Source organism: Equus caballus, chromosome 1, assembly GCF_041296265.1.
Source record: "Equus caballus isolate H_3958 breed thoroughbred chromosome 1, TB-T2T, whole genome shotgun sequence".
Lineage (NCBI taxonomy): Eukaryota > Metazoa > Chordata > Mammalia > Perissodactyla > Equidae > Equus > Equus caballus.
In genome coordinates, this window is record NC_091684.1 from 4,224,450 (window position 1) to 4,368,031 (window position 143,582).

At 45.4% G+C, this 143,582-nt stretch overlaps 2 protein-coding genes and 6 long non-coding RNA genes across 12 annotated transcripts; 6 read left to right on the forward strand and 2 right to left on the reverse strand.

The window, feature by feature from the left end:
* Positions 1-3,158: 3,158 nt before the first annotated feature.
* GLRX3 (glutaredoxin 3) lies at positions 3,159-35,778 on the reverse strand. Of its 2 annotated transcripts, XM_023636889.2 has the most exons (11): positions 35,362-35,778; positions 29,140-29,248; positions 20,553-20,627; positions 19,625-19,826; positions 14,062-14,234; positions 13,764-13,825; positions 11,511-11,568; positions 9,612-9,664; positions 6,877-6,916; positions 6,700-6,792; positions 3,159-3,423 (listed from the first exon to the last, which is right to left on the reverse strand). In XM_023636889.2, the coding sequence occupies exons 1-11, from the start codon at positions 35,448-35,450 to the stop codon at positions 3,373-3,375; spliced, it is 1,005 nt and encodes a 334-aa protein (XP_023492657.1). In that variant the 5' UTR covers positions 35,451-35,778; the 3' UTR covers positions 3,159-3,372. The 2 variants fall into 2 exon arrangements, with proteins under 2 accessions (XP_023492657.1, XP_070105529.1); XM_070249428.1 differs by lacking the exons at positions 6,700-6,792; positions 6,877-6,916 and having other exon boundaries at positions 35,362-35,671.
* Positions 35,779-36,062: 284 nt separating this feature from the next.
* On the forward strand, positions 36,063-37,071 carry LOC138920570 (uncharacterized). The gene is made up of 2 exons (XR_011431989.1): positions 36,063-36,183; positions 36,946-37,071. It is a non-coding gene; the product is annotated as an uncharacterized lncRNA (long non-coding RNA).
* A 4,321-nt stretch (positions 37,072-41,392) lies between these two features.
* On the reverse strand, positions 41,393-42,756 carry LOC102149384 (uncharacterized). The gene is made up of 3 exons (XR_288814.4): positions 42,576-42,756; positions 42,274-42,485; positions 41,393-41,688 (listed from the first exon to the last, which is right to left on the reverse strand). It is a non-coding gene; the product is annotated as an uncharacterized lncRNA (long non-coding RNA).
* Positions 42,757-52,491: 9,735 nt separating this feature from the next.
* Positions 52,492-91,196, forward strand: C1H10orf143 (chromosome 1 C10orf143 homolog). Of its 4 annotated transcripts, none has more exons than XM_070226581.1 (5): positions 52,492-52,653; positions 67,901-68,062; positions 75,026-75,190; positions 75,299-75,361; positions 76,624-76,833. In XM_070226581.1, exons 1-5 carry the CDS (start codon positions 52,585-52,587, stop codon positions 76,681-76,683), a joined length of 519 nt encoding a protein of 172 aa, XP_070082682.1. In that variant the 5' UTR covers positions 52,492-52,584; the 3' UTR covers positions 76,684-76,833.
* On the forward strand, positions 52,849-57,457 carry LOC138920581 (uncharacterized). The gene is made up of 3 exons (XR_011432006.1): positions 52,849-53,030; positions 53,398-53,584; positions 55,947-57,457. It is a non-coding gene; the product is annotated as an uncharacterized lncRNA (long non-coding RNA).
* LOC111772734 (uncharacterized) lies at positions 70,031-73,983 on the forward strand. The gene is made up of 3 exons (XR_002806737.2): positions 70,031-70,158; positions 70,256-70,372; positions 73,844-73,983. It is a non-coding gene; the product is annotated as an uncharacterized lncRNA (long non-coding RNA).
* Positions 91,197-97,197: 6,001 nt separating the features above from the next.
* On the forward strand, positions 97,198-99,003 carry LOC138920600 (uncharacterized). Its single transcript, XR_011432041.1, has 2 exons — positions 97,198-97,334; positions 98,673-99,003. It is a non-coding gene; the product is annotated as an uncharacterized lncRNA (long non-coding RNA).
* Positions 99,004-107,232: 8,229 nt separating this feature from the next.
* LOC138920602 (uncharacterized) lies at positions 107,233-112,600 on the forward strand. Its single transcript, XR_011432052.1, has 3 exons — positions 107,233-108,073; positions 108,509-108,615; positions 112,333-112,600. It is a non-coding gene; the product is annotated as an uncharacterized lncRNA (long non-coding RNA).
* Positions 112,601-143,582: the final 30,982 nt, after the last annotated feature.

A 143,582-nucleotide genomic window follows, 5' to 3' on the forward strand; every position in this document is an offset into this window, starting at 1 on the left:
CTCAGAAAGTACCACATCATGAAGAGCTACTCACTGGTGCAGTGGGCGGAGCACCCAGGAGAGGGACAAACCAGCCTGAGCGAGAGCAAGAATCCTGGCAAGTCGCCCTGCATTTCTCATCGCAGGTACGGAGGTGACTGAGTTCCACACACTTCTCATGAGGGGCCTCATGGAAGGGACAAGCCTCAGGTATGAGAAGTCGTGTAATCCTGGGTGGAAATCCCAGCTCCAACCCCACAGCTGTGCCCTTGAACAAATTCTTCTCTCCCCAAGCTCCTCACCTAACAGGAGAATTCCTAACTCCATTCATTCGTTTATTTACTGTTTCCAATTTTGGTTACAAAGCAAAATCAGAGGTAAAAAAAAAAAAGTCCATTCCTGCAGGCTTATTTCCCCAAGGGGATACCAGTTCCCTAAGAACTCTTTCCTCAAAAGGAAGTTACCTCCGGGCTTTCTGGTTCCTTTTAACAGTCACTTCCTGGAAGGGCAATCCTGAGGATGGGAGGTTTGGTTCCCAAGGGCTAAGAGAAAAGTCATAATGGCAGCTGCCCCTCACGGAGAGGCTCCGACAGCGCCAGCTGTCCTGAGTACCTTGCTGGTTTACCTGCCCTCCATAGCTCTCAGGGCGCCACGATGCTCTCCTTTTCACAAGTAAACTCAAGCTCAGGGAGGTTGTGAAGGCGAGTCACTGGCAGAGCTGGGGCATACGGAGGGCCCCTGTTCCCCAAAAGCGTGTCAGTACTTCTGGCACCTGCAGTGTGGCTCAGCCCCTCTATCCACACAGGTGTCCCTACTCTTCCAAAACATGCCAACTTGCTAAAATCCTCGCAAAGCACCTGCCTGGAAGTTCCCTCCCATCACAAGCTCCCAAGAAAGCTCAGACTTGGGGCAACATCCAAATGACACACTGTAGCCTTTCCCTGCTGACAGTCTCTCAAGTGCTGGGAACAATTTTGTCTCTAGGATTTGTGGATCAGAGAGAGGATTTCAATTTTGACAAAACGTTACTACAAGGGCAGGCTCAATTTTGTTAGAAAATTTGATCAGGGATAGCCTATGGAATTAAGTTCAACTGGGCCCAAGAATCGCTTACCTTACTCCTAAAATACACCTAATAAAATCAGATTAGGAATGGCTATCAGTTTGCATTAACAAGATCTCTTGCCCTTCCCAATGTCTAACTAGAAACACCTGTAAGACAGAAATATGCTCCACTGTCACTCCATCATACTTGGAGTCAACAGAGCCAACAACTAACAGAATTTAAGAGAAAAAAGAATAAACTCAGGCTCACCACAGTGACAACTCCTGACAACTCTGAGCACTCATCCCAACTCAAACCATGATGTTCCACCAAGGATGCTACCATCGAAGCTCTGCGTCATGCAGGAGCCAACCAAAGGGAAGGGAGGGTCGTCCTAAAATGCGTGAAGCATCTTACACTATCAGAGCAACAGCCTTTGGCCCGAACAGCGGTTCCCAAATTGGAGGTGGTCATTTATGTTAAAAGTGATGCATTTTGTCTACTTGAATGTGTCTTAGGGAAAAAAAAAACAGCCTATCAAATCTGTGATAGCAAAGATATTCTTGCTTAGGACAAGGTGAAGTTAAAGGTTGACTCAGTAGAAAATGTAATAGGACAGGTGGCACTCATTCACAGAGCAAAAATCATGAAAGTGGTATGCAAATGATTTAAGGTTAGGATAGACAACATAATGATGGACTCCCCTTCCATGATTCACACACATCCTTTTTGTTTTTTGAGGAAGATTAGCCCTGACCTAACTGCTGTCAACTGCTGCCAACCCTCCTCTTTTTGCTGAGGAAGACTGGCCCTGAGCTAACATCCGTGCCCATCTTCCTCTACTTTATATGTGGGACACCTATCACAGCATGGCGTGCCAAGCGGTGCCATGTCTGCACCCAGGATCTGAACCCTGGGCCGCCAAAGCGTAATGTGTGAACTTTACCGCTGCGCCACCAGGCCGGCCTCTCACACACATCCTTGAAGCCAACAGCTTAATAAAATGTCAGTTAAAATTCCAGTCCCATTGGCATTTTAAAGGTTTTACTTATACAATGACATGTTTTAAATGGAAGAAAGAAGTCCATCTAATTACACAGAGTGGCAAGAAAATCTGCCATGATGGGTGTTCTCCTCTGGCAGGAAGGAAAACGGCTGTGTCCACCTTTATAATCTTGTGCAGACTGCCCTTTGTAACATACACCCAATAGAATCAGCTCTCTCTTCTTTACACAATCAGACAAGGCTGGGAAAGAGCCTGACGCTCAGGAGACAGGACTACCAGGCCATGGCAAAGGCCACCCTTCACCAGACCCATACCATCTCCTCCCGTCTCTCTTATCTAAATTGCCGACTTCACGCCCCTTTCCTTACTACCACCAGACACTTAAGCACACAGATCAACAGGCTGGGAAAATTTAATAAAGGTCACAGGTGCCATGGGTACCCAAAAAAACCATCTATGAACCACGGAGGTAAATCCAGCTATCCTGTTTAAGGTATGCGCAACAGAGGCCTAACAGAGCAACTATTTTTTTAATAAATTAGATTCAGGATCAAAAATACTGTTGAAATTTTCATGGACCTCAGCAAGATCTCAACCTATGTAAGGGCTAAATCAATACTTTCAATACAATGATTAAAATAAGCCGTGGTGCTTAACACAAACTGATAACACTCTTCTGTTCTTTGTCACAGCCACTCATTCTTCTACCTGTTTTTAAAAAAGTGCTTGCTGTAACATACTCAAAGAGAAGCCCTCTTCCTCTTAATGTTTCTTGGTAACACATTACTGGTGCTTTCTGAAACGCATCTCTGAAGGTGCAGATGCCCTACGCTGCCTCTGCAATTTTACCAGTGCCAAGCTCAGTGATGGTATCAGAAAAGATTTTCAGTTGAATTTTTCCAAGCTGTAAAGAGATCTTTGGCCAGTGTGGGGAGCCATTGGTTTGTTCTATGAGTTGTTCTAAATACTATTGTGGGTTACAGACTCTGTCACAGTTCTCCATTTTCTGATAACTATCTATTTCTTAACTGCTACAAGATGCCCACATATTATGAAAAAGATTTAAAGTGGGTTAATTACAGTAATGGTATGTTTAACATCACTATAAAAACACTTTTTTTTACACAATTATTTTAATTGAATTTGAATATGTTTATTGCATTGTATTTTTGGTGGAAAAAATGTAACATACATTTATTTAGCACAACCTTGTGAAATACACAAAGTGTAACTGGGTAAGAAGCATTCTTCTACTCCTAGTCCATTTCTGAGGACTAAATCATGAACTGCTCCATGTAATTAAATATCTCTTGCAATAGTTGGGCACCAAGTTTAACATTTATTAATTTTCTCCTTTCAGTATAGGCATCAATTCACCATTTTCTTTCAGTTCCTAAAAATAAAAAAAAGAAAATAATATGTATATGTATATATAAAAAATGAAAACATTTAAATAATTACAGATTGCAACTATATCAGAGAACTAAAGAAATACCTTATTGGATTAAAACCAGTCTACCAACACACTCAAACTAAATATTATGCCATAAAAACTGAGCACACTATCAGATTACAAAATAAAGTTAAAATGTATCCTAAAACCAACAGATTATTTAGCATTAGCGAACAGAGCAATTGGAGCAAAACGATGAAGGCTCATATTTAAACAACAGCAATAAGTAGGGGAAAAACTTTGAGTGATTGAAGCAACAATGTCATGTTAACATCCACTCACATACAATGCACGTGACACTGCTGCACCACAAATGGTAAACATGCTCCACTCTCTCAGCCCAACCTGGAAAAGCCACAGTACTAGCATGTACATGTAAACGTAAAGGCCAGAAACCATGAAAAAGACGTAATAATTCAGAAACTCCTTGTGCCCATCTTTCAGAATTAACATTTGGAATACAGCATCAAGTTTAAAATGTGACAATAAAGGATAAATAAGATATTCTAGTCTAAGATAAACATTTAATCTGATGTAACATTTCAGGTTATCAATCAATAAAGCCACAAAAACCCACTTGAGCTCCTCTCTGGATTAAACCCAAATAGGCGTGACTGTCATATGAACTCGACAACCCTCAGTGATGTCTTGGCATCTTCTACTCATTTAACAAGCAGAGATCCTGCGGCACCAAAGGACAAAGCAGGACTCTTCTGAGCACACGGCTCAGAAGGCAGTTCCATGCAGCACAGTGGAGAGGCCGGGCAGCCCTCAGGTAGAATCTGGACTCAACAGCTCACTGGCCCTGAGATGGCAGACAGCTCACTCAACTTCTCAGTCTGCGCTTCCTCATCTGCTGACCAAGAATGAGAACGCGCCTCTGTCAGGCTGCGGGGAGGATGACAGGAAGTAACCTAGGGGAAGCACTCCAGCAGTACGCCTGGCCCAGTGCAAGTCCTTCCACACAGCGATTCTCATCAACATCACTGCTGTGAATTCGAGCCAGCAGTTTAAACAGCAACCTGATCAAAATATTCTGACTCTCTCTAAACAAACTGTTTTCAGTCCAAACATTCTGCAGGAGTGAACTGTTCACTCTTTAGAGGTAAGATGAACTCACTGAGCACATATCAGTAGCTATTTTTCTCAGGACATTAGACTGAGTCATTGAGTTACTGAGTAATTCATTTATTCAATCACCCATTCAACAAAAAAAAGGACTCGACGCTCCTACAGAGGCCAGCCAGGATGAACCCGCCTGGAACATAACTGATGCTATAACCGACCTGAAGGCGAAGAACTGCACTCGGTAAGAAACCGACCAAGATGGCAACTAAAGAGCTGTTCCCAGTTATCTTCTCAAAGGAAAATGCTAACAATATCACAAATTTCCAAATGTGTATGTTCTTAGCAGGTGAACACAGAAAGTCATATAACACCCTGTTATAACCTAAAAAGAAGTGCCCACGCTGCTCAGCTTTAGAATTAAATGAGATTTATTGATTGTATCTTCCCAAGAGTTACCAATGGCTAAGGTACAGGCTATAAAACATTCAGACAAGAACAGGCTCAAGAGTATTTGGGGTTTGAAGACTGTGCTTACAAAAATAAAAAATATATATAAAATAACAAATGCAGATCTATTGTTGCTTCAGGGCTATCAAAAGCTACTATGTCAAACCTTTTTTTTTCTCTCCAGGAATGAGAGAGTTTAGTAGGAAAAATGCCTCAGTGACTTGCTTAAGAACTATGATGTCAAACGTGGAACTCGGCAAGAGATGAAACCCACGTGAACAAAATTGCAGGAGGAGCAGCCTCTGCGGTCAAAGGCGCTCACGCCTGTGTTTCTAAAACCTACCGGCTCACAGAGCTGACAGGGACGGGCTAGAGTTCTTCCATGTTAAGAAAGTACGAGTTAAAAACTTTCAGTTTACAACATACCTAGAAGCAGTACTGCTTACTACTTGCTTTCCACTTAAAACGTCAGAGATCTGACTCCAGAGAAAATCCTCTAACGGGTGAGGCAGGAGGAAGCGCTGAGCACCGGAGTAGCTCCACCAGCCCGACTTTATGGAAGTTCGTGCTGCTCAGGCCCTCTCCTGTACCCACCCACGGCCACCCTCCTCCAACACCCGCTATGCAGGGTGGGCCTGGGGTGCGGGTTTGAGGATTTAAAGCTGCAGCTTCCCTCTGTTGTTGTGGGCTAACCAGTAGAGCTGTGGAGCACACAGGTGCTGTTAGGTGGAGGCACCCTAAGCTCCAGACTTCAAATTCTATAAGAAAAATCAGGCCCATTTAAAATTCTATGAGCGTTTACTTTAAGCAAACCAACGAAGGAAATTAATCATCAAAGACGTATAAGAAACAGCATCCTCCGAAAATATGCTTACAATCTGAGAGAGCTAACCAATTTTGTAGCATCTGAGACTCAAAGTGGGTCTTGGAGATGACCTAATGCAATCCTCGTTTTCCTTTAGGAAACTGAGGTCAGTGACCTCAGGCTTCTGTGGCATGGCCAGCAAGGCCAGGCCAGCAGTGGGACTCAGGCTCCCCGCCCACGGCCCGGTGCTCTTTCTTCACTCCATCACCCAAGTGCATGTGAGTAAGGCAGAAAGACATGAGAAAATAATATAATAATTATAATATATAAATATAAGAGGACAGGAGAACTTCAGGAGCAGGAGCAAAACAAACATTTCTGGCTGGAAGAATCTGTAAACAATTCACAGACAAGAGAGGCCTTTAAATATGGAAAACAGATTTAATTATGGAATACACAAGGGAATCTAAAGCCGAGGAGACAGGGTGAAAAAAATCTGAAAACAGGGAAGAAAGTTCTACTGGAATTAGTACGGTGTGAGTAAAATCAAATTTTGAGCTTGCCATATAACTTAAGTCACAGAGTTTGGACTTTAGCCAGGAATCCCCTGGGGGCCACGGAGGTTCTGCAGAGGACCCGGAGCAGCAGGAGAGGCCCACGATAACAGAGGATGCGACCAGCTCAGGTGAGAATAGTGCAATACAGCAGCGACAATGAGAATGACAAGATTTTATGGTCATACAAATGGTAATACTAATCTGGAAGTGACTGGATATGAGACCAGAAAAGAAAGGCGTCAAGGACAACCTCGAAGTTTCTGTTCAACATGAAATAATAATTATTAAACACGCCAAAATTTTCAGTTCTTTAGGACACCAGATGAATTCCAACCTTACCTTAACGATATCCAGACCTCCAACAAGCTCCCCTTTCACATACAGCTGAGGGTATGTTGGCCAGTTGGAGTAAGCTTTTAACCCCTGCCGAACCTACAGAAACAAGAGGAACCCTGAAACCTTCCTATCAGACCCTAATGATTAAAACTAAGACAAAGGACATAAAAGAAAACTTACTTCTTCATCCTCCAATATATCAAACGTCTCATATTCAACACTACAAAAAGGAGAAAACATTTTAACAGGAAATATAGTTTTAAACAAAAATTTTAAAACCTATTTTGTGTTTTAAAAACAGTCAAGAAAAGTACATAAACTATTTTGTTGCTAATAAAACTTACTGTGGAAAAACGGAAATGATTTTACTTTTTAATCTGGTAGATACAACACAGAGTAAATCACTCTAAGATAGAACTTTATCTGGATGTTTCTCTAAACAATATTGGGTTAGACAGGGGTCAGCAAACTCTCTTCAAGTGTGACACAGTAAACACTGAGGGTCTGCAGGCCATCCCGTCTCTGCTGCACAGCACAGAAGCAGCCCGGCAGGCAGTGAGGAATGGGTGTGGCTGAGTTCCAATAAAACTCTTCACAAAAGCAGTTTGCCAACCCCCAGGACAGATTCACGCTCATCCTTTACATGGGCCTGTCGTTAACACTCTCACTCCATTTCCAGCTCCGACCCCAGGCTGCTGCTTCTTCACCTACTGGAAGCTGTTGGAGCAGGAGGGAGCAGCTCTGCTTCCCATGGACACAGAGGGTGGTGAGCACTGGCTAGGCTGGGGGCTCACCAGCCAGGATAACCACACTGCCAATGAACACCGCCTTATGGAGGTCTGCTTTCCACACAGAAATAAACTTATTTCCGAACACACATGCTATTTTCAATATGCACAAAACCAGTGAAAGTGTTGTGGCTTTATACTGTATAATGAACATTACTCGTATAAATAAACGAAAAATCACTGCTTGAAACTCCAACCATATCTACTCAGAAGGATTTCATTCTAAGGTAGTAAGAATTAGTATGAACATATGACTGAATCCCTGCAGGGAGAAAACAGGGATATGTGCAGGTCCAAAAACTGGCCAAAGAAAATGTCACATAGGAAAAACAAATTTCAGTTTTCATAAAACCAAAATCACCTTCATATACGAAAAAATCTTATTTACTTAGTAAACAAGTTCCCAAGAAAACTGTCCATGGTGCAGGAAACAGTCAAACGAATAAGCCAACTAATCCACTTAATATTTAATCAGTACCAAGTACCAAAAACTGAATGTCTGAAAGAAGAGCAAAGATTTAAAAAAGACCTTCACAAGGTAAGTCTCTCTTCAAGCTGAACTAAAGAAGGCAGATCTCCTAATCTAAATAGTATGATAAAAATAAGGAGCTACAGAACTATCTATAGGGAACCGAAGCAGTACTGGACCCAGCGTAGGGACGCAGAATCATAAAAGCCAGGACATCTCCTACAAGTTCCTTATAAAGGGTACCTTTCCCACCTCAATATACACTTGGTACTCAGCCCCTCAAGGCATGTGTATTCTGCCTAGCGAAGGAAATGGTAAGTGCAAGGACAGAGGAAAAGGAATAAAAAGCAAAGAGCCTTCTCCACATACTTATGACTCCCAGCAAGATCGTGGTGGTCTGTTCAACCTAAAAGAATCTCAGAGGTCCCCATGGCCTCATTCATCACAGAGCCGATCCTGTTTACCAAGTCTAGAGCTGGGAGGGCATTCTCTCCCAAAGAAACCCCTCTGCTCTAGGATAACTGGCACCTCCAATCCAATCTGGATTAGACAGAAAGCAAAGTTATAAAGATTTTTCACCAAATACATGAGCTGAGACAGGCCCAATGTTGTCACGTCCTGCCTCATGACCCTGCAGAAGCATGCCCGGAGGGGACAGCTTGGGCTAGGGAGAGGTGGACTGAGTGTGTCTCACCGTGGAGCTGTGGCAGAAGGGAGATGGAAAGGGGACCGAAATAAATGATGACCGAAACCAAGCCAGCCTCCCCTAGGCCAACAGCAGGGTGAAGAAGGGGCAGGCTAGAGGCCACGGAACAACAGACCGACTACACTCTCCTCTGTAAGATGTCACAGTCATTTGAAGAAATCAACCATTCTTTTCACATCTCTAAAGATGTATGTAAACCTGTGCTTCTCAACTCCTTTCAACCCTGCCCAAAAATGTCTAAATACTTTGAAGATCACTTTCCCCGTAACTTCATAGGGTTGGCTAATACATTTAAAGCTATGATCAGAATACTTATAATATTAAAAAGAAGCAATTATGAAGTAAGAAATAAGGAAGAGAAATAAGCAAAACCATTTGACAAACCTTATAGATCATGTGCTAAATATCTCCACATAAGTGGGTTTTTTTAATCGAGGTATAACAGACATATTGGTTTTGTTTTTAATCACAAAAATCAATTGCAATTTTCTTACCTGGCAGCTTCATCACTGGGCAGATCAAAAGCATAGGCAGTGCAATTTAACTTAGCCCACCTCTCAGATCCAGAGAATGGACCTTAACATGTGCCCTATCAGTTTCGTGAGCTGTTTAAAACTAGAACACTTTTTAAAGAAAATTAAAAATCTATAATACACTTTCCCTAAAATATCTTTATGCTTGTTAAGGACTTAGCTATTAACTTTCCTCTAAGAAAGCAGACAAACAGTTATTTCAGTGGTTCCCTGAGAACCTCCTTTATGTTACCAATAGGTTGACACTGGCCAGAAAATTCTACCGTGGTCTAAGTTAAAGCATTTTCAATAAATTATGGTAAAAACAAACTGACAGATAAAAATATATGAATATAGACATAACAACTGAATAGCATCAGTGGCATAACTGGAAAGCTGGATTTTCTTAAATATATCATTTGAAAACAAGACTGACTTACCCAGTACTATTTAGTATTTCCAGAATTTGTTTGCTGAATCCACATTTAGCTTCCTAAATTTAGGGGGAAAAAAAAAAAGTAAGATGCCTTACATTTTTGGTATGGCCCGCTGGCATGGCTGTATCTAATCCTTTGTCAACCAGGATGGCACTTAACGATGTGGCGCCACTATGAGCTTCCCAGTGCCTCTCCCGTCAAAGAGCAGTCAGAGAGGTGAGAACTCAGGAGGCCACCTCACACTCCCTGCACCTTCAAGAACTGACCCACTCACACAGCGTCCCGGATGCACAGCCCACACACTTATTTCGGTCTCTAACACTGGAGATGACGTGTTCTAGTCACTTACAATCTCTGAGGTCAAAAAGTTCCTCTAAGTCAAACCTCAACACTCTCCTGAGACTTCAGTTCCTTCTCTACTTCACTCATACAGGTGATCTCAACTCATTTAAGCTTTTTGCAATGATTATGATCATCGTTTTTCTGTTCCCAGCTGGACTTTTAGTCTCATTTTTAAAATTTATCTTTACATTATAGAGTATCAAACTTTCTTGAGGATATGGCAATCTTACACTTTTTTACATGTCACAGGATCCCAAATCCTCCTCTACTACAGGATCCTCTACTCCTGGAGAAAAGATTTGGCACCACATAAACATCTTGAGTGTTAATAATTCTATTCCTAAAATGTACAAACCTTCCAGAGCTTCCAGAAAAAAAATCTTTGAGAGTAAAAGTCTGCTTTAAACAATCACCAAGAAGAAAAAACAAAAAAGATGACTTTATCTACTACTGGAAATTATTAACGTCCTCTATTTTGTTTTAATAAACACAGTGAACCAGTCAAAGAATCTAGGTCCTAATCTAGTGATCACAACATGCTGAAATTTATGTTACCTCTTTCTTAGTTATTATTAGTTTCATTGTAACAGTTATATTAACTAATCAGTTATATAAACTAATCAGTCTCACTATATTAATTATATTAATTTTCACACTAGTTATCACAACCTCATTCTCAAAATCACCCTGTGAGGCACCATGCTGTCTGTTCACAAGAGGGGAAAGCGAAGCTCTCCAAAGTGAAGTGACTTGCCCAACACATCTTGGCTGATAAGTGAGGCAGACTGAACATAACTGCCTGTCTTTATTCCATCAGCCTTGCCTCTCGGTTTTAGCTCCTCATCTCTGAAGTGGGCCAACTCCCTCCAGCCATGCCACCTCAGCAGCTGACTGAGAATAAAGTCAGGGACAGAGGCAGTTTCTGGAGGCCACCACTCCAATCCAAATACCAATAATAATTAGTTCTGCTCAAACTCCCAGTGGGAGTGATCTATCAAACTTGATATTCAAAATAATGCACAATGAATATGTACTTTCATCAAAAAAGATCTAAGAACCATCCCACAACCAGTAAGAAGCGTCCAGCTGCTTCACCCATCCATATCAAACAAGTATTGAGCACACATCATACAGCTAGGGTTTATTGCTCCATCATCGACACTTCCGAAGGAGGATCTAGAGCTGCAAACCCAAGAACTAGAAGGGTCCCCACACTCAGGAAGTACAGTGACCAAACTGCATGCTACAAGAGTTGACAAACTCAAATGGTGAGGGCCAGCAACTAACAGAACCAGTAAAGTGTTAACAGTGTTGACCATGTTGGCTGACAAAGTTTGGCAGCAGAAAGAAATGCACCCCACTGAGATGTTGATGATAAAGTCAAGCAAAATGTAGATTACTTTGTTTGATCTCCATAAGCACCAATTAAGGCCTGGATAACTTCCTGATACCACTATAGCTTCATTAGCTAAAGCAAGGAAAAAAAGATTTAAGTGTCCCCTTGTCGCAGATGTTAACATCAAAAGAAATTACAAATAAAACCATTTTTGAGTTCTTTACCTGTTTGTTTCCTTTCATAAAGAGCATCACAGAAGCTTTATTTGTCAGTACTTTGAGCCTAAAGAGAGAAAATTGATATAAAATGGCTCAGCTCAATTATTAAACACCACTTTTGCTCCGCTTCATGAGTAACATGCATATTTGAGGGATAGCAGGATGATAGTTCACAGCTTTGAGTGGTATTAAACAAGCAAATGCATTGACATTTTCCTTTATTTCATTCTCTCCCTAAGCCACTGTAAAACACAATATGGCTTTTTAAGGCAACGAATGTTCCTTCAAGTTGCAATTTAAGCCCATCAACTCACAGTACTAAAAAAATAATAATAACCAATTCAATAAGGAATTGCTCAATAAGGGGCCTATATATTGAGCCCATCCAGAATTTTCAGAAGTAGATCTTGTGTTCCCTTTTCCATCATGAGGCCGTGCAAAGCTCTACACTATTAAGTGCTCACAAGGTCATACCTGCAGGGGGACATGCTAAATCTTGGAACACCAACTAACACCAGCTGCTAAATCAAATGCTCACATTAACCTTATGTTTGATATTATATACAATCTTTCAAACATCATGGTCTAACTTGCTGTCAGGAATTCTAACCATCTGTCTAGAGCTTAAAGTGTAGTCACAAATCTCAGAACTGTCCGTGTCAGAACAATGTACTGCTGAAGAACCTCCAAATCTCACAGTGGTCGCATCACCATGGCCTCCTCCTTCCATGGGTACCCTGGATCCATTCATGGCTCAAAATCTCATCACAGAATAAAGTTATCACAAATGAAACTCACAAATCATGCACAAAGCTATGTCACATACACTTTCAATATAGTACAATTAGCTAATTCTCAAAAAAACAGTCAGAAATAAAGAACACAATGCTGATCCTTATCACTCACGTAGTGACCCAACTACCTGGATCCAGGGAACCAACCCAAGTCCCCCTGTCTCACCCACAGAGATGTCGCCAAGCACCGGAACTCGGGCTCCTGCACATTGTTTACCAGGAGCCGTTTAAATTACTACTCAAAATATACTGAATTTTACTTTCTATACAATTCTAGCCAGTTATCTTTTGGTGTCTGAAACCACAGGCGATACAGACGCAGCACATTAAGAAAAGAGAGAGGTCTGATGGAGACAGGGACATAAACAGCAAGAGTGTACTCAACAGAGGGAAAAATAAGCTGAAAGCAAATGCAAGCAAATAAAAAGCATGGCAGTCTTCTGAGGCCGCACAGCCTTCATGAGCCACCCAGGCTATATAGCAAAGAACGCAACTGAGGACACTGGAGTCAACAAAGGGACTAGGAGCATTACCTTCTTATAAAAAAGGTATGAAAGAGTGTAAATTATTTGAGAAAATGTGACACTTAAAGGTCAGATTGACATATATGGAATACCATTAATGAGGATTACTTTATTAATCAAAGACAGATAAAGGAGGTGTTTATTATTAAACACTTTCAGAAATTCTCAAAATGTAAACGGCAAGAAAATTACAAGAGGAAGTTTTACCTTACAGACTCAAGCCTCGACTATGAAAGGCTGATATACTACTATATTTCAAAATAAATTCCTTTTTAAACTCCTACATTAATTCATATTTATTACAATAAAAATCCCTTTGTCTCCCTACAGGCCAAAGTCCAAAGCTTCTATAAGATAAAATCGCTAAAAGCTGATTGAGATCCTTCATAAAACAAAGAGAGACAGATTTTACAGCTCCAAAATCTCCTTGAATTTTAAGTTATCAAGGTTTAGACAGGACATGAGAAATCTCCAAGTGTTTGAGAAATCTCCACATGCACTACATACGCAGCATTTCCTTTTCAGTGTTCTAACAGGACAGTGACAGCAGCAGGCATCAGGACTCCATATAAGAAAACACAAGTAAGCCAGGATTAGGCCATGAGCAGGAGCTGTTACTAAAACCTGACCACCAAGACAATTGGATCCTGGCTCTGAAATGCAGAGAGAGAACTAAAACTTGGTCATTCCATTGTGACAATGATATTTTTATAAAAACAAAGAATATCCTCCACATAATCATTAAACTGGTGAAAAATATCTCCAGTCTAAATTAGACCTAGTTTGCATGACTAGTTTGACTGCAAACAACACAACTATGATATTGGCATAAAAAACAAATTCTGATTTCTACATAGAGAAGAGCAATGCAAAAACTGAGAATTAAAAAGTATTTTAAAAATAATAAATGGTAGACTATTTGCAACTTTTAAAACACTTACCTTTCCTCTAATTTGGGAGCTTTGGGGCAAATTGTATCTAGTTCTTCAGACGCTTCTAGCTCCTGAAATAAGCATACATGTAAGTTTAAGAAAACATCTATTATAACATAGCTCTCCTTGGTCGTATCATAATACAGAATATTACTCAAGCATCTCACCAGAAATACCCTGTATATATTCCAGATTCATATTAATAAATGTAGAGATTCTTAAGAAATGTATACTTTAGACTACAGCACTTATGAAGGTAAGCTCTAAGTGAAAACTCTTTATAAGGTACAGATTTCTCAATTCTAACCTTAATTATGTCAAGTCCTCCTACGAGCTCTCCAGAAACATACAGCTGGGGATAGGTGGGCCAGCTGGAATAGGTTTTGAGGCCCTGACGAACTTCTTCATCTGAGAAGATATCAAAACTGCTAAACTGAATATTATGTTTGTTAAGAATTTCCACCATCTGTTTGCTGAAACCTGCACACAGAAAAAGAAAATAAAGAACTTAGCTTCTCCCTCCCTCATTAACATACACACAATTTTAAATTAATTTAGAGTACATATTATCTACTAAATATAGATGTCTGCCTCTGTTTTAGCAGTGATTGAATCAGCATGGCTGAATAGTTTGTAAAGAGAAAGAAAATTCCAAGAACCCCTTATCTGACCATGAAGTACACCACATGTTCAGGTATGGCTTAACTTTTTAACAAACTTTTGAGTAAAAGAAAAAGAAAAAGAGTGTGTGTGTGTGTGTGTGTACACTTATCAAAGTTCCTCTTCAGTATGAGGCACATTTTTTGCTATAAGAGAAACAGTCCTGGCTAAAAAGCAGAGACCTGGAGTCCTGGCACCTGCTCCACCCACCAAGCAGATGCAGAGTTAAGCCCTCGACAGCCACCTCCCTCCCTGCACTTCGCATCAAGCAGGGGACTGGCCTGGACACTTGGGACAGTCCCTCCCAGCTCTGCTTGTCTGTGAATCTATGAGAATCAACGCTGGGTGGAGGAAAAACCCTACAGTAGTAATTTTTAACTACTACTTAGCCATACTGGATACCCAATTCTGTTTGGTTTCTAGACCTTTTTTACTGCTTCCTGTGTATATATTTCAGTAGTCCTCAATCTTTACCATCTCTAAATAGAAATTAAAAATCAAGAAGGAATGTGTTCTCTTTTAGTCTAAAATGGATATAGCACATTAAATTTCAAAACTATCCTCTCTGTTGTTATATATGAACTGTCAATAGACTGACAGTATTCTTTCTCATCCAGTGTCATAACTTGACAGTTTCTTTTTTAAAACTATTTACATTCCCCAAAGTATGTAATGCGATTTTTTTTTACTGCACTTTAGTGCCAATCTTATGTTCCATGATTTTATTATACTTTTGTGACCCATTTTTGTTCCACACTCTTTTGACATCATTTTCCTATTATGACATTAGTACTGAAGAATAAGAGTGTGAACATCAGTCTTTTATAAATCTGCTAGTCTTGTCTGAAAAAAGGGTATTTTTCTTTCCATAAACTAATTCTTCCCAATTGTTTTTCAATACTTTTTACCACTCTACTCTTTCACATTCCATCATTCTTCTTTTCAAACACAGGCATAATTCACTGGAAAATAACCTATTTTTCAGATTCAAAATTCCTACAAGATTTAACAGCATCAGCAATTATTTTTAAATAAAATTGAATAAAAAAATTCAGTATAAGATTAACTGCAAGAATAGGCTTTACGGAACATCCTGCAAAAGCACTTTTACTATTAAAACATGGATTTATTAACTGAGCTCCAAACATTTTTCAGATCTGCAGTTTATTGAGATGAAGCTCTGGTATTTATTTATATAGCATATAAGTTGCTTTTCCTACAACTGAAGTGTTAAGTTCATGTACAGCCTGAAGTAAAACACTGATTCTGAAATTTTTTCATTCATCTGGGAGTTCATTAGTAAACAGCTAACGGCTGATTGCTGATAGTTATTCTGTTGCCAATATATTAACTCATTTCTACTGTAACTGGCTGAGAAAAAGCTTTATTTTAGCTTTAGGCAATTACATGCGGACTAGAAAGATTGATTGGTAGTGTTTCATTTTTAAGGGTTAAAGTGGCAGACTGAAAATGTTATGCTTAAGGATAAAATAGTGAGAAGGCTTTATTCTAACAAAATATTTACACACAGTTTTTTTTTTAAGAAAAATGCATGCATGCAATAAAAATATTTAAAAGTAGAAAAACCCTGTTTAACTGCCACAGAACCACCATTTCTATCTGTAGTCATTTCTACTCATGACAGAAGACATGAAAAAGAAGCCCAACTGACACATTTCATCACTACCTAACAACAAGAAAACCCTAAAGAATATTTCCAATCCTGCAATGTTTCTGTGTCTGATTGTTTAAAAAGTAAAACCCAGTTTGATGACTCTCCTTGCAGGAGAAATTTCTGTACTGTGGTTCGAATACCTTTTGCTTTGCCAAAAGCTTTGCTAACTGAAATAGAGGAATTCCCAAATAACTTAATTAACCGGCATGTTCAAGGATTTAACATCCTGTTTAAAAAGATGTACATCTCAGTGCTTCTCAAAAATCTCCCAAAACATGAGAGCCCTCTCTTTCTTGTCCTCCTGAGCACGGAATAAGGACAATCTAGTTCTTTGACGACTGAGAACATAGCAACCTGTCAGGCTCATAATACAAACACTATACAATTCTGTAGGTAGAGCCCAAAAGTAAAGGTTAAGAAGACAGAGATGTGAGATGTGCAGGCGCTGGGCTGAGTCCAAGGAGACTCCAGGGCAGATCCAGAAATGATTTTCAAGGTTTCTTTGACACGAAATTTAAATGTTACTCATTCATGTTTTTTTGATTAACTAAAAGCGAGGTGGGGGACAGCTAATCAAAAATCAAGCATAGCTCTACTTCACAAAGGGAATCCAACGAGAGTAATGGGTGTTACTGACGGCAGTGCTCTCCAAGTGCATTCTGTGTAAAACACAGACATCAGCCGCTGGAGTTCATGAATGCTGATGGTCTCTGCTTTCACAAAGGAGGCTCTGCCTAACACTTTGTCTCTAACATGCCAACAGAAGAGCAGAAACAATTTTTCACTAAACAGGCCCACAAAGGAAGAGGGTGGAAGTTACATTCATTCTAAGAAAACAGTTTAAGGATGAAGACAGTTTGTATAGCAGTGCACAGAGAAAGGGCACAGAGAATCAGAGTAGAATCAACGAAGGAAGGACAAGGCACAGTCACAACAGAAGGATCTCTCAATTAATCCCTAAGTAGATATTTTATTAAAGAATACCATCACTCTAAAATGACCTACTCACTATATGTGATAGAAGGACATGCTGTAACAGAAACCAAAATACTGGGAAACAGAAAAGTCTACTAAAACATAGATATGAGCTAGCCCCATGGCCTAGTGGTTAAGTTCGGCATGCTCCATTTCAGTGGCCCAGGTTTGGATCCCAGGGCAGACCTACACCACTCATCAGCAGCCATGCTGTGGAGGCACGCCACATACAAAAATACAAAACAGAGGAAGACTGGCATGGATGTTAGCTCAGAGCAAATCTTCCTCAGCAAACAAAGAAAAAGGAAAAAAGCAGTTGTAATAATTATAAAGAATAAAATAAGTACTAGGATGGAATAAAACTCTGTTAAATCACATAAATCTAAAGATCTTTTTTTAATTCCCTAATTATGTCTTTTATTATCTAAAGGTCTTTAATAACATGTTCTTCAGATTGCTCTGTTTTTTTTTTTTTTAGATTTTATTTTTTTTTCCTTTTTCTCCCCAAAGCCCCCCGGTACATAGTTGTACACTCTTCGTTGTGGGTCCTTCCAGTTGTGGCATGTGGGACGCCGCCCCAGCGTGGCCCGATGAGCAGCGCCATGTCCGCGCCCAGGATTCGAACCAACGAAGCACTGGGCCGCCTGCAGCGGAGTGCGCGAACCCAACCACTCGGCCACGGGGCCCGCCCCTGCTCTGATGTTTTAAAGCTTCTTTTTTATTCTAACTTGTTATTTGTACAGTCTTCTAAATGCCAATCAGATAGTTAATATAAAAATGGCTAGAAATACATCATAAATTCAGTCTAATGAAGTAAAAGGTAAGTAGAAAAATGATTATTTCTACATGTAATTCTAATTTATTTAAATAATCATATTTGGAGATCTTGAAAAGGATCTCCAAGATTGGCTCCAACCCGCACCACCACCAAGGAAGAACTAAAGGCACAAGGGGAATAACTGACTTATCCCTCACGTTATCAAGGCAGGCAGCATAGGGCAGTCGGGACTGCAGCTCACCTGTCGTGACACCTAGTCTGCAATGCTCTCTGATACACCACCTTCCCCTCTGGTGCCTAAATATACCTTCCCGGAGCTTCACTTTTATCACCTGTCAATTTTACTAGGTTATCATTCAGAAAAGATTAAGAGAATGCTACTGTTCAATACCAAAGAAGAGAATATTCTGTTGGTTTTACTATATGTTTACTCAGTATAACCTGTATGACGTGTCATACAGGTTTGTCCACATCCTACAGCTAGTCCTACAGCACTTCAGACTTGAATGAAAGTCCTGAATAAAACCCCCTGGGTCACCACAGAAAGTACCAGAAATTATTTTTATGCTTGACAGGAGAAAGTGAACCAGTTTCAACCTCTATTAAAAACAAACAACCACAAAACAGAGACTGTCTGTTGCTATCTTTAGTTAACTCTAGTATAGATTCAGTTAGCTTTTCAATACATAAATAAGAGGCATCTGATGTAAATATTGGAAAGGAAATTTTTCAAGTAGAACTGAGAGATAAAGGAACCATTTTTTCATCTTTTCAAGATAGAGTTCATCATGAAACTTTATATTTAAAACTAGACTTTTTCATAATTTTATATGTAATGTTAACCATATAGGGAAGAATTTATAATTAAACTTATATTGGAAGCTTGGCTATTTTTATAAAGTCACACTGGACATGCAGTAATTGTATCAACAGCACACTCAATTTTACTGCCACCTATCTTAATAAATTCCCTCCTGTGCAGTTGAAACAAATACTCTTAGATTCTCAACAGCATCATCAAAAAGCATTAATGCTCAATTATGTAGCATAATAATGTTGTACAAGGCACAGTAAAAAGAAAACAACATAAACCCAGAGGGTCAAATAACTCTAAAACTTACTTAAGGACAAAATTACAAGCGTATACATGATATAGAAAATAAGAGTGACTATAAGCCACAGAATTAGGAATCTTTAAATTACTAGCAGCTATACATTGGAAATGATGGCAGTGAGTGGAGTGAATAATACAGTTATTAGATGTTGAGAGATGACAGGGAAGGCAAAAGTGCACGGGGCAGACACAGGAACACTATCAAAATTCTGTACATCTATGAACTGTTAAATCTGGACCAGGCGAATAAAAGGAGGCTGCCAAGAAGGAGAGGATAACTGTTAATAGCAAAATTAACTAAACAGGCAAAGCCCATTAATGGAGACAGCAATATGACTGCTGGAACCTAAGCCCAACTTTGCTACCAGGTGACCTTGAGCAAGTCGCCTTCACATCTTTAGGTACTTATGTGTACAACAAAGATCATGAATTAGATGATTTCTAAGATGCCTTTTGGTTCCAACATTCTCTGAGACTATAGTGCAAACTAATTCATATCACCTAATCATACAATGCCTTTGGGAATTATAACGTTTCTGATGTTCAAGGTATCTGAACACAAGTGTAAGATGTATGGTATAGCTTGAAAAGAGCATGTATGCCCCAACTGTACCCTATCTTGATAAAGTACCCATTTTGTTGACATTGTCTTAAAAGCAGCTTCTTACCACAGCGGGGTTCCTGAGGAGTTCCTTTCATAAACAACATGCAGGGGGCAGCATGAGTTAATTTCTTCAGGCGAAGGTTGAGATCTTCTTTAGGATGCTCATTACCACTGGGTGGGAAGGACCCGCTAGATGCGTGGCGCTGAACTTTTTTGGTCAACTCTGGGGCATGTGCACCATCTAATCGGTCAACTTTCTGAGAATTCTAAAGTTTAAAAAGTCATTTAGAATACATGCAGCATTCCTTCATCATCTCCATATTTTAGGCTCCAAAATTACAACAAGCACAAATCCACAGTTCTGGGCAATTTTTAAAGGACTATTATTGGAGAAGTTTTTAAAAATCTGATTACCAACTGCCTACAATGCACCTCAATTTTAGAAATAAATAATTGTTTTCTTTTTTTTTCCTTTTTGGGAACATACAAAGAAAACATTGCTATATCTCAAACTCAAACCAGATCACAGTCTGACCTAAGATAGAAAGGATTTTCCCACCTCTCAGGAATGAATCTATTATTAAGTATAAATGAGGTATTTGGGGAACTATGGTAACACCCAGGGGTGCCCTGAAGCACAGATTTGCTTCCTAAAAGAGTCATTAATCAAACCAGACCCAGCCAGATGTTTCATTACATACGGGCACATGCCCTAAACATCCAACTTCTGACGCAACTCAGGGAACACTTTGGGTCTACAGCAATATATCTGGATTTTTCTCAAGAAGCTCCTGGTTCTGGATGTCCACAGTCCATGTCACTTTTCTAGGACCCCCAGACAAGCAAACAATGAAACTACAAGAAGAAAGGGCAAAGCTAGGAACAAGCAAATGCCTAATGTTCACGGATCAGGGGAGCGGGTAAAGAAGCGAGACAGATAGCCCCACGGCCCACTACAGAGGCGTGATCTCTTGTGCCATCTTTATCCTTACCTTGAAAAATAGAAAGGTGGGGACAGAACTAATTTCATATTTTTCAGATACCTCAGGAACAGCTTCAGCTTCCAACTTTAAAATAAAAGAATTTAAGCTTGATTATAAAAAGGTCCTTCTTTACTATTTCAACATGTAAATCAGTTTCACATGCATTATCCCTTCAAGTAGTTGACGTTTTCAAAGAGTACAAAAGTTTATGACACATTTACATTTAAATGAGACTCACTGGGCTGGCATGTCAGCCACCGAGTCTGAAGTGTCAAAACAGGTTCAGAGGTTTTTATTTTGTTGCACATTTCAAAAGATGCCTGGAGGCTGTGAATAAAATTTTTGGTGCACTAGTGACCTAGTAAATTTTCAATCATATGCAGCGACTACTATATTGAAATCCATAAATCACTGACCCCAGTTATGTCATGATTACAGTGCTTATTTTCTGCCCACAGCAATTCTTGCTGTTTGCTCTATTGACTAATTTCAAGAGGCAGTACATCATGACTGACAGTTGCAGCCTTCTGCAAATTATGAAGCAAAAAGGAGTATTTCTTCAATAAACTATTGATGTCTGATAAATTTTACTTTTAACTCCTGCAAGGCTGTAGGACACTAAGCAGATACCTTGCTAGGTTACTTGCTTCTGGGTCTATTCATACACTGAAATACATTTTAAGTAAGATGACTGCATTCTGTCTGATAACTTCCTTGAGGTCCCTCAACAAGAGATGATGTGATATCTGATACATGGATTTGAAACATATTTAATAACACACTTTCTAAATAATTAGAACACAATTACTGTGAGCTATTTATGTAGGATTATATGAACAGTATACTTTAAAAAAAAAAAAAACCAAGATACATTGCATCTCTCCCTCACAGGACTGTCAATGTAATATAAACTTTTTAAAACCAATAAAAATCTGTATTCACATACCTGTAGGAAATAAAATTTATTCTTAAATTATATTGTTAAAAGTTTTTAAAATATCTATACTGCATTTTTCCAAAAGTGAAAGATTTCCCGTGGGCTTGAAATACTATTTGCTCTAGAGCTTCAGCCAGTGTGGCAGATCCGCCCAGAGGACTCCTGACAGCACGCGGAGGCAATCATTTGTCTCGGGTTTGGATCTTCTAGTTAATATTCTTGGACGCTCTTTTACTACCTTAATTCTTTTTTCTTTAGAAGACCCTTTTGGAACACTATTTTTAATTATTTTCATTTTTTAATGTATTTATATATAAAGTTATATACATGTGAAATCAACATAAACTGTCCAATAAAACTGAAAAAAGAACAGAGAAGACAAAGCATTCAGAGACAGCTGTTTAGAAAAGACTCTTCCTGAAGTTTTAGAAACTTTTGTGCTGTTTTCTTTCAAACAATTCCACGCTCAGACCAAAGAGGAGCAGAAAAGGTGATGGATGACAAAGGCAGTTCATTATTTTCCTTCTTTCGGCTAACATCTATCAAGTGCCCACCATACACTGGGCACTGGGCTAGGCTCACTTAAGATCCCCATCTTTGGTACTACTGGATTCTTACAGAAAAGTAATACAAATTTTAAAAAAGGGGCAATATTAAGTCAAAACAAGATAATATGGTCTTAAACCAGAGCAAAACAGGTAACATCCTGACTCATAAAAAGAAATTCCTATATACTTTTTTCAAAGCTGTTCTCTTCTCATATTCCTGCTGATTTCCAATAGGGTCTCTTACTGAAAACTGTTCTGGGAAGCAAATAATCCTCTTGAAATTCCTGCTGAAGCTGAGAGGATCACTACACGTACCTCTCCTCAAATGAGCACCCAGAAGACGAGATCTTAATAAGACAAAGACAATGGTGACAGGGTGACAGGCAAATCCTCTTGAGCAAGGGCCAGAGGTACCATTAAAGACAAAGCCAGGGGCTGGCCTGGTGGCGCAGCGGTTAAGCGTGCACATTCAGCTTTGGCGGCGGCCGGGGTCCACTGGTTCAGATCCCGGGTGCAGACATGGCACCGCTTGGCACGCCATGGTGTGGTAGGCGTCCCACATAAAAAGTAGAGGAAGATGAGCACAGATGTTAGCTCAGGGCCAGGCTTTCTCAGCAAAAAGAGGAGGATTGGCAGCAGTTAGCTCAGGGCTAATCTTCCTCAAAAAAAAAAAAGACAAAGCTATTCCCCAGAACATAGGGCAAGTGAAGTCCTAAAACCTCTGCAGCACTAAAACTCTTTGGAAATATTTTTGTTGGATATAAAACAACACAACAACTATAACAATGAAAACAGAAAATAAATATATAAATATTTTAAAATGATCTGCATTCAGAAGAGACCAAAGATGGTCAATAATAGCTATCTGCACCATAAACCATGACAGGTCCTTTAAATAAAAGTGCCTAGACTACTTACAACCTGGAACGGTGGGAGGCATATTATCATCTCAGCTTTATAGATGGCTAGGTAAAAAGGAAACCTATCCAAAGACACACAGTTAATAAGGAGCAGAGCTGAGAAACAAACCCAAGTTCGTTGGACTAAAACAAAGTCTACACTTTTTTCACTATACTATGGTTACCTTTTTCTACTACAACAATCAGAAAGAAAGACTAAACTTCAAAGATGGGATTTATACATGACTTCAGGACCAAATACGAACATTTCCAGAATGGAATCTCAGACAGAATGCCTTCGGTGGGAACGTCTTTTGCTTCCTGTACTGTGAATCTCAAACTTGGACACTTCCCCTGCAGTATGCTGTGTGCCTCTGGAGAAGAGGCGAGAGCAGAGGTGTTGCTACAGCAAGATAAATCCAGAGGTAGGGAATTCTCTCTCTAGCCTACTTCAGTTTACCAAAGGTCATTGAAAACTGCCAGGATAGTAACGGCTAATGCTATGATTTATTCTAGACCAGACACTTCTAAACGCATTTCGTCTACTGACTCATTTAATCCTCACAACAATAGGTGCTGTCACCACACCCACCCCACTAAAGAAAGTGGAACTGAAAGAAGTCAGGTAACTTGGTCAAGATTACAACACTGTTGAGTGGTGGAGCGAGGCAGTCTGGCTCCAAAGCCAAGCTCCTACACTGCCATGTTGCCATTTCACCAAATCCAATGCTTAGTCTTTTTTCCTCATTTTACTGACCTTTCAGCAGTCATTCAGTAAGCATGACAACATGCACCTTCTAGCAACACCCTTCCTTTGGCTTTCCATGTTTTCTTCTTCCCTTTCATACTCTTAGACTCAGTCTTTGGCTTCTTCCTTCACCTCTGGCCAACCTATACATGGCTGCATGTCCCAGGACTTGGTTCTGAGTCTGCTTCTCTTACCTACACTCATTCTCCTAGAGTGGTCTCATCCAACCTCACGGCTCTAACAATATGGCAACAACACCCAAGTTCTATGCAGGCCAGACCTTTCCCCTCACCTCCAAGCTATACATTCAACAACTGCACTGAGATCCCTACTAGATATCGCCCATTAAACCTGCTCCTCCCCAGGGCTTCTCTATCTCATTTAATCCATCCAGTTGCTCAAATCAAAAAGGAGACAACCTTGATTAATCTATTTCCCTCATCCTCAACATCCAACCCGTCAACAGGTCTTCTGGGTTCCCCACCAAAACATAAGCCGACTCAAACCATGACATTATTTCAACACTCTCTCTCCACTATTGTCCAAGGCATCTCTCTCACCTGGCCTAGTGAAATAGCCTCCTAACTGATGTACCTACTTCTAGTCTGCACTGTTACTCTCTTCGAACCATGCGGAGACACAGCAGCCAGAGTGATCAATTTAGGAATCAGACTGTGTCTCAGAATAAAATCCAAGCTCTACCATCACCCACAAGGCGACTTGGCCCTTGCCAACGCCTCCAACTTCATACCACAGCCTTTCCTCCTTCACTATCCGTCAGCCCCACTGGCCTTCTGCCTGCTCCTCTAAGTCTGCACTTGCTGATCCTCTGCCTAAAAGCTCTCTCTCAGCTTTTCCAATGACTGTCTCCTCTTCATTTTTTAGCTCTCGCTCCCCAGCCTCAACCTAAATAAAGCACCCCACCTCATCTTTCACAGCCTGCCTATTTATTTCTTTTGTAGAACTTATAACCATCTGAAATTACCTTGATAATATGTGTTACCCATTTACTGTCTATGCCCTTACTGTTCTGTATTCCCAGTAACTAGCATTATGCATGGCATATAATGACAAGTGTTCAATATATAAATTCTGACAGAATACTGAACAAATCGTAGTCACTACTCCTAAGCCAAGAACGGAATGCCCACTGGCCAGCGGTGGCACTGAGGCTCCAAGGTTGAAGAGAGAATGATTAAACTCAACATTCAGGGACATTTTGTTAAACCTCATACAGAAGCTTCTTTCTACTCTGTGACATGTGATACAAAAGGAAAAATTCTCAAAATCAAATTCTTTCTTTGTCAGTCAAATACAAATTTCAAAATAGATATTTAAAATAACATTTCTGAAAACTTTTTTAAAAAGACTTTTGCCAAACTTAGCCCAGTAACAGCTAATAAACTATGTTAATTGTGATTTTTTTTACCAAAACAACACAGATAAAAACTAGGATATTTTTAAGACTTAACAATTCTACTAGAATTATCTGAGAGGGATTTTCACAGTTCCTAAAAAATGGAATCCTACATATGCTCTCTAAGATGCCAAACAAACTACAGTCATGTGTTGCTTAACAATGGGGATACTTTCTGAAAAATGATCTTTAGGCTATTTCATCCTTGTTAAACTACAGTCATATGTTGCTTAACAACAGGGACACGTTCCGAAAAATGGATAATCAGGTGATTTCATCCTTGTGTAAACATCATAGAATGTACTTACACAAGCCTAGATGGTATAGCCTGCTATACACCTAGACTATATGGTACTACTCTTATGGGATCACCATCGTCTACGTGGCCTATCGTTGACCAAAACATTATTTTGTGATGCATAACCATAGGTAACATTCTGAGGCTGAAAAATAGGAATTCGGCTAGTTAGTTGGTACCTAGTTATTATACAGCTAGTTGGTACCTTCTGAAAATTGCCCTACAATGTCTGCTTACACGTACTAATTGTACAGATATTTAGTAGTAAACAGTGTAAACTACAGAAATTATCTATACTGATTATATAGACCTTTAGAAATTAAACAGTGTGAACCTGTATTTTTAAGACGGTTGCACATTTAAGAATAAGTCAAACTATAACAATTCCTATTTCTTTAAGGAATCAAAAAATACAAATTTAAGTATATAACTCTTTCTGCACCCTTGACCTTATAGCTGAAGTTACAATGGATGTAAAATGCAAATACAGCAGCTACTATACAAACAAGATTAATACTAAATGAAATACAACTGTATAAAATCTCATCCACCAGGCAGCTGATAAGTCTGACTTTGAAAATTTTGCACTCAAGTGCATTATATGGTTAAATGAGTACCACAGCCTAATAGGATCAGGGTACTATGCTGGAATTGGGGTGGGCAGCCTGGCATGAGAGATGGGAGCTAACTGCATGAAGGAAAGCAATAAAAAAAAAAAGAGAACATGGTAAGGTAAAGGTCCCTACCTCAAGTATCCCACCACCTAGTCAAGAAGCCAATCAAAACAGGAATTAAATGACAGAAGAGACAAAACTACAAGATATTCCCCTAATAGTCCAACCAATGGCACAGACTAAGTTCAGAGACCAAAAAAAAGCCACAGGGGTATATAGGAAAGACTTCATACAAAATGGATTTGTTGTGAATCACCATGTTATACACTTTAATATATAGTTTTTATTTAAAAAATAAAACAAAACTAAAAAATAGTCAATTGCCACCCTATAAAAAAATGGATTTGATTTGGACTTTGAACACGACTACTGGTACCCAACTTTTTCGTCACCCAAGAAGCCTTACGCTATTCCTCCTCTTTCCTGCCCCTCTACCAGACACTGTATCTTGAAAGATTCTATCTACCAATTGATTAAATCATAAACGTGTACTCCCATTTTAGTTAAAGTGCTACCAAACTGACTTTATACAATTTGAAAAGGAAAAGTACCTGACATTTTAATTAGCTATTTAATCTTATTCTGACTAAATGGAAGGTTTCTATGAGATTTCAGGAATAGAAATAAGTCATGTATCTCCTCTAAGCCCTTGGAGGTGTGAGAATATCAGAGCCTCAGGATCTGACTAGATATGGGAGACGATGCACATGAGCAGAACATCACATGTTACAAACGTGACACAGGAAAGAGCATGGGTGCACTTTCTCACTTCATCAGTGCAGGAAATGAGGGGATTCAGATGCAATAACTACGAAAGCCTTGCCTTTCAGCAATCTATTCCAATTAACACAAACTACTCAGACCAAAAATGTATGCTAACTTTTCTCAGTATATTTTGCCATCATCAACGAAATAAGAAACTGTTTATAGTCACAAGACTTTACAATCAAACTACTAAAACATCATGTTTAACATCACCTACATAATGGTTCTATAAATCTAAGTCACAGAATGGACTAACCTCTATACTTCACAAGCTAAAAATGCCAAACTATTAACCACTTAAAAAAAGAGACTAAGAAAAAAAATTAAAAGACACAGAGGTAGTAGAACATCAGTTCTATACCCCAGAAGTTTCAAAAAGCTCTCTAAGAAAAGAAAGCTATTCTTAAATGAACCACACGCTTCTTGTACTGGGAAATGCCAATGCGTCTCTCAAGTATTTTACTTCTCATTTGCTCAGTATTGTTCAGCAATTGTGACCTTTTAAATTACCTACCTTACAAACTCCAGGCAAATTGTCTTTGCCCTTGATGATGTCTAATGAAAGAAAAACTACGCCACCAGAAAGTAACGAAGCCTGGATGAACTACCCATCTAGCATTGCTACCCGCCCCATGAATGGCAGGTGCAGTCGGGTTCAGGTATCCCCAAGAGATAAGTGCTTCTGATCCCTTGGCTTGACGAGACACTTAAGCACTTGAACAACTTAAAATCTCACTGCCAAGTTTGGTACCAATGTGAGAAGTAATTCTATAGTCACTTTAAATAAATCATTCAGATGGCAGCTAAGAACAATGTGTTACCTAAACCAGTAACATTATACACATAAAAGCAGACTTACAATTACCATCACCTTGATTAATCTTATGATTGAAATGTTTAATCATTTATTTCACTTGTAATCATTATCTTTTATCACTGACCAAACATGCAGTTTTAATGTCCCCTTCTATTATTTATAATGGACACTTTAGGGTTACGTTCTAAGGTTACATTACACATTTCATTGGAATTTTAAATAAGTTCTTAAATTTTAAAAAGCTATCTATTATATTCATACTGGTTCTATCTGCATAAAGAAACACTAGAAGGATTCATACAAAATTAATACAAGCAATTACTTATGGGGGGGACAATAGGGCTGACAGGGCAAGGAGTGGGGTGAGCCTTCTCAAGGTACATCTTTTTACACTGTTTTGATTTCTGAATCACCTAAGTGCAATACCTATTCAAAGTACACTTATCTAAATAGAAACCGTCTAAAATTATATCACCTACTATACAAATGAATTAGCCTGTCAGAATTCTGTGTTTTCAGTTTACATAAAAAGTGGCTTACAGACAAATACAGCTGATGTCATTTTTAACCACATATATGAGTACACTTGCCAATATGTCCTCTGAATTCACAAATTCTGGTTTTACAAAATAAAGCTTTGTTTTTTTGTTCATTTGGTTTTTTTTAAATCCAAAGGATTCAGGCTTCTGAATACTGAGTGTGACTTCCTTCCCAATAATTCATTCCTAAGATTCTCAACTCATATTTTGGCCTTGTTGCCTAAACCACTACCAAGTTCTGAATGATAACACTAAATATGCTAAAACAATTGAACTCATCCACAGTCACAATTATCACTTTCCTAGTACTTACCCACCCAAGAAAGATACTAGGAATGTAGAGCACACAAAACCAGAGTAAAAACAAAGAAGACAACATGCAAAATGGAGTGAAAACAAAGAAGACAAGAGAGAAACTGTCTAGCTTCCTTTTTCCTCTGCTTCCTGAACAGGTTAGAAAAACTTTCAGTTTTTCCTCCAGGTTTGCATTTATCCAACCCCAGAGAGCAACTTCTTCCCATTCCCCCGGGTTCTAGCAGCTTTTACATAGTCCTTCTTGAATCACTTTCCACATCACACCTAGCTTTTCAATGAAATAAGTCTTTTTAAAATTTTTACTATATTAAAACCACAATTACCCAGAGGGAATGATCTAGTCTGCTTTTGTTCACAAACATTCCCACATTGTCCATCCTGCTGTGGACTCATCCTGTCCTCCCACCCAAGCATGTGTTCGGGAAAGTGGGGTGATTTTTACACTACTCACTACTGGAGAAATGCAAAAGTATTTTAAGATTTTTAAGAATAATCTACTGCAAGAATAACAGATCCCAACACCAATTATACACATGTGGAATTCCACACCACTCCTCCCTTATGTTAGTTAATACAATGTACTCTAACCAATAAAGCAGAATCAAACTCATAAAAGACATGACAATGAAAATGTAATACCTTCACAAATGAAACTTGAGGGTGTTCTTTGGCTAACTCTGCCATCACGTCGTTCATCTGAGCACACTGTGGAGCCCATGGTGCCCAAAAATGGACCACCACAAGGGACCTGCAAATCAAAAAAACGCAGTTTTTAAAAATACAGTATCTTTAGAAAAAAGCAATACTGGTATAAACTCCATTACCAAAAAAATTAAAAACCCAACCTTAACAAGAACTGCCTGAATTGTTTTTGTACTGCTAGACTTTTGTCATATTAAACATAGTCTGAGCTATAAGGACTTGCAAGGCCTTGAGAATCTTTTGGATGAATTTTCAAGTTAATGACATTTCTCAAGTCAATAGTTCATATGAATAGTTCTGAGTATTCACCCATCTCAACAGTCATGTAAATCAACCATATTTTCAGACCCTTAGGAAAGGTGGAAACTAAATTCCTGTAGTCGAGGCACAATGTTTGTGAAAAATGACTGTAGCTGCATTATTACTATCAATGTTAGTACTTACTTTTTAAACATGGTTCTATGATGAAGAAGCATAATTGTGACCACAGGAACAGGAATAAAATGCTGAAAAGGAAGGCATGCAAGCAGAAAACAAAGGAAAAATAGATCTGCTTTTTACAAAGACATACTTTTTTATATCGTGCTACAAAAGATCTTCTAAAAATTGATAGTATAACTAGACAGAAGAGTGGGTTAACAAATTGTTGATGAAATTCTTAGGAATCTCAGTGTATATCTATCAACTACTTTCATATAAAATTATCTTGGCAAAGATATCTTTAACTCTATCCCCATATCCAATTGAAAAACCTCAGTTTTATAAAATTTTAAATTCAAATATAATCCTCCCAACCAAAAAACCTGAAAAATCTGGAAGAAAATACAGTTTAAAATGTTACACAGAGAAAGGAACCAAGGACAACTAACCTGTGGGCAAGGAAAGAAGTGACAAACTGTAAAACCAGTAAAATAACGCAGGTGAGAGAAGACGTCGACCACCAGGCATCGGGAGAGTGGAATTCAGGGTAGGAGGGGCAGGATATGGTGACATTGGAGGCACAGTCTAGAGCTGATACCAAGTTTCTGGCTTAATGACTGATGGCTGGTGGTGGCACAAGCCATGAATTGTAGTAAGAAGCTGCCAACCTGAGAGGAAAGGAAGGCTACTCGGCTGTTAGTGATGGCCTGGAGCTCAAGAAAGAAGTCGGAGCTTGATCTGCAGAATTGGGAATTAAGAAATAGTGCCAGCACCATGCTCACCCATACAGGAAGATAAAGAAGAGGCTGAGGTCAGAGCCTCTGGGCTCACCAGCAGTAAGTTAGGACAGATGAAAGAAAAGGAGCCCAAGTGGCAGACCAGAGAAGGGACTAAGAGGTACAGGAAGGTTAAAGGGTCTCACAGAAGTCAAGAAGGAAGGAGTAACAACCATCCAATGCAGCAGGAAAGGGCAACTAGCAATGGTGAGAGTAATTCCAGTGGATGGTAGAAGCACAAGTCAGACTTCAGCAAGTGGAGGACAGAACTGAAGATGAGCAAGTAGAGATGGCTAGAAATCTACTCTTTAAGAGATTCAGCTGTAAACAGTGTGCTCTGCTTCAGCAGCCTGGGTTCGGTTCGCAGGCACGGACCTACACGGCTCTGTTAGAGGCCATTCTGTGCTGGCAGAAAACATGCTAAAAAATAGAAGAACACTGGCACAGATGTTAGCTCAGGGCAAATCTTCCTCAGCAAAATAAAAACAGATTTGGCTATAAACAGAGAGAAAACTAGGCAGAGGCAAAGAGAGAATCAAGGGATGGGCTCTTTTTTTGATTCAAGAAAATCTTCAGTTTATTTTGTGAGAGAGCAGTGGAGAGGGAGAGGCTGAAGACAACAGGGAGAACTGAGGACGTAAGCTCTCAGAGGCAGCAGGAGAGGGGAAATCTGAAGCAGAGGAGAATTCACCTAGGGAAGAGGGACAGTGTCCTCTGGATTAGGAGTGAAGGAATCAAGAATGGGTAAGGCTAGAAATAAATATGTAGGTGTTGGGGTAGGGGCAAGCAGAAGGAAAGCTGGGGGAGATGCTTCTGGAAGTCCTGTTTTCCCAGGTAGGCAGCAAGGTCATTTCTAAAACAAACGAAAATGGAGGAGAGGGGTCACAGATAGGAATGAAGAAGAAGGGAGAGCCGCCAAGGGGCACACAAGATGAAAGCAGGAGGCCCTAAGGAAGACTCATCTAAGGCAGGAAGGACACACTGTAGCACCCCCAATCAATGGGTTATAATTTGTATCCAGCAGAACTCAGAAGCTTCAACGTGTGAGAGGTCAGCCTCAAGGTCTATGGTAGAGAACGATCTGTTTAGGAGTGTTTCACCAAGCACTGTTTCCTTCTCCTCCTGAACATACAGCTAGACTACACTCCTCAGTCTTCCTCACAGCTGTCTAGGGCCCTGGAACTGAGTTCCAGCCGGTGGAATGCAGGCCAGAAGAGATCTATCTGCCCCTCAAAACTCTTGCATGTGAGCCTCTGCCTACTCCAGCCTCACCTCACAGAGCCTCTGCAGAGGATGCAGGGGAAGCTGCAAGGCCTAAGGGACGGTGAGAAGTGAAGAATGTGTGCAAGACTGTTGACAGCAGCCAGACCTGGAAATAACCAAAATGCCCACAAACTGGAGAAATTGTTGTATATTCATACAATGGAATAATACTCAGCAATAAAAAGGAACCAACTATAGACACATGGATGACCCTCAAAAACATACTGAGCAAAACAAGCCACACATAAAAGAACAGGAGCTGCGTGACTCCTCTTACATAATGTCCAAGAACAGGCAAAACGAACCTATAGTAACAAAAGCAGATCAGTGGGAGGGATTACTGGAAAGGGGTTAAGAATGTTCTGGGGTCTACGGTCTTCTTTTTAATGAAAGTTACTTGTGTATATACAACTGTCAAAATTCATCAAACCTAACAATTAAGAGCTGTGCATTTTATTACACTATGTAAGTTAATATATCAATTTCAATGTTTTTAAAAGTTGGGATTCTTGGGGCCGGCCCAGTGGCGCAGTGGTTACGTAGGCACGTTCCACTTCTCGGCGGCCCAGGGTTGCCAATTCGGATCCCAGGTGCGGACGTGGCACCGCTTGGCAAAAGCCATGCTGTGGTAGGTGTCCCACATATAAAGTAGAGAAAGATGGGCATGGATGTTAGCTCATGGCCAGTCTTCCTCAGCAAAAAGAGGAGGATTGGCAGTAGTTAGCTCAGGGCTAAACTTCCTCAAAAAAAAAAAAGAAAAAGTTGGGACACCACTTTTTACCAGATTGAAGAAACATTTTTTAAATATTCAATGATAAAAAGGATGGAGTTAGACAAGCACTTTCATATCCTGCTGGTTAAAATTAAATTGGAATCTTTCAGAAATTTCTTACACACTTTAAGTATCGATCCTCAGGAAGTAATTAAAGAGACAAAGATTTATGAATATGAATACTTTCCCATTATTTTACACAGAAAATAACTGCAAAAATCTATTGTACAACAATATAATTTTTTTTTAAAGATTGGCACCTGAACTAACAACTGTTGCCAATCTTCCTTTTTTTTTTGCTTTATCTCCCCAAATCCCCCAGTACATAGTTGTATATGTTAGTTGCAGGTCCTTCTAGTTGTTGCATGTGGGACGCCACCTCAACGTGGCCTGATGAGCAGTGCCATGTCCACGCCCAAGATCCGAAGCAGCGAAACCCTGGGCCCCCACAGCAGAGTGCGCGAACTTAACCACTCGACCACAGGGGCCAGCCCCAACAATATAGTTTTTTTAATGGTCATGTAATAAAATATTATAAAGCCATTAAAAATCATATTTCAAGTAATTTTTAATGACATGGGAAAATGCTCACAATATATATTTTTTTAAATTAAAATAGGTTACCAAACTTTTTAACAGTAAGAGCCAACGTACGTAAAAAGTTGAAAAGGACACCCACACAACTTAAATTCCATTCCTACTAAAGCGGCTTTGAAGAGTAATTTAATTTCACTTAAATTCCACATTTGTAAAATAACAATAAGTAACATCCTGGGATGTTAGGAAGATCAAACAAAAATATAAAAGCACTTTGAAAACATTAAAGAACAATATTAATGTTATTTTAAACTATCCACAATATTCTCATATTCATATGCTTAACTTCCACTTTCCAATTATGTTAGGATACCTAACATCAAGACATAGGCCTGAAACAAATATAAATGTGCTCATCCCCTCCTGATTAGATGTAACAGTATTCTCTCCACCTTCATGGATGGCCCAATATGCAGGGTGCATTGTTTACAGAAAACCTTTAGAGACAGACCAGGTTCAAATCCTGACTAATATGATTTTAAACAATGTAATGAACCTAAGTTCATCAGCAAAATACTCAGTGTTCAATAAATGGTTATTATTGAAGGTGTTCTGCTCCCACAGTTATTCATCTGCAGGTAACAGAAGCTACCATTTATTAAACACTATCATACACTAGACTGTGTTACAAATATTTTACAAATGGGCAAAACCTTAATTACTCTGCAAATGGGTATTAATATCCTCATTGTATAGACCAATTGAGGTTTCAATAACAAACCATCTGATTAGTTGACTGAAGCAAAAAAAAATTTCCATTCATATAAAATTTTTTAAGTGAGGAGAAGTGATGATTTGGAAAGTACACTTTAAATGATTACATTAACAAGTACGATTTAATATTCTTAAACTTTTCCATTTTCACAAAAATCAGCAGATTTATTCCTTCCCCAGATGCCACATATCATTTCCCAGGTGCCCATTTAAACTAATCATTATGGAAAGGGTATACTGTTTTCTGGGTCCTTTCAAGTACAGACCAGAGGCAAGAAAACATCCAAATGGTATTTACATTTAAACTTTTACCAATTGCATTACTTTCAGAACTTTTATGTTTACAAAATGAAACAGAAAAACAAAAAATGTGAAACACAAAAAAAAGCAAAATAGTCTTCCCGGTCATACTAAGTTCAAACATTTATTAAGGGCAGGTGCACACCAGCCCTGCTCATTTCAAGAGGCCGCCACTGGAGTACCCAGTGGACTGTTGATGAATCAGAACCCGCCTTTCATCAAAGAGTAAACGTCATTTCCAGGCCCCCCCCCCTTTTTTTTTTTAACAATTTTCCAGGCAAACCTGAAATGCCAAAAGCACTGTTTAGACTAACACTTTTAACCCGGTTCTCAACAAAAGCAACTCCCCCATCTCACCCGCCCTCTCCGTCTCATTCATTCTCCCAATCAGAATACGACCTGCCTCTAATCCACAATCCCACAGCATTCAGGTCAATAAGTATTTACTGCCTGTGAACTCCACGCCAGCCCTCTGCTCCACGCCGAAAATGCCGAAGGCTGACGCCCTCCGAGCGCTGTGAATGCAAGGGCAATGCAGCATCGGCCACGCGCATCCTCCCATCTAACCCGCCCAGCCCCGAGGCGGGCGCGAGTCTAACCCAGCTCCCACGGAGGACACTGAGGCCTGGCCATGAAACCTGCCCAAGGGTCCCGTGACTAGTAGGTGGCTGACTCCCAGGCTACCCGCCGCTGGCGCTCGCATCCTCCCCACCAGGAAGACCGCCGAGAACCGGACCCGGAGGGCGCTCCAAGGAGAGGTGGCCTTGCGACCAGGAAGGCCCCCGTGCGCTCCGACCTGCACGTGTCCATACGGCTCAGGATTTCTGTCGGTCCCCAAACACGGGCTCTGGGCACCGCGGGGGTCTCCTGAAGTCCTCCGCGGGCCAGAAGCCCGGGTGCCACGAGCGCAGCCCCGTAGACCGGCTCCTGGGACAGGAAATCCTCGTCCGCGGCCGCGCTTCAGGCCGCGAGCGCCGCCCGAGTCCCCTCGACAGGGGCCGAACCCGCCCCGCCGGGCCTCCTGACCGCCCGCTGCGCACCGGCGTCGGGGCCCGCGCCCTGGCCGGGCTGAGTCACCGCCAGGCCCCGGCCGCCAGGCGACAGGCAGGGTCGGGGCCCGGGTCTCCGAGTGCCTGGCCGGCGGCGCTCGGACCCCCTCCTCTTCCGGGCCGGGAGCCGGGGGTCCGGGCCGCGCCGGCCGCGGCGCCCAGGCCCAGCCGAGCCGGGCGCGAGGGAGCCGGGCCGCCCACCGCCGCCGCCTGCGAGGCCGCCGCCGCCGCCGCGTCCCCTCGCCCCGCCGCCCGCCGGCCCGCTTACTTGGCTCTGAGGCGCAGCAGCTCCTCAAACTGCCGGGCCGAGCCGACCTCCACCACAACCGCCGCCGCCTCAGCCGCCCCCGCCGCCATGCTGCCGCCGCCAGACAGGAGCAATCGAGCGCGGGCGGCGGCGGGGCGGTGCCTCAGGACGGCTGCGCGCGGAAGCCCCGCCCCGCCCCGCCCCGCCCCCTGCCTCAGCGAGCTAGACCAGAACTACCCGGACCCCGGGGGCGTCCGACCGCGCCAGGTGGGCTTCCAGGCTGCGGAAGCTTAGAGCTTCCGGCCTTCGGGGCTCCTCCTCTCGAGCCTCCGGACCTTCGTCGCGGCTGCTCCAGCAGCTGGGACAGGGGCGTGCGCGTGTGTGATGTTGAGGGTAAGTGAAGTCAGGTCTGCCCATTTAACAAGCGGAAATTTTAATCTGAAATGAAATTACGTAAAGCGGAGGATAGAAGGGGAGGTCAGGGAAAGGAAGGTTGCGCCGTCTGCGAATCTCAACACTGACAGGGCGCTTCAAACCCGGTCCTGACGGACCACGAACCCGCGCTACCGCCTGTCCGGCCACAGGCGCCCGCGGTGGTGCCACCCCCGGGCGCAGCCCATGCGCAGACCCATCACCCATTGTGACCTCAGAGAAGCAGAGCCTGGGCAGGTGTGCCGCACCCCGGGACCACAGGCCCAGCTCCAGGACCCCCCCCCCCACCCCGATGATCCTTTCCAGGATCCCGCTCCTGCTTCCAGGACCCCCACCCGTCTCACACGGGCCCCTCTAACCTCGGGGCCTTCCCTGGCTCCGCTTGGCATCCCCCTAATTTTTACTCTCCAGGTAGTGTCCTCTCCCCGCCTTTCTGCTCTGCCTTGTCATGCCTCCCTCACACGCTCCCGCCTGGGTAATTTTGTCCACGCCCTTAGTTTCTTCAACTGCCAGGGAACCCTCAAGTGCAAGCTGAGAGCCCTCCCTTGCCCCCAGAGCCCCGTGTACATCTTCTTTAGGGAGGGGCATCTCCTATTGGATGTCCCCAGTCCACGTTGGGCCTTCCCTCCAAAGCGCCCCTCCTCCTGTAGCTCCCATCTCGCTGAAGGCCGTCCTCCCACCCTGACACCTGGGGCTCCTCCTAGACAGCTCTCAGGCCCTGGACCGGCTTTGAGGGCAGGCCCCGGGGAGCCTTCTCTTGTGCTCAGGGCACCCTGTGCTACTGCTGTCATGTGCACATCCCTCCGCATTGGAACTGAGCTTGTCTCCTCCTCCAGCCCCAGTTCTCATCAAGGGCAGGAACTGAGCCTCTATCTCTGTGCCTGTATTAGAGCCTGGCACACAGTAGGTGCTCAGTACATGCTCACTAGTGCAGCTGATGGAGAGCGAGCTCATCGAGTTTCAAAGACTTGGTACAAAAAAATGAAATATATTTATTAATAATTTTCTATTGATTGCATGTTGAAATGGTAATATTTTGGATATATTGGGTTTTGTGAACTATGTTATTAAAATTAAAATTTCCACTTTTTACCTTTTTAATGTGGTTACTAGAAACTTTTAAATTACTTCGGTGACTTTCACCTGTGGCTCACCTGTGTCTTCTCTTGGCAGCACTGCTCTGCTGGTTGAAAGTGGCTTTGAGGAGCCCAATTACTTGTGTGTCTCCCCCTGAGAAGTAGATGTCACTGAAAATGGTAAATTACACTCTTTAAAATGCCATAGGAGAGCGATGAGGAACTGTTTTGTGTCCTGACTGTGGTGGTAGATACACAAACCCAGATATGTGATAAAATTACATAAAACAAAATACACACACGCAGAGGAGGCTAAGGAAAGATGGGAAATCTGAAAAAGATGGGTGGACTGTGTGACGATCAGCATCCTGGTTGTGATTCTAGTACAGTTTTGCAAGATGCTATCTTTGGGGGAAAGTGTACACAAGAGCTCTGTATTATTTCTTATAAATGCATGTGACTCAATAACTATTTTGAAATAAAGAGGTCAGTTTTGGGGGCCGGCCCAGTGGCCAAGTGGTTAAGTTCGCGTGCTCCACTTCGGCCGCCTGGGATTTCGCGGGTTCGGATCCTGGGTGTGGACCTGGCCCCACTTGTCAAGCCATGCTGAGGCAGCATCCCACATAACACAACCAGAAGAACCTACAACTAGCATGTACAACTATGTACTGGGGGGCTTCAGGGAGAAGAAAAAAAAATAGTTTAAAAAAAAAACGTAAATCAGGCCTAGAGATTACTATGAAAGAAAATGCGTTGTGGGGGAACAGCATGTTGCAAAACAGGACGTGTACTCTGATGACCATTGTTAAACAGAATTATATGGAAATAAAATGTACAACTATATGTAGCTGAATGTAGCTTAGAAAAAGATCTTCAGAAGGATGTCCCCCAAAGTGTTAGGAGAGCCAACCCCTAGAGAGTGAAAATAGGGGAGTTTTAATGGGAGGACCAGGGGCCGGCCCAGTGGCACAGTGGTTAAGTTCGCACGTTCCGCTTCAGTGGCCCGGGGTTCACTGGTTCGGATCCCGGGTGCCGACATGGCACTGCTTGGCAAGCTATGCTGTGGCAGGCGTCCCACATATAAAGCAAGGAAGATGGGCATGGATGTTAGCTCAGGGCCAGTCTTCCTCAGCAAAAAGAGGAGGATTGGCAGCAGATGTTAGCTCAGGGCTAATCTTCCTCAAAAAATAAAGGGAGGACCTTCACTTTTTACCTTATCTACTTAGTGTCATTTTGCATTTTTCCAAAGATCGTGGACTGGCTTTGTAATTTAAAAAATAATGAAATTGTGATGCACTAGGGAAATGTGCTATAGTGAATCTTTTCCCAAAAAAGCCGTAATCACTCCTCTAGTGGGGCAGTTTCAAAAATCTTACTTTTTCCTTTAAATGGAATTTGCTGAAAGTACCATATACCAGCTGCCAAGCATGTTCCCTACTTAAAAAAGAAAAAAATGTTACGGAAACTCCCAGATAACATTTTGCCTTCTGCCCTTTTGCCGTTGTCACTATTGGTATCAACAGGCCTAAGGGTCAGCAGGTGACCTCTGAGCTTTAAAATGTTCTGACTTGGGGCCAGCCCAGTGGCATAGGGGTTAAGGTCATGTGCTCCACTTCAGCAGCCCAGCATTCATGGGTTTCGATCCCAGCCATAGACGTACACACTGCTCATCAAGCCATGCTGTGGCAGCGTCCCACATACAAAATAGAGGAAGATTGGCATAGATGTTAGCTCAGTGACAGTCTTCCTCACCAAAAAAAAAAAAAAGAAAAAAGCTCTGACTTGGAGAACAAAGACTACTCCACTCAGCCGTGAGCCAGAGCCACATGTCTGTATTTATCATTCAGTGCTCCTTGAGCTGGCAATGTAAAAACCATCACTGCCAACTGCCACTGTATAGCCACGGAAACTGCCCAGACCCACAGCAGGAAAGGGGCAGTGCTAGGACTCTCCCCAGGGCCTTCCCTTTCCTGCCTCAAGTTCTTCTCCTGCCCCACTACACACCCCATCTGGCATCGCATGCCGTTAACACTCTAGGGAGCCCAGGCCTCTCTAAGCATTTTCAGGCCCAGAGGGAAAACCTCGTCATTAGAAAATTAAACTGGTTTGGCTGTTACAGAATACTCTGCACTTGGCTTTCCCTGTTAGTGCTGGAAAGCTCAAAAACAGAAAAGCAAGATATTGGGGCTGATTTTGGCCTGTGTCCCCAATGTGGGTTCATCCCAGGCGCTGACCTTCTGTTGACTCCATATGGAAGCATCCTTTAGCCATGTCCTATTCTCTCTTGGGGGTGGGGTGATCCCCCTAGGGAACCTAGTGACACTTCATCTTAAGTGCCCTCTGAACAGGGGCCTCTCCTGGGCTCCCAGGCCTCACTTGGTCAGGAACCAGGAACAGCTCTCCCAGGACAGCAGGACAGCCCTGGTGGGACAATTAGGTTTCCCCGAGGGTGCTGTATGCACTTCACAGGCCAGGAGCATGGGGATCAGGAAGCTGGGGCTCCGGGGGCCTCAGGGTGAAGTCTTGGCCTGGGAGAACGGAAGCACCAGACAGGACTGCAGGGGGCCTTCCTGGCAGCGAAGGCGCTCCACCCTACATCTGTGAATTGACCCCATTTTAAAGACCCCATTTTAAAATGTGTCTGTGTGAGAGAGAGACACTGAGGGGTAATTATTTTCCCAGGTAGCGACAGCTAACATTTACTGCTCCTAAACCAGCAAAGGAATATTTTAGCCATGCACTTTTGATAATGCATCATTTATTCCTGTGGTCAATCCAGTGTTACTCCGCTGCAGGGCACAGGGCTGTGTACTAGTGTGCACAAATAACCCAGAGTGGAGAGAATACTTGGTGAGCATAAACGAGGACTTGGTAGTGAATTCCCGCCTGGCCAGGTCTCTGTAAACCCTAACAAGAGGAGCTGAGAGACACAAGGGGTACTGGAAGGGAAAGAATGAGAAGGCATTTTTAATGGGCAAAGTATGGCATTAAAAAGTGTTGTTATTCAAGTGAAATGGCCACTGTTTCCTTTCCTCTAAGAGAGACTGTTAAATTCCAATTACTCCACCCCCAAAGACCAGTTGAGAGTAACCCCAACTGGAGGGAATTAATTTCCTTAGGAATTTCACTGTTACAAGATTAATGGAGCCCCCTGCAGAGAAACAGTAAAACTGTAAGTACAGTAGATTTGCACCTGAAGGATACATATTTTAATTTCTGTTCTCAAGCTGCGATAACATCTTCTCTAGCTACTATAAAAAGCATAAATGAACACCCGCACGTCTGCTGGAACTTGCTAACATGGAGCTCCCTGGGAGGAGTCAGCACCCAACTAGGGAGGCCAGAGCCCCAGTGCTGCCGGCTCTGCCTACACAGGTGGCCATGGCCGTGGCCAGGGACGCAGTGACCACAGCTAAGCACAGGACTGGGGACACCCCAGAGCCCCCGCACTGCAGGCTCAGGCTCTGCCCATGCACTGATGGCCCCGGGTGGTGGTCAGGGGCTGCAGTGACCATGGCTGGGCACAGGGCTGGGAATGGCCCCAACAAGCGGGTCTCCCCAGGAGCCCCAACGGGTCAGGACCAGGTTGACCAAAGCCCAGAGCAGAATCCCTGGATCAGATCCTCCTGCGTGCACTCCCATCTCCACATGCCAGCCCTACCACCTACCCTGGCATGGCCCTCACCAAGGGATCACTGGCATGGACGGGGGATGGTGGAACCAAGAGGGAGACAGGCTGCATCCTGCCTCTCCAGAGCCCTCCAGGGAATTTCAGCCCATTGTCCATCAACTTCGGTGGCCCCAGGAATGGGCCTTGGGAAGGGTGTCTCCCAAATCACATTGAGATGAACTGGACACTGGGTCCTGCCAAGCGACCAGCCCTCTTCTTCTTAGCCCAAGGGTCACCCTGATAGCCAAGGACAAGTCCAGGTTAGGGGAGTGGGAACTGGCTGTGAGGTTCCCACTGTCAACCCTTAGGAGACTGGCACTTGATCTCGGCAGGAGTCAGTCAATGTTCTGTTCCCTTCCTTATCAGGAGCCGCTTTTATTGGAAGAACTCTATGTATATGCTGGCTATAAAGGTTGTTTATGCTGTCATAGCTAGATTTTTATTGGTTGTATTTTTGCTGCACTTGCTTGAAAAATAATTATTTTCAAAGAAAAGAAGAATTACATACCCAGTAAACTAAATAAGACTCATGTTTATTAGGGACCTCTGACAGCTCTTCAAATGTGAAAAAAGATTTCGAAGCAGCGAATGGACAATTTATGTGCAAGTTTATTTGTAAAACAGATTTCAAGACATACTTCATCTTGGCTCCACCAATAAAAATACATTCCATTTCTTTTCAGAATTGTGTGTTATCTGATGGTTTCACAGTAATCCGGTTTCCCCTAAGAAGATAAGACTATGTGGATAAGCATGTACCCACTAACCTAATCTGGATTTGGGTTGAATGTTTGAGGTTGCTACACACACACACACACACACACACACAAGATGTGACCATATCCTAGAAGGTGCTCACTAGAAAAAATATATTTATATAAGAAATGTAGTTCACAAATTTTAATCCAACTGCTACAATCTTCAAAAACTCATTAGTCAAAATAATTTTTAAACATGTTTTTAATGGTTTACAATTTATCAGGGAAAGTATTCACCTTGAGAGTTGACTGCCCGTTCTCCATGCCCCATATAAATTCTAATCTCTTCCCCCCAGCACCAGACTGGCTGGCAGGTGCTGGTTGCAGAGCCGGTCTCCAGGCTGTAGGTGGCGTCAGCGCCTCTTCAGGCTGGAGAAGGAGCGTCCTTTGTTGAGTGATTTCTTTATTCAACCTAGAGAGGCCACAATTAAGAATTAACACAAACAGATGCTGTATCTGAAAATGCTCTGCTGATCCACCAAAAACGTGCTTTTTCCCTGATCTGCCAACTTTTGACATCTTTCCCCACTTCTTAGTCCAACAGCTGTGGTTCTGAGATCCTATAAGATGTCCATATGAAAGCATGCTGGCAGGGGGTGGGACGGGGCGGAGAGTTCTGAACGGCACGTGTCACCTGCACACACACTTCCACGTGTCTCTTTGTTTACCTGAAGGTCCAGTTCCGGGTGCGATCACCCCAGATGCACATTCCAGGACACTTTGTTGATCACAAACATACATAACCACTGTGGATATTTACATGCAGCTGCATGTTTTTGTGAGCCAAACGTGTTACATATAAACAGCGTTGTATGTGTGCACATGTGTGTCTGTGTATCTATTCTCCAAGTCCATTTGGAGATAATTTTCTGCTCCTATTTGTAATTCTTGTTTCAAATCTGAGAAACTGAGAGCACAGATGAGCTTGCCTTGGTGTCACAAACAAGATTGCTTGTAAAGTCAGAAGTAATTCTTAAGAGAGCTAAGAAGTTCTCACCAGGCGAGCTCCTTCAGGCTGTGGCTCCAAGATTTCACATCTCAAGAAGGACCCTTTCAGACCCATGCTGCCTCGTTTGAGCTCACATGCTGGGGCCTCTGTCCCATGGCCTTGGCACTCTCTCATGGGCTACTTTCACACAGATATGTCACCTCATAGAGTGGACATCTGGAGTGTCCAGAGGTACCAGGAGCAGAGGTGTCCCTTCCTACCTGTGGAAGGAATTCAGAGTACAGAGGTCTGGAACACTTCTGAGAAACACACGGACACACACAGACACACACACACACACACACACAGACCTTTAAAGACAGCTCGGCGATACACAGCTAATAGTTCTGGAGTCCAAGCTACGGCCAAAGGACAGAGTCAGTCGCTGGCTGTTTAACACTCGGCTGCCTCCATCCCAACCTCAAAAGCTAATTGGCATCGCTTTAGTCAAATCGATGAGCGCAATAGTCTTATGAGCGCAATAGTCTTACGCCTGTCAAAATGTTTCAAAAGTTTGCCACGCCTACCACGGCTTCCTTCCCATTCTCTCTGTCCTCTAATAGAAGACAGTGACATTTTCTCCCAGGTGCAAGACAAAGGAACATCGAGTATTTTTTGTTAAATCATTTGAACTCGGTATTCTTCCACCTCTCCCTGAGTTGTGCTGCCTGGGCAGTGTGAATGTCAGCCCGCCACCACGGCTCCGCAGGAGCCCAGTGGGCAGGACACGGCAGGAACCCGAGACGCTGCAGCACCCCTGCTCAACAATGGCGGGGGCCTTGTGCCCCAGGGTCAGCAGCTGCCCTGGGCGAACCTTAAGGGTAACTTCAGGGAGGGGTGAAATAAATAACACAGACCGACGATGTGAATGGATTTGGATTTGCTTCCAATTCTGAAAGGAAGCCTAGCTGGCTCGCCCACCTCGGATTTCCACCGCTGGGACGATTTTTCTGTAAAATGATTGCTGTCTTTAACTTCCTTCCTCTAGAACCGAAGAAACCAAAAAGAAAGGGAACAAACAAACCACTGATTTTTAAACAATGTGTAGGCTCTATTGCCCCATAGTATGTATATGAAATAAACGGGTCAGTATTTCATGATCTCATGATAAAGAAGCTAAAGTTTAAACCTCTGTGGTCGTGTCCTAGAGCCAGAGTAAAGCATAAACTTGGTGGTGACTCCATTATTAGCCTAAGTTTAAGTAAGTATCTATTATTCACTCATTCATATGAAATATACTTTATTTTAATCAGAAGAAATATCTCATTAAAAAATTTCGATGCCGGGCCACCCCAGTGGTGTAGTGGTTAAGTTCACACATTCCACTTTGGTGGCCCAGGGTTTGCAGGTTCAGATCCCGGGTGTGGACCTAGTGCTGCTCATCAAGCCATGCTGTGGCAGCATCCCACACAAAATACAGGAAGATTGGCATGGATGTTAGCTCAGGGCCAATCTTCCTCAAAAAAAACGAATTCAATGCCAATGTTACCTTTAGACTTTCCAACTATGACATACATTCTTTTTTTCACTTATATATGTTGAACTAAGAAATGAGTAATAGGAGATACAGGAACAAAAGTCTCCTTCCTATGATAAGTGACAGACATGTGGGACCCTAAAATGAGTAGCCCTTTATGCTACGGATCTGAGGGAGAGGCAGGCACTAAGCCACATCCAGCTGATTCTGCACAGAGGCGACACGACAGCTCTGCCAGCTCCCAGCCCCTCGCAAGTCAGGCCACAGCTGCCCTAAGGGCTGAGATGGAAGAGGCAACAAGCTCCCGGGCGTCGGGGAGGTTTCCAGTCTCAGGCTGCTGCCATCACATCCTCAGCCCCTCCAGGTGGGGTGGGGGAAGCCCCACCTGGCCCCATGTTCTAAACTGCCATGTTTATTCCTATTGTCCCAAACTCTTGGGCCTTCTGCCCAGACTAGTGAGGACCAGGAGGGCTGCTCCCACCCTTGTGGGGGAAGTCTTTATTTTCCAGTTCCCGCACATTCGATTTCACTGCATCACAGCCAGAAGTGACTGGACCCCTCTCCAGGATGCTCTTCACCGTGCATTCCTGGCCACCCAGTTTCTCTCCCCTTGAGTCAGTTATTATATCCTGCCTTACCCAGGACTGGCTTATTATTGGCCATAACTGCATTTACCTTACAGAAATATGTCCTTTTATGATGGGACATAAATATTAAATAGCAGTGCTCTGGAATGTCTGGTCACTAACATGGCAGGATATAGCTGAATTCCAAACGAATCCCAGGGCCCACGCCTACCCTTGAATGAAATGTTCTGTTTTAAGGGACGGCTATGAAAACCTTTAACACTATTTAGCAATCTCTTCAGTAGGGGTCTGTCTCTTATTTACTGGAAGATGTAGTATGTGAGTTTGAGTGCCTTTGCTTCTGTTTGATAATTTCAAATAGAAAATATTGCGTTCACTGGAAATCAATTTATTTTGATTGATAAAAAGGGGTTAATAAAAACCCCCTTAGAAATAAAGAGAAGTGAATAGCAATATATCTCTCATGGTACCTTCTTTCGGTGGTGCATAAAGAGAGCAAGCCGTTTTACGTCTCCCCAATAAGTCTTCTCCCCTTATTTTCTATACCCAGCGAGTCATTTATAATCCTTATTATTTCCAACCCACACACTAATGTGGCATCAGTCATATTTCCACATGCTGGGGGTTTCTCCTTACTGTGTCGTGAGAGCTGAGAGGCAAAAACATCCTATAATTTATATGAAAATACATGGCAAAAATGGATTATTGAACATAACCAAGGTGACTTCATACACTTGCAAATAAAAAAATTTTAGGATGAAATATAAAACGTCATGCTAAAATTTCAATCTATTGTTGAAACATAAGGTGGCATAGAAAGTACACTAGTGTCTGGCATTTAACAAACATTACCAAGTTACTAGAAGCAGGGACAGCTCACAATGAGATACAAATTAATACCTCCTGATCAAGCCTTAAGCTATTGATTTTTGAAGGCACATTTGTGATTTATTAATATTTTTATTTATCTACTGCACCAATGAAGAAAATGTGAAATGACAGACTCTGAAATCCTTGCCTCCTGTATGTAGCAAGTGTTTACAGTGACATTATTGGGTGGATTGGGGCACATATGTTATACAGTATCATATAAATCTCTAATTTGCATCAGTCATAAAGTCTTTCAATATTAAATAATTATCTACTTTTGGTCCACCGTGAAGAGCACATTTACAGCATCAGGAAACAATTCAGGGAATTGACTTAGATCACAAAAGTCTTCATGTAGAGACATTATTTTGAAAGTTGAAAAGCAGTGGATTATTATTTTATTTTTTTGCCTTAATGAAGTATGCCTGGATCATTACAAGGATTATATTTAAAGAAATCTTATACTGTCTTGCCATAAAAGAAAATACAACCTGAGCTAAAAAGACATTGGAACAAAACCATGACCCTCAGCAAAACAAATGTGTGCTGACCTTCTAGAGAGAGGGGCATCCTTCAGATTCTAGTCCTCTTGGGATAGAACCACCTGTCCACAGAGAGAGGGCCTGACAAGTTGCCTGTGCGCCGTAGAGCTGAAGACCCAGGCAAAAGATGAGGCCGAGACAGCAAAGCTTGTGTCCCACTTAACATCCCAGAGATGTCAGATGCTGTGACCCACAGCAGCCAGAGGAGGCAGGAGGGCAAGGGCACCTCGCTTGGAGGCCTCCCCAGGCCATGGCTGAAGCAGACGCCACCCAGCTAACTCTGCTGACCTCATTTATTAATGGTTCTTGTGCTGAGTATCCAGTCGGGCGCCCCCCCCCGCCCCCCCCCCCCCCCCCCGCCGCCTGTGCTGGGCCCTGGGGCCACAGTGATGAACACAATCATGGGTCTTCCAGAGAACAGAGGGTCAGCCACTGAGTTCATGGATGACAGACCTCCACCGACTCAGGGAGTCTTCTGCCTCCCGGGCACACAGTGAAATGTTTGTTAACGAATGAATGAACGAGTGAGTGAGCTGAATTCAGTTCCCTTATCAGTGCATGAAGCTGTTGCCCTTCCGGTTCTGAGAATGGATGACTTAGCGATGCGTCAGAAGGGGTCTCATCTATAGGACAGCTTCTTGGCATGGACTCAAAGGAAAGCATAATACTAAGGCCTCCATATGTAGCAAATATTCTGCCTTAACCCACCAAGGAAGAACATTGTCATACGCCAGCTCTACCCAGAAAACATCTGACTCACAGTCCATTGTCACAGGTTCATGAGATCCCTCGGCAAGTCCTGATGGATGCAGATGAGGAAGTGTGGACAGCATGATAGAAGGGGATAGACTTTGGAGGGCCAAGTGCCAGCAGTGGTCAGAGGAGCAAACCTGAGCCATGAAGGGAAGGTCCCGCGGGAGAGATGGACTTTGGCTGGAACTCTAGCAATGAGGAGAAAGAGAAAGCAAGAAGAGCCAGGCCTGGCATGCACAGATCCTCTGGTCAGTGAAGGGACAGGCCAGACCCAGACTGGTAGGTGATGAAGCAGATGGGGAGGCAGCGACCTGCCAGATTCTTAGGGAGAAGAAAGCTCTTGACTGCACACTCTCCTGCACAAGTCTCTTCAAATGCAGAGGTGGGTGTTCAGAATAAAGATGATTCGTGCTCCTGTACAAAGGAGGCTCACCTTGAGAAAGCCACTCCTGGGTGTGACCCTGCACTCTCCAGTGGGCATCCGAAACTTGCCCTGTGAAATTAAGGCCCTGGGGTGGAGCTAGAGCTGTTCCTGTTTGTTTGTTTGATGGAACTCACCTGGTTTTCAGGATGACCTGTGGCTTAATAAGGAGGCTTTCCCCAGGAACCAAAGGCTACAGGGCAGGGAGAGGGCGGCAAATCCAGACAGCACGCTGTGTGAATTCAGGTCTGCCACATCATCCTTCTGCAGCCCTGGGCACAAGAGGTGACATCTCTGAGCCGGCTTCTTTATCTGAACAAGAAGACAGCCCTGCAGCATTGCTGTGAGGATGAAATCAAGGAGGCAAATTGACTGCTAAAGTCTCTGATGCCCAACAGAGAGTTATTTCCTGAGAACCCGCTGCAGGCCTGGCTCTGTCCGGTGGAGGATGAGCACCCTGGAGGCAGATAGGGAAAATCCATCGGTGAAAAAGAGAGTTCCCAGCCAGTGCTGAGTGTCCTAGGACTGGAGTGGGGCTGGGGTGAGCATGCAGTGCTGCTTTTCATCAGGGGGTCGGCAGGACTGCTCTGAGGAAGGGACGGCTCCCTCAACTTCTGAAAAACAAGGAGGAGGGAGCCATGCAGTTTCTGGGCAAAGGTGATAGCTGTTATTGTTATAATACGCAAAGAAAGTGTAAATTTCAAAGAAAAAATAACCTGATCCCAGTGCCCAAGGAAGTGCTGGGAATTTTTTTTGAAGGAAAGGAAAGAGCATTTATTAGACATCTACCATGCGCCAGGCTCTGTGCTAGAGGCTTTATATATATTATCTCTTTGACATCCCAACAAGATAAGCAGAGGCAGCAATTGTTAAAGGAGGTCACTGGAGCTTGAGAGGGGGAAGGTTAAGCCAATGGAAAAATGGAAGTAATGGCTTTGTAACAGTTGAATCAAAACTGTTACTCAATCTCCTCCCCACCACACACACACACACAAACACACACACACACAGCTCTCCCTGGGCAGGGCTGAGCTGGGAGTGTTAATAAAGGCAACCTGCAGCTACTCCTTGAAGCTCTGACTTCCCTGGAAGGCAGGCAACAGGAGCAGGCTATTTTATTCCTATTTTACAGATGAGCAAACTGAGGCTCAGAAATGAACGCTCACCCCAGCATACATCTCTAGTTAGGTGCTGCAGCCATAAGCAAACCAAAGCTCCCCAGAAACTTCCTGAACGGTCCAGTGCTTAGTTGGGAAAAGGTTAGAGGCAGTCACACTAGCCATGATGAACTGTGAGCTTACTATGTCGCAGACATCACAGTCACTACTCTACAGACCGTATCTCACTGAAAACTCAGAGCACCCGTTGAGGTAGGCATCCCAATGTTATACACCAAAAAGGGGCGGGGACTGAGAGGGTACAGCAGCTTGCCCAGGTGCTAGCAATCGGCAGAGTGAAATTGGAACTCCAGTCACCTTCCTCCTGAGAGCTACTTCCCCTGGAGGTGTGAACGCTGACTGTAAGTGGTGCACAGAGAAACAAATTTTCTTTTAATATTTAATGTATTTCTTTTCTTTTTTTATTTTGGTAAAATATACATAACATAGAATTGACTATCTCAACCATTTTGAAGTGTACGGTTCAGTGGCATCATGCACGTTCACATTATCGTGCAACCATTACCATTATCCATCTCCAGAACTCTTTTTATCTTGCAAAACTGTGAGTCTGAACCCATTAAACACTAACTCCCCATTCCCCCACCCCCAGCCCTCGGCAACCATGCCTCTGCTTTCTGTCTCTGTGAATTTGACTGCTTTCTGGACCTCGTGTAAGTAGAATCATACAGTACTTCTCCTTTTGTATCTGGCTTATTTCACTGAGCATAATGTCTTCAAGGTTCCTCCATGTTGTAGCATGTGTCAGAATTTCCTTCCTTTTGAAGACTGAATCCCACCGTATGTATATTCCACGTTTTGTTTACCCATTCATACCTCTACAGAAACTTGATTTGCTTCTTCCTTTTGGCTATTGTGGATGATGCTGCCATGAACATGGGTGTACAAATATCTGTTTCAGTCCCTGCTTTCAATTCTTTTGTGTATGTATCCAGAAGTGGAATTGTGAAATCACATAATAATTTTAGTTTTTTGAGGAAACGCCATACTGTTTTTAATAACGTCTGCCCCATTGTACATTCTTACCAGCGATGCACGTGTTCCAATTTCTCCACATCCTTGCCAACGCTTGTTATTATTACTCTTTTTTTATAGTAATCCTCCTAATGGGTATGAAGTGGTATTTCATTGCAGTTTCGATTTGCATTTCTCTAACGATTAGTGATGTCGAGCATCTCTTCATGTGCTTTGGCCACTTGTATGTTCCTGTATCTTTGGAGAAACGTCTACTCAAGTCCTTTGTCCATTTTTTAATCGGGTTGTTTTTCTATTGTTAGTTGTAGAAGTCTTTATGTATTCTGGATCAGATCGTTACCAGATTGACTTGCAAATATTTACTCCATTTCATGGGTTGCCTCTTCACTGCATTAATAGTATCCTTTGTGACAAAAAGTTTTTAATTTTGATGTAGTCACATTCATCCTCTTTTTCTTTTGTTGATTGTGCATTTGGTGTCCTATACAAGAATCCAACGTCATGAAGATTTTCCCCTATGTGGTTTTCTAATAGTTAACGTACTTGTTTTAATATATTAAAATAATGAGCACTTTTACTCATCATTTTATGGATATTTTAAAGTTTTTTAAAATTGGGGATGTTAAGAATTTAAATAACTATACCAGGTAGATAATAGGAGAGGTTTCGTATACATCCTGCAGTTGGTACTCAAATGACTGGTGTTCGGTAAATAGTGAGCATCCTAGTGAATGTAATATACCTCCTGCTGCATGCAGTCTTAAAGGAAGAAGCATCCACGGCACTTGTAAAGAACAGTACCGCAACTTTATTCAGGGGGACTATAGTGACAGGTATAGGGACCCCTGCAATGGGGTTTTGCAGTAGGGGAGAGAGATTAGGCTCAACTCCGAAAACAAGGTTAAGTGGGGATTTTTAGCCAAGGAGGGGGGTCAGGGTCAGTGGATGGGAAATTGTAAGAGGAAATATCAGAGGTGAGGGAGATTCTGGCTAAGTTGACTTGACAGGATTCTTGCTGAAGGAAGGCCAGGGTGCTCAGACATCACCTGGGGGTTGACAGAAGATGAGGAACCCCATCAGATATGGAGGGTGGGTGATTAGGGCTAAAGTGACTTAGCAGGATTCTGGCTAAAATTGGCCACGAACACGAAAAGCCCAAAGTCAGGGCCTAGTTGGTAAGAGAGTCAGAGGAGCCAGAGAGGAGTCTGGCGGAGGGGACTGTCTTTGAGGGCAGGTCCTGGGCTGAGCTTTTCCCCATTACTCAACGTTTGTCTCCAGCATCTGAAAAAGCAGCCCTAAGGACAAAGACCAATGATTTTGAAACTGCATGGCAAAGCATGTCATTTAATCTAAACTTCAAGACAAAAAAAAAAGGTTTTTAAAGTATTTTAAAGTAGAGGTGGTATAGTACAGGTGCACACTAGTATCTGACTTCAATTCTGAAATACAAAGTTCTAAAAATTATAAGTTTTTTCCTAAGTTTGGAGCAAACTCATTTGAACTAATATCTGTATTTACAGCCTTCATATATCCCACTTAGGGTGAATATTTGTGGATATTCACACACTTTTGCTGCAGAAATACTGCGTTTGATTATAGGGTGTTGTCCCAGCCCCCGCTGGAGGTGTTTCATACAGTATCTATACTGTCATTTGAAAAAATCCTAAAAATTCTGAATTCCAAAAATACATCTGGCCCCAAAGTCCCCCCCACAACTTTATTCAGGTGTAACTGACAGATAACATTGTGCAAGTTTAAGGCGTATGATGTAATCATTTGATATATGTATATACTGCGAAATGATTACCACAGGAAGGTTAGTTCACACATCCACCACCTCACAGGGTTAACTTTTTTCTATGGTGACAACTTTTAAAACTCTCTCTTAGCAACTTTCAAATACATAACAGTATTGTCAACTATAGTCACCACGCCACACATCACTTCTCCAGGACTTACTCATCTTATAAATGGAAGACCTCAAGGGTTTTTGAAACAGGATTGTGAACTGGCAGTGGCAGTGTTAGTCCTAAGAGCACTAGTAGGAGCCATACACCATTCATTGAGAACTTAGCTCCTGTCAGGCATTGTTCTAAGTACCTGATATGTAAATACCTGATTTAAACCTCAAAATGCCCTATGAGTCATCATTATCTTTTATAAATGAGAACACAGAAGTAGATTAGCTACTTAATGTGCTGAAGATCACCCAGCAAGTAGCCCAACTAAGTAGGGTGTCATGCATTTCACTATAATGCTTCAGGAGAGGGCCTTTTAACAAAGAATGCCTTCAACTGCAGCAGAACGGGAAACTCACAGTGACTCAAATAACAGAGACACGACAAGAAGTCTGGAGACCGGTGGGCAGTTAGCTGTAGGTGGGTTCAGAAGCTCACTTGTTCGGGCCTAGGTGCTACTTTCCACTAGGTTTCCCACCAGCTGCCCTCACGGTGACAAGGAGGCTGCAGCAGCTCCAGGAAGCTTACACTGGAAACAACAGTAGGGAAGAAGACAGTCGCCGCCCATCAATCCCCTTTTAACAGGAAAGAAAATCTTCCCCAGAGCCCTGTGCTCAAGAGACCTCCTTTACTTCTCACTGGCCAAGACCAGGTCACCCGCCCACCGCGAGCAATCACCGGCAAAGGGCGGGCTTGGATCGATTTTAATTAGTCAGAAAGGGTCCCGGGGCGGGCGCACCAGAGCAGGCAGGACGGGAGCTCCGCGTAGAGGGGGCGCGCGGTGCGGGGCGAGCAGAGCCCGAGCACGCTCCAGCCCAGACCGACTCCTGGTCCCCGGCTCAGCGCTGGGCTGGGGGCGACACCAGTTGTTTTGGGGGCGCCCAGCCAGAACCACCCCACCAACGGCGCGGGCGAGAGGCCTCTGTTTCCCCTTCCGCACAGCTGAGTGCTCCGGCAGCTCACCGCTCCAGCCTGCGGAGCAGTGGAGCGCCCTCGGGCGAGGAGTCACCATGCACCGGGGAAGAACCGGCTGGAGACCATGCCTCCCCGCAGATGTACCGGGCTCCCCTCCCGCCCGGAAGCGAGGCCAACTCCCCAAGACTACAACTCCCAGAGACCCCCACAGGCTCGCCCATACTGATTGGCCCGCTGCGCCATCTATCAGCCAACCAGCCGCAGGAAGTCGGCTGCAGCCTGGGCTCAGGGACCAATGACGAGAGAGAGGAGGCGGGCGCTCCTGCAGCCGATCGGAGGTCTGTAGTTGAAGCGTGGCGGGACCCTAGAAGAGTAGGTTCTTCGAAGCCCCACGGCCGATTCGGTGATCAGAGAAGCAACACGCCAGCCCTCTTTGCAAAATAATGACCTGGCCAGACGTCCCCGAATGCCCAGAAGACTCTGGTCTCCGCTACTCCTGCCTGCGGCCGTATTGACGCCCCGCCCCCGTCTCTCATTGGCCCCCCAGGGACACGTGGGGGAAGAGGGCGTGGACGCGCGGCGTGGGCAGGGCGCCGGCCTCAGGCGGTGATGGGAGGCCGGCCGGACTCGGGTTTGGGGCCGCAATGGATACCCAGGCGCCGGGCCGGTGGCGACGGCGGAGGCCGGAGGAGCTGCAGGTTCCGGGGGACCCGGTGAGCCCCCGGGGCCTCGGCGTTGGGAACGGGAAGGCGGCACCGCTGGGGGGCCCCCAGTGGGCCGAGGCTCCAGGCGGCTCCAGGCGGCCTGGTCAGGGAGGAGGCCTGGCGGAAGCCGCCGGCATGCACTTGTCGGGGCGGGGCACGGGGTGGGCGGTGCCGTGACATCGCCCCTCCGGCGTTCCTGCGTTCGCGCCTGCGCAGAGATGGGGGACCCGGGCACTCCAGGGACTGCACAGCCAGGTCCCTCACCCGTGCGCGGGGCTCCGTGCCAAGCCTAGTGGATTCGGGGTCTACGTCGGGTGGTGTCCCGCGGCGTCCCTGAGTCACGCCTCCACGTGCAGACGCCGGGCTGGGTGTGGTAGGGGTGCCAGGTGAGCAGACACACCGGTCGGGTCTCGGTTGAGTGCTTTGACGGGAGAGAACAGGGTAAGGGGAGGTGGTTGGTGATGGGGGCCCTAATCAAGATCGGAGTGGGTGGGTGATCAGGTCTGTGTGAGACTAGAAGGGAAAACAGCTTGTATAGGAGGTAGGAAAGCGCTTAGCCTTTTAGCGAACTGGAAGAAGTCCTGTGAGATTGGAGCTGGAAGGCAGAGCCTCTGAGCAGCACTGTTATCGTCCACCTCTCCTTGCGAATTGCTGGTTTCGCTCGATCTCAGTTATTTCGTGGTTCCTTGCTAAGAGCAGCGATGAGCAGCCAACATATCCAGCATCTGAATTTTTTCTGTCTGCTTCTTCTAGACCTACAGGCTCGATAAGCGCAGGATCTGTCTTCCAAGTTAATGCAGGCATCGTCTTTCTCAAGTGTTTTGCACACCATAAGGAGTGACTAGCTTTCTTCCCTGCAACATCTGTTTCCTCACCACCCACTGCCTGACCACGGAGACAGTGTCACTTATGTTCTGTCACAGCAGCACCCCACTTCCAGGTACCATATTACTAGGGCATAGGTTAAACTTCTGTAACAGCGAAACTTCAAACCACATTGGCTCCAACGAGGTGAAAGTTTGATTCTCCCACACATAAACAGTGTGGAGGTGAGCAATCCAGAATGCAGGATCCTAAATGTAGGTATGGGGCTGGTGGTACCCAGATCAAGGACATTCCAGGAACCCGGATCCCTTCTGTCTTGTGGCTCTGGTACCTCCTGGGTGTTGTCCTCTTCTGCGAGGTAAATGCTGGTTCATTACTAGGGTGCACATTTTGGGGGAGGGGGAGTAAATAGTAAAGTGACATGATCCTACTGACATTCTAAGATCTTACTCTGGCAGCTCTTTGGAAAATGAAAGGGATAGTGATGTTGGAGGAGGTCATCAAGAGGATGTGACATCTTGTTGATCCTTGAGCTGGATCTAGGCGATCAGAGACTCCTCACCCCCTCCTCTGTCCTTGGAATGTATGTTCTGCCTGCTGTTCCCAAACTAGGAGCTGGTTTCAAGGACATAGGCTTGAAACAGTAAGGTGGCGTTCAGACCGTCTGGACTGAATATGTGACTGAAGCCAATTTAGGCCTCTATAAACAGATCTTCCTTGACTTACGATGGGGTTATGTCCCGATAACCCCATGGTAAGTTGAAAATATCATAAGTCGAAAATGCCTTTAATACACCTGACCTACCAAACATCACAGCTTAGCCTAGCCCTGCTCAGAACATGCTCAGAATTCTTACATTAGCCTACAGTTGGGAAAATCATCCAACACAAAGCCCATGTTATAATGGAGTGTTGAATATCTCATGTAATTTGTTGAATACTGTACTGAAAGTGAAAAGTAGCACGGTTGTGTGGGTGCAGAGTGGTTATAAGCACATTGGCTGTTTACCCTCCTGATCATGTGGCCAGTGGAGCCCTGGCTCTCTGCTGCTGCCCAGCTTCACGAGAGAGTGTCAGACCTCATATCACTAGCCCAGGAAAAGATCAGAATTCAAAATTAGAAGTACAGTTTCTACATGAGTGCCTATCTCTTTCACATCCTTGTAAAGTCAAAAAATGGTAAGTCGATTTGTAGCCACCCAAGACAAGCCTCAGATGTAAGTTCCCTTGCTTATTAAATGTGCCACCTACCCATCTGGGCTGAGTGGGCTGCCTCTTTCTTCAGTCTCTCCTTGCCCTCTGTCCGGGAGCCAGTTCGTGAACCAACAGGAGGTCAGAATGAAGGCAGGGAGGAGTGTATAGATGATGAGAGGCGACGGAGGGAATGGTGCAGCGGTGAAAGCAGACACTTGGCTATATGTTTTGGAAGAAGAACTGACAAGCTTATTGGTGGAGGGCATGTGGAAGGTAAGGTCAGGAGAGGGGTCCAGGATGCCTCCCAGAGTTGTGACAAGCACCTGGGCAGGTAGTGGTGCTGCTGTTGAGAGAAGATTGGCGTGAAACTGCAGGAGAAGACGAAGAGTTCCGATTAGGCCATACTAAGTTTTATGTCTTTGAGATATTTCACAGAGATGTGGCAGATACTGCTAGTCATTGAGTGGTTGCCATGTGGATTATCTGGATTTCATAACAAGCTGTTATACTCATGAGGAAACTGGGGTCAGAGAGGTTAGTCAACTGGCATAAGGATACACAGCTAGGAAGTGATGGAACTAAGTCTTAAGCCCCGCTCTCTGCCTCCAGAGCCTGGAGCTACACAGCTCCCCTGTGGGGCTTGTGGAACTGAAACACAAGGCTTCACAACAAAGTCCTAAATCGGCCATAAAATGAAGGGTGAGATGCCATGGGCTGTCAGGTGGGGAGCCAGAGGTCATTATTGATCAGAGAGAACCGGAGAGGCTTGATGAAGAAACTTTGAAGGATCTTTCAGATTGGAATTGCTGAAATTACGTGCCCAGCTTGAGGTTGCAACGCTTCCTGACTGTTAGCAGAGAAGGATGAGTTGGGTGTTATTGCCGTGGTGTGTATGGCCTCCTAACTTGATCAAATTCTTCTTTATGTTGTATCGTGTCCTAGTCTTTGATTTAATAATCCAGCTGGAGTTCAATAAAGCATCCAAGTTCTTGTCCCACGTTTTCTCTTCTCTTTCTCACACACACACACCTGCCGGAATTTGGCTGTTTCCTACCTCCGCTGACGGCCTAGCGGCTTACACCCTGTGAATTATACCCCGCAGTGGGGTTTTAGGAACTGCATCTCCCGGGACTCACCTCTGTAAGAGCTTTGCAAGTGATTCTCCCACGGAGCCCGAGGCCGTCTCCTCCCATGTAATCCTGTGAGCGTCTCATCTGTAGGGTTAGCTAACATGGTAACATGCGTAGCAGTTAAGTGTCAGTCTTGTTTCTCCTTTCCGTTAGGCAGACATTTTTTGAGCACCTGTTGTATACCAAGCACAGTTCCAGGCTCTGGAATAAGAAAAGTGAAGTGAAGTCTTCAGTTGGAGTGACCCTATGACTTGGGGGCCTCCAGTGCCCGGTTCTTTGCAGTCCCCCTGCCCACCACACACTCACCACACCAGATGTTTCAGAAGAAGAGTGCCCAGAACACTGAAGATTTGTGTCCACTCAGCCTTTCATCTCTACGAAGACTCTCCTTCCGGAAGAGCTCTGTAAAGGCAAGGTCTCTGGATGGAGCGACACCTGAGACACCTGGGCTCAAAACATCTGAGTTGGGCCAAGATCCATTTCTTCAGCTTTTGATTCCTAGGGATAAGCAGCCATTTCCTCTGTTGTAATTTCTTTCCATTCTTTGTCACTGTCCTTTAGAAATAAAATAGGAGGATGTATTAATTCATTGCCTGTTCCAGGCTTTTTTGCTTATCATTTTTTTTTTTTAATTTGGGTGAGGAAGATTGGCTCTGAGCTCACATCTGTTGCCAGTCTTTTTGCTTGAGGAAGACTGTTGCTGGACTAACATCTGTGCCAGTCTTCCTCTACTTTGTATGTGGGACACCGCCACAGCACGGCTTGGTGAGTGGTCTGTAGGTCCACACCTGAGATCTGAACCCGAAAACCCCAGTCCACTCAAGTGGAACACACAGAATTAACCGTTATGCCACCAGGCCGCCCCCAATTTTTGTTTTTTATACCATTATTGGGGTATAACAGACTGCACATATATAAAATGTATAGTTTGGCTTTTTGGCTGTTATGAATAATATGTTTATGAATACTCATATACAAGTTTTTGCATGGACATATGTCTTCATTTCTCTTGGGTATTTACGTAGTTGTGGAATTTCTGGGTCATGTAATAACTGTCTTTAGCCATTTGAAGAACTGGTAGATGATTTTCAAAGTGGCTGCACTATGCACATTCCCACCAGCAGTGTACAAGGGTTCCAGTTTCTCCATATCCTCACCGACACTTATATGTATTTTAATTATAGCTATCCTAAGTAGATGCGAAGTGTTATCTCTGGTTTTGCGTTTTCCTGATAACTAGTAATGTTGAATGTCTTTTCATGTGCTTCTTGGCCATTTGTATATCTTCTTTGGAGAAATGTCTGTTAGATCCTTTGCCCATTTTTTAATTGGGTTATTTGTCTTTCTTTTGTTGAGTTGTAATAGTTGTTTATATATTCTGAATACAAGTCTCTTATCAGATAGTTGATTTGCAGATTTTTTCTCCCACTCTGTACCCTTGTTTTCTTCTAAAAATCATGGTTTTAGCTCTCGCATTTATTTTTTTCCAGTTTGTTGAAAAATAATTGACATACATCACTGTATAATTTTAAGGTATAATGGTTTTAATGGTTTGATTTACATGAAATCTGTGAAATTACTGAGAAATGATTACCACAGTAGGTTCAGCTAATATTCATCTTCTTGTATAGATACAATAAAAAGAAAAGAAAAAAGGAAAAAAATTTTCTCCTTGTGATAAGAACTCTTAGGATTTACTCTCTTAACAACTTTCCTATATGTCATACAGCAGTGTTGGCTGTAGTCATCATGTGGCACATTGTGTCCCTAGTACTTATTTATCCTATAACTGTAGGTTTGTACCTTTTGACCGCTTTCCTCCCATCCCCCTCCCCCTCCGCCTCTGGTAACCACAAGTCTGATCTCTTTTTCTATGAGTTTGGTGTTTTGTTTTGTTTTTTAGATTCTACGTATGTGTGAGATTATACAGTATTAGTCTTTCTCTGTCTGACTTATTTCACTTAGCATAATGCCTTCAAGGTCCATCCATGTTGTTGCAAATGGTAGGATTTCCTCATTTTTTATGGCTAGATAATATTCCATTGTATATATATGCCACAACTTTTTTATTCATTCATGGATGGACGCTTAGGTCGTTTCCATATCTTGGCTGTTGTAAATCATGCTGCTATGAACATAGGGTGCAGGTATCTTTTCCAGTTAGTGTTTTGGTTTCCTTTGAATATATTCCTGGAAGTGGAATTGCTGGATTATATGGTAGTTCTATTTTTAATCTTTTGAGGATCCTTCGTACTGTTTTCCATAGTGGCTGCACCAATTTACAAACTCATCAACAGTGCACAAGGATTCCCTTTTCTCCACATCCTTGCCAACACTTGTTTCTTTCTGATGATGGCCATTTTAACACGTGTGAGGTGATATCTCAGTGTGGTTTTAATTTGCATTTCCCTGGTGATGAGCGTCTTTTCATGTACCTGTTGGCCTTTCATAGCTCTCACATTTAGATCTATGTTCCATTTTGAGTTAGTTTTTGTGTATGATGCAGGGTAAGGTTCCACCTTCATTCTTTTGTGTGTAGATATTAAGTTGTCCAGACACCGTTTGTTGAAAAGACTATGCTCTCCCCCCGTTTAATTGCCTTGGCATCTTTGTTGAAAATCACTCCTCTGTAAATGTGAGGATTTTTTCTGGATTCTCAGTCCTGTTCCATTGATCTGTGTGTCTGTCCTCAGTACCACGCTGTCTTGATTATTGTAGCTTTGTAGTAAGTTTTGAAACCTGAAAGTGTGAGTCCTCCAGCTTTGTTCTTTTTCCACATTGTTTCGGCCATTCCAGGTCTGTTGAATTTCCATATGAATTCTTGGATAAGCTCATCAATTTCATCAAAAAAGCAAAGAAGTCCACTGGAATTCTGATAAGGATTGGGTTGAGTCTATAGATTTGTTTGAGGAATACTACCATCTGCAATGTTAAGTCTCTGATCAGTGAACATGGGATATCTTTCTAAGTTTCATTGATTTTTCTCTATTGCTTTTCTATTTACTATGTCATTAATTTTCACTCATCTTTATTATTTCTTTCTACTTATGTTGAGTTCAGTTGTTCTTTTGTTTCTAGTTACTTAAGGTGGAAGCTAAAGTCATTGAGTGGAGACCTTTCGTTTCTGATGTAGGCATTTAGTGCTATACATTCCCCCTAAGTTCTTCTTCAGTGCAAATTTTGATTATGTTTTGTTTTCTTTCTTTCTTTCTTTTTTTCTTGAGGAAGATTATCCCTGAGCTAACATCCATGCCAGTCCTCCTCCACTTTATACATGGGTTGCTGCCACAGCATGGCTGATGAGTCGTGTCTGTCTGAACCTGGGCCACCGAAGCAGAGCACACCAGACTCAATCACTATGCCATGGGGCTGGCCCCTGTTTTCATTTTTTTTTGGTTCAGACTGCTTTGTAATTTTCCGTTTGATTTTTTCTTTGATGCATTTCTTATTTAGAAGTGTGTTATTTAGTTTCCAAATATTTGGGGGTCTTCTAGAGATATTTCTGTTATTGCTTTCAAATTAATTTAGTCCCACTGTGGTCAGAGAACGTATTTTATATGACTTGAGTTCTTTTCAGTTTACTTAACCTTCTTTTTTCTTTTTCTAAAAATTAATATTTTTATTTTATTATGGTAAGAACACATAATATGATATCTATCCTGTTAACTAATTTTAAGTATACAATAATATACTAATGTTGTCTATAGGTACAGTGTTGTACGGCAGATCTCTAGGGCTTATTCATCTTACTTAATTGAAATTTTGTGCCTGTTGATTAATAACTCTGCGTTTCCCCCCCACAGCCCCTGTTAACTAGCATTCCAGTCTCTGATCTTATGAGTTTGACTATTTTAGACACCTCGTGTAAGCAGAATCACATGGCACTTGTATTTCTGTGTCTGGCGTATTTCACTTAGCCTAACGTTCTCAGTATCTACCCATGTTGTCACATGTTGCAAAATTTCCTTCTTTTTCAAGGCTGAATGGTATTCCATTGTGTATGTATACCACATTTTCCTTATCCATCAATCTGTTGGTGGACATGTAGGTTGTTTCTACATCTTGGCTGTTGTGAATAGTGCTGCTCTGAACGTGGGAGTGTCAATATCTCTTTGGGATCCTCATTTCAGTTTTTTTGGATAAATATCCAGAAGTGGGATTGCTGGATTATGTGATAGTCCTATTTTTAATGGTTTGAACAACCTTGATACTGTTTTACATATGAGACTTCTTTTATGACCCAAAATATGGTCAGTCTTGGGAAATGTGTATTCTGCTGTTGTTGTGAAGTGTTCTCTAAATGTCATTTAAGCCAAGTTGGTTGATAGTTTGGTTTAAATCTTCTGTATCCTTGGCAGTTTTCTTCATGTTCTATCAATTTTTGTGAGAAGGTATTGAAACCTCTGTAATTCTATATTTGTCTTTTCTCCTTGCAGTTCTATTAGTTTTTGCTTCATGTATTTTGAAGCTCTTTTATTAGGTACAAATGTGTTTGTGAATTGTATGTCCTTTTGACGAATTGACTCCTTTATCATTATGAAGTCACCTTTTATATCCCTGGTATAATCTATTTTGTCTGATATTAATCTACTTTGATATTTAATAGAGCAACTCAAGCTTTCTTTTGATTAATGTTAGCATTGTATATCTTTTTGCATCCTTTCACTTTTAATCTATTTATATCTTTGTATTTAAAATGAGTTTCTTATAGGCAGCCTATAATTGAGTCTTGGGTTTTTCTTTTTTTATTTCAATCTGACAATCTCTGCCTTTTCATTGGAGTACTTAGTCTATTTACATTTAATGTAACTATTGACACAGATTAAAATCTATTTTCTTGCTATTTGTGTTCTATTTGTCTTATCTAATCTTTATTTACTTTTTCTGCTTTATCTCTTTTTTGGTTTATTGGGATCTTTTTTTATGATTTCATCTTGTTTCCTTTGTTGGCTTCATGAAGTTCCCATTTTGCTGGTAGGGTCAGGCAGTATTCCCAGCCCTGTCTGAGCACCAGGCACTGCTGTTTCTAGTTCTTTCAGGTGCTTCCTTCCCTGCCCGTGGGTAATTCCCTCACATTCATCTGCTGATCAGCACTCAGCTGAATAGTGCAGATCTTTGTGTTTCTCTCTCTGTGCTGCTGTCTTCTCGCTAGTGCTCTGTCCTCTGAGCCTCCCCACACTCAGCATTTTCTCTCAACTCAGGGAGTCCACCAGGCTCTGCCTCGGTTTCCCTTCCCTGTGCTGTAGCCTGGAAACTCTAGGCAGTGAGGTAAGGCAGATGTAGGGCTCACCTTCTTTGTCCCTTGTCTCAGGGGTCACTGTTCTTTGTTACTTGTTGGTCAGTGTCTTGGAATCCATTGTTTCATTTATTTTGTCCATTTTTGGTGGTTTCGTGCGGGAGGGTGAATCTGTTCCCTGTTGCTCCATCTTGGCCCAACAAGCTGGTTGGATTATTGATTCAAAGTTTAAACAGAAGTTGAAACACACACACACACACACACTCAATAAAGTTAAGTTTGAGGGACTCCTTGGCAAGTTCGAGAATGTTACTTGTAATTGTTTTCTACCCTGTTTCGATTTAGAGTATTTTTAAGTTCATGTGGCTTGTGCACTGCAGCAGCATCACTGCTGACAAAAACCTCTAACAGTGAATGTTTTCTGCGCGGAGTGTAGTTTGTCAGCCATTCGTGTGACTTGGTTTGGCCGAGCTGTGGGTTCTTTTGCCGGTCGGACAGCAGCCTGGTGCACATGCTGTAGACGGACATGTTTTCCCTTTCCTTTACACTCGCACACATGTCAGGCCTTCAGTCATGATGAGCAAGCTCGAGCTTTTCAAAAAGCCAGATAATTTTGAGTTGCCGTCTGGAATGATTTTCGTGCAACTGTGGAAACTTCGCTGTGAGTAAATTGTAAAGTTCCAGTCTGCCGTTTTCACCAGTTCTTGGTCTTATGAACAGCTGCCCCCATGTTAGAGAGCTGAGGATATTTTATATCCACTCTGCTCTGTGGATAACTTTCGGACCTACCTTTGCTAACACTTGGAAGATTATCCAGTAAAGCTAGTAGTCCTTGTCAGCAAAACCGCTTAAATGTATTGATGACTTTACTCCATTTAAGTAACCCTATGGGGTCTAACTCAGGAAGTGAGAAAATTCCGAGTTAAATTTGCTTGTTTCACCCCGTAGGGTGGAGATGTTACGGCTCGTCTGCTGAGTGAGATCCCCACTGTGAGAACCTAATGAATACTAGCTGATGGTGTGGACCCCTGACAAAACCCTTTTATTTTGCCTTTCTTTGGTCACTGTTCATTCTAAACAATTGTAGCCCACTCCTCAAGAAACTACTTATTTAATTCTTTCACTCATTTTTTTATTTTAGAAATAGTCTGTGGAGCTACTTTCATTGTCTGTTGTACTAAGTTTCACTATTCAGCCATCCTCCCATCTAGAGAAAGGAAATTTATCAATAATAATTCATTTTTGGTTATAGCTCTAATACAGGTGTTTCCTCTGCCAGATGCATGTAGCCTGAATCATTGCTAGTTTTTGGCAGACTTCTTTGTATATGACACAGAAAAGTCAAGATGAGGTTAGAGTAAGTTAGGAGGTAGTTTTCCATGGTTGGGGGCTCTTTCAGGTGTCTCTTGTGCTCAGCAGAGACACTGGAGGGACCATACCTTGGCATCTGCCTCTTTAATTACGAGGTGCTCAGACTGAATGAGGCACGGACCAGCAGGTACTTTTTGGTTGACTAACATGTGAGCTGTGTGTGTATTTAACTGAAAAGAAATGAAGGGAGGTTTACACTAAGACATAAAATTGTTGGTATTTTCAAAGTATCCTTTATTTAGAGGAAATTATAATTCAACTGGTAAAATCTGAGCAGTGTGCCCCATCATTACCCTTCATGGCCATGACTGTGGCTTCCGTCTTCTTAGATTTCTCTCTTGTGCTTATCATTAAGACCACGTTGTTTAGGCTTTTTTTCCCAAGTGTACAATGAAGTGATTTTTTTGTAAATTTAATGGTTGTGCAACCATCACCACCCAGTCTTAAAACATTTCCATCATCTCAGAAAGATCTCTTGTGTCCATTTATAGTCACTCCCATTCCTACCCTACCTCCAGGCAATTGCTAATCTACTTTCTATCTCTAGTTTTGCTTTTTCTGGACATTTCTTCTAGTGGAATCACACAATGTGTGGTTTTGCTGCTGGCTTCTTTCGCTTAGCATAATGTTTTTGAGATCATTCAAGATGAAGCATGTATCAGTAGCTTGTTCCTTTTTATTACTAAATAATATTCATTGTATGAATATACTACAATTGTTGGTCCATTCATCAGTTGATAGTCATTAGGGCTATTTTCTCTTTTGGCTGTTATGAATAGTGCTGAAAATTCACCTACAGATCATTGTGTGGACATATGTTTTAATTTCTCTTAGATAGACATCCAGGACTGGAATTCCAGGTTCCTCTGGTAAGTTTATGTTTAACTTTCTAAGAAACGGCCAAACTGTTCTCCAAAGTGGCAGCACCGTTTTGCATCCCCACCAGCAACCTGTAAGGGTTCCAGTTTGTCTACATCCTCATATTGTCTGTGTCTTTAATTATAGTCATTCTAGTAGATATGAAGTTAGGTATCTTACAGCAGTTTTAATTTGCACTTCCCTAGTGACTAATGATATTGAATGTCTTTTCATATGCTTATTGATCATTCATATCTTTTTTGGTGAACTGTCTGTTCAAATCTTTGGCCCATTTAAAAAAATGGCTTTATGTATAATTTACATGCCATAAACTTCACTCTTAAAATGCACAGATCAGTCGTTTTCAGAATACTTACAGAGTTGTGTGACTATCACCCTAATCTAATTCCAGAACATTTTCATCACCCCCAAAAAACCCTGGTACTCATCAGCAGGTACTCCCCATCCTCCTCCTCCAGCCCTAAGCCACCACCAATCTACTTTCTGTCTCTATCGGTTTGCTCATTCTGGACACTTCATATAAATGGAATCATACAATATGTGGTCTTTGTGACTGGCTTCTTTCACTTAGCATATTAATGTTTTTGAGGTCCATCCATATGGAAGCATGTATCAGTATTTTATTCTTTTTTGTTGCTACACTTAAATTGTATGGCTATACGACTCTTGTTTATCTCTGTATCAGTCGGTGCACATTTGGGTTGTTTGCGTTTTTAGAATTTTGTGGGTAATGCTGCTGTGGACATTCATGTACAAGTTTTTGCAGACATTTGTCTTGCTTTCTCTTGGGCAGATTCCTAGTTGTGGAATTGCTGGGTCACGTGGTACCTCTGTGCTTAACATTTTGAGGAATGACCAGCTGTTTCCAAAGCAGCCGCACCATTTAAATTCCCAGTAGCAATGAACAAGGGTTCCAGTTTCTCCGCGTTCTTGCTCATACTTGTTATGGTCTGCCTTTTTTGTTATACTCGTTCTAGTAGGTGAGAAGTGGTATCCAGTTGTGGTTTTGATTTGCATTTTTCTAATGACTAATGATGTTGAACATCTTTTCATGAACTTATTGGCCTTTTGTATCGTTAGTTGGAGAAATTACTATTCAAATCCTTTGCCCGTTTAAAAACTTATGTGTTTCCTTGTTGAGTTGAAAGCCTTGTTTCTGTATTCTAGGTACGAGTCCTCTATCATATATGATGTGTAAACATTTTCTCCAAGAACGTGGCTTGTCTTTTCACTTTCTTAATGGTATCTTTTGAAGGCCGAAAGTTTTGAATATTGATGAAATCTGATTTATCAATTTGTTTCTTTCATAGATCATGCTGCCAGTGTTGTATCTAAGAAGTCTTTGCCTAACTGTGAAGCACAGAGATTTTCTCCTATGTTCTCTAAAAATGTTTTGCATTTAGCTCTTATATTTAGGTCTCATTCATTCTGAGTTAATTTTTGTGTATGGTGTGTGGTAGGGCCTAAGTTCCTTCTTTGCTCGTGGTTATTGAATTGTGCCAGCACCATTTCCTGTAAAGACCATTCTTTCTCCATTGAATTATCTTGGCACCCTGTCAAAAGTGAATTGAACATAAATAGAAGGGTTTATTTCTGGATTCTCAGTTCTGTTCATTTACCTATATGTTATTTCCTATGTCAGTATCAAACTGTCTTGATTACTGTAGATTTATGTTAAGTTTATATTACATTATATTCTGAAATCTTTTTCATACATTGTTTAGTTTTTGGTGCTGCTTTAGCTGTGTTTTTCAGTCTCGTCTCCCCAGTTAGACTGAGAGTACATGAAGACCCAGCTCGGTCGTTTCAGATCACCGGACTTCATGCAAGTTTGTTAATAAGGTTCTTTCCTCAACTGCAAAAAGAAATAAATTTCCTGCCCTTCCTGTGTCACAGGATTATTGTGAGAATCAAATGAAATAAAGGCGGGAACACTCTAAACTGTCGTTTTTATAATTACAAGGGCCATTTATTACCTTTCACTTCTTGTAAGTAAATCTGCATGCCTGCCCTCCTTAAGGTCCTTGGTTTTCAGGGAGGATAATGTAGGTTTACAGTGCACTTGGTAAATCTCGAAGCCTAAAATTAATCCTCAGTATGTCTGCTGTGTGCCTTTGTGGTTTTTATTTTAACTAGAAGTAAGAGTGGTTTTCTTGGGTCTTCTCTGATGGCTTCCTCGAGGTAACTGGCTCTCATAGAAGTGGGTTGGCACTCTTCCTCTGAGCCCTGCCTGCCTTGCTTGTCTCTCAGAAACGGTGTTCTCTTTACCAAGCTGGACTTGGTCACAAGTGGACTGAATGCTCGTGCACAGTAAGTCAAGGAGTCTTCTAAGTGGCCAGCGCTGAATCAAGCACAGCATCGAGATGTTACGATCCGTTTGGTTAAAGTCCTCATGTGCCCTGAGAGCCTGGGGGGTGAGGACGCAAACCCTGACGTGTGGTCTGCTCTGTGGTTGACGCTGGGCCAGATTTCACTGGGCCGTGGAAAGCAGACCTCCAGGAGCGCAAGGTTGTTTTCCACATGCAAATGTCATCGAGGAGGAATCTTCACTTGATGGAAACCATGCTTTCTTTCTAAATGGCAGTCTGTGGCGCCTTATTAATTTCGCTCCATCCAGCATTAATGGTTCTGTGTTCAGGGCTGATGGGTGTCCGTATCAGCTACTCCAGCAAGAGTAAATTTTCTCATCTATGGTAGAATTAAAACTAAACTAAATTAAAAACTCTCACTCAGCACACTGTTTCTGCTAACTAGGATTCAGTTAACCAGCGTTACACATTTATAATACAAATGATCTTTAGGATAAAGGCCATTACTCAATAAAAGTTCTCAAAATACCTTCAAAATGAGAGATTAGATTATTGTGTGTGCCCGTGTGGAGGGAGAGAGAGGTACCATTAATTGCATTCCTGAGTTCTAATGCTTTACACTGGTATTCTAATTTACAGTATATATACTTAACTCATATTAGCAAAGTATGTATGTGCTTAATTCAAGGTGTTTAATTTTTAAGAATGCGCTGTTTTCTTACACATGCTTTTCTTTCGAAGAGTTCAAAGAAGCTGGTGTCTTTTTCCTTTATTATCCACGTTCTTCTTGAGCACAGAGAGTGGAAAAATGGGTTTCGAGAGGTGGCTGCGTGCCCCAGTTCGGCCGACAGCAGAGCCGGCCCGGCCTGTGCTTCCTGTGCATGTACGTACTCCCTCTTCACTCGCTCGCTGCCGTGTTCCCAGGTGTGTCATGAAACTGGAGGGCTCACTCTCGTCAGCAAGGAAACCGAGGCTTTGAATTTCATTTCTGCCCAACTGTGAAGTCTTGAACACCCCCTCCCTCCCCTGCGCCTCACTCATCAAGCCCCCTGGAGCCCCATCACTTCCAATGAAGGAAGCAGTCCATGGCAGCAAAGGTGTCATCGCGCCTCCTCACTGGAGGGCGCTTGTCTTTCCAAGACCTGCGCCAACTCTGTTCCATTGTCAAGGCAACACATACATATTTTACATTTTAATTTATGCATCTTATCAAATGCTCTTTCTTGCTCAACCACGTTCCTGTTTCAGCTGTTCTCTGGCGAGGTTGCTGTTCGATTGATGTTCAGTTATTGTTAAGTAGTGGGGTCTTTGCATATACTCAGGATTTTAATTTTGTTTATGTAGTGCAAGTGCCTTCTTATTTGGGCAGTAAATCTTCACCTGCCTTTATGAAGGCTGACAGAGCCTCTCTAGAAGGGAGTATGAGAGAGTGAATCATGTAACACAAGCATCTCAGAGTTAAAGGCCTCTGCAGCCCTCATTCTCCTTTGGTCCAGGCCAAGCCGTGATAACTGGACTATTTGCCAAGTAAGTTTACAAGTCAGTGTCAGATGCAGTTAGCTCTCCATAAGCCACAGTAAATAACAGAAAGTACAAATAATTTCATCCACTCAGCTGGGTGAGGTCCACCAGGCAGGTGATCCCCACATTCCCTGAGGAGCCCACCCCTCACCGACCACCAAGGTATCAGTATAGCTCCCCCTTTCGCCTGCTGCAGGTTGTGGGGACCCCACCACCTGAGCCCCTCGAAGAAAGTCAGCTCGTCACCATGGAAGACACAAGTCTGCCAACCGTAATGTGCCGAGTGTTACTTGCCCCACACAGAGATGGTTTAGAATGTAGTTCCAGAGTGTTTCAGATTCCACCCAGAAAGTATAGGTTCCAGTTCTTAGTTATCCATCCGTGTCCCTGTGCTTTCCTTTTTGGTAGGTCTGATGTCAAGGGAAATGATATTATTGCTGTTCACCAACTATGATGTTACTCGGGGCAGGGGGGAGAGTTGAAACAGTATAAAATGACATGGGGCATATTTAATATTTCCACTTTTTCCCTTTAGCCCGGAATATTGAAAGTTGTCATCAAACCAATTTTAACACACCACACCTCTTTTTACAGTACAGAGACTGAGCAGATCCTGAATAACCAGAGATCCAGGTCCTTGCCTTATCTTCTTCAATACTTTGATCTAAGTGAAGACATAGAAGGCTATTTGCAAAAGTCATGAAGGTGGCTAATGTGATTACTGCAACAGGCAGCAGAATAAGGATAGCATACTATTGATACTCTTTTGCACTTTGTTTTTTACTTAACAGTACATCCTGGAAGTCACAGCACGGCAGCCACAGAGCTCTTCTTCCTTCCCATCACAGCTGCATAGTGCTGCATTGCCTGGATGCTCCGTCTTTATCCAGCCACTGTCCTACAGATGGGCATTTGGGTTGTTTCCAATATTTTGCAGTTTAACCAATGCTGCAGTGAGTAACCTTGTGCATTTTTTTTTTCATGTTGTAGGTATACCTGTAGGGTGGATTCCTGGAGGTGTAATTTCTGGGCTGAAAAGTGTGTATGTAACTTTATTAGGTACCACCAAATTTCCCTGCAGAATTTGCATTTCCACCAGCAATGTAGGGGATGTCTGTTTCTCAGGCCTCACCAACAGAGGCGGCATCACACTTTAAAATTTTTGCTGGTCTGATAGATGACAAACGGTGTCCTGATATTACCTTAATTTGCACTTTAAATATGAGTGGGTTTGAACATTTTTTCATATGTTTGGGGCCATTTTTATAACTTTTTGTCATCAATTGTTCATGTCTTTTTTCCTATTTGTCTTTTGGGTTTCTGGTCATTTGTTCTTCAATTTGTATGAGAGTTTCATTTATTAAGGTTGTTAGCCCTTTTTCTGTGGGATATGTTGCAAATATTTTTCTCCAATTTGTTAGTTATCTTTTTTTTTTTCCTGAGGAAGATTGGCCATGAGCTAACTTCTGTTGCCAGTCTTCCTTTTTTTGTGCTTGAGGAAGATTAGCCCTGGGCTAACATCTGTGCCAGTCTTCCTCCACTTTGTATATGGGTCACCGACACAGCATGGCTGATGAGTGGTGTAGGTCCATGTCCAGGATCTGAACTTGCAAACCCGGGCTGAACTTAGCCAACTAGGCCGCTGGGGCTGGCCCTGTAAATTATCTTTTGACTTTGTGTAGGGTTTGTTTTGTTTTGCTATGCAGATATTCTTTATTTCTGTGTAGTTAAATTTTTCAGTTTTTGTTTTATTGCCTCTGGATTTGAGTCATAGTTAGAGGGTCTTTTTCTACACCAAGGTTCAGGAGCATTCACTCATGTTTTCTTCTAGGAAGGATATAGTTTCACTGTTTTACATTTAGATCACTAATTCATTTGAGGTTCATTTTTGTCTGTGGTGTGAGATACAGATCTAGTTTTACCGTTTTCCAAATGGCTTCCCACTTGTCCTAGCACCATATGTTGAAAAGTCCGTCTTTCTCCCAGTGGCTGGAGATGCCACATTTCCATATACATTCAGATTTATTCCTGGGCTTTTTATTCTATCCCACTGGCCTATTTGTCTGCTTATCACCAGGACCACTCAGTTTAGTTATAAAGTCTTTATGGTATGTTTTAATGTCCAGTAGTTGTGGTTTTCCTGGCTATTCTTGCGTATTTGTTTTTCCATGTAACCTTGAGAATCAACTTGTATAAGTCTATGCAATAGTTTATTGGTATTTTTACTGGGATTATGTTGAGTTTATAAATTAGAGAGAACCATCATCCTATAATGTTGAGTTATCCTATCCAAGATTAGAGAATGCCTTTTCATTTGTTCATATCTACTTTTATGTCTTTCAAGAATGTATTAAATTCTCCTTGTATAGGTTTTGTGCAATTCTTAATAAATTTATTCTAGAGGCTGGCCCCATGGCTGAGTGGTTGAGTTTGTGCGCTCTGTTTCAGCGGCGCAGGGTTTCGCTGGGTCAAATCCTCAACGCAGACATGATACTGCTCATCAGGCCATGCTAAGGTGGCATCCCACATAGCACAACCAGAAGGACTGACAACTAGAATACATAGCTATGTACTGGGGGACTTTGAGGAGAAGAAAAAGAAGGAGAAAAAAAAAAGATTGGCAACAGATGTTAGCTCAGGTGCCAATCTTAAAAAAAAAATTTATTCTAAAACATTTAATCTTTATTGTCATTATTTTAAATGGAGTTTCCTCTAACTACTTACTGTTTTATATTGGAAAGCTGTTGATTTTTCTATGTTAATTTTGTATCCTGCCATTCAACGGCTTCTTTTATTGAGTTTTATCATTGATTCTTTGGAGGTTTCCAGATATACTTTATGATGTCATCTGCAAATAGATAGTTTGACTTCTTCACCCATTCTTATGCCTCTCATTCCTTTCTCTTTTGTAATGATGTTAGGTAACATAAAACCTCTAGGACAGTGGGTGAACAGAAATGGACAGTGGGCATCTTTGCCTTGTTCCTGATCCTAGTGGAAATGCTACTAGTCCTTCCCCATTGAATAAGACACTGGCTTTAGGATTAAAGTATGTATATTTTATAATGTTAAGAGTATAACCCTCAATTCCTGTTTTCTTTAATTTTTATAAACGGGGTTTTAAATTTTGTGAAAATCTTTTTCAGTTTCTATGAAGATCCTGTTATCTTTTCCTTTGGTTTGTTAATATGGTAAATGACACTGGTGGATATCCTGATACTGAATCCATCTTTCATTTCTCGAAAACATCCTACTTGGTCATGGTATGTAGTTTTCTTAATGTGGTGTTGGATCCTGTTTAGTATTTAATTTAATATTTTTGCATTGATATTCATGAGTGGTACTGGTCTGTAGTTTTCTTTCTTTGTTGTCTTTATCTGGTTTATCAGTGTTATATTTTGCTCTGTAAAAGGAGTTGGGATATTTTCTGTAGTTCTCGGGGCTCTGGGATAATTTGTGTAGAGCATTGGAACTGTCTGGTAGGTTCAGTAGAATTCGCCTGTGAAGCCATCTGGTCCTGGTGCTTCTTGTGGGGTCCTTGTTTAAGAATCCTCTCTGGGTCTCCTATGGAATTCATCTGCCTAAGATTTGCAACTCTAATAGGGTCAGTTTTGGTCATCTGAATTTCCTTAGGAAGTTACCCATTTCATCTTCCTTTTCAAATTCATTTGCATAGAGGTCTGCAAAGTAGTCTCTTAGGATTTTTAAAATTTCTTCCATTTCATTGGTTATTTCCCCCGTGCCATTTCTTACTCTCTATGTTTGTGCTTTCTTGCTTTTGTCTTGATCAACTTAGCTGGTGGTTTGTCTATTTGGTTAATTTCCCCCTCAAAAGAACCCAGGATTTTGATTTATTAGTTAGATCTACTGGTTTTCAACAGAAAAACCTCTCCCTCATAAATCAGCTTTTCCATCCCTGTTTCCTTCCTCATGTTTTCTTTTGGATTACTGTTGTTCTTTTTCTTGTTTTCATGCACTGACATTTATTAATTTATTAATTTTATTCTTTCATTTTTATTTGTAAAAGTGTTAGTCTAATGAGTTGTTCTCTGATTACTGCTTTAAATGCATTCCATAGATTCTGATATGCAGTGTTTTTTTTGTAATTATTTTTTTAAAATTCTGTACTTTCAGATTGTATTTCCTCTTTCACCTGAGAGTCAATAGTAGAATTTTTAAACATCCAGGTGGGGATGCCTTTCTGTTTTTTGTTTTTATTAATAATGTATAGTTTTATTGCATTGTGATCGGAAAGTGGTGTTTTCAATATTTCTACCTTATGGAAATTATTGTGTTTTCTTTGTGACCTAATATATGATCAGTTGTTGTGAACGTGCTTTAGGTTCTTGAGAAGAATGTGTATTCCCTGTTATCAGGGTTTGGAGTTCAATATATATACACAGATCTACCTTGATTGATGACGTTGTTTAGATCTTCCATCTCCTTACTTATTTTTTGCACACGTGCTCTGCCTTGCACTGAGAGTGGTGTAGTAAATCTCCTATTGGTATTATGTTTCTAACTATCTCTTTGCATCTCCTGTAGTGTTTGATTCATAGAAGTAGTGGTTGTATTATTTGGTGCATAGAGGTTCACACACATCATGTCTTCATTGTGGTCTGTGGCTTTTAGCATTAAATATGTCCTCTGTTGTGTTTAATGCTTTGGGGCTTGAATTCAATTTGGTCTACTCCTGCCATCTTTTGTTTTCATTGGCCAGGTATAACTTTCTCCATCCTTTTAATTTTCAGCCTTTCAGAATTACTTTTTTAGGAGTGCCTCTTATATACAGCATATAGTTGGGTCTTGTTTTGTGAGTCAAATTAAAACCCTTTTTGTTTTAATAGATGAGTTAAACCCATTAATATTTATTCACAGGGCTGATCTGTTTGCTTGCAACTCTATCATAATTTGTAATTATGTGTATTTTGTTATATTTGTGGTTTCCTTCTCTGTGAGATCTGTATTCTTTGATCTTTTATTGAGATTTTTAAATTTGGGTGTAAAAGGACGTGTATTTTCTAGTGATTGCTTTTGTATTTAAACCTATTTTAATGTCCTTAGGAACCTGTTGTATTATTTAACTCTGTACTGTCTCATTTATCAGTTTTTTCTGGTACTGCTTAACACGCATCTGTTGCTTACACAGTATTGTCATATACATAATCAGAATTTTTCCTCTTTCCCTCCTTCATTTCCCATTTCTGCTTTGTTGCAGTACATAATATTTGCATATTAGTCTTTCAGCCTAATCCCACTTTTATTTTAGTCCTAGATGTATATCTAAATACTTTTAAATGCTTACCGTACATCCTTTTGCTGGAATTTTCCCAGTCATCACTTGGTTAGATAAAACTTACCCTCACACAGAGTCCTCCAGAAGGGCTGATGGATGTGGTGTTCTCTAAGCTTGTGTATTTTGGGAACTGTTTTTCTATAGCCTTGATGTTTGAAGGACAGCTTGTGGATTTAAAATTCTTGGTTCATACTTTCTTTCACTGAGTTTTAACAATGTTGGTCCGTTGTTGTCTTACTTACTGTTGGTTTTGAAAAGCCTGATGCCAGCCCAGTTCTTTGCACGTTCATTGATCTCTTTGCCCAGGGGCCTTGAGGATTTATCTGTGAAATCTGAGCATTTAATCAGGATGTGACTCAGAGTCTGTCACTCTGGGTTAATTTTCCCAGGCACGTGTGAGCCCTCTCATTTCCAGATTCAATTCTTTTCCTGTCTCTGGAAGTTTTCTTGGATGATAGTTCTAAGTATCAGCTTTGTTCTGTTGTTGTGTTTTCCCTTCCAGGAGCTCTGGTTTGTGAACACCATTCCTTCTTTGTCTCCCATTCCCGCTGCTTTCATTTTACCCTTTTACTTCTTTCTTTATGTCGTTTTCCTCCTGTTGGTCGTGTTCCTGTCTTTCCTCAGTGCCCTTTATTAATCTTCATTTGAACTTACTTTGCTCAGGCGCTTTGTAATGTACTCCTCATTTCTGCAATGATTTTGACTTTTCCTTCCATCACTTTCCGGAGCTCATTCAACTCTCTTCCTTTCTCCCTGTTTTCTCCCTTTCTGTCTTTAATTTTGCATTTCTAGTTCAAGGTGGTTTTTCGAATCCTCAGATGTTTGTTTGAATATGTTTACTTGTGTTGCTGGAGTGTTGGATTAGAATTTTCTTTGCTTCATGGTTGTTTTCCAGGAGGACATTTCTGTGGTGTGGGGGTGTTTCTACAAGGTTGCTAGCCCAGGCACCTCTGGCATCAGCTGGCCAAGTCCAGGCACTGCACGCTTGTTTGTTTTGATGACTGACGGGGGAGGGGTGCATCTCCTGGTATTATGGTCCTCTTTTCTTGTAGTGCCCTAAACTTTCCCTTTTTCTTCTTTCTATCTTCACGACCCAATTGCCAAAGGGCACTTCTCCCTTCCTCTTTTGCTTTTTTTCTTTGCCAGAAGCTATGGGCTTTGAAGGATGCCTCTTTAAATGGTGTCTGTCTGTTTAAACTGTGTGGACTCTGGGATCCCTTCCCTGAGTCCAGGCTCTGTCCACCCAGGTGCTTTCAGAGCTTTTCTGGGGGCATGCAGGTCACGCTCACCCCGTGCTCGTCTCCCTCTTCTGCCCTCGCTCACCAGAGCCCACGTTGTGGGTGTGGGCCGGCAGCACGAGGGGACCCCACAGTGGGATCTGGTGGCTTTTCTCTTTTCACTAGTGTTGTTTTCAGATTTTGGCGTTTTCTCTCCTTAGGTTATGCCAAGGGTGTGGTCTGATGTGGAATTTACTCTCCCTTTTGTGTACTCATACCATTTGGGAAGAACTGCAGGGAAGTAACTGAGCTACACGATTGCCCGCGTCTTCAGCCGCTTGGAGATCAAGCACTTCTCCCAGGAGACCGTTCTGCCTGGTTTAAGGGGCTCAGAGTTTGACATTTTTCATTTTAATCTTTAAGTATCTGTTTTAAGACATGTTAGAGAACAGTAAAACTAGCAGTCTAAACCCATGATACAAAGTGTCTGCATTGAATAAATCCATTACATTTTTAAAAAGTCAACTTAGAAAATATTAAATAAATAATAGTACAGATAATAAACAAGTTTGGCGCAAATATGATAGTTTGCAAGTGACTGAAGTTGTGGAGCTGCTGTTGTAACTGGAAGTGTTTCCCGCGTCGGGCGGGAGCTGTCCAGCTGCCGGGGCTGTGGGCTGACCAGGGAGCCAGAGGAGTGTGGCTGTGGGCAGAGGACGACTCCATGGCCATTTGCAAAGGTCCTCCCACCTCTCCAACCTCTGTGGCAGTGAAAACATTGTTATCCCGCAAAATACACAAAGCCTTAGGACTTGGAGAGTGAATAATTTTTCCTTTAGCGTTAGAAGATTGCTTTGGTGATTTATCTTCTTTAGTTCATGGAAAAGCAGAAACCAAATGCTAACTTTCCCAAAGGTTATCTGTTAGGGACGTTGTGTGCAACTTTTGAAATAAATAACCTGAATTTGCTCTTCAGTGTCACTAAGAGGAAGGATTATTCACATGTGAATTATTCATATTGTATTAAGAAAGTATGTAACGTAACACTGGGCAACATATGTTGAAGCATATAACTAGCTTCTTGAACAAAATTTATGGGGTTTGTACATTTTCAATATCAGTAAACCAGTCACAATAGTTTATTGCAGAAGTTTTGGCCAAAACTGTTAAAATGACTATTTATAAAGCTAAGTAAATATCAGACAATGCCAGAAATAATGAGGTTAAATGTAATTGATGGTTGTTATTCCTGAAAGATGAAGTTTACAGTCCTCTCCTCAAACACCCTATAAACTTTCCCAGCTCCACAGGGTCTGTATTGGCAGCTGAAGTTTTCAGAATTCAATTCAATTTGAGTGTTGTGTGCTTTATGAGGCCATCTCAGGGAAATTTTCTTGTTGCAGAAACGGGCATGCAGAAGACTAGATGCAGCTGTGCAGGAGTGGGGCTGCGCCCAGGTGAGGGCCAGCACCCTGGGCTCCTGGAGTGTCGAGGAGCTGGAGTTGAAGCACAGAGGCTGCCCCCTTGCGGCAAGGCCAGAGAGCGACCAGGCGCGGCCCGACGCGGGGGTAGGTTCCTGCTGCCACCAAACCCGCTGTGAACCCATTTAAATATTTTAATAGAAAGTATAAATAGTCGTTGTTCTGATACATCTGTGGCTGTGATTTGTTAAATAGATTCCTCAGAATGGTGGAGGGAGCTTGGCCCAGCCTTGCCCGAGATGTATTGCGGGAGAATCTGTAAGTGCCTTAACCTTCTTGCTGTGACATAAAAGATAGACTTGTTTTTAAATATTAGATCCATAAAACAAAGTTAATAAAAATGGCAGTTACTTTTCTAAGGAACGAGGGATGTAAATAACGAGGTGTGGATTGATTTAAGCTTTTCTTAGCATTCTCCTAGGGTGCCCACTAATTTGTTTCCAGCTTCACATTAGAAATAGAAATTGAAAATACATTTAGAGTTCTTTCTAAAAGCAGGATTCAGGGAAGGGAACAGGGCACTGGATATGGTTAAAATAGAGATCATTTGAAAACATCTTGGAGAAAAGACTTACCCTCATTTAATTATCCAAATGGGAATCAATTGTTGTTTTTTCTTTTCCCTGTTTAAGCTTTTCTTTTATGTTTCCATAAACTTCGCATAAACCACAGATTTCAGAAGGAGAAATGCAGTACTCACATCATTAATTCAAAGTAAAGGGAGGTCTAACCCTGCCAGAGTCAATTCTCAGTCTCAGACTGGGCGGAATATCATAAAGTATACATTAGCATAATAATACCTTTGTTATTAATTTTGAGCTTATTCTAAGGACAAGTTAATATGTCTTTGATAACCTCTGTAATTCCTGGGTTTTTTTTTTTAATTTTAAATTTGGAACCTTAATACTGCAATAAAATAGAATTGTGTTTAATTTCCACACAGAAACCAGGAATGTGTGTGTGTGTGTGTGCGTGTGTGCGTGTATGTCTGTGTATTTCTGCGATTGTCCCCTAAAGATTTTTAGAGAAACATACTGCTCTGTTTTTGATAAGCAAAGATTGAGTCAATAAATTACAGAGCTCTTCAATTGACACATTGCAGGCTACTGTGTTTTACAGTGATAGGCAATGATTTTGTGTTAAACCAAGACCTAACACTGTGTCAGCTATCACCCACGTGGACCTCTAATTGTCTAAAGTCATTAGACAAATCTGAAAGCAAAGCTTCTTGTCAAACTCGTGCTATGAAGGTGTGCTTTTCTATTTTTTGTGCTCTCTTTTTCGGGAAAATTTCCACAGGCCGTGTTGCATTCCATGGAGTAAGTCTGAACAATGGTGAAATCAAAGATCCACCAGTTTGAACTTACTGTATTTAGATTGATTTGTATAATTGCCAAACAGTCCCTGGAATGCAAATAAATGATATTTACCTTGAGAAATCTGACCTCATTCTGGGTAAATTGCGTGAATGCTCAGGACTAACTGGTAACCTCCCTCGTTCTCTTCCCGTTTCCGTGCAGTGTATCTTTCAAATCCCGCGTCCGTTGGGCAAACACTTGGGCTGTAATATGGCTTCTTAATGCTCCGAGCTGTGGTGTTCTGACATGAATGGCTTAAAGGGAAAAAACTTGGCTCAAGCAACTGATTGGATCATTTTGGCTAATATTCTGTTTGAACAACAGTACCTGTTTGATTAGGATTTTTCTTTCCTTTGTAATTCCCCAAGCTTGCCTCTGTTATGTTTCATAGGAAATGAATCTATGAGCAGAAAACCTATGTTGATATGTAAATATATCATTTTTTCGTTAATGCTCGATATTCTTTTCATCTAAATTTCAGAAACCGACTTTAAAAAATCAGTTTCCCTTTATTTGTAGTTATTCTCAATAAAATTTCACCCAGGCTTGGGTGATTTAATATTTACACCCACTATTTCTAAAAGTCTTATGTAAATAAAGATTGAAATGTGAATTTGAAAAGTCACACCTCTTGATATTTGAACAGACTATAGCTGCATATATCTTCTTTTTCTAATAATATGGCTAGTTTCCCTCCTAAGCTTTTAAAATAATAAGACACTATTTTTGTATTCTAGAACATCCAAAGGTTCAGTGTTAAATAAAAAGCAAATAGTATTTTTGGAAATGCAAGATCCCAGGGAGAAGTGCTTAACAGGAATTCACTGACGGGCAGCAATTCCAAATTTCAGAAGACTTCATTAAACAGCTCCATTCACAAACTCGTGCCCATTTCCACATGAGCACGCACCCCGTCCTGGCCCACAGCTCCCATAGCTGACCCAGGGTAGCGACCTGGGGTCAAAGAGCGAGCAGCAAAGGTTATGTGAGAGCAGTTTGTGTGGAATCCCTAACAGGGGAGCTCCGTGTGATTCTCAGCTTGTTTGGGGCTTTTCCCCAGTGACCTCCTTCGTATCCTAGTTCTCTGGTATATTCTGGCCTCAGTAGGGTGTCGGCTGCTCCCATCAGGTCTGCTCTGAATTCTCAGCGTGGCTGTCTCGGCTCGGCTGGGCTCGGTGCCTGAGTTCCTGTTGTCCTTCCGTTCCTAAGCTCTTCCTTATTTTTACCATGAGTCATTTCTCGCGTATGCAAGGACTTGACTTCCCACGTGTGCAAGGACTTTGTCCGTAGACCTTGTCAAGCTCATTTTGTGAGTTACAATGATTACTGTTTCAATAGTTGCTGGCATAGTTTCTTACAGTCGTCACTATTAAAGATTAGCTTCTGGTACAAGTTATTATTTAGGAGCATCTCCTCTTAGCCCTGAGTCACCCTGCTCATGTTACTGACAACCGGAATGAAACTGTCCTCTGTTGTTGTGGTGGGACATGACGCTATGTCGTTCGGGGTGTCCCCCCCGCTGGGCAGGCTGCCCTCTCTGCTCTGCCCCGTCCAGTGCAGCAAGTCTAGAAGGAGTGCCAGTGGCTGCCATAACTGGCAGACTTCCTTTTCTCCACGAGTGGTTCCAAGGCAGGACTGAGGCCCCAGAGCAGGCTCGCTTTCTCAAGTCAGCTCAGCTTGCTTGGCGCAGGGATCGGTGGTAGCCAAGTGTAACGTTGAAATCACATCATTCTTTGCAAATTCAAACCCATTAAATGAAACCTAACAGGGCTGCAAAGGTTTCCAAAATAATCATAAGAAGGTACTTGAAAAGTGGGAGCATTAGAATAGATGAGATGTAAAACCATAGGAAGAACAGATTGAGGATGCTCATTGAGGGGGAGGTGCTGTTTCCTCAGTACCACATTTTTCCAGTGGTCTCTGGTCTCCACCACTCTGCAGCTCCTCAGAGCTGGAGTCCTTCAGGGAAGGGGCTAGCCTCAGGTTCTCTTGGGTCGGTGTGATGGTCAGTTGCCTCTCAGCTGTGTCCCCACCTTCATGTCCCCTGCTCCCTGTTGTGGGGACTTTCTAGCTACTGGTGCATGGTGGGAAGGTGGAAAGGAAGCCAGGGCATTTCTCCATCCCCTCCCCGGGGCTATCTCTCAGCGCCTCCCTCCAGGGTCCCAGCTCCTGCAGAGATGTCCCCCTGTGGTCCAAACTCCTGCTGAGTGACGCCTGGCCTCTGTGGTCACGTTCCTCGCTGTCCTCCCAGCCTGAAGGTAGGGCTTCCTGCTGTGCCTCTCCCTCCCCCGTGGGGCTTCTCTTCTCTCCCGTCACTTGTGTAGTCAAATCCCGTGTTAAATTCCCGCTGTTTAAAACACCTAGATTGGTTTCTGTTTTCTGCCTGGACCCTACCTGGGCTAATCAGCTAATGAGTGGACAGATTCTCAGGAGAAAGAGAAAAGGCTTGCTGCTTCAGGCATAGGCCTCGGGGCTCTGAGTGTGGTACCCGCCCTCAGGGCTCAGCGTCTTAGTCCAGCCGCCTCAGTGCCTGGCGTGCTGGCGGAGCCAGTCCCAGCTGTGAGTCCCGCGGGTGATGTTGAGAGCCTGGGGTTAAATTCAAAAGCACAGGCAGGCCCTTGAATGTTGCCCATCACTGTTGTTCCTTTGCTTTCTTTTATCTGGTGTTATTGGGTTTTATTACCCAAACGGGTAGTGAATTGCCACCTAAAAGCCAACATGTAAAACATGAGTTTTTGGTGGTGTAGACTAGTCTCCCAACCCCACTGCACTGACTTTGGATATCAGCCTGTTCATTAGTGTTGAGGGCTAATACTAAGGGAGTAATCTTAATAAGCCTCTACATCATTGACTTTTTCACACTGAGATCTATTCCTCGACAGTAGGGGTGGTGTGGGTGGGGAAGAGAGGCCGCCATGCAGGAGTAGAATAGAGGGCAGGGGGTGTTGGGTCCAAGCCTGTTGTGTGGGTTCAGTTTCCCCTCTGGGGACAGCAGGAGGAGCCCAAGTATGATTCTCAATAGATAGATTCTTTTCTTTGTACTTCTTTTTATCTTCAAATGGGTGACCTTTAAAATATTTGTTTTATTTTACTTGCCCATCTCTATTATTGGTAATTGCATTCCACATCTGTAGCATCTATAACTGCCGCACGGAAGCAGGAGTGGACCCAGAATCCGGTGTAAATGAGATTGCTGCCCTCTCCTGTGCCTGCGGTGACAGCAGCACTGCTGCCTGTGCTTGACACTGTAGGCCCAGGTGTCAAGCCGGGGACAAAGGCCAGGGATGAAAATGTAGTGTTCTGACATAGATTAAGAAAGATCAGTGTGCAGTGCTCCACTCTTTGTGGCCTATTTCAGCAACAGCTAGTTCTTGTCAGACCTTTATTCTTATGTCCTGAGAGAAGAAAACACAATCATGGAGGGATCAACGGGAGTTTCATTGATCATTCTGGAGGAATCAAATTGTGCTCTGCATTTTTCCCCTCAGTTTGAAAAGGATCCTAGAGTTCCTTGGTCTAAGCCTGTCAATTTACAGATAAGCAAAATGAGGTCCACAGGGGTGAAGTGATGGGTCTGCTGTGCACCGTGGGAGGTAGGGAGGCTGGGCTCCAGGTCTCACCAGCACCCTCTCCTCTTCTGCTCTTCTTGGCTGGTCTCTGAGTTTACAGCCAGTGTGCCAGCATCCCCACACTGGTGGTATAGTGACTTGCTCCAACGCCCTCTGAGAAGCATGGCGGTGAGATTGTGGGTCTTTGTGGTCGTCATTTCCAGGCACAATGAGAGCGTCTTGGCTAAGAAACAGGGCTGAGTTATTCAAACTGTGGAATAACAAGCCAGCTGGGAGAAGAGTTTGGCTGTCAGTATAGCCAAATGTAAATCCCCAAATAGATGAGTTTGAATACACTCACTGACAAAATCTTCAGATTTAGCTTCTGACTGTAAATGTTTTCTCTGGAATATGGATACCGAAAAATAGTTTTATTTAAAAAATTTAGCGGTGTTATTTAGATCATTTCCAGCCTCTGAAGGAAGAAAGTCTTCAGATGATTAGAAGAACGAAACAAAAACTTCTTTCTCTAGGAATAAAATATGTTAAACTATGAGGAAATGGTGAAATGGATTAAAAGAAAAGTTGGCACTTTAAGAAAAATGCAATTTAGGCTTCCTCCATGCAGGTTGGACTAAGCTAATGCAAATGTGTCTCCCTCCTGCTATAGATAAAAATGTTAAATACATAGGTAATCATATGATAAGAGAAGAGAGAAAAGAAAAGCAGAGCAGAAGATACAAACACATCTCTTGTGGCTGTTCATGGGTCCTGCTGGCCTTTGTTGGGTTTGGTCCTGGATTGGGCCAGGGGCTGGGGGCTGGAATTCTAATGTCCAGTGATAGATGTGACTTTGGCCAGTGGAAGAGTGGGAGCTAGAATTTGGACCCTTGCATAAAGTTCTGAGCCTTGAAGATCTGCCTCTACCTTAAAGGACGATTAGAAATTAAAATACCAGGCCGTGCATGGGTGTGGGCTCCAAGTTTATTCTATCTCAGTGATACAAGAACCAAAAGCCCAGGCATTAACATAAAAATAGTTGCAGACTATTGAAATCCATAAGGTCTTGGGTAGTAGCAAATGCAGAGTCATCCTGTAGGCATGCTTCCATCCAGAATGCACAGGATTTAGAGATAAAGCAACCCACACTGAGGAAGAGATCACAATAGAACAATGTAAACTACATAAACAAATCTACTATGGCGGGGGCAGGGGGGGAGTCAGGAACTATAACATACAGAATATAGACCTCTAAGAATCTGAAATAATCAAACTGAAGTTCATTTTAAAGGTAAGTGTTTGGGGCTGGCCCTGTGGCCGAGTGGTTAAGTTTGCACTCTCTGCTGCAGGCGGCCCAGTGTTTCGTTGGTTCGAATCCTGGGCGCGGACATGGCACTGCTCATCGAGCCACGCTGAGGCAGCATCCCACGTGCCACAACTAGAAGGACCCACAATGAAGAATATACAACTATGTACTGGGGGACTCGAGGGAGAAAAAGGGAAAAAAATTAAAAAAAAAAAAAAGTTTAAAAAATAAATAAATAAATAAGTTAAAAAAAATAAAGGTAAGTATTTTATTTTTTTTAAATGATTAAAGAAGAAATAGAGCCATAATGAAAGAAGAGGACAGAATGAAAAAAGAATGGGAAGGTTAAAAAAAAGCTTCTGAAGTGAATGATATGGTCATTGAAGTTAAAGAAAAAGATCATTAGGTTAGACACAGTTAAAGACAGAATTAGTGAGTTAGAAGATAGATCTGGGAAAATCATGCAAAACACAGAAATAGAGACAAAGAAATGGAACGTATGATTCAGTGTCATAGAGGAAAGAATGGAAAGTCCAGTAGGAAATCCAGAAGGAAGGAATTTAGAATGGGAGAGGAAAAAATAATGAAAAGATAAGATTTGAAAATAATAATTGCTTGGATAATAGCTAAGATTTTCCCAGAATTGGAGAAAAGCATACATAGCCAAACAATTTTGAAGCAGAACAAGGTGAGGGAGATCACCTCTCAGATGTCAGGATATATTACAAAGCCGTAATAATTAAGACTATGTGTTGTTGACCCAGGGATGGACACATAAATCAATGACTAAAGTTGAGGACTTTAAACTTGCATATATAGCAGCTTGATATGTTACAGAGAAGGTCTTACGAGTCACTTGGGAACAGCAAGGTACTCTATAAATTGTGCTGGGACAACTGGCCATCCATATATGAGGAAAAATAAGATTGGGTCTCTACCTCACACAGAAATCAATCCTGGGAGTTAGGGGGAAGGTTGAAGAACCTAAATGTGCAAAAACAAAAACTTTAAAACTTTCAGTAGAAAATATAGGAGAATATATTTATGAAGTCAGGCATATAAAATGTAATCAACCCACAGGGAAATGGTTAGTCTGACTAGGTACATAAGACATGCTAAATATCAAAATTCCTGCATCATTGTTTAAGAAGACACTATAAAGCAGGGAAGACGTTTGCAACATACAAAATAGAAAGTAGCAGATAAATGGGCAAAGTATATGAATTGGCAATTCAGAGAAGAGGAAACCCAACTGGTCAATAAATCTAAGGGGATGTTCAACCTCACTAGTAATTAAGGGCATGCAAATTAAAGCATCAAGTTAGCAAAAAATAAAAATGCCTGATGATAGTGTGGGTGAGGATGTGGAGTTGAAGGATCTGTCCGTTTTATTGGAGGTAGTATAAATTGGCACAATGACTTGGAGAGCAAATATCTGATAATGGTGATGGTATTTCCAATGACCTAGAAGTTTCAGCCCTAGGTATGTACCCTAAAACAGGCCCCAGGAAATGTGTACAAAATAATTATTGTAGCATTGTTTGCTTAGCAAAAAGCCAGAAACAACCTATGCCTCCATTAATGGGAGGGTGGATGACTGAATTGGGGTATATTTATTCAATGAGATATACACAGCAGTGAAAATGGATGAACTAAAAAATAAGAAAATTACAGAAGGATATGTATAGAACAATACTATTTAGATCCAACTTTAGACTGTGAAACATTGATACATGTTAACTGAAAGAAGAAAAGGATTCCTGGAATGATAAACATCAAGTTCAGGATAATGAGATTATTTCTATTGAGGGAATGAGGGCTCAGGATACAGAGAGCATTTCACTTATATCTGTAATGTTTTATGTGTTAAGCTGTGTGATGGTTCCTGAGTGTTTGGTATATTGTTGTCTGTACTTTTTGTATGCCTGAAGAATCGTGAGTCTTGGGCATGACGTATCTGCACATCCGTGGCGGTGCAACTGAAGAACATTAAAGACTAGGAGAAATATCTGTAGAGCTGCTAAAGAGATGGCTGATTAGCCATGAAGGAACAATAATTTGACTGACTACAGACCTCTCATTAGTAACAGTAGACACTAGAAGACCTTGGAATAACATCCTCAAAATACTAAGGGGTCTGTGTCTGTGTGGACGTGTGGCCTGGCTGTAGTAGGCATAGAGCTGGGATGGCCAATGCAATGGGAATTTCTTCCACCTCTCCCCACAGGAAGTTCAGTTACTAAATTTGACTTCAGAAGAGAGAACATAAACTAATGACAATGGAAGAAATAACAATGGGAAAGTTATCAGAAAGCTACCATCCCAGGAGGTTTTACAGGTTCAAAAAATCCTACGTGAAGGAATACATGGATGACTTAACATTAGAAAAACTACTCCATAGTCTGATCAACAGAGAAAAAACAGGGTAATCTTTTTTCTTTTAAAGATTGGCACCCAAGCTAACGACTGTTGCCAATCTTCTTTTTTTTCCCCCTGCTTTTTCTCCCCAAATCCCCCCAGTACATAGTTGTATATTCTTTTTTAGTTGTGGGTCCTTCTAGTTGTGGCATGTGGGACGCCACCTCAGTGTGGCGTGATGAGTGGTACCATGTACACGCCCAGGATCCGAACCAGCAAAACCCTGGGCCACCAAAGTGGAGCTCGAGAACTTAACCACTCGGCTGCGGGGCCGGCCCCAACAAAGGGTAATCTTAATAGATGCTGAAGCAGTGTGCACTTAGCTCCAAATCCCATTCATGAGGAGAACTCAGCAAACCAGAAAAGAAAGATTTATCCCGATAAGGGTCAAGGAGCATCATACTTAGTGGAAACATTTACACTGATAAGAAAAAGAGAAAAATTTGCTTGCTGTCACCATTTCTGCTTAGTGTACCATGATTCCTAGCTAACACAATAAAACAACTGAAAAGGAAACATGGGTATAAGTACTGGAAAGAAAAACTAGATTATTTCTAGATGATATAATTATCTACATAACAAATCCAAGAAATGTACAGATAAACAAATTATCAAGGTTGTTGAATATAACATGAACATGCAAAAACACACTTATTCACTGGTAATAACTAGAAAAAAACCCATTCACATTATTTCTTCATGTGGCTTGAGTTACTATCTGGTGTCCTTTAGATTCAACCTGAAGGACTCCCTTTAGTATTTCTTGTAGGGTAGGTCTACTAGCAATGGATTTTCTCTTTTTGTTTATCTGGGGATGTCTCAATTGCTCCCTGATTTTTGAAGGATAGTTTTGTTGAATATAGAATTCTTGATTGACAGTCTGTCTTTTTTTTTTTTTTCAAGATTGGCACCTGAGCTAACAACTGTTGCCAATCTTCTTTTTTTTTGTTTTCTTCCCAAATCCCCCCAGTAATAGTTGTATATTTTAGTTGTGGGTCCTTCTAGTTGTATATGGGATGCTGCCTCAGTGTGGCCTGACAAGTGGTACCATGTCTGTGCCAGGATCCAAACCAGCAAAACCCTGGGCCGCCGCAGCAGAGTGCACGAACTTAAGCACTCAGCCACGGGGCCAGCCCCAGCAGTCTTTCTTTGAGCACTTTGGATGTGTTATCCCACTGCCTTCTGACTTCCGTGTTTCTGATGAGAAATCAGCTGTTAACCTCATTGAGGATCCCTTGTACGTGATATGTCGCTTTTCTCTGCTTTCAAGAATCTTTGGTTTTTGATACTTTTATTATGACGTGTCTAGGTGTGAATCTCTTTGGGTTTATCCTAGTTGTAGTTCATTGAGCTTCTTGGATGTGTAGATTTATATTTTTCATCAAATTTGGGAAATTTTTGACCATTGTTTCTTCAAATGTTCTTCCTACCCCTTTTTCTCTCTCCTCTCCCTCTGAGACTCCTATGATGTGTATGTTGGTACACTTAATAGTGTTCTGCAGGTCTCTGAGGCTCTGTTCATTTTTCTTCGTGTTTTTTTTCTTTCTGTTCCTCAAACTGGATAATCTCAATTGACTTCTAGTTCACTGGTTCTTTCTTCTGCCTGCTAAAATCTGCTGTTGAACCCTTAGGGTGAATTTTTCATTGCAGTTATTATACTTTTCAACTTTAGAATCTCTGTATAGTTCTTTGTTATAGGTTTTATCTCTTTGTTGACGTTCTGTTTGGTGGGAGTACTTTCCTTTGGTTCCTAATCATGGTTTCCTTTAGTTCCTTGGATAGCAAACAGATGAAGAAGTGTGGGCTTCCTCATCTATTTGCCCCTCCAGATCCACTTTCCACTCTTCTCTACATTCTGCCCCGGAGGTCGACCTGCATGGTCACACCTGGGCCCTCTGGCTTCCCTCTGGGTTTGGATTCCAGGGCGGTTTGGGGAGGCAGCAGGAGACTTGGCTGTGTCCTGCAGTAAACATTGCTGTTCTCTCCAGGAGCCAGCAATACACAATGCACTCTCCCCCTAGGCTCTGGTAACTGCCTCCCCGCCTTGTCCCGCTCCTGCACTGTCCTTTGCAGCTCCCCTCTAAAGCTTTGTGACTTTCTCTTCATGAATTACCCTTTGTGAATTTTCCTGTTTGCTCATACCATCTGTTTCCTGTGGGGACTCTGATTGATGCGGAAGGATGCACACCTGCTGTAGAGTGTGGTCATCTCCAAGGAGGAGGGAAGATGAAGTAAGTGTGTCATTTTGTGAAATCTGCATGGGGTGTACATAGGTGTTTGTCATAAAGATATGTCATTATACAAAGACTCATGCCAGCTAAATAAGGATGATTGTTGTAGAAGTGTAGGCTTTTATTGTAGGCCTTTGAAGAATTCTGTTGAAAAGTGGCAGTAAAGACAAATATGCTGTTAAGGAGAGAAGGAAAATGACTCCTCAGGCAAGTGGTAGTGGGAGGAATTGTGGAAATTACTGAACCACAGAGAGTTGCTGTTATAAGTCACCCAGTGCTCAGGGGGAGAGAGCTGGCCACAAAGCCGAGGCTCTGCGCGTTAATAAAAAGTGGTTTTAGCACAAGGGAAATAGAAGGTGGCCACAGTGTACACCCAGTGTGCATGGGTTGAAGTGTAACTAGGTTTATAGTAGACGGAGGTGTTGGTCTGCGTGTTAATGTGGTCCCCAGATGGAGTGATGTCACACACTCATAGAGTAAGAGGTGTCCCTGTTGGCCTTGTTGTACCTGCCAGCCCCCCACACAGGTGAGGGAGAGCCCAGGCAGGAAGATTTTAATAAAATGGGGAGTTTGGAAAGGGTTCATGAATTGTGGCAAGCATTCCGTGAGGGAATGATCACAGTGAGAGAGATGAGAGGAGCGTAAGGCTGTGCACACAGATGTGACCCAGGGGGACCGTGGAGGAAGGTGCTCAGCAGTGGAAGCAGCTGGAAGCAGTGGGACCTGAGTCCCTTTTGATCCCAACATTAGAAACAAATAAAAACGCTCCTCAGAAAACGTCTTCCTCTTGCTTGGTGGGAAAATACTGGAATTGTGTTTTATCGAAAGTAATGTATTATTTCCCACTGTTGCTTACCAGGTAACTTTTCAAGCCTAATTAGACAGCCAGCAAGGCGTTTTAATTGTCAGCAATAAGAGCTATATTCAGGGCACAACTAACCTTCCCCTCCTTCTTAACTTCATCAGATCAGAGACTCAGCGCCTGGACATCCCCTGTCGGGCATCTCATAGTGAGGTTTTGCGACCTCACTGTACCATTCCTTGTCTAGGTCAGGGATAGGCCACGCTCCTCTTTGGGTGTCACTGTGGCTCCCTGCTTTGAGAGGAACACTGACAAACTGGACAGTGTCGAGAAGAGTGAATAAGATGAAGGGTTTAAATGAGCAACTTCTCCAAGTTCTTTTGTGTTTAAGATTCTAGCTCTCAGTCCATGTTGACATGGCTCTGTCTGTCTAATTGTCCCCAAGTCTTACTTGTTCTGCCTCCAACATGTCTTCAGGTATATCCTGTCCAACAGGGAGGTGGGAATGGGGGTGGGAGTGAGACATCTCTGTGAACTGTTTTAAAAAAATCATTTTGTTTTTTGAGTTACATGGTGGTGCTGGTGTTGACAACGATGATGATGAAGAAGATGATGATGAAATTAATTAAAAAGCATTGCCTGTGCCCCCACCCCCCAGTCCCACTGTCTCCCCTGAGAGAGGCCCCGTCTTCTCTGGGGTTTTACCTCCTCACCCTGTCCACTCCACTCCCTCTCCCACAGCACCTGAGTCCATCTGACCTCATCTCTACAACTCCCCATGCCCAGAGCAACACTTCCTCACCTGGGGTCCTGCTGCTGAGGGTCTCAGGACAAGTTTCCTGGCCAAGGACGTCGGGGAAATGCTACGTCCTTTGCCGCGCTCTTTGGAGATTTGATGTGCATCATGCTCTTAAAGACCCTGAGACTCACAGTAAAGAAACTTGTTGAATTTGGCTCAGTCTAGTGTTTCTAAAATGTCCTGAAAAGGAATGCCTGTTACACGTGTACTTCCAAGACTATTTTGGGAAACAAATCACAGGCCCGTTGAATAAACTAAGCACCTATATTCATGGTATTCAGGGCCCTTCGTAGCCTGGGCATAGCCTGATCTTTCAGACAGATCTCCTGTCCCTGCCTGTGTGCACCATCATCACAGACAGTTCTCCAGTTCTGGAATGTTCTGAGCTCTGCCTGTTCTCACCATGTGGGATGCCGTCTCCCACCCTGTGAGACTGTGCTCCTGCTCCTGGTCCACTCAAGGTACCTCTCCTTGTGTGAAGCCTTCCTCTTCCCTCAGCAGCCACCATAGCCTCTCCTTATGATCACCTGGATCAACCATCCATGTGAAACAGGTGCTCATGAACTTGCTGCCACTTTCCCTGCTCTCTGTAAGGCCTGAGTCTCTCCTCTTGGTCCCGTGGCTCAGGGCAGCACCTGCATTCCAGGAAACAGGGACACCATCATGGACCTGACTGCTTTGCTCCTCCCACCACTTGGCCCACCCCACCTTTCCTAGCCTCAGCGGGCCCAGGGAGCCCCCTGCTTTCGCAGTGCAGTCTTGGAGAGCAGGGCTGCCCTACCAGCCACTGCTGGTGGGCCACAGAGTCACGCTGCTCTGCACCGGCGTAGTGGCCAAGACAGACACAGGTTTCTCTAGGTGCTGGACGACCCCTCGTTTCACGGTGGCAGAGCGTCTGGCCTCCTGTCCGCCCCCAGCCATCTGGTTCTCTGAGTTATCTCTGCTGGTGAAGTGAGGAGATGCAAGGCCTGTTCCAGTAGATGGCAAGGGTGGAGGCCCTGGTGGGGGTTGTATGACCCTGGGTTCCCTCCACACCCCGGCTCCCTGAGAGGAGCCCACTCTACTGCTTTTGTGTTGAATCCTGATTCAGTGTTTAAACAACATCATTTAAAAAAATTCTCTTTCATGAATATATAAATGATATTTTCATTCTTTTTTTCCTTCATAGGCGAGAAGAGAAATAAGATTTATTGAGAACATTCTATGTAACAGGCACTGTAGGAAGTGCTTTAAATACCACAATTTTAATATTTTACATATATTTATATCTCTATATATATTGTGTGAAAATGTATTTACTTCAGAAATAAGACATTATTTACAAGTGTTAGCCCAGTCATTTTAAATGCAGTGCTTTGTGCTAATGAATGTACAGCCAAGGCGTATGAATTTGGCTGAGGTAAGTTCATTCCCACAATGTGCTGTTTTGTCATTTTAGGGACATTTTAACCATACTGAGAATCGTTAGAAGATACGAGTTGGGAAAGGAAGATTCCGATTCTGGTTTTGAACCTGGCCTGTGACAGCGAATATCGGTCTCATGGATGGATGTGGGCACCACCTGTTCAAACAGCAGCCCGCCGTCCCCTCAGTCAGGTACCCGGCCATCCGCGCTGAGCCGGAGGGGCCCTCGCCGCGCGGGAGCCGGCACACCCTCAGTGCTCGCCGCTCCTGCCTTCAGACGGATCTCGCTCTAGAAGGAGATCAGCTGCATTATTTACAAGTTGAAAAGACTCAGTGTCGAGCTTCCTGTGAGGTTGAGGACCCCGTGGCCTCTGGAACCGTGTCCAGACACAGCCCTGCTTTTACACTGTTCAGTTGTTCCGTGGAGCATCCAGGGCTGCTTCTCTACTCTCTTTAATTAAAAGACTTATTTTTATATTTAAAATGCTTATAATCTTAAACTGAATTTTACTAAATGCTGGTATCCTATCTGTTCTGTGTAATTCTCCAGCTGAAGTTATCAGACATGGGACCCCTTTTATATTAAAATGGAGATTTCTCATTTTCTCTTGGGTTTCCAGTGTCTCGTCTGACTGGCGACTGGTGTCATTTCCCTTGGTCTCAAGGCTTCCTGAGATGTCCTGTGCACAGGATAGACAAGGTCCCAGTGAAGCCTCTGGGTTGCTCTCAGGCTCTTTACCCTTCAAACCAGAGGCAGGCCGAAGCGCCTGTGCTCTGTGTTCACTGTGTCGTCCACGTGGCCATGTTCTCTCCCTCAGCGTTGGCACTCTGCAGAGCCCAGGCCTTAAGCAATCACGGTATGTGGTTGTGGAGGGCATTTCATGTTGGAAAGGTGGAGGGACGGGACAGAACACAGGTGTGGCAAGGACACAAGTACAGTACCCTTAGTGCTCTGGGTTATCCCGAATCCAGGACACGCTGCCGTGTTGCGGGAAACACAGCTGAGTCCTGCCCCGGCGTCTTTGGGGGTCACTAAACACTTAACCCCGAGAAAGATCACAGAACTGGGACTAGAGGAGGAAACGCCAGTCCTGTGGGAACAGCCAAGGCTGACAGAGGGAGAGAAGCGATTGAGATTTGTGGCCTTAAAATGTATGCTTTTAAAGAGCTTTAGTTTACTCCTCTCTTTTCAAAATGAGATGCACGTCTTAAGTTTTATGGAAAAAATGAAAATTCTTAGATTGACAACATTTTCTTTTTGTGTGTCGGCTCTTCCTTCTCCCCCAGATTCATGGGGAGAGGAGATGTCCACACGTTTGCAGCTAGGTATTTGGTAATTGAAGCAGCATGCAAATCGCTGTAGCTATTTACGAGTCGAAAGCGGTTTTTTAGAGAATATGCACTAGGCATCCTGCCTGCTGGGAAACACCCCTGCCTTAGAGTCGGACAGACTTGGGTTCAGCTCCCATCTCCCCCACAGTGTCTAGCCGTGCGACCTTGACCAGTCCTTAGTGTCTGTGAGCCTCACTCTCCCCATCTGTGAGATGGGGTGATGACCACGGGGCTTATTGTTGGCATGAAACACAGGAGCAGACACAAAGGGCTTGGTGACTACACAGTGTGCCCTCCCTTGCCCTCATCGCACAGCCCCTCAAAAACCAAAGCAGGCATTCTTTTCTGGAAAAGCAAAAGGACACAAAAGTTTACAACTGTGAAAATGACAGAAGGAGAAGTGAAGTCAGCCAGAATTTGGGGAACCAGCAGTTTATCATGAATTCCTGCAACATGGACAGGCTTGTCGCAGGGCACCTGGGTGCTGTGGCCTCAGTATTGCCTCCACATTTTCAGTCAGTTTAGTGCAGCTCATAAAGTAGAATGCACTGAGGTTCTATGCTTCCGGAACCATCTTCGTGCACACTCAGAGCCCATCCTAGCCCATCTGCCTGCCCCAGCAGAGACCCTCGGTGCAGCACAAGCCTGGCAGCCCATCCTCCGGCCCACCCCACCCTTTGGCCTCCCCTGGCTCCACAATCGTCCCTAGTCACTAGGATGGCCTCCACTCCCTGCCCAACCCTCCTCCTTTTGGGCCCTGCAGCCTGATACATGCGAGGGAAATGAACATTTTGGTTAAACTTTTTTGTTTTAATTGACTTTTTTATGATGATAAACATAATACCTGTTTATTGTAAAAAAGTGTGGAAAATAGAGAAAGGAAAATAAAAACCGCTACCCCAGATTGCCACCATCGACCTGCTGGTACATTGCTCTCCAGGGGTGGGCTTCTCTTTTATTTCTAACTAAATGTTATATGGTGAACATTCTCCCTAGGGAAACGTTGTTTTGAAAGGTGGCAGGATATTCCACGTTGGAACAGGGCATCGTTGTGACAACTCTGACACCAAGTGTGCCTGTTTTGTTTGAAAAGTCTGTTTTAAAGTCTGTGAGAAGTGTGGCGAGCCTCTGTCTGTGCACAGTGAAGCCCAGGCCCAGATGTTGGGGTGACCAGCAGGAGGTGCCACCGCTCATCCTGCTGGTGTTACCTGGAAGGGTGCGGCCGGGGTTTGGCCTCCTCACGTGAGAACATCTCTCCCTCCCTGCCAGATCAATTTGTCAGCACCACAGGTCCTGACGCAGATTAGCTAACAGGCAAATCCGCATACATTTCACCAAACGGTTTTGACACACCCATGACGAGCATGAAATGTGATTATCCCTTTAAAGAGCTTCATCTTTGTTTTCTTGTCAGAAGAGGAGAAAAAGACATTTTCTTACACCCTGAGGAAGCAGATTAGGCATTTATATGTGTATATTTCCATTAGATAAATTTTCAATTTATTCTTTCATGATCTGTCATTGTTTTCTGTGTAGGGACTAAAATATCAACACATACCTTTTATCATTTCACAAAATAAGTTTATAGTGATTTCTAAACCAACAAATTATAAAGGTCTCGTTTCAGAACATTCAGAAGCATGGTAAATGGTTAACAGAGATATTAACATCATTTGCAATGTTTTGCCTCCTTTTAAAATATAGTTTATTTCCAGATTTTTTTAACACATTTATAAGTTATACTTCAAATCCATACTTTGAAAGACAAATTTTAAAATCATAGATAAGTAAAAATGAAATGTAAATTTAAGTCATCCATAATCCCATTATTCAAAGGTAACTAATGTTAACATTTTGATGTGTATCCTTATAAAACATTTTCTCAGTGAATATATACACCCATAAACATATACTTTTATTTATTTATTTTTTTAAAGAAGATTGGCCCTGAGCTAACATCTGTGCCCATCTTCCTCTACTTTATATGTGGAACGCCTGCCACCACATGGCTCGGTCCATGCCTGGGATCTGAACTGCAAACGCTGGGCTGCTAAAGCAGAGTATGCGAACTTAACTGCTACTCCACCAGGCCAGACCCGAACGTATACTTTTAATGTTGACATCTTGTACATTTTTTCATGTCAGAAAATGTAAATTAGATTGTCGTTTTCAATGGCTGCATAGTATTCCACTGAATGGAAACGCTGCAGTGCATTTGTCCTGTCTCTTCATAATGTGCATTTGTTACTTTTATTCATTCTTTCATTTATCTACTTTCTATTCAAAAGTTGCTGGATAAACATTCTTACACATACATTTTTAGTAAGTTTTCCAATTACATTCATAAGAAAATGTCCTAGAAGTTGTATTGCTGGGTCAGAATTTTCTGCCCTTTGGGAAGAGCCAATGTCCCTTCCCTTTTCCCAACACCGGGTGGAGCCAGCGCTGGGTAGAGCCAATTCTTTTTTGTTTTTTTTTAACTTGGAGCATTTTGAACACACGCATAGTGGGCAGGACGAACAGCACAAGGAACGCTTTAATCCTCGTCCAGCTCCAGCAGCCGTCAGCCCGTGGCCAGTCCTGCCCACCCTCCCCACTCACTCCCCCTCCCTGTGCTCTGGAAACAGCCCAGATGTAATACTAGTTCATCGATAATTATTTCAGTGTGTCCCTCCCAAAGAGGCATTTAAAAAGCACAATCACATTACGGTTATCACTCCTCAAACCCAATTTACAATAATTCCTTATGTTACGAAATCTCCAGTCTTTGACCAGACTTCTGCATGCTCCATCAATTTCATAAATGATTGTGTTTGCGTCGTTCTATTTTTTACCACTTGTTTGAGTTGGGAGCAGCTAAGGTCCACACAGACCTGCCTGCTTGACGTTCCTGCGTCTCTTTTGATCCAGGGCTTCCCTTCCTTCTCTTGTCCCCCTTGCAGTGGATTTTCAAGAAGCTGGTTTGCTCGTAGAGTTTGTGTTGAGATTTTGCAAATGCCGTCTCTCGTGTTACCTCCTCCTCTCACCTCTGCACTCCCTGTAAGTTGGTAATTGACCCAGACGCTTGATCAGCTTCGATTTTGATTGTTTGGCAAAAGTTCTTTTTTGATCCCTGCCAGTCAGATCTTTGCTACTGACTTGGTTGTTTTGATTTGCGTGTCCTGCGATTTGGATCACGTTTCCGACACATTTACTGTTTGTGTGCACATCTTTTGTGAACTTCCCATCTTTACCTATTTTTCTTTTGGGGCGTATGTGTCTTCATTATTTATTTTTAAGATTTGTTGTATATTAAGGCTATTAAGTCTGTTTTTCTCTCATACGTTATAAATATTTTTCCAGTTTATGATTTTTCACTTTCTTTTCAATGATGTTTATGATATCCTTCACTACACAGGAGTTTTTAACTGTCATGTCTGTTGGCCTCTTTTTTGCTGGTTTCTAGCCTTAGAATCATTCAAGAAAGACCTTCCTTCCCCAAGATTATGTACATTATATGAATTGATATGTAAATTGTGCATCTGCGTTTTTGCATGAGTCTGATTTCATTTTTAACATTTAAAACTTTGCTCTAGCTACAAAGTTTTGAGGCATAAAGGGCAATATATATAACTTTGTTTTCTCCCCAAATATTAACCAGTTATTCTCACCACATCTTTCTGCACAGATTGTAAATTCCAGCTCTACCATCTATGGGAGTGATTCGGTGCTTTCTTTTCTGTTCTTTGATTTGTCTTTCTCATCTGTTGGCTAGAACACTGTGTGTATGTGGTGTCTGTATGTGTGTGGGTTGTTTATTAAAGTGCAATGTGCAGAAATGTGAAAAAAATGTGTCCAGGCCCAGTGCACCTGCCTGTGTGGAGGGCTGCTTCTCCGTTTCCCCCGTGTATCAGAACATTCCTGACTCTTCTCACTCCTTCCTCCAGACCAACTCTAGGATCATTTTGTCAAATTCCCCAAAAATAAAAACCACATAAAATATTGATTGGATTTGTGCTGAATTTACTGATTAATTGCAGGATAATTGACAGCTTTACAGTATTGAGACTTGTCACCCAGAGAAACAGTACATTTTATATGATAAACACTTTTTATGTGTGTATCTGAGGGTTTCCTTTTTTGTGTGTGTGAGGAAGATGGGTCCTGAGCTAACGTCTGTTCCAAATCTTCCTCTATTATATGTGAGATGCTGCCACAGCATGGCTTGATGAGCCATGCTAGGTCTGCGCCCAGGATCTGAACCTGTGAACCCTGGCTGCCAAAGCAGAGCACACAAACTTAACCACTATGCCACCTGGCTGACCGCAAGGGTTTTTTTTTCTTCTTTGTTTTTGCTTTGTTAGTGTAGGTCTTGCACTTTAAGCTCAATCCTAGGTAATCTTTTTTCTGTTACGTTTCTGATTATTAACTGTCATACCAGATCATTTCCTGAAAATTTGCTGTTTAAAACTCAATAGTGCATTTTTTCCCAAAATGCAAAGGAAAGGAAGCTGCTCTTTACTGAGCCACTCTGTATGTCAGACACTCTACTGAATTATCATATTAAACCCTCAGAAGCCTTTTGAGAGAAGAATTCTCCTCACTGTACTAATAAGGATAGAGGCTCAGCAAGGTCCCTTGTCCACGGCCAGACCCTAGGGCCAAACCAGGCCTCCTGAACCCCAGCCTCTGCCCCTCCAGACCTGTACTCCTCAAACCACACATGGCTCACGGGCGAGGGTCTTGTTAAAATGCAGACTCTCTAGGTCTGGGGCAGGGCCCAGGATTCTGCACTTTGAATAAGATGCGGCCAACCACATTCTGAGAATCGGGGTGTGCCGAGTCATTTAGGATTTGCTAAAATGGGACCTTTGCAGAGGTGCAGGCAATTCCCTGATTCTAGTGTGGAAAGCATTTCCGGTTTTCTGGAATAATTTAAACAGTTTACTTTGCCAGCCTAGGAAGCCCCTAAACTTGGCATCCACCACCTGAAGTAGTGACGTGTGGTGGGTCACAGGGTCTGGGGTTGGCGCCTGCCTGGGACTCCCCTGCTGCTTGCTCACTCTGACCTGTGTCTCAGCTTCCTCATCTGTAAAATGTGAGTAATGACATTCACTCCTCCACCTCGTGACTCACCGTGAGCAGACAATGATGGAGCAATGCATTTGAGGTGCTGAGAATGGGGCCTGACAATAGTGATCATTACTGTTATTGCACATACGTGGGCAAGGCCTCAGAGCCCATCCAGCCCAATGTCCAGGGTCACAGGATGTCAGTGACAGAGGAGGTTAAAGGTGGGTACCCTGCCCCTGTCTTGAAGCCCCTCCTCCACGGTCACAGGCTGCACAGAGAGCACTATCCCAGGCCGCATCCCAAAGTGGGCAGCCCCTTAACTCATGCCTAGTATTCTTGGTTTTCATATGTATTTGGAAGCACCTTTAGAAACTTCTGGGCCATCAGTTACTTGCAAATATGTAGGCGTATTTGGTGAGGGTTTCTGGCCGTCATCTCACGTGGTCTCTGTTGTTCTCTGACACTCTGGCAGGAAGGCAGGGCTGGCTAGTGCCAACTTAGAAGGCCTCAGAGCGGGGAGTCGGGGGACGTTGTTTGTTGGGGACAGAGTTTCAGCTGGGGAGGATGGAAAAGTTCTGGAGATGGATGGTGGTGATGGTGGCGCAACAGTGTGAACATACTGAATGCCACTGAAAGGTACACTTAAAAATGGTTAAAGTGGTCAATTTATGTCATGTGTATTTACCACAATAAAAAAAATCAAATCAAGACTTACAGCAACTCAGTCCTTCTCTTTCTCTGTGAGAACCGGTGGCGTTTCTTGTCCTTGTTCCCTGTGACTCACCACCATGGACAGTCCCAATGCTAATCGCTCCTTTTCCACTTCTTCCAGCCACTGGAGACCCTGCGATAATTTGGGGACACAGACAAGCCCCTCCTGCCCTGGATTCTATGGGCAAATGGTCACAGAGGCTGGCGATGACCCTTTGACCCCCACGTTTGGAGGAACAGCGCCCTGACAAGCCTCTGGATGGCTCCATTCCTCCTGGCCATGCTGAGGCCTCCTGGGGGATTGGCGGTGCTCCCAGCCTCCTGCCGTAATTGCCAGAGGGCAGAGGCAGTGGACAGGGATGCACGGCGATGACCGTGTTAAGTTCATTTACTAGTCAGTGCTGCAGGGGAGGGTCTCGGCGGCAGCAGCCTGCATAGATTTTGTTGGCCTTTCCCTCCATCACATGCAGGGATGGCAAAGCTGATGGAGAAAATAAAGGAAGGTGAGAAGAAAGAAGCCCACTCTGCTTGAAGCTCTGAGCTCTACCGTAAACTTCTGCTCAGAGTCTTCCTCGGCCGGCCACCTGATGTCCTTTCATCTTGGACCCGCCTGGACCCTGCTGCAGCTTAGATCTAGTGTAAGTAAGCGTCTGTCTCAAGAACTCGGCAGTAGTGCCCTCCAGGTGACCATCGGGAAGGGGTTGGTCAGCATCAGTCACAAAATCAGTTCCTTAGTGTCTAGTCCCTCTGTGGACAAACAGCGAGGTGTGGATCCAGGATGGCAATTACTTTTGATCTCCCTTGCCAGCTCCCGAGCCATTGGAACACTGGGCCAGTTGGATAGAAAGGCCGTGCACATCCCATAACCGGGTGACAGGTACCTGGGTCCCACAGTCCCACAGTGACTGATGGGGACAGAATGCAGAGGCTGGGTTTGTGTCTCCTGGCTCTCCCAGACTCAGCCTGGGTTTCTGTCTGACCATCGGTTTCCTCTGCTGTATTTTGGGGCTAACATCTCCTTGTAGAGTCATTGTAACAATGATTAGCCACCTTAGAAGGCATGCCCGCTGTGCCAGGAGTCAAGGCTCGACATAAGGTAGCTGCTGCTTCTGAGCCTGTGCGTGCTTCTCCAGGCGCTCCCCTCATCCTGCTCGTGGCAGCGCTCTTGCTTCTTATCTCATGGTAAAGATGAGAGCTGGAAGCTGTGGAGGCCAGGGGAGCAGCCCTTCCTTCTGGAACAAGAGCCCAAGCACCCGGATTTCCTGCTCAGGTCAGTCAGGGTTAATTGCGCTTTTGCTAAATACACACTGACTTTTTAGTCCAAATTCAGGACAGACGAGGTTTCTTTACTGACATCTAAATTTACTTATGTGAAGATAATTACACAAAACAAACTTAGCTCACAATTAGTTATGATCTTTATTAAAAAAGAATAAAATTACAAGAAAAGATGCAATCGTCAACCACAAATGTGTATCTCAATTAAAGTGATCTTTTTGGCCACTCTTCTGGAGAGGCCCGCTTACTCAGGTTTCAAGAAAGCCGGTTCAATGATCTAATCTTTTCAAACAGTCTTGATGAGCCTCTTAGTAATTAATTTGAATTAGCAGAAGAAATGTAATCTCAGGGGTCATAAATAAACGCCTTTTCCAATCCCTAAAAGTGTTGATCATCAAAAATGACCTGTGGCCATTTGTGTGTCTTAGGAGAAGTGTCAATTCAAGTCCTTAGCCACCCCCCCACCCTTTTTTTTAAAGACTGGCCCTGAGCTAACATCTGTTGTCAATCTTTTTTCTTCTTCTTCTCCCCAAAGTCCCCCAGTACATAGTTGTATATTCTAGTTGTAGGTCCTTCTAGTTGTGCTGTGTGGGACGCCACCTCAGCATGGCCTGATGAGTGATGCTAGGTCCACGCCCAGGATCTGAACCAGCAAATCTCTGGGCCACCGAAGCAGAGTACACCAACTTAACCACTCAGCCACAGGGCTGGCCCCTTCAGCCCATTTTTAAGCAAGTTATTAGTTTTTTGCTCTTGAGTTATAGGAGTCCCTTATATATTTTGGAAATTAACCTCTTATCAGATATATGATTTGCAAATATTTTCGCCCATTCCATAGGTTGCCTTTTCACTCTCTTGATGGTTTCCTTTGCTGTGCAGAAACTTTGCAGTTTGATGTAGTCCCACCTGTTTGTTTTTGCTTTTGTCGCCTGTGCTTTTGGTGTCATATCCAGGCCATACTATATCATTGCTAAGACCAACGTCATGAAGGTTTTCTCCTGTGGTTTGTTGTAGGAGTTTTACAGTTTCAGGTCTTACATTTAAGTCTCTAATCCATTTTAAGTTGATTTTTGTGTGTGGTGTAAGATAAGGGTCTAGTTTCACTCTTTTGCATGTGAATATCCAGTTTTCTTAACACCGTTTGTTGAAGAGACTATCCTTTCCACAGTATGTATTCTTGGCACCCTTGTCATGTATGCATGAATTTATTTCTGGGCTCTCTACTCTGTTCCATTACTCTGTCTATCTGTCTTCATACCAGTGCATACTCTTTTAATTACTGTAGCTTTGTAATATATTTTGAAATCAAGAAGTATGATGCTTTCAACAGGTATATGAAAAGATGTTCAACATCACTAATCAAGAGGGATATGCAAATCAAAACCACGGTGAAGTATCACTTCACACCTGTTTTGATGGCTGTTACCAGAAAATCAGGATATGAGCACTCCTGTGTTCGTTGCAACACTATTCACAATAGCCAAGATACGGGAACAATCTAAATGTCCATTGACTGATAAACGGATAAAGAAAATGTGATATATACACACAATGGAATATTATTCAGCCTTAAAAAAGAAAGAAATCTGTATTATGCGACAACATGGATGAACCTGGAGGACATTAAGCTGTGTGAAATAAACCAGCCACAGAAGAACAAATGCTGCCTGATTCCATTCACATGAGGTCTCTAAAATAGTCAAACTCATAGGAGCAAAGAATGCAGTCGTGGTTGCCACTGGGGGCTGGGGGAGGGGACATGGGGAGATGCTGCTCAGTGGGTATAGTTTCTGTTGTGCAAGATGAGTAAGCTGGAGAGCTCTGCGTACAGCATAGTGCCCACGGTTAGCAGTACTGTGTTGGACACTTAAAAATCCAGGAGGCAAGAGCTCATGTTAAGTGCTTTTCCCACGATAAAATTTTTTTTTAAAAAGACCCATTGCCAGCAGTGGCACTTGGGCAGGAGGGTCACACTCGCTCTCGGCCTTTCCATTTGGTTCAGATACTGCCTCTGCCCCAGGAGAATCCTCCATCCCATGGTCACCGCTGAAGGACCTTTTCTCCCTCTCTGGGGCCAGCAGCTTCTCCTTGAACTCGAGGCTGGGGGCAGCATCCTGCCAACACAGCAGGAGGGGGCTTTTCACAAAGCCCCTTTGTCCCTCCAGATGGTTCCACTTAGACCGCGGTTTCACTGGCATCCGGGGTAATTGATAGATGCACTCGAGACCCGTGGTCCGAAAGTTCAGGCTCTGGAGAAGCCCACGTTGGCTGCTGTCCCTGTCCAGACGGCAGAGCTGCCCACAGCTTGCCATTTGTCCCCTCCATTCTCATGTTCAACAGCAAAATCCTGACACAAGTGGAAATACTCCTGAGGGGCCCTGTCGGGCTCTGGACCTTATTCTGGAAAACACCACCATGGAGGCAGAGGCCAGAACTGGAATATCTGACTGAGTGTCCATGGAAACCTCATGAACAACAGTTAGAATCTCCACAGCTTACAAAGGTCCCGCAGCCGCTGAGCATCATTTTCTTCTCTCATGCTCTGCATCATTCTTAGAAAGTTTGGGTCTTAACATAGCAAAAAAACCATATTAACACAATTTGTATAAATGTGTAAGAGTATACAATTTGTCCTCAGATGTGGTATTCAGATTCAATGGCAAATGTTTTCTGTACAAATTGTCCCCACCAATGTGCGACTGACATAGGCAGACATGTTTGGAAACATTCTTTTTTTTTTTTCTTTTTCAAAGATTGGCACCTGGGCTAACAACTGTTGCCAATCTTTTTTTTTTTTTCTGCTTTATCTCCCCAAATCCCCCCTGTACACAGTTGTATATCTTAGTTGCACATCCTTCTAATTGTGGGATGTGGGACGCCGCCTCAACGTGCCATGTCCGTGCCCAGGATCCGAACCCTGGGCCGCCACAGCGGAGCTTGTGAACTTAACCACTCGGCCACGGAGCCGGCCCCTTGGAAACATTCTTAGAACGTGTATTTTTCTCCTCAGAGTTAGTGCAAGAATTTTGAAATGCTCTACTAATAGTTTACTTATCCACGAGGCTATTGGGGCTCACAATAGAGCAATAAGGATGATTTGGCCACTGGTCTGATGCACAGGCATCCCCGTCTGAGCTCTTACTTTCATCCCATATTCTTATCAGAACACTCCCCATATTGGCCCAGGCAGTGGTGTCTGTGATGAGATGGACGTAGTGGACTGTGATAGCATGCCAGAGGGCCGGTCACTGTGGGGCTGGCGCCTGCCTGAACAACCTCTTGGCAGCCAGGCCAGGCCTGAGACTCGGGCTCCATCTTGCCTTGCCTGGCCACTCCCTTGGGGCCAGCTGTCTCCCTCCACTAGCTATCACAGGGAGCCCCTGAATATCAGGGGGATTATGTGGCTTCTGCTCCCACCACCCACTTGGCAGCCTTCTGCAGAGCATCACCTATGGTGGTCAGAATCAGTCCCCAGGACCAGACAGCCCAGGACTGACGACTGACTGGTGTGGGATCCACAGACCCCCAGTCCCTCGCCTCCAGGTGCTCAGCCTGCGGAGCAGCTCCTGCTCCAAGCTCCCTGTGGGGTCAGGCCAGACGTCTCCTGCAGCGCCTTGGGCCAGCTTCTTCCTGTCCTGCCCCCCAAACCCCCAGGTTTCTCCAGAGGGTCTCATTCACTCTCACTGGCACAGGAGCCCCCGCTGACCCAGGACAGAGCGCGTTCTGTAGGGACCGGAAGGATGCTGGTGGCAGGTGAGGAGGGGTGGGGAGAGGGGACGAGGCTCTGGTGATGAACTTGAGCTGAAACTGTCGTGATTTACTAGTTGGAAAATTGAAGGCAAATATGACCAAGTGTCACTGGTTAATTCTGGTGAGAACGTGGATGTTTGTTATATATTGTAATTTCTTTTTTTGTATTTAAAATGTTCTTTCGAAAATAAACTTTGAATAAAGGAGCAAATCGGCTGAGCAGTGCCTCTTAAGATCTGTAATCGCAGCCACCCCTGGCTCTGTCCATGCACTTCCTAAACGCTTCGCAGCTTAAGCAGCTCCGGGGAGCCCCCCACAGCTCCCGGGGCAGGGAGGGTCTTCTGCTTCAGAGACCAGGAAGTCAGGTGACCGGCCGAGGCCACACGGCTGGCCAGCCCAGGAGCAGGGCTTGGTTGCGGGCCGAGGGCTGCAGAGCTGGTGCCCTGTTTAGACACCGATTTGGGTGCCACATGGTCTCTCTGTTTGAAACAGTCTCTTAGAATAATTTTGTAAATGGACTCTGAGCGCTCACTCATGTTTCTGTGGTTGCGTATGTGAAATTAATTCATGTCCCGTGTCTTATTTGAAATGTCATGTGTAGATTTTCAAGTGTCTTTTAAAAACATTCTCTCTTAAAGCCTTACTATGGTTACACTTTATTTTCTTATCCATTTGCCTTTATTTGTGGCAGAAGTGATTTTTATATTTCAGTGATGATGACAAGGTCACTGTGCTGTTGCCCGCATCCAGTCACACTGGCTCTGCTGTCAGCCGGTCAGCCTAGGACCCCCGTCCCCATCCCTGTCCAACCAGGTGCCCGCCCCCCCCCGCCCCCCCCCCCCCGCCCCGCAGACGCCCTGCGGGGGCAGGCCTTGGAGGCGGGGCTTCCTTTCATGCACTAGTAGCTCAGTTGACCCCCAGGTCCCGCCCGAGGCAGGCGCTGCTGTCCCTTTTGGAGAGGAGGAAGTGCGGGCTGTGACACTGAACAGCAACACTGAGCCAGGACTGCACCGGGCTTGGGTGGGAGGCGAGGCCGGCACTTGGCTCAGCGGTGCCCAGAGCTGGGCAGCATGCCCGGCACCCTGGCGGGTTCAGCGTGTCTCCGCAGAGTGGATTCAAACCGATTTTTCATGAGCTTCTGAACTCAAGTAGCCCAGCCACCATCAGGACCGCCAGGGACTGGGCCAGCTGGGCGCTATAAGGGCTGAGGCGGTCTGTGTCAGGGCTTGGATCTTGGCCGGCCCTCCCCTCTCCCAGGTCCTGTGCTCCAGCTTCCCTGGTCAACCCCTGGGGTAGAGTCCACTGCCGGCTTCCTGTTTCTGGACCTGCCCTCAGCCTTGGTGTCCCCGTGTCCTTGGTGATCTCTGCTGGTCATGAAAGCCGTGCATGTGCCTGGGGGAGGCCCGCCTGCGGACCCCAGAGGAGACAGTGACCCCCTTCCTTCTTCATCCAAGGATAGTCACTTTCTGAATGTCACTCTATTCCCCTCTTTCTCTGCTTCGGTTCCCAAACGATACACAACTGAATATCTTGAGTTTTTCATTTAACATTTTAAATATTTCCTGTGACTTTCAAACTCTGTAAGTTAGAAGTCCTGAAAGCCTAAGGACGCAGACTCCACCGCCAGCCGAGGGATCTCGCTGCCAGGAGTGGAAGGGGCACTTATTCTCTGTTGCCGGAGAAAGAACTGTCACTTTGGCAGCAAAACAAACAAAATAACAGCAAAGAAACCACCTGAGTAGCCACAGCGTGAGCCCCAGCCCACCACTCAGGACTGAAGGGTGCCCGAGCATCTTCCAGGAGCTGGGTTTCGCCAAGGGTCCTCTCAGAGCCCAGGGCAGGGTCCCCGGCCCCCAAGGGAGACACAGCAAGCTTGGAGAGTTGCCGTCCTGCCCCAGAGGGCATGCTCCACACCTGGGAAAGCATCGTTTGGAGCTCTGATTCTAAATGAAGAAACAGCAGCAAAGACAGAACCGAAAGGGTGGAAAGGGAGCTCTCGTGTGCTGGGCCTCCCGTCCCACCCCCTGCACCGTGAGCCCGGATGCCTGTACAGCTTCCCTGCGCCAACCCGCTGGAGGTGGGCCCTGTCAGTGGGTAGAGCAGCCGCAGACTCAGGCTCCACCCTTGGCCTTGGTGGGTGAGGCCGGGGAGGGGACACAGCCAGACCAACCTTTACCTACTAGCCCCACTGTCCTACAGCTTCGAGAGGGAGCTGGACAGCCCACTGAGAAGCACATGAGTGATGAGCCGCAGAGATGAGGCAGGAAACAAGTTACATTGTACCACAGCTGAGGACAACTGGACCAAAAACCTGGCCGCTGGACACGAGCACAAACTCTTTCTTTGGGCTTATAAGTTACAAACAGACGGTCTGATGTGTACCCCATGGCCCACAGAAAGGAAGCACACCTGTTCTTTAGGAGAAACCGCATTATTTCCCTGGAGCTAAATCAGGAAAAATCCTTCCAGTGGATCTTTATGTAAATGACTTTGATGGGAGGAGGGCCCATCCCTGACTTGGGGCACCAGAGGCCAAGACCACTGCATTACAATGTAAATATGTGAAAACAGGTCTCCAGGAGCCAGGCTGATGGGGCCAGGGTGTCGCTGATCTCGGCTGATGCAGGGACGGGAGTTAGAGAAGGTGGGTGGTCCTCTCCCTGCCCCTCTCCCAGCTTTGTGGGGACCTGATGGCTTTGTAGTGGGAGAACCTGGAAGCCTGGAGTGCAGGTATCTTGGGTCACTCATGGCAGGGAGACCCAGTACCTGAGAAAGACGCTGTAGGTGGCAGAGCTGTGGCACTGTGGGGCATTAAGGCGGCCGCTGGGAAGGCCAGGGCTTCTGGAGGACCTGGGTCTCCCCCATTGTCCAGCTGTTTCCCCCACCAAGCACCCAGCCGCCTCACGCCTTGCACAGACACTCAGGCAGCCTGAGCCGACACCCAGGATGAGAGAGGGCAGGCTACCTTCACCACCCATGCCCTAAGGATGACATCAACAAGACAGCATTAGTGGGCACGTCTGATGGGCAGCCAGTACTTCTCCAGTATGTTTCTTGATGGACTCTTGATCCCCAGGGACACCATAGGCATGCACATCCCAGCCTTGTCCCCACTTTGCAGATGACAACATCAAGTGCAGAGAAGCTGCAGAACACACAGTGCGTCATCTGAGGTCACACAGTGTGTTGGGTGGCTACTCTCAGAGCCCGCTTGGATATCAGCCGGAGTCTAGGCCAACCTCAGAGCTGTGGTGTGACGGGCCAGGTGACCATCGTGGACAGAAGATGCACCTCTTCCATGCAAGCACCTGGACAAGGATGTGCGTGCTTTCCCTTGCAGTCGAGAGGCTGTATTGCCTATTGTTTAGAATGCAGAGCATTGAAAACAAGCGTACACAGGTGTACACACACGCAAGAGGTGATTCACACTGCCCACCGCCCCATCCTGGAAAGGTAGAGTGACTTCCCCAGGGAGACCTGGGGCCCCTCGGGTGCGGAGGCGCCTTGACTGAATGAACCCCTCCTGAAGCCCACGGCGGTTTGGAGCAGGTGTAGCTGCCAGCCGCCTTGCTCCTCCAGAAACACGCCCAGCCTGTCGCTGGGGCGGCTGGCAGCGGGCGCCATCCGTGACTTATACGGAGATGGCAGCTTTACATATTTAAAAGGAGCGTGGCCGGCTTCCTATCTGAAGTATGTTTCCCGGGAGATACCACCACCATTTGATCTATTTTTGATTAAAATGTAAAAATTAAAAATTAAATCAAATGGTAGTGTAAGTCCTTGGGGAAAACACACTTGGGTTATGAAGTATTCCCTGCAGTAACCTTGAGACTCTTACGGCAGCATTGTCTCATCTGTAGGTGGTCTTTTTATGTCACACGTAATTAAAACAGATTGCGGTGAGAACCACCACATGCCTGCCTTCCCGTGTGTGGACTGCGCCTGGCGCTTCTGGTAGAGGTCCTGGCTGGGGAGGCGCCAGGTGGAGGGGACAGGTCGGGCTGCCTGGCCAGCACAGAACCCAAGGGTGCCCACTGGCCCCTCCCCTGCCCAGTCCTCCTGGTGCAGCCTCATCCCATGCCCTCGGGTGAAGGGCCTCGCCTCTTCTCCAGCTCAAGCAACCTAAGCACATTTCACGTAATATCACCAAATGACCGATACCACCCCAGAAACCAAGCAGGTGCAATTGGATTTTTTTAGGAAAATGTGCTTTGCAGAATCTAATCTACAACTTACTTGTATCAAACTACTTTATCGGTCGCCTCTGAAGATGGGAAAGTGCATTGGATAGGATTAGGGGACGGCTGTCTCATGAACGGGATGCCAGCATTTGCATCCAGGATCTGCACCAGGCCGGTGTGACAGGGTGTGACTTTCTGAGTCGTGATTTCATATCCCTGAGTTTAGGCTGTGACTGGACATGCCATGGCTGCCTAACAATGCTTTCTTGTCTGCATTCACTTTTGAAACCTCTGCTTCAAATGAAAATGCCACAGATAAAAATGTTTCTGGAATAAAGGTCTTAACGCAGCTACAAGCAGTGCTGTGCGATGGTTGCTAAACGAGCGAGTGTGTGTGAGGGGGCTGGGCCCAGAGGTGGCTGCAGAAGCAGTGAGTCTGGTATGGGAGCGCACGGGGCTGTTGCTGTTCCTGTCGTCCAGCGCACACAGGTGGGGCTCCTGCCGTTTTACAGGCCGACAGCGACAGCATCAGACACATGTAGATTTCCCTTTCTGTTCTCAAAGTTTCTGGCAGGGGGCCTGGCTCCTCGGAAGCCACTCACCATGGTGGTGGTCTGGGAAGGAAGTCATCTGATGAGCATGGGGAGAGCAGGCCTGGCAGAGCCTCGAGGGTGCGAAGGGGAAGCTATGAGTGTAGTTCGTAGCAGCATGCGCCCCCAGGGAGAGCTCCTCAGGGCCCCAGCGGCTGGGCCTGGGCGGGGGATGAAGCTGGTCCCTGCCCTCCAGGAAAACCAGGCCCCCTTGGTGGGGTCGAAAACTTCCTTCAGGATGGGTTTGTTCACCTCGACGGGCAGTGCTGGCACTCTGGTGTCCCCCCACAGGGCCTAGTGACCCCTGGAGCCCAGTGAGCAGAGAGACAAGAGAGACAAGGGCTGGGAGGGGAGACAGCAGGCCCAGCTAGCTCTCCGTGGGGCAGGCTCTGGGGATAATGTCAGAGGCGGGGGCAGAGCCAAGCTGGCCCCCACCTGTGGGCACAGCTGGATGTTTCTGTTGGTGGTAACACCTCTCTAGTTCCACCTCTTGTCCCACACACCATAGGAAGCCCTTCCTGGGGACAGAGCCCCTTTGAGGTGGCCGAGGGCACATGCCCAGAGGGAGTTCGTGACTTCCTGAGGCCACAGCTGTCAGTGTTGGAGCTGGACCCACCCCGGGTGTCGGGTTCACAATTTCCCACGGATCTTGCTCTTCCATCCGGAAGCCAGGGAGAGTTCTGGGATTCAAAGTCAGTTCTCCTGAATTTGCTCATCTGCAGCTGGGGGCAGTCTGAGGTCCCGAGGGAGGCCTTTCTGCGTCCTTGGCAGGAGCTGAGTGCCTGACAGCAACAAAGAAGCCCCCTTTCCCCAGAGGCCCGGCCCTGGCCGTCCAGGGGTCTACCTGGCAGGTAGAGGGGGAAGGCGGGGTGTAGATGAAGGAAAAGCAGGGGGCGAGGGAGTGCACAGCTCGAGCCGAGATGGAGGGGCCTCTTGTCCTGGGCTGTAACCTTCCTTGCAGCTCTGGAAGAGACCTCTCCACTCTCCTGCTCCAGCCACAGCCCCCACGCGGCTTTTCACATCACGGGAGGCTCACCGTCCACCTGCGGGAGCGACCCTGTCTGAGCCCAAGTCCCAGCTCTGCCACCCCACCCAGACCCAGCCTGTTCTCTGGGGTCCTCTTGGCCTCTTTTCCATGAAGCCCCTCCTGTTGCAGCAGCCCCTAGGCGGGTCCTCAGCATCCGGTCCTCAGACGGCATCCCACAGCCCCCATGGGCGCTCTCTGCCCAGGTGTGGCTAGCGGGTCAGCCTGGAGGGAAGCATCTGACGTGTGCTAAAGTTCTCTCTCTCTCTTTCTCCCTCTTGTCCTCTCCCTGCCTTCCCTCACCACCTATTTCTTCTCTTTCTCTCTGTCTCTCTCTCTCTCTAGCTCTGTCTCTGCATGTGAACGAGAAAGCGTATTATCCCCATTGCCACCAGCCGCCATCTTGAAATCACAAGGGGAACACATTTTGGGATGATTCTGACACTGAGAACCACAGAGCAGAGAAGCAACACCTATGGTGACATTTGGAACCATAGAATGAGCCAATCCTGCAGCCAGAGCCACCTCTGGCCTCCCTGTGAGATGAGAAATTACGTGGTCTCACACATTGCTTTTTGAGTTGGATGTCCGTGACTTGTCTGAAAAGCATCCTTACCAGTCCTGAATGTTCCAGAACCAGCTGGTTTCTGCTTCCGTGCTTTGGCACACATTGGTGGCTTGGTCTGGTACACCTTTTGGCACCAGCCGTTCCCAGTGCCCCAGACACTCTCTCTCAGGGCCCACAGCCCTTTGGTCGTGGCTCTGTGGAAGTCCCCACCACAGCAGGTGTGGCCATCTCCCACTGAGCTCGAGCTCCTGAGGCAGAGTCTCAGGTAAGAGTTGGGGGCCTGGCCCCACAGCAGGTGCCACTCTGGTGTCTGCAGGCTGAGAGGTGCCAGTCTCAGCAGCCTCAAGGGCTCTGCCCCGATATGGCTGATGTGCCCCTGTGTGCCACAGACTGTGAGGGTCTGCAAGGCACTGTCTAGGTGCCAGGCTGAATACCAACCCTCAGAGTTTCAAATCCATCGTGTACAGAGCTAGAACCTCACCATCATCTACGAGCTGCAAGCAGGTCCCAGCTGCAGGAGGCCAAGCTCTGCGCCCCTCTAGGGCGTCTGTTCCTTCACTTTGGTTTAACTGCTATGGATGGATAACCACCATGGACGGATGCCCTGGTAATGCAAAGGTAGGGCGCGAGCATCTCCTGGAGCAGGGGCATGGAGACACGGTGGCTTCGGGGGCATCAAGAAGCTGTGGGGAGAACGCTCGTGTCCCAGCTTCTTAGGGCCCCAGAGAGCAATGGGTGACACATGGGAGGAGGGTTTCCTCCCACCTGCACTCAAGACCCAGAACCCTCTTGGTAATGGGCACCTTGTACATGGCATCTTTTAAAAAATCTCTGTTCCAGTGGCTGGTATCTGGGAGAAGTTTTAGATTTTTATAGATGTGTTTTGTATCTGGCCAGCTGATAAACCTTCCAATTAGTTTTAATATTTTAACAAATTAATTCTCTTGGATTTTCTAAGAATACCAAAATCTCTGTAAATAATGATAATCGATTTTGTTTTGTTTTGAAGATATTGGCCCCTTAAACTTCCTTATTTTTTAACGTGTTTTTCAGTATTGGTAAGTGCTCTAAAAAACTTCATTGTTGTGGAAGAATCAGACCCACTCAAAGCAGAGAGGCTGGGAGAACGGGCTTCCGCGAAGGCCTCCCGGCCTCGTCAGGTATTTGCTCTTTGCTTGTCTCTTTCCCTCTCTCTCTTGGGATTTTTTTTCCTGGAGTGTATTAAGCAAATCCAAGGCATCATTTTATTTCATCCTGAAATACTCCAGTATGTATCTTCAACAGGGGAGGATATCTTGACATCACTTATACGTTATTACATCTAACAAAAGAAACAGGGATCCCCTAATATAATCTGACACCCAGTTCAAGTTCACTTTCCCTCCAGGCAGTGAGGGCCGCCCACCTTCCTTCCCAGAGCTCCTTCCCCTTCTTTCGTTTCCACTTTCCTGCTTTCTCGCCTTGGCTATATGTAGGCTCCCTCAACTTAGGTTGGAATGATGAGAACAGCATGTAGCTTTGAGCTGTTACGGATCTGAGAACAGAGAGGTAGATACAAAACAAACAGCAAAGAATGAATTTCAAACATTCAGGGTGAGAGGCAGCCTGGGCCAAGGGAAGGGGGCAGAGGGGCCGCAGCTGAAGGAGGTCTCTGTGCAGAGGGGCTGATCCTGGTCACTCAGGCAGCTCCAGGGAGAAGCTGCAAGAAGCTCCAAGCCTTCAGCCTGAAACACACAGGGCAAAGACTGTGCCAGAAAACGGAGAGTGAAATTCATCACAATGTTGCTTCTGAAAAAGTGAGCTAAAGGAACGCACTTATACTTATCCATTTACAGAGTCTTCTAAGAACGTAAATTCAGTCCAGTTAGCAGAGTTTTCATTTTCTCATATATTTCCTTGGTCATGAACTTAGCTCCATCCAAACTGTCCTAAGTGGTTAGCATTTGCAGAATGACTGCCGGTCTACCCGGCAACTCCACACACACTCTCTGATTGAGACCTCAGACTAGCCCAGGCCTGAAATTCAGGAAGTGACAGCCACCCCCACACTGGGTGGGCTCCGTCTCATGTCTTCCAACTCGATGCCCACACACTCTGCCTGGGCGGGGGGCGGGGAGTGTCAGTGTGTATAAGCGTACATGTGAGTATACGTGTGCATATGTGCATGTACGTGTGCAGGGCCTGTTAAAATTATACACAAAAGTCCTGCAACTTTCATTTTCACTTAACAATGTGTCCTGGAGGTCTTTCCTGTAAACACAACTCATCAGCACAGATCCAGCTCATCATTTAAAGACCCACGCGTCATTGTGTTGACTAGACGCACAATCATCCACATCGCCGGCATCCTATTGATAGACACTTGGGTTGCTCCTGAATTTTTGCCACAGCAACAGGTGCTAAAACTCATAAGTTAAAAAATGCAAATCAAATCTGTTAGATATCATTTACTATCAAGTTGACAAGAATTTTTAAAAATTATAGTATTTAGGGCTGATGGAGATGTTGGAAAATAGGCACTCAATCACTGTTGGTAGCAATGCAAAGTCTTACAGTCATTTTGGAAAAAGATTTAGCAGAATCTGTTAGTACGTAAAATGCCCTGCTCTTTGGTCTATTCATTGCCCTCCTAAGAACGGATTCTGTGTCTAGGTTTATGTCCAAACCTGCCTTCTGGGCCTTGTCGCCCAGACATACTGAAGGGACCACTGTCTTCCTCCGCTTCTGAGTCAAATGCCATACGTGGGCACTGGTGAGAGCTGTCAGCGCCCTGAAAGATGTAAGTTTGTGGAGCTGTCTGCACTAAGAGCCGGAGCATCCACATGGAGGTGTTTGCCGCTCCGCATTCTCTCTCAAACACAGCTTCTCCCTGGCAGGACATGGGTCCAGGAACCTTGTTTCCTTCAAAGTGAAACAAATTTCACAGACTCTGCCCTTCGGTGGTGGGGAGGAGGTCATACCTTTTAGGACAGTGCAGCACCTCCCACCCATCTACGAGGGCCTCTCGGAGGTTGGGGCTGCGGTGGGATCCTCACGAAGGCCCAAGCATCTCTTTGTAGGTTGGCTTATGCCCAGGAATGGTCCCCTGATCAAGGAGGCCACACAGTTTCCCAAAGCCACACAGTTTCCCTGGTGCCCCTCTCACTGGGCCTTCGGCCCCACCGCTGCGATCTCTTCATTCTATTCTTTTGAAGAAGGTGCTTTACCATCGGAGGTGTGCAGTGTGGGGTGAGGCAAGGGAGAATCACTGACGACTGTTATTGCTGTCCTATTTCCAATGGGAGAAAGAATTTGACGCCAGTACTCAGGGTCCGCGAACCAAAAGACCCACTTCTTGAGCTGCTTTGCAAAAAGAGCCTTGACATGGCCTTCACCTTGGAGAGACCCCGGTGCTCCCATGTGTCTTGCAGGGCAGGGACAAGCAGATGTTACAACACAGTCGTGGGAGCTCTTTGTGGACTTTAGCCCAGTGGGGACTGGGGGCTGGGGCCCAGGCTGGCAGCTGAGTGCCCAGCATTCCCTCAAAGAGGTGGTGGCCAGGCTCAGACTGCTCCAACACCAGCTCCTCGTGTCACCACTGATACGTCCTCTCACACTCATCCCATGAAAAGAGAGAGGCAGGGCACAGGGGTCCCTTCTTGGAGCACCCTCACAGTATAAGAAGCCAAGAGATGGGAGATTTCAGGCCTCCTGCTGCTAACTTTGGAGCCAGCTTCCCCAGGCAAGCCACTTTCTTATCCCAAACCCTGCCCATGGGTGCTGTGCAATTTGCCACATCCCCCAATGGGTCATGCCCATTGGATCTCCGGGACAGCAAATTTGTGGTCACCCACATGCCTTAAAGGCATCCAAAGTGTCTTGGAGAAGGCCATGGACCCAAATAAAAGAGTGTATGAGAAGACACGGGGTGTCCTAGAGGTAAAAGGCATCCTATTGTCCATAGTATGGTGAAGAAACAGGCCCGGGTTGTAAGCTACTTGTGGGGTCACCCAGATGGGACCGAGCAGCGCTGGACTGGGCTCAGAGCTCCATTCCTGGCCACTAGGGTGGCCAACTATCCCGGTTTATCTGCAACTGAGGGTTTCCTGGAACGTGTGGGACTTTCAGTGCTAACATCAGAACATTCCAGGCAAACCCGGATGAGGTACTCATGCTGCACAGCATCTCTCAAGCTCCTCGGGGGTCCTGCCTGCCAACTGGGACCCTGTCCCAGTGCCCCACTCCCCTGCTCTGAGCTCAGAGCCCTCCAGTTCATCACTTCCTTCAAGGTTGCCATCTCTACTTCCTCCCTTTGTCAAAGACTGGCATGAAGGAGCGAGCACAGTCGGTGCTCAGTAATTGTGATCTGAGCTGCACTGAACTGGCCATAGGCAGGGCCTGCAGATGATACTCAGGAGGGCAGCCCAGTCCCAAGTTCGGGACCTGGGCAGTCCAAGGCCAGGGCAGGTGCCTTGCATTGCTGTGCTGGGGAAGGGGGTGGGGAGGGGCTTGGGCAGCGACTGGGCGCCCTCCAGGCAGCCGGACGCTGCCCACACCTCCCAGTGTGCTCTGGCAGGCCTCTGCATCCCATCATTTAAATGGAGCAAACACTAATTAAGAAAAGAATCCCCCCAAAGCGTTTCCCTCCTGGGCTGCGAGCCTGCATCCAGAGGCCAAGGCTGGAGGGACAGTTAACTCAGGCTGACAAAGACCTTAGCGGATCACTGTGAGGACGGCCCTGATCCAGGTGACACCTGGGCAGGAGCCAGTAGCCAGGAGGCAGATGCTCCTGGACGACCTACGTCAGAAGCGAGGGGCTGCGGCAAGCATCGCAGGGGCAGGCAGGGTCCTTCCCAGACCCGTGGTTCTCTGACGAGCATATTTCTCTTCTGGTGAAGGACATGCGACTGAAGATTTATTCCTCACAAACAAACGAGAAGTTCCGAACTGGAAACTTCAGCGGCTGGAGCCCTCTCTGGGGCCCTCCTGTCACCCGCTGGCCTGGACACCGTGGGCCGCACACACTCCCTCCATGCCTGGACCTGCGGGAAGCCGCTGCCGCGTGTTCCTCCCTGTCATGAAAGAATTAAAGACAACATCTTGGGTAGAAAGCAATTGTGAAGGGTGGAAGTTTCTGGCCAGGCAAATAAATTGGATTTAAGTATATTACAGTCATAATCTTTTTCTGCCTCTCTCCAGACGGTCTCTGTACATGGAAAAATGAGAATGTATTCGCAGACAAAGCGTGGCCTGAGGGAGAAGCCTGCCGGAATCTGGATTTTCAATAACATAAGACAATAAAGCTTAGACTTCTAACCTGCTGCAATATGGTCAAAGTATAAAGAGCTTAGCTACTAATAAAAGGGAAGGGGCTTCCCCTCATATCCGAGGATCCAGACCCCCTGGAAGGGCACTTCATAAAGATCATAATGGGTTAGCTGGGATCACACAGGCATGAGGCCCCTTGTTGACCGATTGTCTGACAGTTGTCACCTATGGGTCTGATATTAATAAGTCCCGTGTTGATTTCCCTGGGGTATTTTTGTCCCTGTAATTGCACATCTTCACGTTGCGACCCTACGCTGGGTGACATGCGGGCTACCGTTACCTGATGACAGGATGCACACGCATCGCTCTTTTCTTCCCGGGGCATTCCTACTATGCAGCGGCATATTCCGTATTGGGGGCATAAATTGGTGGCGGGCGGGCAGGCTTTTAGGACACAGGACAGACCCAGCTGCCCCTCCCTGGAAGGCAGGCACCCCAAATTCATTTGTGACAGGGGGAGCTGGTGCAATTCAGGATCGTGATCAATCCTTCTCTGAATTTGCTCACTTATCGAATACTTTCCTAGGGGATTACTCTCCCAGGGCTCCTTAGACAGTGTGGTCGAGGCAAATTGCATGAATATGATTGTAGGAATGAAGCTGCAGGAGAGTAGCAGTGCTTGGTTAAACATGTTCTGTAAGGTGTAAATTGCCACTGAACCAGAACATAGCTGTGGAGAATTGTAACGCCAAGCAGCCTTCCGCCTGTCCATCCGCTCCCATGGTGCAGAGGGAATTACCCTGTCCCTCCACACACACCGTCTCCATTTAGACTTTCTGGTGGCTCCAGGGCTGGTCCATGCCTCAGTTACCATATACCATGCTTTTCAATATCATCTGCATTTTAAAATGACATGGAAGCAAAGTTTTCCAAAACATTCCAATTCTGCTCATTCCAGGTGCTGCATCATCCCTCTAGCTGCACCTTGGAGAGCCAGCCGCCTTCCATACAGGACACGTCTCTGTAGAGCTTTCCATTTCTGGGGTGGTGCCTAGTGGAGAGAAACGAGTATGCGATGCCAGATGCTCCAGGACAGGCCCTCCCTGTAAACTCAGCCAGAGACCACCGTTCTCTGGGAACCTGCACTGCAGGCCACTCGGAGAGGGAGCAACACAGGGCAGCAGACACTTAGGTGGATTGCATGGGCTGTCTTGAGGCCGTGTCATACTCTGGGGACTCAGAACACTTTCTCCAGTGATTCACAACACTTCCGCAGCCATGTGGGCTTCTCCCTTTGGGGGTCAGATACAGACCATTGAAACGTGGGTTGCTCACAGGAACCACATAGCCCTGAGGCAGCTGACAAGGAGAACGGGGCTTCTTTTCTCAGGTGGAGGCACAAGGCAGGGTTTTTAGAAATGTCTGGGAGCTGGTGTCGGGGGACCTGGAGAGGGAGCTGCCTGCCTCTGAGTCAGGCTACTGGGGCTCCCAGGAGCTGATGCTGAGTCACAGAACCATCTGGACCCCTCTGGCCAACATGAGAACTTCCCCAACTGGTGCTTGTGGTCCTATGAGAGGAGGCCTGAGGTCTGTGGGTGGTGCTCATGATCTGTTGGGCTTGGAAGAGCAGAGCCCAAGACCCAAGATGTGCTCCTGGTCAGACAGGCCTGGGGTGGGGCGTGTGTACCACCCTCCAGCTCCATGACTGCCTCTTATCAGAATAAGGGGACAACATAGGTGCCATTGGGCAGATCAACTGAATTGATCACAGCCTTTTAAGAGAGGGCAGTCCTCAGCCTTTGAAGAGCAGTGTTATGAGATGAATTGTTTCCCTCCAAATTCATATGTGGAAATCCTAACCTCTAGTACCTCAGAATGTGACTATATTTGGAGATAGAGTCTTTTAAAGTAATTAAGGATAAATGAGGTCATCGGGGTGGGCCCTGATCCAATATGCCTGGGGTCCTTATGAAAAGAGGAGATTAGGACACAAACACATACAGAGGAAAGACTATGTGAGGACACAGGGAGAAGAAGATGGCCGTCCACAAGCCAAGGAGAGAGGCCTCAGCAGACACCAAACCTACTAACACCTTGATCTCAGACTTCCAGTCTCCAGAACTGTGAGAAAATAAATTTCTGTTGTTTAAGCTGCATAATCTGTGGTATTTCATTATGGCAGCCTGAGCAGACTCACACAGGCAGATTTGCCCACAGCTGCCTCTGCCCCAGCCTACAGAGTAGGTCTTTTATTCTTCAGTCTTTTCTGAAGGTTTCTGTCTGTCACTAAGTCATCTGCTCAGACAATTTAGCTTTTGTGACAGGTGACAGGTGAACAAAACACTTGTGTGTTAGAAACAAGCATAATAGCACAAGTATAAGCCAAGTAAACTCCTACTGGACCTAACCCTCTTGCAAACAAAAACTACAATGCTGCACAAAAAGAAAAAGAAAACTCTACCCAAGTCTCTGGCTGGCTCCTAAACCACACATATGTTTAGGCAGACTCAAAGCAGTTTGGCTAAAATAGAAAATCTGAACTGTGGTTTGAGGTGATACTAAAGAGACAGAATTTCCAGTTTAAGTCTAATCATGTTAGTTGCCTAATAAAACAAAAAAGTCAACATTCTCTGGAGGATTAGAACAGAATCCAGAATCTCCAAAACATAGCATTCCCAAAACATGACATTCCAGGGAACAATGTAAAATTGCTTGACATAGGAAGAAGCAGGAAACTGTGGCTCTGTCTCAAGAGAAAAGTCAATCGACTGAGAACAATCCTGAGATGACCCCAAGATGTTGGCATTAGAAGACAGAGACTTTAAAGAAGATATTATAACTATACTCAATGAAGTAAAGGAAAATATGTTGGCAGTCAAAGAAGGGCTAAGAAATCTCAGCTAAGAAACAGAAATTATAAAAATAAGAACCAAATGGAAATTATAGAACAGAAAATATACAATATTTGAAATAAAAAATTCCATGGACTGGCTTACTACCAAAATAGAGATAATAGATGAAAGAGTCAGTGAACTTGAGTACAGATGACTATCAATGATCCAAGCTGAAGAAGAGAGAGAAAACAGGTTGAAAATAATGAACAGAGCCTTGGGAACCTTGGCCTAACATATATGAAATCTAAGTCTCAAGAGGAGAAGAAACAGAGAATGTAGCAGAAAAAGTATTGAAAGATGTGGTGGCCAAGAAATTTCCTAAATTTGGTGAAACACATAAATTTGAGTTTCAGAAAGCTCAGTGAACCCCATACAGGATAAATATAAATAAAACCATGTCTAAGCATCATACTCTAACTACTGAAAATCAAAAGGAAAAGGAAATCTTTAAAGCAGCCAGAAAAAAACTACATACACATTGTACATGGAAGAATAGGATTTGATTGACTGCAGACTTCTCATCAGAAACTATGGAGGCTAGAAGGCAGTGGAACACCGTCTTTAACGTGTGAGAGAATTGTCGACATGGGGGTCTGTAATCAGGGACATCATGCTTCAAAAATGAAAATATTTTCAGAATAAAGAACACTTAGAGAATTTGTTTCTGTTTATGAGAAATTCTAAAAGAAGTTCTTTGAAGGGAAATGATACCAGTTGGAAATTCAGATTTTAGGGAGGAAATAAAGAGTATCAAAACTGGGAAATCTGTGGGTAAATATAAAAGAATTTTAAAATATTAATTTCTTTAAAATTCATAAGACTGTTTAAAGTAAAAAATTTTACAACACTGTCTTCTGGAGTTTATTAGGTATTTTGGATATAATACCCATGACAGCAACAGCAATAAAGGACTAGGGGGCATATGGAACTATATGGTTATAAGGTTTCTACATTTTACATATGATGGGACAGTATTAACTCTAAGCAGACTGAAAAGTTAAGGATATATATATTATATATATTTTAATCCCTAAGCAACCACTAATAGTGTAATGTGAAGAGGTATAGCTAAAACACAATAGATTAATTAAAATGAAATTTTTTAAATATTCAAATAATTCAGAAAGCAGAAAATGAGAAACAGAGGAACACAAAACAGAGGGAACAAACAGAAAACAGGTAATAAATTAATATACCTAAACCCAACCATATCAAAAATTATATTAAATGTTACTGAAGTGAGCACACATGCCAATTAAAAGGCAGAGATTGTCAGAATGGATTTTAAAAAGCAAAACTCACACTGCATACTCATTAGGATTGTACAATTTAAAAAACAAGAAATAACAAACGTTGTCAAGGATGTGGAGAAACCGGAACACTTGTGCACTGTTGGGAATGTAAAATGACGCGCTCCTATGTAAATCAGCATGGCAATTCCTCAAACACTAAAAACAGAATTACCATATGATCCAGAAATTCCACTTCTGAGTATACACCCAAAAGAATGGACAGCAAGGACATGAACAGATATTTGTACACCCAAGTTCATAGCAGTACTATTCACAATAGCCAAGAGGTGGAAGTAACTCAAGGCTCCATCAGTGGATGAATGGATGAACAAAACATGGTAAATACAGAAAACGGGATTTATTCAGCCTTAAAAAGGAATGAAATTCTGACACAGGTTACAATTTGGATGAACTTTGAAGACATTATGCTAAGTGAAGTAAGCCAGTCACAAAAGGACAAAAACTAGAAGATTTCAATTATATGAGGTACCTAAAGTAGTCAAATTCACAGAGCTCAAAGTAGAATGGTGATTTTGAGGGGCTGAATGGGGAGGGAGACACAGGGAGCTGCTGCAGAGTGGGCATCAAGTTTCAGTTTTGCAAGATGGGAAAGTTCTGGAGGTTGGTTGCACAACAAGGTGAATATACTTGGCACTACTGAACTGTGCACTTAAAAGTGGTAAATTACCATTAGGATGGTAACAGTACACTCAGGATCGTAAATTTTATGTTATGTGTATTTTACTACAATTAAAAATAAAAATTAAAAATAAGACCCGCTTTACTAGTTATTTTTAAAATGTTACTTTAAAATAGTTACTTTAAATATGAAAACTCAGATAGGGTCAGCATAAATAGAGGAAAAAATATACCATGCAACCAGTACGCGTAGAAAGCTGGAGGGGCTACATGAATATCAGACAACAAACTGCAAGACAGATAACGTTAAAAAGAGATAAAGAGGGATATCTCATAATGATAAAAAAGTCAATTCATCAGGAAAATGCAATAACCATAAATGTGTACACAACTAATAAAAGAAGAAGTAGACAATTCTACAGTCTTAGAGACTTTAACTGCCGTCTCTCCACAATTGATAGAACAAAGAATTCGGTTAAAACATTGCTAAGATGAAAACATTACCAACCACCTTGACCTTGTGGATCACTATACTCCACCCCACAACTAACTTCAGAATACACGTTCTTTTCAAGTGCGCGTGGGATGTTCTGCAAGATAGGCAACCACGTGCTGGGCCACATAAGTCAAACATTTAAAGGATTGCATTAATGCAGAGATATGCTCTGACAAGGACGGAATTAAATTAGAAATCAATAACAAGAAGCGATCCAAGAAAGCTGTGGTAGACAGAATAATATGTCAAATTCCCACCCTAAGGTGTCCGTGTCCTCATACCTGGAGCCTGTGGATAGGTTAGGTTACCAGGCTAGGGGAATTAAGTACAGGTGGAATAAGGTTGCTAATCAGGTGACTTTAGGATAGGGAGATTAACCTGGATTACCCGGGTGGGCCCAGTGTCATCACAAGGGTCTGATAGTAAGTGCAAGAGGACATCAGAGTGATATGATGTGAAATGACTCACCTGCCATTGCTGGCTTTGAGGATGGAGGAAGGAACCACAGCCAAGGAGTGTGGGCAGCCTCTAGAAGTCGGAAAAGGCACAGACACGGATTCTCCCCTAGGGTCTCCAGACAGGAATGCAGGCTTGCCGACATCTTGACTTTAGTCCATTGAGACCCATGTTGGACTTCTGGCTTACAGACCCATAAAGTAATACATCTGTGTTGTTTTAAGCCACTAAGTTTCTGGTCATTTACTACAGCAGCAATAGAAAACTCATACAGCTGCTGATTTCAATTCACTAGGGTTGTTAAAATAATTAGACTCAACTAAAATAAAAATTAAGGAGGTTATAAAATAAAGGGGAGTCTGCCTTGGAGAAGAGCTGTGTCAGTTTCCTCTTGGGCCCCATTTCCCTGGCCCTGCATGGGGTGTGGATGGCGGTGTCCACACTGCTCACAGTTGACTGGACACGCAATCTCATACCCGGTGGAGTGGGCTGGATAGCGTTCCCCAAAATCCATGTCCACTCAGAACCTCAGAATGTGACCTTATTTGAAAATAAGGTCTTTGCAGATATAATGAAGGATCAAGATGAGATCATACTGGACCAAGGTGGGCTCGAAATCCAATGAGTGTCGTTATAAGACACAGAGAAGGACTCAGAGACCCAGAGAGGAAGGCGATGTGAACGTGGAGGTAGAGATTGGAGGGAAGAATCTACAACTGGAGGAACGTCCAGGATTGCTGGCAGCCACCAGATGCTGGGAGCAGGGCACAGGATGGACTGTCCCTCCAAGCCTCAGGAGAAACCAACCCTGCCAACACCTTGATTTTGGACTTCCGGCCTCCAGAGCTCTGAGAGGATACGTTTCTGTTACTTTAAGTTGGTGGTAGTTTGTGTTAGTCCCGGGTCACTAATACACCCAGAGTGTTGGTCCTTCGAACTGTTATGATCAGAAGCACATGCTCAAAGACTCTAGGGAGAAGCTGGAGAAGGGACCAGCTGGCAGGAGTGGGCACTGGAAATCAGACTTGCTTCCTGCCCTCGTTTCTCTGGACTCATTCTGCCCCAGCAAGACTCCTCATCCTTCCTGGTGGCCCTGAGCCAGGAGCTGGCCTAGCTTCTGGCCCCTGTCCTCTCCCAGCTGCTGGACCAGACTCTGAGATCTGCTCTACCCAGGGCATCACACCTGCTGTGATCAATACTGTTCTGGCTGGGGCTCGTCAGCAGCCAGGTCCCATCTAAGCCCTTGGACATGCACCCTCAGGTCACCCAGGCCCCAGGACATGGTGATGTGGACTCTGGGCCTGCAAGTTGGGTCACACTATCCACAGGTAGTATCCTTGCCATCTTTCCTTCTCTGTCCCCCCAGGTCAGGCAGAGCCAGGCACTTCCACCCACCACTCCAGGGAGACAACCTCCAGCTGGTGTGGACCAGCCAGGACCCACCCCTGACTCTGGCCAGGCAACGTGTCTGGCAGCGACATAGGGTGATGCCCATGAGACCTTGCTCTGCTCCTTGGCGTGATTGAACTGCCTGCCAACCACTTACTGCCTAAGCTCAGAGCACACCATCCCGGGCTGCAGCGCCAAGTGGAGGGGAGAGCAGGGACGGCTGCCAGTGGCTGCCCAGGCTGTCAAGGAAGGGAGCTCCTGGCATCTCGGCTGCGGGGCAAAGGGAAGCAGGACTAAGGGAGAGTCTCCGTCCTCAGTCTGGGGTCAGAATTTCTGGGTTTTGTCAATGCAGATATGACACGACGCGTGAGGACTGGACAGTGCCTGATGTCTGGCCCTCAGGGGTGGCAGCTGTTATCACAAAAATGCTGTTGTCTTAAAGACTCAGTCCCCCTCCGGGGCTGTGGGCAGGGTGGGTGTCATAGTGTGGACACTCCTCTCACTCTGTACCTTCCAGGCATGGGAGTCATTAGCACACTGGGCGCTCACTCATCTCTTTCTCCTGCGGCACTGCCTTTGGACCTCTGTGGTGGGCCAATGACACACCGTAACCAGCCTCCTGCCTCCCAAGGTCCGAGTGGCTGCTTGCAGAGGGCCGTGCTCCTGGAGCACCTTGGGCCTGGGGTCCTGGCTGGGGGCACTTGTTTCTACTCAGTTGTCTCGGGATTCTTAGGACTTCCTTGATGGCCAATGGGCATCACATGTGGGGAAGTCCCTAGGCGTTGTTCTCAGAGCCCAGGAGGTTGACTGGGGGAGGTGAGCAGCCTAGTGGACCTCAGGCACCCGGTCCTGGCTCAGGGGGGTCGCCCGCATGCATGTTGCAGCCCACCCGCCTCGGTGCATCCGTTAGACCAGCAAGCCCAGTTCTCCTTGGGGCCCCACGAGCAAACGGTTCCATGCTGCTGATTGCCGGTGCCCTGCTCCTCTGCTATACTTCAGTGTGCGCGGAGAGGGTGTTATTGCCTTGATAGGATGTCTAAATCACCTGCTCCACCTCTCACCGCACCAACCAGCGCTGGAGCTCTGATCAAACCTGACCTGTGGGAGGGTTTGTACGAACTTTTAGGAGCTGTGTGGGGAAAACATTTCAAATTAGAGGGAACATTCCAGTAATTGGGAGCACTTGGATTCCCCAGCCTCACCAAGACAAGCATTTCTAAATGCGTTTAAGAAGAGGGAGCAAAAATCTCCACAAACATCCGTTGAAATCGCCCGGCAGAGAATACTCTTCAGGGGCACGTGGATATGTCCCAAATTCTGTGGAGGTTGGAACCCTCTACCATCGTGCATTGCTTAACGACACAGATACGTTCTGAGAAATGCATCGTTAGGTGATTTTGTCGTGCGAACGTCATAGAGTGCACTTACACAAGCCTGGATGGTACAGCCTAGGCTACGTGGTACTGATCTTATGGGACCACCGTTGTGTATGCGGTCTGACATGGACCGAAACGTCGTCATGTGGCACACAACTGTATTTTGTATCATACAAGCAGTGTGAAGCCTGAGGAAACACTGACAACACTCTGGACACAGCGTCAATGTCCTGTCCCCAAAAGGCGTCACAGCATCTTCCCACCTGTAACCCCATCATCAGTGCTGCACACCGAGACAGTTAACTCCATGAAACCAACCCACAAAACCTGAGTGCCTGGAACCATGTGCCTGTAAATGTGAAAGGATCATTCTCGAAGATTTGTGGGTGGCTTCCAAAAATGTTCACGGGGACCAGTGACCCATAAACATCGATTTTTGAAACACTTACATCCATCTTGGAATTTGGCAGAGTATCAATCAGTGAATCAATTTAAAATATTGAATTTTAAGGACAAATAAATGAGATCTGGGAAGCTCGCTGTATTTGTCTGTGAGGGCAGCTGTAACAGAGTTCCACAGACTGGGGGCTTAAACAAACAGAAATTTATCTTCTCACGGTTTTGGAGGCTGGAAGTCCAAGACTGAGGTATTGGCAGAGCTGTTCTCCTGAGGCCTCTCTCCTCAGCTTGCAGACGGCTACCTTCTTGACGTGTCCTCACATGGTCTCTCCTCTGTGCGCACGCACCCCTGGAGGCCCTCTCCCTCTTCTTATAAGGACATCAGTCCTATCAGATCAGGGCCCAACCCAATGACCTCTTGTAACCCTAATCACCTCTTTAAAGGCCCCATCTCCAAATGCAGTCGAATGGGGGTTAAGGCTTCACCCTCTGAATGTTGAGGGGGACACAATTCTGTCCATAACACCCGCCGACTCACTCTTCCTGCTGCTTCAATCTTGGTTAATGTTTCTGCTCTGGGTTGGTCACAGATTCCTATAGCGCCAGGAAGGAAACTTCCCCTTCCGTCACTCTGAGACAAGAAACGTGACGGATGACCCTGTTCTGAGAGCCACCTGTGTGCCAGCCACACCACCAGGGCTTTCCGTACCTCATCTCTGATCCTCACAGCATCTTGCAAGACTGGGGGTAAACTTCCATTAAAGAGGGTGGAGCTGGGGCGCCAGGGGCAAGGCTGTTTGTCCAAGGCCACTGGCCGGTGTGTGCCAGGCCTGGAGATGATGCACTGAGGACCGCCCTGGCTGTCCAGCAGCGGACAAACGCATGAGGCACTCTCACGGGTCCTGTGGATGGGCAATAAATGACAACACCGGTGGGGATGAAGCGTCTCGGAAGCTTCATTTGAACATCCTAGGTCTCCAGTTTGCATTTTTCACATATATGTAGACGATATCTTACAACCTTCATGCAATGGATACAAAAGAAAATGAACTTCCAGCCACCTCTTACACCTGTCCTCCATCACCAGGAGCAAGAATGTCCAAAGTGAGAAGGAGTTGGTCTTATCAGGAGCTGGTATGCACAGCAGGTTCTCATGAGACCGTCTCTGTAATTCCCAGGATGACATTCCCGCTGGGAACAAGCCAAGGGCTGGCAGAGGTGTGCCAAGGTCCCAGGCACAGAGGTTGGGGGTCTGTGCACTAATAGGGTGGGCCCCGAGGCAAGTCGCCACAGGTCTCTGCTCCTGGCCCGTCCTGTGGGGCCAGGCAGCTCTAGCAGTACCACAGGCCCTGAGGAGTGGGCAGCTGGGGGCTGGGCTGAGGGGGGCGCCACGGCTGGGAACAGGCCTCCCCTGCTGGGAGAACCCGGGCCACGGCGCCCTTGTTCTGACATGTCGGAGGAGGAGGCCCACTTCCCGAGTGGGGAAGTAACGTGAGTGGAAAGCATGGTTGGGAGGGGCTGCTTTCTAATCTGCACAAAGGCAAGGTCTGGATTATGGGAACTCTGCCAACACCCTTTCAGGGTGTAACTGTCTCCGCACGCCCTGCACTTGCACAGAGGAGCAGCCGGGGTCCCCAGAGACGCCTGTCCTGTTGCTGGTCAGAACCCTGGCTCGGGATGGCAGTCCAGCTGACCGACGGGCCGGTCCTTCAGTGGGGACTGGTGCCAACAGCACCGGGTACCCCCTGCCTGAGGCTGGGTTAGGAGGAGGGAGACGGAGGAATCGAGTCAAGCGTGAGAGTGAGGCCCGGAGGAAGTCTGCCTCCCCAGCTCAGTCTTTGGGGGTGTCTCAGCTCTTTGGCCCCAGGCCAGCCCCGCCCCCCAGTCTGCACCCCCGCCTGCCTGGGCTCCCGGGACTCAGCCTGCCTGGGCTCCCCCCACGGGAGGGGGCTCTGGACCACTCTTAAGAGGTGCGTGCCACTCTTTAGAGTTTCGCAAAGCAAGAATTGTAAATGCCTGTGATCGCTCCCTTGTTCCATATTTGAGCAATTTTGCTCCAGAAGTATAATATATATGCCCAGATTTAGGGGAATTGGATTTTACATCAAGTCACCAGAGGTCGTGGATGTGAGTGGGTGATGCCAGTGGACCACTACCAAAGCAAGGGGGGTGGGGGGTAGTTATTAGGGTTCTTCAGAGGGGAAACTACGATTGGCTTCATCCCTCTTGTGCCAGGAAAACATAGCTGAGAGGGCCAGGGTGTGCCTGGAGAGTCGGGGGTGGGACACGGGGATGCCAGGGCCACCCTCAGACATGCCAGGCCTCAGTCACCTCACCCATCAAATAGGACCTGAGCATGACCCCACCATGCACCCATCCAGGCAACAGGAGTTTGGTACAGTGTTGACACCTGTCTAGCCTGTGATCAACAGGGACAACCGTTCCACAAACCTCTGCTTTGTCAGCAAAGCCCCCACTGCTTCTGCTTTCAGTGCATTCAGGGTTCAGCTCCAGAATGATCATGCTCGGCAACGCAGTGTTGAGGCGCCTCTCTGGGCTGGGCAGGAGATGGCCGGGGCCCTGGGTGGCCTCCAGGAGCTCGATGCTGGGAGGAAGACGGCGACACAGGCATTAGCATCCTCTGAGATCATCGTAAACATGGCCTCATGTACAGAGCAAGGGAATCCAGAGGATGGAGCGCTCCATGTGCATGGGTGCAGGCAGGGTGGCCTCACAGGACAAGAGCAGACTTTCCAGGAGGGTAAGGAGCCTGCGAAGCACGAGGTAGAACGGGGATTCTGTGTCGGGGACACGGCTGGCCGCTAAGGAAGAGAGGACCAGAAGCACACGGTGAGCAGCACGGGGCCTGCAGAGGGTGACCTGACTGAGGAGCGTCTTTTCCTTGAGTTGCTCCCTGTGGTGGTTTCCTGGGGCTGCTGTAACACATCACTACATGCTTGGAAGGCTTAAAACAATGGAAATGTATCCTCTCACGGTTCTGGAGGCTGCAGGCCCGAGATCAGGGTGTGGGCAGGGCCGCGCTCCCTCTGGAGGCTTCAGGGAGGGTCCTTCCTGCTCCTCCCTGGTCTGTGGTGTTCGCTGGGGTTTCCTGGCTTGCAGGTGCATCCTTCCAGTCTCTGCCTCTGTCATCACATGGCTGTCTTCCCCGTGTGTTCCATTCCCATGTGTGTGTCCCCTCCTCTCCTTATAAGGATGCTAGTCATCGGGTCTGGGGCCCCCTCTAATAAGGATGACCTCACCTTAACTACTTACACCTGCAAAGATCTGTTTCCAAATCATGTCACCTTCCAAGGTACTAGGTGGATGTAATTGTGGGGACACTATTCAACCTGCTCATGAAGTGTGTTATAAAGGGCAGCCCCTTCTGCCCCAGCTTGGAGTCACGCTGTTTTCCACTCACCAAGTCACGCCTGCAACGCCCCAAAGCTGTGTGTGGTGTTTATGAAGTCCCAAGTGTTTTCTGAAGAAAGCTGTGTGGGAGAGAGATTCTCTTCAGGTTAAGGGTCTCCGTGGGCAGAGTTCCAGCTGGCCCAGCCCTCTGATCTCAGACTCAGTCCTCCTGTGAGCCCGAGACCCTCCTGTCCCCGGTGGGGCCAGGGTGGGAATGAGGTGCCGGGCCTCTGGCCTCAGACAGGCTGCACCCCGCAGCACTGGGCCCTGCTGGTGTCCCTGGGCTTTGGTTCTTGCCCTTTCTCACCTCACTGCATCCACTGCAACTTGTGACCCCTGCATTAGACTGCACTTATTAAGAGTACTGAACGGGACTCTTCTGCAAGTGCTAGAAACAAAACGGGAACTGGCTAAGGCGGAAAGGGGACTTATTGAAGGAGTCGGAGGAGTCTCTAAGAGCCACTAAGCCACTTGAAAAGCAAGAACGAGCCAGACCTGATCAGCTCGAGATCCAGGGACACGAATGCCCCCAGTCCCTTGGCTACACCCCTACTCACTCCACTTGGCATCTCAGCCTCTGGCTTCCTTCACTCTCACTGCAAATTGGCATTCTCCATGTGGCTGCCAACAGCTCCCGAGTGGGTCTGCCTCAGCCGCCAGAAGGAGCTCCAAGTCCAAAACCTCAGGGCAGGGACTCATTGGTCAGGTGCCCCCCAATCCTCAGAGGCGAGCTGGGAACAGGAATTACCCACAGGAAGGTGAGGGATTGGCAGGCAAACCTGCAGAGGGCAGCCACATTCACCATTACACAATCATCACTTGGCTCCCGGAGTGGCATTTGGAAGCTACGAGGCTACTGTTTGTTATTTGGAGATCATTTCCTGTGCAGGGCTGGGCGAGTGCCTATCTGGAGCTAAAATCCGATGGCAGAGCCATTTGGCTGACACTGTGCTGTGTTTTTAAGTGAGAGAGGCTGCAGCGTTGGGTCCACCAGCTCCTCGAGGGGCCTTGAGGGCGTGGCGACCAGGGAGGCAGGCAGCGGCAGCTTTCCTGTAGACTCAGAAAGCGTGTGAACCTGGAGCACCGTTTCCACCTGTCTGGCCAGCTTGCCTTGTACCAGCCCAATGCTTTTCCCTACTCCCCAGGTTGGGGGTTCGAAGTCCATGAGAGACAATGCTGGCTTCCATCAACCCCACGTCCCTACTTGCTTTTCAAACGCAGGAGGACCCAGCCAACACTTCAGAGAGGACAGAGGGAAATGAGGGGAGTGAGGGCCGAGGCCGAGCTCTCGGGAAGAACGTGGATGGGCAGCACAGGTGGAGGAGCGCTCTCCAAGCAGTGATGGAGAAAGCTGGGAGGAAACACCCAGAGGACCTCTGAGGGCTGCCCCGTGCCCCTCAGTGGGGCGGGAGCTCGAGACTGGAGCTATTTTAATTGGGAATTTTTGATGACCACTTAAGCAAATTTAAAAAGGATTTGTTGGCCAGGACTGGAGAGTCTGGACATGTTGACGGCTTCAGGCATGGAATGACCTGCATCAGGGCTTGGCAAACTCTGGCCCACGGGCCAAATCCATTCTGCCGCCTGTTTGTATAAATACATTTTTATTGGAACACAACCACAGACATTTATTTAAGTATTATCTGTGTCTGCTTTCACACCACAATGACAGAGGTAAGAAGTTGTGCGAAGCCTAAAATATTTCTAGGCTTTTTACACAAAAGATTTGCCTACCCCAGCTCTAGAGCCGTGCTGTCCAATACGATGGCCCCAGCCACTGTGACACTTGACATGTTGAGTTTGAATTAGGATGGGCTGTAAGTGTAAACTACGCACCAGATTTCAAAGACAGTATGAAGGAAAGGATGTAAAACAGCTCATTAAGAATTTTTGGGTATCGACTGCATGTTAAGATGATGTTTTTTAATATGTTGGATTAAATAAAATACATTATTAAAATTAATTTCACCTGCTGCTTCCTAGCACTTTTCACATGGCTACTGGAACATTTTCAACTGCACCTGTGGCTCCTGTTGCGTTTCAATTGGACAGCCCTGATGGAGAGACTCAACACCCTGCCTTCTCGGTGGGCTTCCTGCACACAGCAGGCGAGATGGCCGCCAGCGTCATCTTTTTCAAATTGCAGGTCACAGCCCATTAATGAGTCAGAAAATCAATTTAGTAGATCATGGCCAGAATTTTTTGAAATGAAGTAGAATAAAATAGAAAATGTTTATCAAGAATTGCAAATGAAAGATGAGTGTTGGTTTGCAAAACTTGTTTCAGTTATGCATTTTTATTTCATCAATGAAGTGCCATAGGTTGTAAGATGTACTATGATTTTGTGAACATCTAAGAAAGAAAACACACAGCCAATTAGACCAAATGAAAGGCAGTAATGACAGACATATGAATCAGTCACAACAGCTTCTTGGTGCCGTGAGGGATCGGTCCTTCTCCTGCCTTTGGCTGCATTGCTGGGTGTGTCATAGTCAATCCTTTTGCACGTGTCTCTGTCACCAAATACAAGGCAGCTTCATCTACTCGTGTACATCTTCCCTTCCTAAGGCTCATAAAGCACTTGGTGGTTGTTTTGCAAGAAACACATGGCCTCTAGGTCATTCTCCTAAAGATGAGTATTAGCTTCCGTAAGATGGAATTCCAGATTCGATACTTAATTTAAATGAGCTGCCCTGCTTTGGTACCTTTCTGCATACTCAAAATCCTTTCATTTCAATGCCGAATCATAGTGACTCTCTTTGAAGACATTTTAACAAAAATTAAATTCAGCCTAGGTGGTCCCAACAATACGGACAACTCAAGTGAGGTGAGGAGGGCCCAGGTAGCTTCCGATTGCAAGGCGGTGCCTTTGATTGTAAGACAGAGCACATTTTCAGAGACCCTAAAAGGGAAAAAAATATGCATCCTAGAACACACAATCAGGGAAATGTATCTGAGTATCGGTCCAGTGTAAAACGCACTTTTACGCATGGTGGGTTGTGCTGAGGAAGTGTCGAGAAGCACCATGTGTGTTTAGCGCTCCCAGTGAGGAATCCTCGCCTTCTGCAGGGGCTTTGGGCTCCCAAAGAAATGACCCAGAAACCTCCGTGCGCCACAGGCTGAGTCACATGCTCATTTCTAAGCCCACCCCTGAGGTCAGCACCCCCACATCACACAGGAAAGAGGGGAGGGCAGACAGAATAGCAGATTGGGTGCAGAGTGGGGTCAGCCACGTGGATTTCCAGACTGCACTGTTGTTACTATTTTGTGCCCACTCCATCCTAACCTCGGCTAGAAGGAAGGTGGGATGGGGCCTTGCAGGGCCCACGCCCATAGATTATCTCATAGGCCATGCATCACATGGCCCAGCTAGCACCACAGGTGAAGAGGGTGACATCGGGCATGGGGACAGCAGAGGATACCAAAGTGAAGCAGCCAGTTCTGGAATGTTCTGCTAGGCATGGAGTATAAGTGTGACTGGGCTGAAGGCACCACGGTGAGGTGAGGTCATTTTCAGAGAGATGCCCTGGTGGAAGAACCACCGTGCAGAGGGAGGAGAGAACACGCAATGGGTTAGTTAACTAACCAACCAACTGATCAGCCGCCAAGTGCTGTAGGTGCCCTGTGTTCCCAGCAGCTCCTCGGGATTCTGGAACTTCCACGGAAACGGTCCTGAGTATCTGTGCAGTAGAAGGGATGGCTCTGAGACTCCCACCAGGCCCTGTGTCCTCTTTGCTGTGACTGTCCCCTGGGGCTCATCTCCCCGGCGCCCCCGGGTGGGTGGGAGCCCTGCTGCCTGGCAGTCCTCTCTGCACATAGCTAGTTGGCCCTGCAGGATGCTGACTCCATGGGCAGCCCTCAGGTCTGGGCCCATGGTCCACCCCACTCGGCCCCATGCTGTGGGGCCACCGAGGTCTCAGGCATGCACACCTTGGCTTTACTTTGGTGGTGAAACCTCAGAATTCTTTGAACTAAGCAAATAGTTTCTCTTGGAGACGCACAAAACAGGCGAAGCTTTATTTCTTGTTCCTCCTGGGTGACGGTGGCAAATTCCCCCCCATCCCCTGGCATCTTTCTTGCATGCCCGCAGCCTGGGTGTTGTGGCTTCAAGAAGAGGCTGCAGAGCTGTGACACATCTTTGGTAGCAAGCTTTATAATGAGGTTGGAAAGTTTGGGGCTATGCATTTAATGAATTTTGTATTAAGATATAACACAGCTGCTGTCATTTGCATTTCACAGTGCTATTTAGAAGAGATGTTTAATACTTAATGAATTGAATATTTGGATATGGCGATGCATTTGACACCAACCATTAAAGAGAAGAGCTTCAAATGCACTGAAGTCCTCAAGCACTGGTTTCGGGGTTTAGGCAGCGAAGTCTCCAGATGGGCCAGTGGGGAAACGACTCTCGAAGGAGATGCACTCTGCACCTTGGCTTCCTGTGCTGTCCAGAGAGGCCCCCTGATGGGCTGCGAGCCACCTCCCTCCCAACTGACCGCCAAGGCTGCTCCCACCGAACACTCCACCTTGTTCAGATGAAGTTTTCTCTCTGAGATTTTTCTAGAAAAGCGTCCTATCCCTTGCAGACTGATTCAGGAAGTTAAAACAAAGTTACGAATATTCAACAGCCTTCTATATATTATGATGCGTACTGTGCTCCATGGAACACTGTAGCATGCTTATTATGGTTTATTTCATAAGTAGATGCACCTTAAGAACAATTTATTCGAATATTAATACCTCTTAAGGGAGACATCATCAGCCTGACTAGAAAACATTATTATGGTAAAGTCCTGGGGAAAATCTTGCATAGCAAGGCAACAAAATCAATAAAAAGAAAAACCCCGAACATGTGGCATATGTGATGAAAGACATGAAGAGTTGCCCCACATATTGCTGAGTGGCTTCAGCCTGCTCAGGGGGACACGCAGACCCGGCCCCTCCCACACTGGCCCCATGGGGCTCCCCAGGCTCCCTGCCAAGGAAACACCAGCCCCCGGCTTGTAGCCCACCGAGGCTAAAGCCTGCCGAGGGCCCCACCAGGCAGCAGGATGGACCCCACCTTCCTGGTGATGGCTGCACGCCTCACTGGGGCCTGTGTGTGGCAAGAAGGAGCCTTGCCCAGCTGAGCAGCTGCTACTTGCTTGGTGGGGAGGACGGTGGGGGACAGTGTGAACAACCTGGAGAGGGCAGAAGGAGTTAGCAAACGGCTGTCTGCCAGGGAGTGTCCTGTCTGTGCTCCTCATCACTGAGGGCCGGGGCCCAGACGACCTGAGGTAGGTTGCAGCTTCCCACTTCCTGGCCACGTGGCCTTGCGCGAGTGTCTCCAGCCCTCCGGGCCTCAGTTTCCTCCTCTGCAGAATTCGGATAACACCACAGGGGCCTGTTGTGAGGATTAAGTGGGTTAATAACTCAGAGCAGGGCCTGGTGTCAAGCAAACATCATGTAGTATTTGCTGTTGCTGCATCCTTATCACCGGAGAAGGGACTGCAGGACTTCAGACAAGTTATCTCATCTCTCTTGGCTCCAGATTCCTCATCCGCAAAAGAAGAAGAATACCAGCTTCACCATAAAAAATTAAATGTAATGATGGGTTGCAAGGCAAACACCTGGCCCAAGACGGTGTTGGGAAGGGCGGGCCGGCCCTATTTGGGCTTCCGTGATGGAGTCACCTGCCACACTGAGGCCCCCATCTCGGGGACTGCCTGAGCCTTCAGACTCACTTGCCTCGAAAGAGACAGGCCAGCTGCAGCCTTGGCCGAAAGGCTTGTTTGGAAAATGGAAATGCGTATCCTAACCCCCCTTGTCATGTTATCAGCGCTCATGACAGCCGCACGGCACAACCCAAAGGAAAGATTTAGACCTAAGCCGGGAGAATCAGTTAAAATTGGCATATCCATTAGAAGATTTTAGAACTGAAAACATGTTCTTCACAGAGCGTTAGCATGACTTCTTAGGTGATGCTAAATCAATATCTCATACTTGGGATGAATTCATTATGTTGTTTTATGAGAACTCTCTGGTTCCCTAAATTCTCTGTTCTTCCTTTTCAAAACCACCCCAGGAAAGCCACAGGTGAAACAGCAGCCCCGGTTCCAACCCAAAAGCCCTCCGAAAAGATAAAAGATGAGGGCAAGAGACAGACAGTTTCAAATGGGTCCCTCCTCACCAAAGGTGGCTGACATTCCATCAGCCACATGGTCCCCAAACCCCCTGCCTAGGCCAGGTGCTATCCCAGGGACCCAGCGCCTGGCTGCTGGGTCTGCCCTCCGGGCCACGGATCCCGGACAGGCCTCGGCCCTACGTCTCCTCCTGCCTTCGCGGCCCCTGTGCTGCTATGGTGTCCTTGAGCATCAGAGACTCCAAGTGGAGGCCCGAAAAGTGGAGAGGGGTCGACTGCGGGTATGCAGACAGGCCAGGTTCTCCCTTCCTCTAAGGGCGGTGGAGGGACAGAGGGGTGGGGAGAGCCTTGACAGGGGGATGGCAGGAGCAACCCCAAACCCACTGGCCTTCCAGCCCTAGCCGGGTGTCATCCTGGTCCCCAGGATCATGCCCCAAACTTGGCAGCTGAGCACAATTAATGCCACTGGGAGGAAAATGGAAAGGATTTTTAAAATAATTTTTGTCTCTGAAGCAATGCCTTCATTCACATCCAAGAACACAACACATTATAAAAAAACATGAAACTTGGTATAAAACATAAGCCTTCAAACGAACCACTCATTTTGGTGAGTATGAAATATGTCCCCTCCGGGAGCAGCGCAGGGACGGACAGAGAGGGCGGCTTCTGGAACCAGCTCCTGAGCTGAGTTCCACTGAGTGCGCTCTGGTGCTCTGGCTGCGGGCCCGGGCAGGCAGCCTCCCGGCGCCTTTGTCTTGTCACCTTTGAGATGGGGACGGCATCCTCCCCACCCGCAGGGTCGCATCAGCCCGTTTCGCAGGGCCTGCTTCCTGGTTGGTGTCAAGGAGCTGCGGGCACAATTGTTACTGCTGTCATTTTCGATGCATGTGGCAAGGAGAGGAGGCGTGGCTGGTCAGTGGCTGGAGGTTTGTGGCAGCTGGCTGACGGGGCAGTGACATGCCAGGCCCTGGGCTGGCGACCCCTCCCCAACACCACAGCTCCAGCTGGCCAGAACTTCCCCAGGCCGCGCACCCCTGCCCTGAGGCGCTCCACCCCACCACTGGGGCCGGTACTGCCCAGCTCCCTTGGGACACCTCATCTTCCCTTTTCAGATGGTGAACTCGAATGAAGTCACACCTCAAATGGAGGGGTCTTCGGAGCCCTGAGTTTCGGGGGTCTGTCAGGCCATGGCAGACACGCCCAAGGGAAACCTTGAGAAGAGAAGGAAAAAATGGGTCAACACAAAAAGGCCAGGAAAACTTTTGTTGTTCTTTGGGCTTTAACTCCAAGGCAGCGCCTCCCGCCTGGTCCCCGACTCCGACCTCCTCCTCTAGCTGCGGGGCATCAGCCGAGTGTATGGAATGACTAAGGGGGAGACGGGAGCAGAAGCCCTTGGTCAGACGGTGGCCTGGGAGTGACTCTGGAACCAAAAAGGCTCAGAGAGACCTGCGTGTGAGCTCCAGCCCCCCAGCGCCCACGTGGCAGCCTCCGCGCGGTGCTCAGCGTGTGAGTCTGGAAGCCCTCACTGCCAGATGGGCAGAGCGAAATGCGCCTGTGCCTGCTTCCCATGGCAGCCAGGACAAGTCACCACAAACTTACTTTATTAAAATTTATCTTCAATCAACAGAAACTTATTCTTCACAGCCCTGGAGGCCAGAAGTTTGAAATCAAGGTGTTGGGAGAGCCATGCTCCGTCTGAAGGCTCCAGAGGAGGATCCTTCCTGCCTCTTTCACTTCCAGTAGCTGCTGGCATTCCTTGGCTTGTGGCCACATCACTCTAGTCTCTGCCTCTGTCTTCCCATGGCCTTCTCTGTGCATCTGTATCAAGTCTCCCCCACGTCCCTCTGGGAGGACACACGATGCTGTTTACGGTCCACCCGGATAACCCAGGATGAGTTCCTCCTCTCAGGAAGCTTAACTTAGTGGCATCTTTTGCCATAGAAGGTAATAGTCACTGGTTTGCCATGTAAGGTCATATTTGCAGGATCTGAAGATTAGGTTGTGGACACACTTTTGGGGGACACCATTCCACCCTCTCCACCACCTCTCAGAGGCAAGGTGGGGGTTAGACGAGATGTCATCTGGTTCCGGGTCTGCCTACATGGTCGCCAGTGTTCAGCCTGCATGAGGCCGTGCCTCCAGCCAGGGAGTGAAATCGTGGGGACTCATGATGTGCCTGGCTCTGAGCCCTGACATTGCAGAGGGAGGCAGGGGCCCTATTCTTGTCCTCGGGCCCTGCGAGCCTGTGCTGTTCAGGCCAGAAAGCTGCCGTCACTGTCCTCTCAAGCTCTCAATGCCGCCTGCCCGGGGTACTTGCCTGGCCACTGGGCCTCCTGTCCTCATGGGGCAGTGGCTGTTGCACATCCTAGGTGGTGTCCCCAGCAACGCTGCCCGGGACCCAGCATTACCACTCTCCCAAGTCCAAGTGTACCAGCAGAGCTGTCTCCCCCAGGATGCACTGGGGCCACTCTCTGTACCCAAAGCCACTACTCTCCTTCAACTCTTGGGTCTTGGTGGCAGGCCTTGGACAATGACAGAGCCCTTAGGGTCTCACCAGCCAGAAGATTACATGCCCCTGTCCTAGGATGTCTGGAGCATCCTTGGTGCCCCCTCCACCCATCAATTCTGTGAGCTCCTGACATCCTACCCATCAATGGTCTTCGTCAGGCTGCCCACCAGGCTCTGTGTCTTGCAACCAAATCCCCCGGAGAAGTGCCATAACCACCATACCTTTTGCAAAGGAGTTAGAGTAGATTTATCTTTTTTTTTTTTTTGCAACCACAAGAGGCCTATCTAAAAGGCCTATGATGTGCTGGGAACTGTATCCAGTGGATGTCACTGCTCACTGTGCCCCTGTACAGTCAAGGAGAGAGGTACACGAAATGGACACTGACAAGCCGTTGCATTGGAGCCATGCCAAGGCCCCCAGCGCTGGGAGTCCACAGCCAGCTGAGTGCTCTCGCATCAGATCACCGTGAGGACAGGGAGCTGAGACTCCAGAAGATGCAGCAACTGCCCAAGAGAGAATGGCGCAGGCGGGAGCATGGGTCCAGCTCTTCCAGGCCTGTCACTGCACTCCAGGTCCCCATGGCCATCATGCAAGTCCTCCTAGTGGGCTTCATGGGGCCTCCATAAAGCAGGACCTGGGGGGTCTCCTGAATGTATCCTGCCTCTACTTTGGGCTGGATTTTAGGGCTAAATGTGCCAGGCAGGCGTTTTCTTCCAAAACTCCAAAAGCAAGAACAAAGCTGAGCACAGGAACCCCATCTCAGGGCTGCTACACGCACGTCTGTGCCTGACAGAGTGGATTCTCACAGCCCGTGGCAGAGCTGCCAGCTCCGAGCCGGACTGGCAAGATGCAGGATCCATTCCAGTTCCAAAGCCAGGCTTGTCCTGCTCATCGACAAGGTCCCGCTGTCACTCCACTGTGCCCATCAGCTGGTGTCTGTCATGCTGGTGATGTCATGCCCACATCAGAGGGGAGCACTTGGAAATAAGGTCTCATTTCTAAGGGTCCAACACTCAGTCTAGATCCAGGCCACCTTTGGAACTAGAAGTCTGTGTTGTCAAAAGTGAATACATGTGAAGTGCTATTAATTTCTGCTCCAATCGTGTTCATCTTCCCTAAGACACCCACCAAGACCCGTAAGTCACGATTGCTACACCCAGCCAACTGTCGGCCGGCTCACGCCACCTGGAGGGCCCCGCCTCGAGTCACCTGTGCAAAGACAAAGAGAGGGCGCTTTCTGTCTAATCCATCTATTCATTATCCTTTTCGAGGACAAGGTTTAACACTAGACCCTTAATGATGTGATTGATATGGACCCCAATTCAGTTTTGCCATAAATGCCTCAACACCGTACAGAGTTTGAGTTTCTGTGAGTTTGCCATGTTCACGTTCATGTAGAGAACGGATAAGCGTTTTCCTGGAGGTTAGTGTGTGTATTTGCTGTGATTTTTGAAGACCACACTCTTCCAGCCAGACGGGCAGACACGGAGGTTATTCACAGTAGCAAAGCCCATGTGGACGGATGCTTTTTTTTTTTAAAGCAGGAAGAGAACATAGTGAGTCTGCAGAACATCAGGCTAGCAGAGATGAATCGTATATATCTTCCTTTCCTCTTCCTCCTCCTTCCTATTGGGTTCCTAAATAGCACAAGTAATTGCTTACTGCAAAAATTCATACAATTCAGAAATAAAACAGAGATACAGTTCAAAGTTCAAAGCAAAAACCTCCCATTCTCTCTTCTCCCTCTCCCACCCCGGTCTTGCTCCCTGGAGCAAATGCTGTTAGCAGGTCTTGCTGTATAAGTACAAATACAATCATTTCTTTTTCTTTTTTTGATAGTTTTATTGGGATACAACTCACATATCATACAATTCACCCATTTAAAGTGTGCAATTCACTGGTTTTTAGCATATTCACAGATAAGTACGCCCATCGCCACAGTCAATTTTAGCACATTTTCATCACTCCAGAAAGAAGCCAGAACCATTTAGCTGTCACCCCCATCCGCCTCCATGCCGACTATCCCTAAGAAACCTATTTTCTATCTGCTTTCTGTGTCTGTAGATTTCTCTGCTCTGGACATTTCACACAAGTGGAATCATACAGATGAGGTCCTTTGTGACTAGTTTCTTTCACTCAGCATCCTGTTTTCGAGGTTCATCCGTGGCGTAGCATGTGTAAGAACTCTATTCCTTTTTATGGCTGAATGATATCCCATTGTATGGATATATCACATTTTGTTAATGCATTCAGGTTTGTGCAAATATCCACGGTTCTTTTTCTGTGTATATATTTTAAAGGGGACCCTATACTCATGCAGCTTGTGGATGTTGTGCCATGCCAGTCCATGGAGGTGGAGCCATTCTTTCCCCTGGCTGCGTCGTGTCCCCTCTGTGCACGCACCTTCATTTGTTTAGCACCGAGCTTCCAGCTGGTGGCCTCTGTGCCGTGTTTGGCCACCAACATGTATCATTCTGCCTGCTCGGTGGTCAGAAAACCCATAGGATCTGTGGCTTGGCTTTTCTGGAAAAACTAAGGGAGGTAGCCACTCTGCGTGCCCTCCCTGCATGGCCCCGGGCACTGAGCAAGGACACTAAAGGGGTCACGGTCTCGACTTAAATACTCCTCTACTGATAGATGTTTGGGTTGTTCCCATTGTTTGTTAGGATGTAATAACAAACAACTCCAAAATCATATTTACTTAAGACAACCAAAATAATCTCTGGCTCACACTACAAGTCCAGGAGAGCCCAGCCCTCTGCGAGGGTCCCAGGCCGGCCCACCTGCTTCTGAAAGAGACTCCTCAGCCACCTCAAGGGGAAGCAAAAGGTGCTTGATGCTAGAATTTGGCCCTTAGAATGTTTGCCGGGAAGCGCTATGTGCCACTTACCCTCCTGTGGCCATGTCAAAGGTCAAAGGAACATGCCCACATCTGAGCTGGAGGACTTGCTGAGTGGTGCTGGGACTCCCTCGGGTCCCACTGGGCTGCGGTGATGTCCTGGCTCCTGCATCCTTGGTGCCCTCCCGTTAGACACGGCCAGATTGCCTTTTCTTTTGCCTTTCTTACTAGAGCTAAGAAGGACCGCATCACCTTCCAAGCTCCTATATGGCCTATTACGAACAGAAAGGGAGAAGAGAGACTCGTCGTGTCAAGGCATGCCGAGAGTGCTCAGAGCATCGCTCCGGCTGCCCTGCCTGCTCTGCTCTCACTGTGCAGCTGACTCAGGAAGCCCTACTTTCTTTAAGGACCTGAACCCCATTTACCAGGCGGTCCCTGGGAGCCCCATGTCTTTCACCTGACCTACCTCCCAGGCCACAGTTGACAGCACCAGGGATGGGAGCAATCCAACTGACCCAAACGACCCCCGGGGTCCTCCTCCCACCTTCCTTTTCGGAATAGAGCCCTGCAAGTTCCCGCCAGGCCCACGGCCACCTAGCAGAGGCCGCCTCTCACAGGCCCTTTGCAGCTGGGTGACTGGAACCAACCGATGGGACCGCGCAGAAGCGACAGTGCGACCACTGAGCATGCTCCTTGCAAACAAAGCAGCTTGCTCTGACTTCGTCTTCCTCTGCCTGCCGGCCCTGAAACCATGACATTGGGGGCAGTCGCCATGGACCAGAGATGGAGGCCCCTAGCAGGGGATGGCCCACCAGAGTGGGTGCCTGGATGCTCTTGACCAGCCTTAGAATGTTGGCCCGTCTTACAGCTGTAAGAGCAGTGCGTTCATTTCCTAGGACGTGTGACCAGGGACCACAAACTGGTGGCATACAATAGAAATATATCCTCTCCTAGTTCTTGAGGCCGGAAGTCCAAAATCAGGGTGTCAGCAGGGCCGTGCTCCCTCTGGAGGCTCCAGGGGAGGATGCCTCCTGCCTCCCTGGGAGCTTCTGGTGGTTCTAGGTGTTCTCTGGCATCCCTCGGCTCGCAGCTGTCACTCCAATCTCTGCCTCCGTGTGTGCCCTGGTGTCTGTTTTCTCCTCTCATAAGAACACCTGTCATTGGATTGAAATACGTCTTTGCACGCTTAGCCAATTGTTTCCTTCACCTAAATTCCTAGAAGTGAAACTGCTGGACTTTTGGTCATGTTATCCAGTTGGCCCACGGAAAGTGGTGCCTCCAAGCGCAGAGCCCGGGGCTGGGGGGCCAGGCTCCCCATACGCCCGACTCCCCTCATTATTAGCTGTTCTCCCCTTCTTCCTCCCTCATCCCCCGCCTCGCCGTCTTCCCCACCTCCTCCTCCCCCCTTCCTTCCTCTCCCCTCACCCCTCCCTCCTCCTTCCCATCTTCCTCTTGCTCTCCTCCTCCTCCTTCATTTTGCAGGCTGAGAGGTAAAAGTATTAATTGCATGTTGACTATTTTTTATTTCTCTTTTGGTGAGATACTTTGTATCCATTATCTTTTTTTTCCTATGGAGCTATTTGTTAATTTGAGAAAGTTTCTCTATATTAAGAATGTCAACCCCTTCGTCCTTCATATCTGCCGCCGATATTTTTCCCCAGTTGAAACAAACTTTTTCAGGTGAGAAATTCTAGGGGAAGTTTGTGGCATGAATCCTCATATAAGGGACGTATTAGGTGACATAATGGGCATGAATGCCTTTTATTGCAGTTTTCAAACAATATAGATATACTCTTCAGATGGCCATTTTTTATATTGACCCTCTGTAAAGTCCAGTGTCATAAGACTAAATCATAAATAAGTGAAGACATTTTTACAGAAAACAAGGACATTGAAGTCTGTGTACATGGCTTTTTCCCCACATTTTTTAAAATTATAAAAGTAATACACACAAAGTAAAAATATTAAAGCAGTGTAGACTGATATTAAATGAAAAAGAAAAGTTTCCCACCCCATTCCCTCTCTCAGGAGAGAGCCATTTTAACAGTTTATGTTTTCAGATCTTGTTGTGACCAACATAATTCTAAATAAAATGCTTCCCCTTCTGTTTCTGCGTTGTCAATTTTAAACAATTTCTATTTGACTTCTCGGTATGAAGGAGAAGTTGAAGTCGTTTCAACTTCCCACATTCTACCTTTAATTTTGTTCCATTATTTTTAGCTCTTCCATTTTTTCATTAGCAGCGTGGAATCGTGTGCATAGATCTCCATTTCTTGGAAACCGTCTCACGACTCCCTTCTGCGTCGGGTGAAGAAGCGGGGGCGCCTCTGCTCCCTGCCATCCCCCACACGCCCTTACAGTTACGTCGTTCAGCTTTCCTTTCTGCACAGCAAGTAGTGACCACTCGCTAAGTGCTGGCACTGTTGAGGGCAGCAAACCATACAGACAAAAGGCCCTAGTCTTACAGGGCTAACTTCCCAGTTGGGGGGAGGCAGGCAATCAACAAAATGAATAAGTAAAATCTACAGTGTATCAGGGGGCAATAAGAGCTATGGAGAACCACAAAGCAGGGGAAAGAGGCAGGCAGGTGAGGCGTTGCCGTTTAGCAAATGGCCAGGGAAGAATTTCTTCTCCATTGTGAATCTGTAACTATGCCCCGCATCATTGCCAATATGTTGAGTCTATCATTCTCAAGCTAGTAAACATATATTAGCACTTTATCAGCATTATACCTGTCTTAGACCACTAAGTGAGGCTTCTAGCAGGGGGATGACCCAGGAGCCAGCATTAAGGTGGATATATTGTTTTTACACTCTATCAATTGCTCAAAATCATGTCATGCTGCTTTATCTGGGCCCATCACACTCTTCTAGAACTCTCTGTTTCCCGTGGGATTGCTAATTGCCTTTACGTGTCCATACTGATGGAGCAAGCCTGCTTCCTCGCTGCGTCGGGAACACCGCCCAGTGTCCCCATCGCCTCTCCTGAAGGGCTGCTTTGCGCTGGCTGCCTGCTAGGCTCTCGGGCTGGAATTCGTTTGCACACTGCACTCTTGGCTTAATGCGACTGGTTTTTGGATTGCATTTATTGCGTTTTCTCGAATTCCTTTTGTTGTCGTTGTTGGCTTTACTGGAGTACATCCTCAAGTAAATTTTTCTCAGAAAGAGCACAAAAGGGGAACGAACAGGTAAACTTCCCCAAACCTTGCATATCTGGAAATTCGTCCCCAAACATAATTGATGGTTTGGCTGCACATGTCTTCTGAGTTCAGAATACGCTCCCCATGACTCTGAAGTTCAGTTCCGCTGTTTCACGGCACCCACTGCGGCTGAGGAGAAGCCTGTTGCTGACTGGATCCTCATTTCTCTGTGGCTCACCTCTCTTCCCTCTCTAAAACTCCAGAGATCTTTCCTTAATCCTTGACATCCTGGAATTCCACCAAACTGGTACCAAGTCGCAGTCTCCTCTTGAGTGGGAGAATCAGAAGCTCACAGGAGCAACAGGCTTGGGTGGGCCTGAAACACGAGTGCATTCTGCTATAGCTGCCATGCTGTGAGAGGAACAAGCAGTGTGAACAAATTCACACTAAGGTGTGAGTGGCTGCTAGGCCATCTGCTCCCTGGAGCGGTGAGGAGGAGGTACTCTTTGCGGTAAAAAGAGAGCTGTCTGGTCCAGGGAAACTGGTTTTTGCGTCTGTGTGGAGCTCTCCTGTGGCAGGGCCCCTCCTTCCACCACAGCGCCACTCTCCACTCCCCTGCCTGCTCCCAGCACACTCACCCACAGAATGAGAGTCAGCAGTCCGGCACCCTAGTTCTCAAGGGGTGCCAGCCGGCCGTGATGGATTAACAAAGCCTGGTACCTGGGAGCAGCCCAGACCTTGAGGCAGAGCGGGTGATGCACCACACGCACAGCTGTGAAGGCGGAGCACTTTTGCAGCGGGAGGGGCCGTCTGGCAGGGGTAGGGAGCTGTGCGCTGTTGGCAATCACGCCCAACATCAGCCCTGCTGGGGCTTGTGGGAAACCTCAGCTCAGGCCCCCGAGCTTTGTTCCCGGCCAGCTCCGGGCAGCCGAGGCCTGGAGTCCTGGCATCGTCTAGGTGTGGGCTGGAGTCCAGTCTGCGTGAATCACTCTTCTGAACAAGACCCCAAATCTCGCATCTTTCCAACGACTCTAGTTTACACCCCTCCTCCCAGGCTCCCCCCCCCTCGGCTTGGAGGTAAACAGCCGACAGAGTGAGAGCTCTTGTGGGAAGTGGTCTGAGCATCTAACATGAGTGTCCTTGACCTCATAAACTTTTCCATGCTTGACCCTGGAATAGCCTGACACTGAGTTCCCTCCCGCTCTGCGGGGTGGCCAGGCTCGGGCCAACAGCTCAGGGAATCTCCCCAGCCAATCTCAGACAGGGCCTTCCACGCACCCTGGCTGCTGGGCCTCTGAGACCTTGGTGCCATTTTTGCTCTTCCCCATCTGCAGGTGTGGCTCCCTCCACCTGGGGATTCAGCGCAGGGCCTGACTTGGTCACCTCCTGGAATCTCGGTGCAGGCTGGACACCTTGCTGCACATGGAAGCCCAGCCTAGCCAAAGGGCAGACGGAAATTCCGGGGCACTTCAGTGGAGGGCCAGGCCCTGGCCCTGTCTTGGTGGGCAGCTGGGCTGACTGGCTCAGGGCTGCCGCCGCAGGTGTCTGGAGGCCAGCTCTGGCCTCGGAGCCCAGCCTGGGCAAGAGAGCCTGAGCCAGGTGCTGGCAGTGCCCGGCACGCCCGGACCGCTGGCCTCCTTCCCAGAACCAGTGTCACCTCCCTAGAGGGCAGATGTGCCCACCTTGCCACTGGGCGTGGGGCTGCTGGGCAGGCTGGTGCCCTGGGGGTCCCAGCCCAGTCCTGCGGCCACCATTTCTTGGCAGGAGAGCCAGTCCTCTCTCCATCTGTGCCCAGGTGAAGATAGCATCTCGGGTCTGGGTCACTGGGCTGGGCCCGCCACAGCAGGGGAGCCATCCCCAGGCTGGGGGCTAACCCTTGGGGCTCATGGTTCCTGGGACAATGGCTGTAACTTCACTCCTTTGCAGGCAGGGGAGGAGTGCTACTTGGGTGCATGTTCGGAGGAGCATTCAACAGCAGTCTGATCCCTGTGAAACAAGCTGCTCCTGCATCTTCCTGAGGGCAACGGCCTCCATGAGCTGCATTGGTGACAGCGCCTGCCCCGGAGGCCAGGCCTGAGCTGACTCTGCTGAGATGAGGACGGATCAGGAGTGGGGAAGAGACACGGCCCTCCCAGATCAGGGTCACAGGCCACACCCTGGAAGGGTACTCAGCCTCAGAGGGATGCAGCACCGATCCATGTCACCACGAGGATGAACCTCGAAAACACGATGCAAAGGGAAAGAAGCCAGACAGAGATGAGGCATAGTGTGTGATCGCAGTCATAGGAAACATCCGGAATAGGCAATCCGTGGAGGCAAGAAGCAGATCGGCAATTATCAGGGGCTGGTGGGAGAGGGGTGTCAAAAGGTAAACCGAGGCACATAGACGTTTTCAAGAGATTATTTGAGCAAACATCAGTTCAAATGGGGCAGTGACAAACTGAAAGTGGTTGGGACACCCCCTGCCAGGAGCGAGGGGAGGTTTTTATAGAGAAGACGCAGAAGCAAAGCAAGAAAAAGATTTGATTGGCCACAGCGTAAGCAGCTGCCGTACCTGAGAAAGCCTAGTTGGCTGTTTTCAAGCTTCACCTTCTCGATTAGAGCGCATCAACACTGGCTCAGGTCTCGGTTTGCTTGCGTGGGCTTCCAGGGCATCACAGCCACCCCCGTCTAAAGGCCTCCTGGTTAAACACTAACAGGAGAATGGGGGGCATGTGCTTAACGGCTGTGAGGCTTCCTTTTGGATGAAACGGCTTTAGAACTAGATAGAAGGGGTGGTTGTGCAACTCTGTGAATGTACTAACATTTACTAAATGCTATTGAATTGTATTTAAATGGTTAATTTTATGCTACCTGAATTTTACCCCAATTTAAAAAAAAAGCTCAATAGCACAGCCATGGGCTCGGGGACACGTGTCAGGGCCTTGGGGACTTGGCCTCAGGGTTGCTGAACAATGGGGCCTGAGGGTGAAGGAAGAGCAGCAGTTGGAGAGAGGGCAAGGGGGCCAGCATGCCTGGGTCCTGCAGCCTTGGGGGCAGCCATTCTCGAGGCCTGTGGGCCACCTGGGGAGCCTGAGTGAGTCTCATGGTCAGAGCAGCCACCGGCTCCTTGTGAGGGGCAGCCGCGGGGTCCCCATACACGTAGCCCGAGAGGCCACCCTGAGGGGCACTGCTCAGGCCAAGTGGGGCTGGGGCCCTGGGAGCCCTCATCCCTCCTGCTGGGACAGCCCAGCACCTGCGCTGGGAGGAAGGACAGGCTGAAGGTGAAAGGGTCAGAGGCCCAGGCCAGACGGCCAGCTCTCCCCGCCCTCGGCTGAGCTAGTGAAGAAGCTGCTACCGATTTGAACGAAAAGCCCTTCAGGCCAGTAGCTGCCTTCCTGGGAATCTAGCCTGTGGACGCAAGCAGAGGTGCCGTCGCCTTCATAAGCAAGGAGCTCCTCGCAACTCGGGGTGCAGTGTGGAAAATTAGGCATAGTCTGTGCATCCATCGATGTGGGGCACGGCACATCTGTGTAACAAGAATTGGGGAGACATTGCATATTAAGATATGTTAATTATCAAAATGCCCACAAGATAGTAAGTGAAAAAGTCAGTCAACAGGTATTATTTAGAGCCTACTGTGTGCTATGCAATCTTAGACTGGGGACAACCATGGTGGCCAAGACAGAGTCACCTGTCTCCCCATCGTGGGACATATTCCAACGGAGAAGACAAACTCTAAACTGAGGGAAGGCCCTGAGGCTGTGCAAACCCGGTGTGGTTGTCACTCTAAGAGGCCGTTTTTCAGCACTTTAAAATTTCAGAAAACAAAGAAGTAGGCCTGTGACCGGGATTCAAGTGTCAGACTTGGACAAGCCAGGTGACGGGGGACATCCAGGGCAAAAGTCCTTTGGTCCATTCAGAATTTGGTCCAGGACCTG

Coding starts and splice junctions, on each gene's coding strand:
- GLRX3 (XM_023636889.2), bottom strand. CDS start 35,450: ATGGCGGCGGGGGCGGCTGAGGCGGCGGCGGTTGTGGTGGAGGTCGGC. Junction 14,235..19,624: donor TCCTCAGGAACCCCGCTGTG/GTAAGAAGCTGC, acceptor TTCTGTGTGCAG/GTTTCAGCAAACAGATGGTG. Junction 6,917..9,611: donor GAAATACTAAATAGTACTGG/GTAAGTCAGTCT, acceptor TCCTTTTTGTAG/TGTTGAATATGAGACGTTTG.
- C1H10orf143 (XM_070226581.1), top strand. CDS start 52,585: ATGGATACCCAGGCGCCGGGCCGGTGGCGACGGCGGAGGCCGGAGGAG. Junction 68,063..75,025: donor GCAGTTTAACCAATGCTGCA/GTGAGTAACCTT, acceptor TTCTTGTTGCAG/AAACGGGCATGCAGAAGACT. Junction 75,362..76,623: donor GATGTATTGCGGGAGAATCT/GTAAGTGCCTTA, acceptor GTTTCCGTGCAG/TGTATCTTTCAAATCCCGCG.